General features: G+C 41.9%; 18 protein-coding genes across 33 annotated transcripts in view; 7 read left to right on the forward strand and 11 right to left on the reverse strand.

Moving 5' to 3' along the window:
* The first annotated feature begins 1,773 nt into the window (after positions 1–1,773).
* On the forward strand, positions 1,774–9,327 carry LOC111596790 (serine/threonine-protein kinase Tao). Of its 4 annotated transcripts, none has more exons than XM_023311144.2 (13): positions 1,774–2,135; positions 3,766–4,189; positions 4,271–4,775; positions 4,862–5,218; positions 5,284–5,892; positions 7,347–7,520; positions 7,590–7,952; positions 8,024–8,146; positions 8,217–8,333; positions 8,400–8,573; positions 8,644–8,865; positions 8,949–9,067; positions 9,134–9,327. In XM_023311144.2, exons 2-13 carry the CDS (start codon positions 3,960–3,962, stop codon positions 9,255–9,257), a joined length of 3,117 nt encoding a protein of 1,038 aa, XP_023166912.1. In that variant the 5' UTR covers positions 1,774–2,135; positions 3,766–3,959; the 3' UTR covers positions 9,258–9,327. The 4 variants fall into 4 exon arrangements, with proteins under 4 accessions (XP_023166912.1, XP_023166913.1, XP_030080078.1 ...); XM_023311145.2 differs by having other exon boundaries at positions 1,774–2,120; XM_030224218.1 differs by lacking the exon at positions 1,774–2,135 and having other exon boundaries at positions 3,612–4,189.
* A 2,784-nt stretch (positions 9,328–12,111) lies between these two features.
* On the reverse strand, positions 12,112–14,464 carry LOC111596792 (vacuolar protein sorting-associated protein 33A). The gene is made up of 2 exons (XM_023311150.2): positions 12,837–14,464; positions 12,112–12,704 (listed from the first exon to the last, which is right to left on the reverse strand). The coding sequence occupies exons 1-2, from the start codon at positions 14,274–14,276 to the stop codon at positions 12,291–12,293; spliced, it is 1,854 nt and encodes a 617-aa protein (XP_023166918.2). The 5' UTR covers positions 14,277–14,464; the 3' UTR covers positions 12,112–12,290.
* Positions 14,465–14,770: 306 nt separating this feature from the next.
* LOC111596800 (DNA-binding protein K10) lies at positions 14,771–16,995 on the forward strand. The gene is made up of 2 exons (XM_023311160.2): positions 14,771–16,104; positions 16,446–16,995. The coding sequence occupies exons 1-2, from the start codon at positions 14,932–14,934 to the stop codon at positions 16,647–16,649; spliced, it is 1,377 nt and encodes a 458-aa protein (XP_023166928.1). The 5' UTR covers positions 14,771–14,931; the 3' UTR covers positions 16,650–16,995.
* Positions 16,996–18,983: 1,988 nt separating this feature from the next.
* LOC111596747 (odorant receptor 2a) lies at positions 18,984–20,297 on the forward strand. Its single transcript, XM_030224219.1, has 2 exons — positions 18,984–20,125; positions 20,187–20,297. The coding sequence occupies exons 1-2, from the start codon at positions 19,019–19,021 to the stop codon at positions 20,235–20,237; spliced, it is 1,158 nt and encodes a 385-aa protein (XP_030080079.1). The 5' UTR covers positions 18,984–19,018; the 3' UTR covers positions 20,238–20,297.
* Positions 20,298–20,521: 224 nt separating this feature from the next.
* LOC111596781 (protein crooked neck) lies at positions 20,522–23,045 on the reverse strand. The gene is made up of 2 exons (XM_023311134.2): positions 22,829–23,045; positions 20,522–22,769 (listed from the first exon to the last, which is right to left on the reverse strand). Exons 1-2 carry the CDS (start codon positions 22,862–22,864, stop codon positions 20,697–20,699), a joined length of 2,109 nt encoding a protein of 702 aa, XP_023166902.2. The 5' UTR covers positions 22,865–23,045; the 3' UTR covers positions 20,522–20,696.
* A 254-nt stretch (positions 23,046–23,299) lies between these two features.
* On the reverse strand, positions 23,300–24,801 carry LOC111596797 (alpha-tocopherol transfer protein-like). Its single transcript, XM_023311158.2, has 6 exons — positions 24,689–24,801; positions 24,222–24,381; positions 24,087–24,168; positions 23,721–24,023; positions 23,517–23,653; positions 23,300–23,452 (listed from the first exon to the last, which is right to left on the reverse strand). Exons 1-6 carry the CDS (start codon positions 24,789–24,791, stop codon positions 23,371–23,373), a joined length of 867 nt encoding a protein of 288 aa, XP_023166926.1. The 5' UTR covers positions 24,792–24,801; the 3' UTR covers positions 23,300–23,370.
* Positions 24,802–26,283: 1,482 nt separating this feature from the next.
* Positions 26,284–29,451, reverse strand: LOC111596810 (alpha-tocopherol transfer protein). Its single transcript, XM_023311174.2, has 6 exons — positions 29,227–29,451; positions 28,300–28,459; positions 28,152–28,233; positions 27,247–27,588; positions 27,049–27,185; positions 26,284–26,535 (listed from the first exon to the last, which is right to left on the reverse strand). Exons 1-6 carry the CDS (start codon positions 29,327–29,329, stop codon positions 26,466–26,468), a joined length of 894 nt encoding a protein of 297 aa, XP_023166942.2. The 5' UTR covers positions 29,330–29,451; the 3' UTR covers positions 26,284–26,465.
* A 1,656-nt stretch (positions 29,452–31,107) lies between these two features.
* LOC111596782 (protein unc-93 homolog A) lies at positions 31,108–35,856 on the reverse strand. The gene is made up of 4 exons (XM_023311135.2): positions 35,448–35,856; positions 34,786–35,271; positions 32,219–33,545; positions 31,108–32,156 (listed from the first exon to the last, which is right to left on the reverse strand). Exons 1-4 carry the CDS (start codon positions 35,592–35,594, stop codon positions 31,789–31,791), a joined length of 2,328 nt encoding a protein of 775 aa, XP_023166903.2. The 5' UTR covers positions 35,595–35,856; the 3' UTR covers positions 31,108–31,788.
* Positions 35,857–38,759: 2,903 nt separating this feature from the next.
* LOC111596784 (protein prenyltransferase alpha subunit repeat-containing protein 1) lies at positions 38,760–41,274 on the reverse strand. Its single transcript, XM_023311137.2, has 3 exons — positions 40,523–41,274; positions 40,078–40,466; positions 38,760–40,004 (listed from the first exon to the last, which is right to left on the reverse strand). The coding sequence occupies exons 1-3, from the start codon at positions 40,621–40,623 to the stop codon at positions 39,244–39,246; spliced, it is 1,251 nt and encodes a 416-aa protein (XP_023166905.1). The 5' UTR covers positions 40,624–41,274; the 3' UTR covers positions 38,760–39,243.
* Positions 41,275–41,505: 231 nt separating this feature from the next.
* Positions 41,506–43,531, forward strand: LOC111596783 (U3 small nucleolar RNA-associated protein 15 homolog). The gene is made up of 2 exons (XM_023311136.2): positions 41,506–41,709; positions 41,772–43,531. The coding sequence occupies exons 1-2, from the start codon at positions 41,620–41,622 to the stop codon at positions 43,284–43,286; spliced, it is 1,605 nt and encodes a 534-aa protein (XP_023166904.2). The 5' UTR covers positions 41,506–41,619; the 3' UTR covers positions 43,287–43,531.
* Positions 43,532–45,184: 1,653 nt separating this feature from the next.
* LOC111596830 (ubiquitin-conjugating enzyme E2 Q2) lies at positions 45,185–51,889 on the reverse strand. Of its 5 annotated transcripts, none has more exons than XM_023311201.2 (9): positions 51,517–51,889; positions 48,324–49,410; positions 46,582–46,698; positions 46,221–46,517; positions 46,079–46,153; positions 45,705–45,996; positions 45,481–45,629; positions 45,347–45,425; positions 45,185–45,277 (listed from the first exon to the last, which is right to left on the reverse strand). In XM_023311201.2, exons 2-9 carry the CDS (start codon positions 48,483–48,485, stop codon positions 45,246–45,248), a joined length of 1,203 nt encoding a protein of 400 aa, XP_023166969.1. In that variant the 5' UTR covers positions 48,486–49,410; positions 51,517–51,889; the 3' UTR covers positions 45,185–45,245. The 5 variants fall into 5 exon arrangements, with proteins under 5 accessions (XP_023166969.1, XP_023166970.1, XP_023166971.1 ...); XM_023311202.2 differs by having other exon boundaries at positions 51,504–51,889; XM_023311203.2 differs by lacking the exon at positions 51,517–51,889 and adding an exon at positions 50,823–50,979.
* A 1,084-nt stretch (positions 51,890–52,973) lies between these two features.
* On the reverse strand, positions 52,974–56,891 carry LOC111596812 (hypoxia up-regulated protein 1). Its single transcript, XM_023311178.2, has 3 exons — positions 56,653–56,891; positions 56,112–56,488; positions 52,974–55,525 (listed from the first exon to the last, which is right to left on the reverse strand). The coding sequence occupies exons 2-3, from the start codon at positions 56,471–56,473 to the stop codon at positions 53,059–53,061; spliced, it is 2,829 nt and encodes a 942-aa protein (XP_023166946.2). The 5' UTR covers positions 56,474–56,488; positions 56,653–56,891; the 3' UTR covers positions 52,974–53,058.
* A 694-nt stretch (positions 56,892–57,585) lies between these two features.
* On the forward strand, positions 57,586–59,533 carry LOC111596837 (DNA-directed RNA polymerase II subunit RPB1). Of its 3 annotated transcripts, none has more exons than XM_030224221.1 (2): positions 57,586–58,721; positions 59,034–59,533. In XM_030224221.1, exons 1-2 carry the CDS (start codon positions 57,628–57,630, stop codon positions 59,485–59,487), a joined length of 1,548 nt encoding a protein of 515 aa, XP_030080081.1. In that variant the 5' UTR covers positions 57,586–57,627; the 3' UTR covers positions 59,488–59,533. The 3 variants fall into 3 exon arrangements, with proteins under 3 accessions (XP_030080081.1, XP_030080080.1, XP_023166980.2); XM_030224220.1 differs by having other exon boundaries at positions 57,586–58,348; positions 58,517–59,533; XM_023311212.2 differs by having other exon boundaries at positions 57,586–59,533.
* A 51-nt stretch (positions 59,534–59,584) lies between these two features.
* LOC111596839 lies at positions 59,585–62,200 on the forward strand. Its single transcript, XM_023311213.2, has 3 exons — positions 59,585–60,475; positions 61,220–61,740; positions 61,805–62,200. Exons 1-3 carry the CDS (start codon positions 60,179–60,181, stop codon positions 61,806–61,808), a joined length of 822 nt encoding a protein of 273 aa, XP_023166981.2. The 5' UTR covers positions 59,585–60,178; the 3' UTR covers positions 61,809–62,200.
* Positions 62,201–74,641: 12,441 nt separating this feature from the next.
* LOC111596751 (kinesin-related protein 12) lies at positions 74,642–86,004 on the reverse strand. Its single transcript, XM_023311083.2, has 2 exons — positions 84,882–86,004; positions 74,642–76,044 (listed from the first exon to the last, which is right to left on the reverse strand). Exons 1-2 carry the CDS (start codon positions 85,313–85,315, stop codon positions 75,162–75,164), a joined length of 1,317 nt encoding a protein of 438 aa, XP_023166851.2. The 5' UTR covers positions 85,316–86,004; the 3' UTR covers positions 74,642–75,161.
* A 27,466-nt stretch (positions 86,005–113,470) lies between these two features.
* On the reverse strand, positions 113,471–118,237 carry LOC111596752. Of its 3 annotated transcripts, XM_023311084.2 has the most exons (6): positions 117,997–118,237; positions 117,302–117,564; positions 116,916–117,050; positions 116,629–116,860; positions 116,128–116,288; positions 113,471–114,030 (listed from the first exon to the last, which is right to left on the reverse strand). In XM_023311084.2, exons 1-6 carry the CDS (start codon positions 118,202–118,204, stop codon positions 113,587–113,589), a joined length of 1,443 nt encoding a protein of 480 aa, XP_023166852.1. In that variant the 5' UTR covers positions 118,205–118,237; the 3' UTR covers positions 113,471–113,586. The 3 variants fall into 3 exon arrangements, with proteins under 3 accessions (XP_023166852.1, XP_023166853.1, XP_023166854.1); XM_023311085.1 differs by lacking the exons at positions 116,128–116,288; positions 116,629–116,860; positions 116,916–117,050; positions 117,302–117,564; positions 117,997–118,237 and adding exons at positions 114,534–114,575; positions 114,735–115,090 and having other exon boundaries at positions 113,475–114,030; XM_023311086.1 differs by lacking the exons at positions 116,128–116,288; positions 116,629–116,860; positions 116,916–117,050; positions 117,302–117,564; positions 117,997–118,237 and adding an exon at positions 114,735–115,090 and having other exon boundaries at positions 113,476–114,030.
* Positions 118,238–123,345: 5,108 nt separating this feature from the next.
* Positions 123,346–127,328, reverse strand: LOC111596753. Of its 4 annotated transcripts, none has more exons than XM_023311089.2 (4): positions 126,894–127,323; positions 125,253–125,428; positions 123,741–123,945; positions 123,347–123,657 (listed from the first exon to the last, which is right to left on the reverse strand). In XM_023311089.2, the coding sequence occupies exons 3-4, from the start codon at positions 123,943–123,945 to the stop codon at positions 123,518–123,520; spliced, it is 345 nt and encodes a 114-aa protein (XP_023166857.1). In that variant the 5' UTR covers positions 125,253–125,428; positions 126,894–127,323; the 3' UTR covers positions 123,347–123,517. The 4 variants fall into 4 exon arrangements, with proteins under 4 accessions (XP_023166858.1, XP_023166857.1, XP_023166856.1 ...); XM_023311088.2 differs by having other exon boundaries at positions 126,888–127,323; XM_023311090.2 differs by lacking the exon at positions 125,253–125,428 and having other exon boundaries at positions 123,346–123,657; positions 126,888–127,328.
* A 10,610-nt stretch (positions 127,329–137,938) lies between these two features.
* Positions 137,939–139,151, forward strand: part of LOC111596807 (apoptosis-inducing factor 3-like) — a 7,728-nt gene continuing 6,515 nt past the window's right edge. The window contains exon 1 of one of the 2 annotated variants that reach the window (XM_023311168.2): positions 137,939–138,015. In XM_023311168.2, coding sequence (XP_023166936.1) covers positions 138,014–138,015 — 2 coding nt within the window. In that variant the 5' untranslated portion in view covers positions 137,939–138,013. Of the gene's footprint in view, positions 138,016–139,050 lie in introns of those variants that run through there. The other variant, XM_023311170.2, reaches the window with a different exon arrangement.

Consider the following 139,151-nt stretch of genomic DNA (forward strand, 5'->3'; position numbering starts at 1 on the left):
ATCAAATTTCCCATTATCGTTTATCGAAACGTGCGCAGCTCATCTTTAAACCAAGCGGCCGATAAGCATAAAAGACTTATCGATATGTTTGCATGCCTGTGCATGTGTCTTGTGGTTGTATATGTGTGTGTATACGCAGCTGGGAAGCTCCAGCAATGCTGCAATAACAATAAGCACAGTAGCAGGCACGTTCAGTACTGGCGGCATATTTTTATATTAATTGTACATTTTGATTGCTGTCAAATTGCGCAGAACAATGGGAATCGTCAATTGAAAACAGCTGCAGGCTAAATAAGCCCCCGGGACTGGTTAACTGTCCCCCACACAGTGGTGCAGCTACCGAACTTGAGCAACGATCGCAGCGCAGCATAGGCAAAGCCAAAGAGATAGAGAGACGCGCGCACGCAGGGCGGCACACAATGATGCGCGCGCGCATTTGCTGCGCTAAGACAACTCTACACACATTTGCATACGTGTGTGTGTGTGTGCCTGTGAATGCACGCATATTAAAATGTTCATTTGTGCGCGCATATTAATTTATTTAGGGCACACACACACATTTACAAAACTTAAGTAAATGAATATATCTATATATATGTACGCATATAGAAAGCTGCAACTGCTCTTGTTTACATGATTAGTTCTTATTGTTATTTTTTCACGCACATTCGCCTTTATCATGTTTTTATCTTTCTTCGCGCGTAGCAACAAACAGCTAACACACACACGCTCACACAGAGTGGCAGCAACAATTGGCTCACAAATAAAACAACAAAAAAAAGGAGAAAAGAAAAAAAGGCAAAGAATAAAGAGCACAAAACAAAAACTCCGTTGCCGATGATGACAAATGCAACTTGGGCTGATTTAATGCGAACTTTTGACAATTGTACGATTCATAAGCTTTCTATACACTCACGCACATACACAGATTACATATACATATATGTATATAAATATAAATATGTATATATTGCCCGTATTTACTTTTAAAATGTTTGCCTTATTCGCTGTGGCTGTGGCTGTCGCTCTCGCAGCGGCTTTTGACTTGCTTGCCCGACTGTTCTTTAAATACTAAAAAAATGATTGGGGGCCACAATCTACCTTGCGCCGACGGCAACCACAGCGACGGCAACGGCGACGCCGACGCTTCTGTTGTTCGCTACGTGTCTATCTTCTGCTCTCCATATCGCCATCATTTCTGTGGCGCTCACTTTTAACACTCTCTTCACCTGAGCGTGAATGTGTGTGTGTTTGCACACGTGTGTGTGTAAGAGTGAGGCATATTCTTCCCTACGTTATTAACTTTGTTGTTGCTATTTTTATTGATGTGCTTTTGATGCGTTTTTCATAAATATACATATATTTTTTTATTTACAATAAAGCTCAGAAATAGCTACTGCGCAAAGCCAAGCGATCCGATAGATCCAAATGTCAAGCTTCTCTTTTAAAGTTAAAGCTATTTTGATAATGAATCATATTAATAAGCTTAAGAACGTATATACATTGCAAAATATTTTTTGGTGAACTTAAAGCTCAAAAAGCTTTCGACCCATTTCTTTGATCGTTTCAATTGCGATAAAAGCGCAAAAATTTAAACACTTCGTTAAAGCAACGGCTTATAACAGCTGTGGTTAACATATGTTATTGCTATGACATGCCTGCTAATATACCAATTTGGTATTTTTGGTTGTGCTAGTATTTAATGGTCTTGCGGGCTGCCAACTGGTTGCAAAAAAATCTGCAACACGAAATTGCCCAACACTTACCAAATACATATATACATATATACATATATACGTAACTCATACAAATTAATTGACGAAAGAAAATTGGGAAAACTAAGTGTTAAGAGCCAAGCAAATGCAATTAAATATATTACATACATACTTAAAACGGAATGCATTGCCAGTGTAAATATGTAAAACGCAACGCGTGTGTAGTGCAAGGCGAAATATAGCAAAGCAAACAATACCAGCAGGCAGGCAACAGCAGCAACAGAAGCAGCAGCAGAAACAGCAGTAGAATCAGAGACCGAACTGACGTGAAAGAAAAACGACGCATGCAGAAGAAAAATGCCGCAGCCGTGTTGATAATTAGCGAAAAGTGTTTGAATTGCAAAAGTAAGCGGCACAAATGTAAGGAAAACACAATTTTCCATAGTTTTATCATATTTTTTTTACATGCAATTCGTGTTGGCTGGTGAACATGAATATGTGCTTTAGTCTGTGTGCCTTTTGTGCGGGTGTAAGTGTGAGTGCGCCGCGACCGCAAAGCGAGAAAGAGCACGCACCATAGTTGTCTATGTAACTGCTGTCGGTGTAAGCGTACGGGTGATAGTGTGTATGTGTGCAATGTGCAAGCAAAACAATTTATAGTTGAAAATTGTCCTAACGACAAAAGTGGGCCTTATTATATTTATATATTTATGCGAAAAAAACCCAAATCGTTTTTTTTTTAGGGTTGACCACAATTGCAAGCGATGTTGCTGTTGAGCGAGAACAACAAAAACATCGGCTGCCAGCAGCGACGTCGCTGTCGATGACGACGTCGCAGCGTCGTGCGATTTGCTTTTTGTATGTGTTTGTCCGCACCCAAAAAAAAAGGAAAAAAAATCAAATAAGATCGAAGCAAATAAACAAAAATTAAATCAAATTATTTAACATAATGTTAACAGGCTGGCACTAGTAAAAAAAACTCATCAAATTAAATTAAAAAGCAGCGACACAATGCTAAATTAAACGCTGCTGCTAAGCTCCCAAGGCGCACAGCATGAAGAGTGAAGAGACAAAAAGACAGGGCGAATGCAAAACAACCGACATCAGAGACACACACAAACGCACATGCATACGCTTATTTATATGCGTATGTGTGAGAACGAGACATGGCTGCCTGTGTGTGATTGTGTTTGCGTGTGTATGAAAAATAGGCGTGTTGCCGTTTCGCTTTTAAACAAAAAATATAAGAAAAAAATTCCAAACAAATCAAATACATAGTTTTTGCAATTATCATGATGGCAAAATCTGTTTAACGAAAAGTTCATTCAGTAAATCGTACGATTTTCGCTGCAACAACACTGAATAAAAAAAGCCAATTGCTGCAACCCTTTTTTTCGTCTGCATGCGGCAGCTGGGCAATAAATAAGTACCGCTATTACTTCCATGCCCATTAAGAATTACACAGAGCCACATCCATGCATATATACATATAGTACACATGCACGTGTGCCGTTCTCTCTCTCTCTCTCAATTTTCACCTAACGCCTACTCTAGAACTTAAATTTTGAAAGCCACGCATCAATAAGAATGTCAGATTTAATTGAGAGCATAATATCGTGCGACGACTCTTTGGCATTCAAATGTGCGTATCTGAATGATGATGCACCGTTATTTGCCGCTCGGAGAGACTGAATCGCGGCTTTGGTGAAAATAGTGCCAAAAGAACGCAACAAAGAAGAACAATAAAAAAAACGCACATATTTTTGATAAGCGGCTTCTGTCGTGTGGAATACCAAATGAGATATGAGTGTGCATGTATTAGTGCGCGCGTGCGTTTGTGTGTGTGTGTGTGTGTAATCGAGTAGTGTGAATCACTTGATCGATTTGAATGCGACAACAAAAACATGAAATTCTCCTTTTATCACACACATACACATACACACACATGCACACGGCCACGCACATACTTATACTCACGGGCTTACAGAAGCAGTTTTCTGCAAACAGACATACACGCATTTGTAACTTTCAATTACACTTTCGTTTGCAGAGAGTAGCAAAAGGAGATTCTTGTCTGCCCATTGACTAACCAGCGATATTTACGAGCAACAACAACAAACCCAAAGGAAAAACAAACAAGCTGACAACTCTGACTGGGAAGAGCAAAGAGACGAGTGAGGAGCGAAAGCGAGCGAGGGAGACAGGGAGCGAGTGCTGGTAGGGGGCATAACATGAATAACAGAGATGCCATCGGCACGTCCTGGTAGTCTCAAGGATCCGGAAATAGCCGATCTATTCTACAAACATGATCCGGAAAAGATCTTTGAGGATCTGCGAGAAATTGGCCATGGCTCCTTCGGTGCCGTCTATTATGCCCGCTGCAATCTCAACAAAGAGATTGTGGCCATCAAAAAGATGTCGTATACGGGAAAGCAGAGTCAAGAGAAATGGCAGGACATACTCAAGGAGATACGGTATAAGTCTATTAATTTACATATACGCGTATAAAATATATATATATATATATTATTTTGTGTTACGTGACTTTTTAACAGCTTCTTACGTCAATTGAACAATCCAAATACAATTGAGTATAAGGGCTGCTACCTGCGCGAATCTACAGCCTGGCTGGTTATGGAATATTGCGTCGGCTCCGCCTCAGACATCATTGAGGTGCACAAGAAGCCGTTGCATGAGGACGAAATAGCTGCCATCTGTTTTGGAGTACTAAGTGGTCTGAGCTATTTGCATTCGCTGGGACGTATCCATCGGGACATCAAAGCGGGCAACATTCTACTCACGGACATGGGCGTGGTGAAGCTGGCGGATTTTGGAAGTGCTGCTATTAAGTGTCCGGCGAATAGCTTTGTTGGCACGCCCTATTGGATGGCACCGGAGGTGATACTGGCCATGGATGAGGGACAGTACGATGGCAAGGTAGATGTCTGGTCTCTGGGCATTACCTGCATTGAGCTAGCCGAGCGCAAGCCCCCATACTTCAATATGAATGCCATGTCCGCATTGTATCACATTGCACAGAACGAGTCGCCAACGTTGCCGGTAAATATCGATTGGCATTAACTTGGATGTGTTGTGTACATCAAGCGATATTATTATTTATTAATTGTATATTCTTTGTTTTGCAGAAGAACGATTGGTCGGATACGTTTTGCAATTTCGTGGACCTCTGTCTAAAGAAGATGCCCGCGGAGCGACCCTCATCAGCCAAATTATTGTTGCATTCGTACGTGACCCGTCCGCGATCGGAGACAGTTCTGCTGGAGCTGATTGCGCGCACCAAGTCGGCGGTGCGTGAGTTGGACAACCTTAACTATCGCAAAATGAAGAAGATACTCATGGTGGACACGTGCGAAACGGAGAGCGCTGTCGGCGATACGGACGATCAGCAGGACGATCATGCTGGCGGTGATAGTAGCAAGAGCAATAGTATTACTTCCGAACACTCCATACACTCGGTGGGTGTATCGGCGGCCAGTAGTCAGGTGACATAGCAATCGATTAATCCTTTCTGTTGATAAATCTAACGAAATTTATATCTATTTTGAAGAGCTCCTCGTCGAATTCCATACCGGCTGCAGCGCAGAATCACCATCATATCGGAGCTCATCATCAGCAGCAAGTTGCAGCTGTTGCAGCTGCCATGCACCATCAGCTGGAACTGCAGAAGCAGCATCTGAGCAACTGGTCTAGTGCCCAGCAGCAGCAGCAGCAACAACAACAACAACAGCAGCAGCAGCAGGCGGGCGGCGCTAGCTGTGGAGCTGTTACACGCAATTCGTCGCGTCATCGCAATTTGCCACAGCTGCCAAACATAATGCACACCATGAACAACAATGTGACGCCCACGAATTCGGCGTCGGTTGTGCCGGCGCCAGCGCCGCCACTCTCGGTGATGCCGCATCTGGCATTAGGACACACCAACAGCAGTGTTGGCGGCAGCAGCACTGGTGGCTCACCAGCAGGCGGTGATCATCGCTTGACTGGAAAACAGCCACGCTATCTATCAACACCAGCTGCCCAGGCAGCTGTCTATGCGGCCACATCGGCTTCCTCGCAGCAGGCCATCTCTAATGCTGTCAACGATCATGGACCCAATAATTTTGCCACCATACGAACGACGAGCATTGTGACCAAACAGCAGAAGGAACATATGCAGGTGTGTGCGATTAGTTGTTAATTATCAAAAAACATACATGCATATACATATGTGCAACAACAAAAGCTCATTATGATGAGTGTGTGTGTGCGTGCGTGTGTGTGCGTGTGTTGAATTTACGTCAGTCGTAGTCCAGTTAGTAGGGCTGCTTGTCATTGCCATTTATCGATATCGTGAACATAATCGATCGCATATGCAGCCTATCTATCGTTGGCTCTCACACCTTTCATTGCTGTCATCGAGTGTATGTCTCCTGTCTCAGCAGTTCCTCCTACCCGACTCATAGTCCTAGTCACAACAGCTGTCATTTACCGTTGCTTTTGCTCGCTCGCCCTCTCTCTTTTGATCTCCAAATCGTTATGCTCTCCACTACTACATGCAAACTTTGTTGTTGTTTATTGTTCTCTTTCTGCTCTCCTCCTGCATAACAAATAGGCGCGCTATAACTTCTGTTGCTCCTGCTTCTGCTGCGGCAGCCAGGCGGATGCTGATGACTTCGCTGGCCACGATGACAGCTTCTTCCACAAGGCTAAAAATAGTAGCAGTCCAAAACAATGCCAAACTCTTAATCATTGCCCCTGTGTGATCTCTTAATCAAAAAAAAAAAAAAAACGAATAACAAAAAAAAAAAAACAAAAAAACTAAAATTAACTAGAGTGTACATTCACATACTTGTGTGCATATACATATGTGTTTATTTATGTATGTGCGCTTGTGTGTGTGCGTGGGTCAAGTCCATGACAATAAATAGAGCAATAAATGTTTAAGAAACTTAAAGCTACAAAGACTTATTTGCAATTTAGGCGCAGCAAACAAACAAACAAACACAAAGCAGACACACACAGGCAGACTCAGCACCTTAGCAGTAATCGCACACACATGCACGCACGCACGCACAAAGGCACACAAACACATACAGCCTTCGTTCTAATTTAGTTATATGCATTGCTCTTCTGATTTCCTTTTTTTCCTACTTTTCGCTACTCTCCACACACACAAATCGCTATTGCACTCTTTCTCTCTCTCTCAGCTTGACATTTGACAGCTTGAACAGTAGCCGCCGGCATTTTATCTTTGATTATATGACGCTGCAATTTGCAATTGTTTAAGTTACATTTTATATTGTTAGCATTCTTTTGTTTAATATTGTTTTCGTATTGCGTTCAGCATAAGCTGGTAACACACTTATCGCGCAATCTTTTTTTGCAATTAGCTATGATTTTCCCTTGCTTTAAGTTACCTTATTTTGAGGTTAAGAACGAGTGGGAGTTAACTAGTATTATCGTAAGTTGTTGTTGTTACTGTTATTGTTGTTGTTGCTGATGCTACTGCTGCTATATATGCATATACACACCCACATACATCTATATATATGTATACACACCGTTAATGAGCTTTTGTTTTATATGTACATTATTATTTGTGTTGCCTGGAAATCTTTTTGCGGCATGCAGGAGGAGATGCACGAACAAATGTCCGGATACAAGCGTATGCGACGAGAGCACCAGGCGACGCTACTGAAGCTCGAGGAGAAGTGCAAAGTGGAAATGGAGACGCACAAATCGGCGCTGGACAAAGAGTACGATAATTTATTGCATAACTTTACCAGGGAATTGGAACGCCTCGGGGTATGGAAATTGAAATGCAAATTAGGCCCCAGCACTGTAATAATTAAATTTTTTATCATATCGCTGCAGGCCAAGCATCAGCAGGACTTGGAGCGACGCTCGAAACAGACGACAACGGCCGAGAAGAAACTACATAAAGAGATTACGCTGAAGCAGGAGGGCGATCGCAAGTTGTTCGATTCAACTCGCAAGAAGGAATACAAAGCGAACAAGGAGCGCTGGAAACGTGAACTCTCGATGGATGAGTCAACGCCAAAGCGTCAGCGTGATTTAACCTTGCAATCGCAAAAGGATAATCTAAAGCAGCACGAGGCCCAAGAGGAGCAGCGCATGATCCAGGCCCAGAAGCAATATATTGACCTCGAGATGCGTAAATTCAAGCGAAGACGCATGATATTATTGCACGATCTAGAGGATCAGCTGTTGCGTGATGTAAGCATCTAATTGCCCCCTTGAAATTTGTATAATCATTAATTACATATATACAAATCTCCTCATCACAGGAGCTAAGCAAGAAGCAACAGCAGCTGGAACAGGCACATGGTATGCTTTTGAAACACCATGAAAAGACACAGGAGTTGGAATATCGCCAGCAGAAGAGCGTACATCAATTGCGCGAGGAGCAAGTGAGTCTCAACAAACATATATATAGATAGTTCTGACTATATGTCTATAATACGATTTACTTGCAAACAGATAAACAAGCAGCACGACACGGAGTTGCACAATCAAAAAGACTATATGGAACGCATTACGAAGGAGTTGCTGCGCAAGCATGCACTTGAGCTAAGACAACAGCCCAAAAGCCTTAAGGTACACATAAATTCATAAATGAAATAGAAAATGAATTTAATTTTATTATACATTACTTATATACAGCAAAAGGAGCTGCAGATACGCAAACAGTTTCGCGAGACATGCAAAACACAAACAAAACAATATAAACGCTACAAGGCGCAAGTGCTGCAGACGACACCCAAAGAGCAACAGAAGGAGGTTATCAAGCAGCTCAAAGAGGAGAAGCATCGCAAGCTCACGCTTCTGGGTGAACAGGTGATAAACTGACTAATTTAAATATGTAATCAAATATATAATAGCTCATCAATTCACTTTTGTTTTGCAGTATGAACAAAGCATTGCCGACATGTTCCAAAGTCAAAGTTATAAACTGGACGAGAGTCAAGTGATCGAGTGCCAACGTACCAATGAGCAATTGGAATACGAACTGGATATGCTCACAGCCTATCAGAACAAGAACAAGAAGCAGGCGCAAGAGCAGCGCGATCGCGAGCGTCGTGAACTCGAGAATCGCGTTAGCGTGCGGCGTGGCCTATTGGAGAATAAGGTAGACAACTTACCAGCCAGCTAGGCAGCTAACCAAATAACTAGAGTCCAGTTAATACCGATTTGTTTTTATATTCATTTAAGATGGATGCCGAATTGCAACAATTCAATTTGGAACGTGCCGAGCGCTTGCGCATGAAACATGAGAAGCATTCTAAAGAATTGGAAGCTTTTGATAATGAATCAATAGCACTGGGTTTCAGGTAAAGCTAACTAAAAGAAATTGAGGCATAACTCTATATATTAATTCCATATTAATGCTTTTACAGCACTATATCACTAACTGAGGTATCACGCGAGACCTATCCGGATGAGGAGGGTAGTTTGTCGGGTTCCATGATTAGTTTAGCGCATAGCAATAGTTCAACAAGTTTTCCGGCTGGTTCGCTATAGCATAGACAACAACAGCAACTACACCAACAACAACAACAACAAAAACAGCAACAGCAGCAGCAACAACAACCATATAGTAATATGAACTATTATAATTTTAATGGAAATTTTAAAACAAATAACACTGCAACAACAGTAACAGATAGAGCCGGACACAAGCAACTATAACAATTACAAATAACACAACAAAAACAAAAATAAGCATTCGATGTTTTTATAGCATCATTCTAAACTAAAATACGTCAACAATTTATGAACCTAAAGTAAAATTGGAAGAAAAAAGAAAAGCAAAAGCAAAAAAGATGCAAATGAAAGTTTTGCACGATGTTGCCACAAAATGAAGCTGCAATAATTTTTGTATTCAAACGTAATCAATTCAAGCAAACAAACAAGCAACAAATATATAATAATAAATTTAACACAATTTAAACAAAATCAAACAAGCAAATATATATATATATACATATATATATGTATATATATATATATATTTATAAAAGCAAATCAGCATAAATACATAATTAAAATGTAAGCCTTTATTGTCATACACAGAAAAGCATAAAACAATAACAGCAACAACAACAACAAAAGCAAGCAGACAACCCCAAAATTATCGACGTATATATATATATATATATATATATATATATTTATTTGTATAATGATATATATATTCGTATATATATATTTGTAACATGATACATATATATATTCGTATATATATATCTACACGTATGTGTGCAAAATGTTTAAGTTTTATTTTGAACTTTTGATATTATTATATAATAATTTAATTAAAATCTTTGTTATACAACGACTCGATCGTGCATTGCTAAAAGATGTGTAAAAAGAAAATTGTCAAAGTAACAGATATGTTCGTTATGTCAAGAAGATTCGCTAGAGCTGACTTCTTGCAGGCGAAGAGAGCAAAGAGACGAGGGAACGCCATCGATAATGCGCTCCACTGTGCAAAAGAGAATGCCAGAGAGAACGAAATCAAGCAAAGATCTAGATAAAAGATATCCTCTGCTCTTAGCCAGAAGCAGATCCATTTTGAGATCGATCGAGACAGTGCTTGATGCCATTTTTGCATGTTGTTGAAATCCAAAATTAAATTTTTTTTTGTAATCTTTCAACTTTTTATGTTACGTTTTTCCATCGGACTTGCTAATAAAAACAAAAACAAAATATGTAACTTGATAAACAAATAAGTATAAAACATAACAAACATTAAAAATAAACAACAACAACTAAAATAAGCCTATTATAGACTTAATTAATGCAAATTTGCAAAATGCTTAGTCAAAAAGAAAGAAAAAAAACAAAAAACAATAAAAATTGTATAGAAAATTAAATGCATATAAATGTTTAATTAATTTACAATTTATGTTTATGTGAGAGTTATTTTTTTTGTTGTCTTATACATTTAATAATAAATATACACACACCAACACACATACACACACACAATTTTGATCACCTATCACAAACCCCGATCTTAAGATATAAAATCAACAAATTTGTAGCAATAACATTTTTAGTAAACGAAATGATAAATGATAAAAAAACAAACAAAGATTCTTTCCGTTATCAAATTAAATAATCATTTTATAGATGAGCGAAGCGAAGATTGAATTGGGAAACACATTCATGATCGTATACATATGCATACATATATATATATATCTATATCTATACATATATGTATGCATAAAAAAACATGCATAGAAATCAATTTAAACCCAGATCTAGAAAGAGAAAAACCGATATAGTAGAAAGAGAGAGGAGTAAAAGGAAGATGCATATGTAATATTTTTTATGTTTATAAATTTGTTTTTTTTTTTAAATTATTATTAATAAATTGTATTTTTGAAGTGGTAAAACGAATAACAATTACAAAAATTATAAAATGAAAATACAAGAAAAAACAGTAATCATATATATATATTTATATATATGCATTTTAAGTACTATAGTTAATATCTATATAGCGTAGGGCACTGAAGAATATTATAAACAATTTGCATAAGCTGAAAATAAAAGAAAAGAGAAAACAAAAGAATCGTAATACAAAAATATCTACATAGATCTATCCTAGCTATTCACTAACTTTATCTTTGCCTCTTCATTTCTTGATCCATAAAACTAATTGGTCTTATACAGCTAGAAAGAGAGAGAGCGACCCATTGCATATTGGAATTTTAAAACGTTTGTTTATTGAACTCAATAAAGTTGTAATTGTATATATAGACATCTAGAATACCCACTAACTTAGGCAGGTTCAACAATAATCCATCAAAAACTATAGACATTTATATATATATATATATGCACATATATATGATATTCGAATAGCCGCGGAATGTTATACGATTGAGTGCGAACATACATTTAGATTTATATATATATATCAACTTTTATATCTGTAACATCAGGAGTTCTAGCCTGGAATATAGATCAATATAGCTTTCTCTTTCTGCATTTGTTTTTTATGTACATTTATATAGGTGTAGATGATATACATATATGTCTGTATATATATAAATATATATATATCTAGTTGGCATATATAAAGGATTTGGAAAGCTTTGCACCTACGAATTGTACACATATAAAATATATATGAGTATATATTAAGGGATAGAGATTGTACCATATGTATGCGAAAAATCATAATTTACTTAGGTATATATATATAAGTATATATATATATATATATATATATATATATATATATATATATATATATATATATATATATATATATATATATATATATATATATATATATATATATATATATATATATATATATATATATATATATTGTTATATATAAATATATAGTATTTGTGTGTAAGGGATCGTTAAACGTTTCTAATCTTTTTGCTTGGGCTGCGGCTGCTCCGATCTAAACGCCAAACGTTGCTCCATTGTTTGGCCCGGCTTCATGGGGTTGGAGGTGTTGCGTCCACGCGTCAGCCCGCAGCCAATGGATAGGAGGTGCGCCTCCAAGCGACTCAATCGCTTCTTTCACGAGCTCATCAGGCTGTCGAGGAATGAATGCTTGTTGATCACCTTCGTGGTGGCGATCACGAACTCCACGTTGTTGTCCTCCTGGGCAGCCAGGAAGCGCAGTGCGGCTATTTCCGCAAAGGTGCAGCCGCCCACAAAGACGACGAGCACCACGCGCCGAGCATGCAATAGCGAGGTCTCGCTGGGCGTGGCGCCGCCTGCATGACGGCCGCCGATGCCAATCAATTGCACCTGAAAGTCCTCAAAGGTGGGCCCAGGCAAGTTGTTGATCTGACTCTTGAGCGTCTGCCAACCGAGCGGCTTGAGCGAATGCTCAACCAGACGAGCTGTCAACGGAGCATAGAAACTATGAACATAGCTAATGTCCTTCGGATTTACCTCAACGCTATCATCGACGGTCAGATGTAGGGTCTGTGGCGACAAGTTAAGAAAGGTTAACCAAAATCTGCATAGAAGTATTCGCTAATCGTTAACTTGATAATCGCTATATGCTTCTTATTCCTTGACCTCTTACCTGCCGTGCCTTACCCACTCGTTACTCACCTTGCGCAAGACGGCATAAGCCCTCGACTCAGTTTGTGCACGCAGTAGACCAGCTTTCTCCAGATGGCTAATGGTAAGCAACACCTCTAGACCGTAGACCTGGGCCAGCTCGCGTTTGTAGTAGTTGAGAACGCGCTCCTTGAAGCCGGATGCGGCGGCACACTGCAAGCAGATGAGACGCAGCACGTTGCGCAGATCGCTACGGCGTGCTATCTGGTCCTCGATATAAGCACTGGGCCTGTCGATGTCCGCACAGATCATGAACTCCTGCTCGGCGGCCAGATCATCGTTGAACGAATAGAGATTGATGCGTTCGTCAATGAGTCCGGCGATGGCCGTATGCTCAGATGTTGCCTTCTTTTGTTCCATTAGCTGGGGCAGACGGTCGACAAAATTCTTGATCTCCTGCACCGTTTGCTCCTGCCGATTGACATTCATCTGTGCCTGAATGTCCTTGACCTTGCGAGCTAGCAGCATGCGTACCTCATTGAAGTTCTTGTTGCGCAGCTCCCCGTACAGCGGTTCTCCGGAATGAAGGAAAATCGTCTTTCGATCCGAATCGCTTATCAAACGTTCCGGGTCCTCAGCTCCAGCTGTGGAGCCGCTGCTGCCACTGGCTGCTACCGGATTAGTATAATATGCTGGAAAGTGCTCGCCCGGTAGCGTAAGTTGGTTTTGTCGTATGCCATAGAACTCATCGATGAGACCCTCGTAGGTCAGCTGAGTGGCCAGCGGGGTCAGTAGATCGATGCCCCGATCCAGCAGGATGAGCTGATCAATGGCCCCCTTGTCGCCGTTGTACAAAGACTTCTCGTCAATGGCCAGCTGCTTGGCATGATCCCAGACGAATTGTGCCATCACGCCCTTGCCATAGATCTTGGGTATGCGTCCGTATAGCCGCTGCAGCTGGACCAGCCCAACCGCCGCTTGGTAGAGAGCGGTGGTGTCGCCTTCGATGCTAACATCGCGATAGGCATTGGGCATCTCCATACTGACAACATCCGAATCCAGCGGCAAAAAGTTCCAGGTCAGCTCTCCGAAATGCATGAACGTATTGACCACATCCAAGTTCTCCAGATGCTTGATGCACAGGCACGAGCGTCGTGGCACAAAGAAGATGTGGAACTGTCGGCCCGCCTGATTGTTGTTCCTTACGTGCGCTGCCAACTGATCCATGAGTTTCACCTGCGGTCGCACAATATAGACGATGTTCTGCACCTCCTTGGGACTGCGCAAATCCGGCTTCAAAGCGATCAGCTTAATACCACGATCAGTGAATATCTTCGGTTTGGTCACTAAACCCAAGGGTCCAATCATTGCTTCGTCCAACACAATGACCTTGATACCTTCGATGGAATCCAGGTGCTGCTCCAGCTCCCGCGCAGATGTCTCCTGCAGCAGCTGCAAATTGACGCGTTGACTCCTTAGATAAGGAAACATGGTTGATGGCAATTAAAACTGCTCTATTGATGACAACTTTTTGTAGCTTTTTCTCGCAATTAGCGAGGCGCTATTTTCGTTTTTGTATCTCTGCAACCTCTGCACTCAGCAAGTGTTCACTTTTCTAATATTTTTATACTTGCAACGCCCTCATACCGCACGGCAATTGAGCAAATTAGCAAATCAGCTGTTTTGGGCTTGCGCAGAAAACAGTGTGTACATATCAAGAAAAAAAAGCTATAAGCGTAAGTTTCAGTTTATATTAATAAAGGAATGCAGTAATAAATTAACTATAAAGCTCGTTATACGTATTTTATTACTTAAAGCAAGTTTTTAAATTTATTACATAATTTTTCTTACTTGTACTTTAGTATTTGGCAGCACTTAGCACAAGCATATTTTGCTTAATTTCAAATGCACTATTCAAATTCGATATCAACGCGACTATCGATTATGTGCTTGCTACTTTTGCCATTCACAAGCTGTCAATTTGTTGCTCATCTCTATGAAATATACAACTACAATTGAACTAGCAATATTTAAGAGTGTAATAGAATTTCATTTCGTTTTATCCTACTCTGACATTCTGTCAGAGCAAACAGCGCGAAACGCTAAATTTGCAAAGGCTATAAACTAGATATTAATTACTTTACAAATGGTATCAAAGGGTAATAATTACCAACAGAACCGGGCCATGCAGCAGCAACAGCGCTCAAATGTTCGTGCCGCAATTGCACCGTACCGCAAACCTTACCGGGCCCAGGCTCAGGCCCAGGCACAGAATCATTTAATGTACACATCCTGCCAGATGCCCAGCGATCCGCTCTACATAGACTTTAATAGTCCCACGCCTGCACCACCGCCCAAATTAGCGGCGGCCGCACAAACAGTGCAAGCCGGTAATTCGGCCGAAGGCGCTGTGGATGGGGGCAAAAAAAAGCAGCTGAGAGGTAAACAGGCCAAGGGTCACAAACAGTCGCAGCAACAGCATCCGCATCCTCACAATTCGCACTTTGGAACACAGGGCGGCGGCGGTCCCGCAGCTATAGGCGACAATGGCTGGCAACCGCATCCACATCAACATTCACATCCGCATCCCAAGCAGCGTTTCCATGCGCCCAATGCTAATCGCTTCAACGGACCACAGCGCAACGGCTATAACAGAGTACAAATGATGGGTGGAGGCCCGGCAAATCGGGGTGGCGGTCGCCATATGATGGGCGGTCCTGTTGGTGGCCCGATGGGTCCACGCGGTGGCCCCGGTGGTCCAATGCCACCATTTCCTCCAATGCCATTTCAAGCGCCCATGCCACCGATGCGGTGTCCCATGCCGCCAATGGGCGGTCCACCGCCACCGCCACCACCGCCATTTATGCGCCGTAACGGGCGCGGCGGCCCGCCACTGCCATTACCATTGCCGCCGCCGCCGCCGCCGTTGATGGGTCCGCATATGTTTATGGGGCCACGCATGCCACCGCGCGGCATGCCACCGCTGCCCGTCCAGGTGCCCTACATGAATGGCGGCATCATGAACGGCGGCAAAATCAAGAAGCCCAATCCAAAGCTGATCAAGCAGGCGCTCAAGGGCAAGAGCACAATCAAAACGCTTAAAAATCTAGTGAATCAATATCCCATCGACAAGCCGTGGGTGAACGACGAGATACGCGCCATACACGACGAGAAGCTGGACACTGAGAATCGCCTCAAGGGCAACAAAGATGACAAACTCTTCGCCCAATTCAAGGTGCAGCGCGACAAATTCGTGTCGCTCTACGAAAAGGCGCGCGAAACGTATTTGAAGCAGGAGGCCGCCTCCGTAATGGCCAAGGTATGTTCGCCTCTCTCTCTCTCTCTCTCTCTCACTGCATATATCGTTATCCATATGTGCTTCCGCTTTCATTCCAATATCCTCTCCATCCTAATCAAACCGACACAGTGCCCTCGAAACAGATCTATCAATATATATATATATATATATATATATATTTATATATATATTTATATATATATTTATAATTATATTATATATATATATATCAGCAACAAGCACTACAAATTCTCTGTCTCATTCACACTTCCTCGCCCTCCCTGTCTCTTTCATGCAGCTTAGCATGTTTTTTGTTATATATTCATATATAGATCGCTGTCATACATTGTACTCTTTTGCAGGACGCCAAAGATAAAGATAAAGACAAAAACGCAAACTCAAATTCGATCGGATTAGCGCAAGATGCAAAAGTGTCAACAACAACAACCAGTCCAAGTCCAAACAAAAGCCAAAATCAAAATCAAAATCAGAATCAGAATCAGAATCAGAGTCAGAATCGAAAGCAAAATCAAAACGAAGCAAATGAGTCAGAGTCTAACAATTAATTATATATAACATATATATATTTATATATTTACATAAGATATATGCTATATAATTAAGCAATCTTTTTCAATTAATTAATTTATTATTATAAATAATTAATTGTGCGTTTGCCTGGCACAAATGCAACATAGCAAAAGCAAAAAACACAAAAAGCTAAGCCGTGAAAATACAAGCAACAATCAATGACAACAACAGCAGCCACAACAACAGCAATATTTACTACTGTAATTGATAATAATTATAATTGAATAGCAACAAATTAGCTGAGAACAAATTACATTCAAAGAACTGAGCTTAAATTCAAGAAATAAGTAAACAAAAACAAAGCAAGATAAATTAATTATTTAAAAAACCAATAATATAATTAATTTAAATAAACAAAAGGAGAGAATTGCATAAAAATTTATTTTTATGGCTTTAAACAATTGTTAATTGTAACGTAACGTAATGTCACGTCACGTCACGTCACGTCACGTCATGTCACGTCACGTAATGCATTGTAATTGTTAATTGTTAAGTTGATAAGCAATATATATATACACACAATATATATATATATTTATCTTGTAAAACTATCTATTTGTAAAATTAGTTAAATTATTCCAAATTTCGCTTTTGCACAATTTGCTTTTGCCACAATTAATTGTTAATTTTTAAATTGCAAATTTGTAAATTAAAAAACGGAAATGAAAAACAAGCCTTAAAAGTAATACAAATCGTTCTACAAATATTTCTTCTGTTTGCTTAATTGTATTTCTAAATTAATTCTTAAAAATTACAAATTAAGTTTTGAGTTAAGCAATGAAACGATTTAGCCCCAAACCCCAAAACCCCAACCACAACAACAAAAACGAAGAACAATTTTTGTGTGCATCGAGTTGATTTGTTTTTGTGTTTTTTTCTACCCAAAGATCAATCGCATCCGCATCCGCATCCCATCCGCATCCGCATCCCATCCGCATCCCCATCCACATTCGCATCCCTCCAACATAGCTTTAAATTGCTCATAGATCGAATCATTTCTGCAATTTCCATGTACATATTTAACTATATCTATATATATATATATATATATCCCTATATATGTAAATCTATATAACTGTATATCTATCGAGATTATGTAAATGAGCAAAACCTATGTTAATAACGCCCACACACACACACACATATATATATATATACACACAGTCACATATGTATTCAGTTATACAAATATATATGCAGAGCGAAACACACACACGCACCTACACACACACACACACACCTACTACATTTAACTGTACTATATATATGCATCGCCTCTACTATATATGTATTTCCTGATCAATTTACTATAGTTCATGTGAGATGGCGTCTACTTTTGGGGACTTTGGCCTTAGCCAAAGTTTTCCCTAGACTAAGTTTAGCGTTAATCGATTCAGGCCAATCAATGGCTCAGCTTTGCCAAAGTTTGGATGTAGCCAGCGTCGTATAACAAAGTGTATAGCTCTAGGTAGGCTATAGTGTTCCAAAGACAAACCTTTATATACTCGTATAACTATATATAGCCTCAGACATATCACACTAATCGGCCGTGAGCCGAACCTTTTACAGAATTTGAATTTATTTAATCACATTTGCCATTAGATCTTCTTGCTCGGGATTGGCTACTGAGGGACAGCTCCAGCAGCTTTGGTTCACTGAAGAGCTCGTTTAGAAGAGAATCGCTTGGATATAGCCATGCCCAAGGCCGTGTGCGAAACAGTTGGAAAAGTCTTTAGGTTGGGTTCGATTTGGAGCAAAGGATTTTATTCTTAAGCAGGCATTAAGCAATGTTGTCAATTTCTGCACCTGTGCCCACAGCCACACACACACACACACACACTCGTAGACACCTGTCCTTGCACCTGCATTTGTATCATATGAGAATTGCCTGTAATTGCCTTGGATTCCAGGCTAACATTGTGTATTCAAATTGAAGAGCGTTTAAGTAGCGTAAACACAGATAGATTGATAGATTGATTGATTGATTGACTGACTGATTGATTGATTGAATGATTGATTGCCATCCATACACACTCAGCCCCCACATTTGATGAACTTTTGGATAATAAAACGATAAACAAATTATAAATGGCGAAATTTTGATTGGCCGGGTGGGTCTCTCGCTCTCCCCAGCTGCTCTAGGGAGGACTTAAGGATATAATGACACCATAATTGGTACAAAACAGTGAGAAGTTCGACACCTTGCCAGGGCCGCCAGCCGAGTGGCAGCTATAAAAGCGCCTGCACCTGGCGTCGCATGGCCAAACAGAGAGCCAGCGACGACGAGATGGAAGGAACGAAGTGTGGGCAACTGGACGTGGACGTGGACGTGGACAAAGTGCGAATGCTAAGCACGCACGAGGCACTTAGCCATCATTGGCGCGTCTGGGAGCTGACTGGCTTGATCCAGCCGGCGGGCATGTCGCGCCTCAGGTATCTGATCCAGGCCATTTCGCTGAATGTCCTGGTCACGTTGCTCTTTCCGCTGACGCTGCTGGCCCGGCTCATCCTGACGCGCAATTTGCAGGAGCTGTGCGAGAATCTGACCATTACGATCACCGATATTGCGGCCAACTTTAAGTTCGTCAATGTGTTCCTGGTGCGCCGGCAGCTCGACCAGATACGCGAGCTGCTCCAGGTGCTGGACAGGCGAGCGCTCAGCGTACAGCATCCCGAGGAGCTGCAGGCCCTGAAGCAGGCTGTGAGCATGGCCAGGAACAGCTTTCGCATCTTTGCCGGCATCTTTATCTTTGGCATCTCGCTCAGCTGCATCCGGGTGGCCATAGCGAAAGAGCGCCGGCTGCTCTATCCCGCCTGGTTCGCCGTCGATTGGCACAGCTCGGATGTGGCGTACGTGGCCATCTGCTGCTACCAGCTGTTCGGCCTGATCGTTCAGGCCATCCAGGACTGTGCCAACGACTCCTATCCGCCGGCCTACCTCTGCGTGCTGACGGGTCATATGCGCGCCCTGGAGCTGCGCGTGCGTCGCCTCGGGCATCCGAGGCGGCCCGACTGCCCGCCTTGGTACCGCTCCACGCAGCTGCAGCTGTGCGACTGCATCGAGGACTTCATAAACATCAGCATGCTGCACGCGGCCATCCAGCAGATCCTATCGGTCGCCTGCCTCGCCCAGTTCCTATGCACGGCCACCGTCCAGTGCACCGTGGCCATGCACTTTCTGTACGTGTCCGACTCGCACGATCTCTCCGCCATGATGCTGTCGACGGTCTTCTTCATCGCTGTCACCCTGGAGGTGTTCATCATCTGTTACTTCGGCGATCGCATGCGCAGTCAGAGCGAGCAGCTGTGCGATGCGTTCTACGCCTGCAACTGGCTGGATCAGACGCCCCAGTTCCGGCGCATGCTGCTCTTCACGCTGATGCGCAGCCAGAAGCCGTTTTGCATCTATGCCGGCGGCCACATAGCCGTCACCCTGGAGACCTTCGAGCAGGTGCGTCATACGTTTGCAGCTTCAGTGAAGCCATGTGCTCATATAGACTCCACTCTCATAGGTCATCAAGTCAACCTACTCCGCCTTTACGCTGCTGCTGCGAGCCAAGTGAACTAGGAGCAGCGACAGCACTCTAGCCATGGCAAGCTCATGGCAGACCTCAGCTCTTGCCTTTGCCTTTGCCTTTGCCTTTGCAGGATTATAGAAGATATATAGCTGTAGCTATGTCTATAGAAATATCTCATCCAGAAAGCAAATAGTTAAGGCCATGTCCAGTGAGCTATAGAAGCTATACGATCTATTTGACAAGTAGCATGATAAAGGTAGAGGTAGCTAGTAGAAATCCATGATAGAAACCGATTTATAGAAGGCATACGCTACTAGAAAACATAATGCTTTCGCAGAAAGTCCGTTGATCTTATTCAGTATTACACTAAAATGTGTGCAAGTTGCCTTTAGCGAGTTAGCACTGTATTGATTGTACAAATATTGAGTCTAATCTGTGTCTTTATATAAAAGTGACATGAGAGTTTTTATTTGTGGGCATTGGGAACAGATGGATGCTATCACTCTATGCCTCAGCTGGATCTGCTGCTGCTGCTGCTGCAGGTTCCGCTGCGGCTGGTTCAGTTGCCTTGTCCATGTCGTTGTGCTTTTGCTTCTTCCACATTTTGGCGGCGGCGAGGAGCTTGAGATTGGGTCGCGCCATCTCGTCCTCGGGGAATATATAATCGAAGATCTCCTCCCAGCCCTCCTCGACGCCCTCGTCGGACACGATCTTCTGTCGCCGCTTGATGCGACGCGGCATCTTGTCCAGTACCTTTTGCAGCGACTGTGCATCATTGACCTCGCGCTCAAAGTCCCGCCACGCCTCCAGGAGCAGCACACGCGACTCCTTGTCGTTCAGCTGACGCAGCATATCGTTGGCTCGCTCGTAGATGCGCCGTGCTAGACGTACGTTCATATCGGCATCGGCATCGGCAGCGGCATCGCCATCAGCCTGGCCATGATTGATGCCCATCTCGAATTTGGCAAACGACATCCAGACCTTCACGTGCTGCGTGCGCTCGAGCAGGCGCTCGTACAGCTGGCGTGCCAGCTCCGTTTCGCCGAGGGCGACCTCAAAGTCGATGTACGCCTTCCACAGCAGCTCGGGCATATCGAGACGCGGCTGCTGCACGGCCAGCTCGAATATGGCCCTCGCACGCTCCGTGTCGCCCAGCAGATTCTCCAGCTCGGCAAATTTCATCCATGTGACACAGTTCTCGGGACCAAACTCCAAAAACTTCTCGTAGAGCAAGCGACAGCGCTCAAATTCGCGGAGCTGTATCTCCAGATCGATATAGCCGCGAAACAGTTTATCCCTGGGGCACATGCCGATGGCCATGCCCAAGGATTTGCGCGCCTGCTGCAGCTCCTTGCAGCGCAGCTCGAACTGGGCGTACAGCAGCCAGATCTTGCTGAACGTGAACACCTTGTGAGGTATTAGCTCCAGGCAGGTCTTGTAGATCTCCCTCGTGCGCTGTATATCCTCCGTCTCGAGCTCCTCGTACAGCGCATAGTTGATCCAGATGTAAATGTAGCGACGCCAGTAGTTCTTCTCTTTGGCGGGCGGCACGTTAGCGATGGCACGCTCGTAGGTCTCGCGTATCAGCTCCTTGTCGCTGTCGGCCTCGATCAAGCGCAGATAATCGAACCAGGCATCATAGTTGGTCGGATTGGCGGCCACCTCCTGTTCATATTGATGCTTGCGCTTGGATACGATCACATCCTCGATGCCCGCCCGATCACCATACTTCTTCTCGTGTATCGTGTAGGCCTTGAAGAGCTCCGGCGTTCGATCCTTGGGCAGATGCTCGAGCGCATATTTGTAAATGATGCGCGCACGATCGTGCTCCTTCTGACCCTCCTCGAAGCGAGCGAACGCAATAAACAGACGCTCCTCGATGTACTCATCGCCAAAGAACTCGACGGCACGCTCGAAGACACGACGGGCGCCATGTATGAAGCCATGTGTCTCCTCGAAGCGTGCAAATTTGATCCAGTTCTTTACATCGGGATGAACATAAACGAAACGTTCGTACACCTCGCGTGCTCGATCGATTTCCTTGTAGCGCAGTTCGAAATTTACGTAAGTCTGCCAGGCTTGCTCCTCCGGCTGCCATTCCATCCAGCGTTCAAAGACCTGCCGTGCACCAGCCACATTATCCAGCATCTCCTCCATGTAGGTGTACTTATACCAGAACTGATTGACCCGTGGCATTATGGTGACAGCACGATCCCAAAGGTTTCGCGCATGATTCACCTGTTTGTTCTTCATTTCCATTTCGGCATATTTCAGCCAAATGGTTACGTTACGATGTTCGTTGTCCAACGCCCGCTCCCATATGGAGCGCGCACGCTGTATCTCCTGCTGTTGCTCCTCCCATTGCGCGTACTTGATCCAGTGGCTGACCACCATGCGATTCTTGCGTAGATTATCCTCAAATGTTTTGCGCTTCCTCTGCTGGTAGTCGGCTAATTCGGCGGGATCGGAAATTTTTTGTTTGGGCGGCGGTGGCAATATCTCCAAGTCGCGTTCTTTTGCTTCGCGCAGCAGTTGCTCCGCGGTAATTTGCACCTCGGCGGGCGCTTTATTTTTCACCTGAAAACAAAAACGTTTACGTTGGACTGCGCTGTACTTGGAAATATATCCAGACATACCTTTGCCACTTTGGGCATTTTCTGTGGCCGTTCCATGCTAAGTTTACGAGTTAATTGATAGAGTTTCTTTTATATGAACAATAGTTTTTTTATTTAAGCGGAGTTTTATGCACAATCTCTCAAAATAAACACGGCATTAGAGATGCGCCAATTGCAAATGCGTCTTCTTCTTCGTATCATGCCGCTATTCGCATTGAAACGTGCAAAATTATCGACTACAGCTTGATATATTTCGATAGCCGAAATTTACTGTATCGATATTTTTGCAACGTATTTAAGGTAAAACCTTATTTATTCATTTTAAATTTCTACTATTTATTCATAATATTTACTCTATTCATAAAAATATTAACAGCACACTTGATGTTGCAATTGCAAGTGTTTTAATAAATATCTGTTTAATAGCCATTTAAGCAACAATCCCATACTTCAAATATTATATACAAAACATAAATACATAGCGCATATAAAAGCTACAAAACAATACATAAAGTAAACAATACATAATGCAAAAAAAAAATTGAAAACACATCATCTGCTCCTTAGTTAAATAGTTTCCATGATTTACCGTTACGTTTCTCAGGCTTCTCGACGACCCAATTATTGGGATCCATTAAATAGTCCCTAAAAAGGAGAAATCAATGATATAGTCAGTCAGTTCTAATATCTTCGCGTGCGTTCTATTTGCCTCTTCTCCGTCAGGATTTGTTGGGTCTGCGCCCGCAGTGTGGCCAGCGATCCAGCAGATCCACCATATTCCTCCGGCAGCATTTCACGCGGCACAAATGCATACAAAGTGTCAATGCTGGACGTGTGAAACTTGATCTTGAATGGAAAGAAAATAATTTATGCATTAATAATATGATAAGTCTACATGTTGTGTGAATCGTACCAATTTGAAGACCTCATCGCTTATGAACGGCTTCACGACGGTCACAATGCGATCCAGATACGTCGGACAGTTGACCATGTGAATGGCCTTGAGGCGCACTGGAAACGCCAGCTGCAGGAACTTGATATAAGCACGCAAAGTGCTAATCGTTAAACGCGATATATGGCGCATGGTGGTGCCCTTCATATCGAAGATCTGCACCTCGCCCTCCGACAGCTGCCCGCTTTGAGCGGGATCATCGGCCGTTATGAACCGACAGTCGGTGACCATGAAAAATGCCTTCGTATCCTCCGTGTGATGCATCTGCAAGTAAGGCAAGCTAAGTATGCGAAATATAAATGTGTAAATTGCCAATACGATGCGTACCTTGGACGGTTCAAAGTCCCTAAAGCAGTAGAGCGACACCTTGTATTTATCCGGAGTCAGGCCCGGAAGCGGCAATATATCCCTGCAAAGGAAAGCTGTTAGATGATGACGACAAGGAAACAGCTGTTGACCTACGCATAGTCAAAGGTGCGACGACTGTCCTCGTCTAGCGGATCTCGTTTAATAAACAAATGCGGATGCTTGTTCCGCAGCGCATAGTTCACCTCGATAAGCTTCTTGGTGTCCTCCACATGGCAGTACATGCACTGATAGAACCGGCGCAGCAGCAAAGGCTCTGCAAAATAAATATATGCATATAAATATATAAATGAGTTGGCATATGACGCAACGGGCGCACAGCATGTCCGCTATTCAAATGGCTGAAATGCTTGGCTGACTATTAACGACCTCATTAAGTATTATTGACGTATGCATGCGTATGGGTCAGCACTCAAGACGAGTGTTTGTGTTTACATTATTTGGCAGCAATTCAGCAAAAACAGAACCCTTCGCCCTCCGCGCTGTGTCGTTCGCCAATACCAAGTACTGGCCTACATATATGCATATTACATCAGAGAAGACGCTGAAAGATGTTTGTTTACCAATTTCTCGAGGCAGGTTCTCATTGCTGTGGAACCACTCGTTAAGCTCGGCCAAATCACGATCGCGTCGCAGCTGATTTTCACTTTCACTATCGCTGCTCATCGCTCGAATTATCGTTTCGGTATCGAAATGAAAACTACTCGTTTTGGTACTTGCTATCGTTAAGTCAATCGGGTTTCAAATTACGTGCGCAGCGAATTTTACTGTGTACCGTTGCGCTTGAAGCCTGCTGCCCAACTGACTGGCCTTTAATATTTGATTCATAATTCATGCTTAAATATATATGTATAAATATAGAAATTATTGATTTATATTGCAAATACGTATGCGCGTATGAATTTAAATAAATTCGCACTCTCGTCGTCCATCAAACACGTATACTTTTTTAATTGCCTTCCGCTTGCCCATTCGCCCATTCGCCCATTTGCCCATTCGCCCAGTTGGCCATTTGTTGGCGCTTAATAGTGCCTAAATTTGTGCCTGGCTTGATTTGTCAGTTACAGCTGCTGCGCATCTATCTAATCACCTGGTCGTGCATTGAATTCGTATATACCACAGCAAGTTTTGAGCACAAATTTGAACTGAATCCGAAATCAAAATCGAACCTGAAACCATTTAGCGCAATTATGAATTTAAAACTCATTTGATCCGCTGATGGCTGCTAATGAGCGCTTACAGTGAATGGCATAGACATTAGGCCATGTTGAAGTTCAGATACAATGGATTTAATGCTTATATGCACACAATTAGAGACTGCACTTAATCACCCATTATCGACCCGCAACCGCAACAGGAGCACTCATCGTCGTCGGAATCTGTATTTAGGAGCAACAACAAAATGCGCAGCAGATCCAAGCTGAATATCACCATGGACTGATATAACATGAATCTGTCCGTCGTAGACAGCGCATAGAGCAGCTTCGAGGAGACCACCATTATGGATATGAGGCATCCCAGACAGCCAGTGCGCTGCAGCAGCCCCAATATGATCAACAGCGATGTGGTGGCCGTCATTACGATGCTCAAATCCCGCTTGACCCTCGCCAGCTCGCCGACCTTCGAGTAGTACAAACAGATGCTAATCAGCAGGACAATTAGCATGGTTTTGCCCAAAATACGACGCCTATGCCCCGGCGAGGCGTAGTGGTAGAAGATGCACAGAAATGTGAGATTCAGCACCAGGCTTGTGGTATGTAGCGTCAACATGGTCTGATCTCTGTTCAGCTGTGCCAGGCGCATGCCCAGTGTCGCTAGCATTAGGGCGCCCATCAGTGGCTTCGTGGAGACGTCATCGCCATCACCTTCACTAGATTTCAGTCGGCAGAGCAGGCCCATGCCTCGGCACAGTTTCACACAGCTCAGGATCAACGCCAGATACCGCAGCTGCTCCCTATAGGGTTGCAAATATCCGGTAATTGCCTCCATTGGCGATCCAAGTTAAAAACATGCAATAATTTAGTTAAAAGTCCACAAAAAACACACACATATATATCTCTAAATATAAAAATAAATATATATATGTATTTACATAAAAAAAAAAATTTGAAACAAATTAAAAACAAAAGAAGCGAACTCTATATTTCTGGAAATCCTTAAGCATTGTAATATTTTCAACATCAAATTCAATGCCTCTGCGTGAGGCTGGCATTAAAAAAAAAAAAAAAAAACAAAAAACAAACAGAAAAATAAAAGTAAAAAACAAACTTAGTTTATGCTATTACACCCGAAAATCTTTAACATATTAATCACATTTGCGCTTAGCTCCATTTGGCGTTACTAGAACCAGGCCCAGCGGCTCTTCGTCTCCGACGTCACCCTCCAATACTTCTCATCGCTCAGATAGGCTCTGAAAATAGAGAAAATATATCAGAATTTTACTGCAGATTCTACATATGAATAATCGATCAATCCAAATTGATCGATTAACCAATTCAAATTGCATATCTCAAAGTTTCCAGTTCATTTTCGATTCTGATTCTGATCAAACTTCATTAGCACTTGCCATGTATGCGAATAGTCCATAAGATGCAATAACGTAAGCTCACAAACATAACTCCAAGCCCTCAAGATGCCATCCCCATGGAGGCCTAGCCTTTGAGGTTTCTCATATTAGGTATAAAAGACAAGGTTTTTTGAGCTTGTTTACTTTAGAACTCTGCATAAATATTTCGATATCTTTACCTAAAATATATCGATCTTACTAATCCAATTCATCATTAATCGATTGTCATCAATCGATAAATAATAACATTCATTATTTGGAGTCTTTGCTCAACACGTTTGTTAGTTCTGGTAGTCATATCCTATTTATATAGCTATATGTCTGCTCATATATATCCATATCTTTCTGTTGACTTACGTTTTTTCGCGCATGGCCTGCATCCATTTCTGCTTGATTTCGGCAACTGTACCGGCTTTGCCGCCGTACTCCACGGGTAGCATATCCTTCGGAACCAACTCGTAGAAGCTGTCCATGCCTTCGGTGTGGTAGTTGATCTGTTTGGGAGGCAATATGAGTGGTGATCAGTTGGGGCAGTGGTGACGTCGCTTTAGTTACCATTTGGTAGACGTCCTCGCGTATGAAAGGCTTGAACAGCGACATCATCCTGTCCAGAATCGAGGGGCAATTGATGATGTGCATCGCGCGCAGCCGCGATGGATATGCCTCCTGCAGGAATTTCATGTAGACGCGCAGCACAAAGACCGACACGTAGGCTATGTGCCGCATCGTATAGCCAGTCATGTCAACGATCTGCACGTCGCCGTCCGCCAGATCTGCATCGCTAATGCCAAAGCCCCGATGCTCGACGCGCTCAGCTGCGGGTCTTTCGACATCCGGTTCGGTAAAGCGCGCATCGGCCATCATAAAAAAGATTTTCGTCTCCTCCACAGAGTTGCGCTGCGAATTGAGAGTTGACTCGAGTTAGAGAAATATACACAGAGTGAGCAAGAGAGAGGGAGCAAGAGAGAGAGCTAGACTAACCTGACTCACTCTCACTCTTAGCTCTACCTCGCTCTATATCTTTATCTGTTTTATACTCTCTCTCTCTCTCTATAAATATATATATATATATCTGTCTCTTGCTCCCTCTATCTCTCACTCACTTTGAATGCATGTTACTCTCACTCTCTCTCTCTCTCTCAGTCTTTGGCTTGGCTCTGCCTCGCTCTCTCTCTCTCTCTTTCTCTTTCTTTCTCTCTTTCTCTCTCTTGCTTATTGTATATTTCTTTTTCACTATATATATATATCTTTCCATCTGGCTCTTTCAATCTGTCTCTCTCTTTCTCGCTCTGCCAGTCTCTTACTCTCTTTTTATATATCTCTGTGCCTCTCTTTCTCTCTCTCTCTCTGTCTTGTATTAATCAATTGTATATGAGAGATGTAGACATAAATAAATATATAACTATCCATATATACATTTATTTATAATATATATATATTATATATAGCATTATGCTTACCGTTCGTGGATCAAAGTCGGTCATGCGAAACAGTATGAGCTTGTGGCGCTCGGGCGTAACGCCTGGCAGTATGAGCAGATCCCTAGGAGAGTGCAGGGTTTATATGGTTACCGATAGAAAATAGATAAACAATATCTTAGGGCCTTACGAGACACTCAGACACTTGGCCGTCATCTCGTTATCCATGTTGCGATCTATAAATAGATTTGGATTCTTATTGCGCAGATTATAGTTGAGCTGAACCAGGGCTTTGGTGGAGTCTATCTCGTAGTCCATACACTTCAGGAAACGTAGCATTACAATCGGCTCTGCAATCAACGCAAGTGCAATTGATATAATTATCTACTATATATACTATATATAAATATATTATATTCTGTATGATTGTGGCTATAAATGTGGAAAAATCAACAACAGACGTTGCTGTTCGCATGCGGAATTTTATAGTTTATTTTACTTGTAAAGCCAGTCCAACGGGTGTATTAGCCATGCGACCGACTATGTAAGTATGTATGTATTTTATGAATATAGATGGGAAACAATAGAAACTGTAGATTTGCCAACTCGAGATTGAACTGAAGTTTCAATTATTTTCCTTTGAAGTCGGTCCTAATCAATTTATTAATACGGAAAGTCAAATCGTATATATCTGTAGAGAGAACTAATTGATTGATTAATAGTGGTTTCTAAGTCTATATATATACAGTCTATACATATAAGTCTATATAATAATAGTTTACATAGTAACATTTGCTAGGGTATTTTAAGCGCTATATTCTGTCCCACTTAAGCTCTCTTCGTTGTAGGTTTCCATTTATATATTTTGAAAAAAAAAAACAAAGAAAGCTATAGATTTATCTTTACACTGACTAATGCCGTTGTACTTGCTTTGTGCTTTGATAAGGCTATCAGCTTTGTCTGAGGCACAACGCACTTACCTGGCCACCATATGCGCTCTCCTACATGGCCATAAATATGTACGTAACATGCCGACGATTCCTAACCTATCCCATTCGCTAACCAAGATACAAAAGTGCTTATAGATACATATAGATATTCCTTCCGGCTGCCTTACCTATTTTTTCGGGCAAACTTGATTCGTTTTCGAACCAATTTATCAGTTCCCTTAGCTTGGCATCCACTTGTTCGGTGCTCACAGTTGGTTTTATTGGCATCATTTTCCAACTGTTGTTGTTGTTGTTGTTGTTGTAAACCTTTGAAGCTGCCGCTGGGCGCTCTGCAAAACGATCTACTTCGATTTAGCCGAGCAACTGTGCCAAAAATCGCGCCGTTCAATTGATAAAGCCCTGCAAAAGCTTAAATGCCGAATACACAAACAAATGAACACACTCGTGCACACACAAGCACGAAAAGTTGCTGCTTGCATTCTATGCTTAATTAAAATTATTTGCCGCCAGCGCGCTCGCACTTGTTGCTTATTGCATGCATTACAAAACGGGGGTGGGAAAGGGCAAGAGAGGCTGAGCGAAGCTAAGCATTCAACTCGCCGCAATGCAGTGCTCGCTCTCTCGCTCTCTCGCTCTCTTTGTGCCGATTCCTCGTTCGCTCTCTCGCTGTTTGACTGGTTTGAGCTTTGTCAAAAGCTTCGACGTCATGAATGGCGTTGTAAGTAAACAAGTTAAGCTCTTTTTATTGACCTTTAATGGCTGCAATGCACTGCCTGCCATAAATATGTTAACACGCCGAATTACTTGGCATGTTTGCTATACCCTGTAACATGTTAATGCGTAGGGTTGCATGCCAAATAATAAAAATAAATTATATATATAAAATTGATAAAATTGATCTAAACAAGATTCGCTTGACGCTGTACAAACACTTTCATCGCCCACTGTTTGAGTGAAGAGCCAATTAGAGCGCAGCTCATAATAATAATAATGGATAATCTCTTTATTGATTTTGTACACATATAAATAAGTTGTCTCGTTATTTATTCATAAATTGTTTAAACTTAGACATTTGGCATGTGCTAAACATTATTTTTCTGTGTTTTTTATATTTGTTTAATTTTCTTTTTAAGGTATTTCTTTGGTTAACTCTAGTTGAATTAGTGTTTTTTTTTTTTGGTTTTTTTTTTGTTTTTGTTTTTGTTATCACTGTGTATTATTTTTATTTGTAATTTACTTTAACTTGTGTATAATATCTAGGTATTACCTAGAAAAAAGAATCAAATTCTATAGAGTTCAATCTTGGATACTTTAACCACATACTTTCCTGATCCGTTAGCTGTCCATATAAAGTCTCAATTACAAAAATCTATTTATTTATTTATTTATTTACTATTTTCTTTTTGGTTTTCTTAAAGTTTTGGTTTTCTCGTTTGTTCTGCATAAAATGTTAACATTGTTCTTAGATCTTAGGATTTCACCTTTGCTATCCTAGCGATTGTACATTTATTATATAACTTCTTATATTTTGTTTTATTTTTTTATTGGATAGTTTTGGGTTAAAGTTGGGAAAAAAGGAAAACTTCCTCGACATCTCTCACTCTCCTCTCTCAATCTCTTTCTGGCTCTCCTTCCCTCTCTCCCTCCCTCGCCCCCGCTCGCTCTCTTCCCTGCTCACCAGTCAATTGACCAATTAGACAAACGTATATACCGTTTTTCATATAGATATATATCTTTTAAGTACATCGAGAACAACATTATGGAGACAACACGATTCAAACGTCCAAATACATTCTAGAAGCTAACAAATTTTCTATCCAGTTCTCAGCAACTCAGAGCTAATAGTTGAGAATGTGTTCTACGTTTCGTTATCGACTCCACTCGAATTTCGAAATTTGAAAATTAAATTATGAAAGTCGAACTCAATTCGAGCTTTACCCACAGAGCGACTCGAAGTTCCGTATTTTGAATTGGCTCAATCAAGAACGAAATGCAGAACGCGATTTAGAGATTTTTTTTTGTTTTTTTTTTTTTTTTTTTTTGTTTTGGTTAGTTTTAGACGTAGCTTTACATACATCGAGGAATAGAGTTAATACGCGTGTAAATATTTAGTTTTGATGGCACAAAATAGTCACTTAGTAATATCCAATATAATTCTCGAAGCTAGGCCTAAGTATTATCCATGGCAAATAGACAGAGAAGAACGCCTCTAATATGCTAAATAGATGAACTACGATACGTTAGGCTCTGGACTGTGGCTTAGTCCAAATTTCGTGGTAAAGATTTGGAACATTCTATGAGTGTGTGTGTGTGTGTGTGTATAGGATATATGTATATATATGTATATTGATATATAGACAATGCTTGGACTTGGACTAAGAGCGCGACTGAAATTTAACTTTGACAAGCTTTTCCACTCTCTCGACTCTCTCTCTCTCTCTCTTGCCTCCCTCTCTCCTCTCTCTCTCTCTATCCTGCCCTTCCCTCTCTCCTGTCTCACCTTCTATGTCTCTTTGAATACTGTTGCATTGGCAGAACTCGCATGCATCGTGGCTCCGTTTTGGATGGGGCATTTCAGCTGATGATCCTGTCGATCGGTCAGTCAGTCAGTCAGTCAGTCAGTCATTCAGTCAGTCAATCAGTCAGCCTGCGATACGACGCCACCAGCGTTACATGGTGTGCGTGCGTGCCACAGTGCCCCGGCTCCGGGACTAGCTGAAGTAGCTGCGTCATAAGCTGATCAGCGTCGCCTTGCGCTGCGCCTCCAGGCGTATCTCCAGCATCGCATACGGCGGCACACTGATCACGAGCAGGACAACGAGCGCAATGATCTTCACCGATTCGCAGAGAAAGCCGTGCGCCGCAAACGTGATGGCCAGACCGAGGAAGCGCAACGATTGCAGCGGCGCCGTCACGTCCGTCACATGATCGTGCTGGACATGGTTGAGGGTGACCAGCGAGAGGAGCAGCGTCTCCCACATGCCATTGCAGGCGCCCCACGAGGCGGCTATCACATAGAAGAGGGCGCTGTCATCGCTCGAGGGCTTCCAGCTGGACAGCGCCAGCAGCAAGCACGAATGAAAGAAGAAGCCGGCCACTGTGGGATTAGAGCGGAGCATTAGACGGATTAGGCGGATCTGGTGCTGCATGGCTACTCACATATGACCACGATGCGCTTGGTATGCCGGAGCAGCATGCTCAGCGTGCAGGAGACGATCAGCTGCATTATGCCCATGCCGATTAGGGCGCCCGGAATCATGCTGATGCCCAGGGAGCAGGAGACAAAGGCGCGCAGAAAGTCGCCCAGCATATAGCCCTGTTCGGTGCCCACGAAGTAGGCCAGGGGTCCGGCAAAGAGCAGCGTGTCCGTGACATCCTTGTAGGAGCGCTCAGGCCGGCCGGCTGCCACCAGGACCTGTCGACCCTGCAGCAGCGACAGGAGCAGCGCCAGCAGCGAGAGCACCACATACAGCCAGAGCAGCGATTGCCCGCCAGCACGAGAGCCGCTCTCAATGAAGCCGGCATAGATGGCGTCCGTATCATTGGCAGCGAACCAGCTGACGGCCAGCTGCAGGGGACACATGTCGGCGCCACAGATGCGTTCGCCGTGCTCGTTCCGGTTGTAGAAGTCCTCCGGCTGGGGCCAGTTGGTGGTGGGCAATTGGCTGCCATTGCGGGCATTGCTGCTTGCCTCGGCGCTGCCCGCCGAGCAGCTCCAATCGTTGGCATTGCAGGCGAGCAGCATGGAGGCCAGGAGAGCGCCCACGATCAGGCCCAGATCCTGGGCGGCGCGTAGCCAGCGGGCCAAACGGCGCACCTTCTGATCTCGATTGCAGAACATCTTGTGCTCCTCGAGCAATGCATCCGACGCACACTCCTGCTCATGGGAGCAGCTCAGCTTCCCGCCATAGTGGACAATCAGCGCCGCCTTGCAGCTGTTGGCGGCGCTCAGCATGAAGCCGAGCAGCAAATATGCCGGCAGCAGCGTATAGATGGAGGCGTACAGGTGCGACAGCAGGAACAAGGTCACCGCCAAACAGTTCCCAGCCAGCAGCGGGGTGTAGCCGAATCTCCGGATCAGCCTTATGCCCGGCACACTCATGCAGGCAGCGATCAGAAAGAGTGCGCCCAGCAGCAGGGAGCCAATGTTCGGACCGATGGCCAGCCACTGCTCGCGATGATGCCAGACGGAGCTGGAGCCCTGCAGTGCCATCACCGGCAGCAGGACGGCGCTCATCAGGCCGTGGGCGATGCTCAGGCAGGTGAATTGCCGCCACACCCTCTGGCGCACGTGGGCGGGCACCTTGTGGCGGCAGTTGCGATTGTTCAGGGTGATCAGGCGGCGTATCGAGGTGGCTCCAATGGAGCTGTTGATCGATTCGCGACGTCGCGATGCCGCCAATGCCGCCTGCACCTGGTACGAGGAGACCGGATTGATGCGATGCGAGCGCGTCGAGATCGGAGACGGCGAGTGGGCAGTCAGATGCTGTCAATGGAACACGGGAAGGTATTATTAAGAAACAGCCAGACTGAGAGTGCTCGACTAGCAGATACCCTTTAAACAGCAACGATCCTACAGTTGAACCCATTTGCATGCTTCAATGGGCGTAATGCAGTATCCGACTAATAAATACCCATTCCAAAATGTTATGCAGTGAGACCGACTAGATAGATACCCCTTACTCAACACAAGCTGCACAAGTTAGTGCGCTTCAGTGACAAGTATACGACTACTAGATACCCTTTACAAAGCACCTGAACAGGAAAGGAGTTGCACTACACAAAGAGCCTGCATGCCAAATCCCGTTACTTCAGTTATCCCGCAATGCTTTCGATAACGATATATATCGATATTTGGAAATGGAGAAATGCATAAAATATTTTAGTTTTTGTATGATACAAGAGAAAGGGCTTAAAGAATGTTTTAAAATGTCCATTGAAACCTATCGATATCATGTTATAAAAGCGATAACGATATTTATCGATAATTAAGCAAATAGAAAATATATATTAAATTATGGCACTCGTAATTTGTGTAACAAGGAAAGCATTTTACCCAAGCGATAACGATATTTATCGATCAATCAAATATCGCAATGAGACATGTCCATTTGCAGAGTATAGAAGGTATCACTGCAGGCTCAACAGATCTAACTGCCCCACATATATTGGCTGGGTACCAGCTAGTCCATCGGCTTATCTTCAATTTCAGAGACTCTAGAGGCGCGAGGCATTGTCAGGCCAGCCGATTGCAATCGACAGATTTCACTTTTGACACTTGACTTTTGCCCGTTTGTTGCCGCGAGCAACAAGCTCAACTGGATTTGCGAAGGCCAGCATGACGAGGGGAGGGGCGAGCGGACGAAGGTCCTTTGCCAGTTGAAATTGAAATCTGGGTCCGGGATATGCGCAGTGGCCATCCTCGTGCGTCTTTGTTTGCCTTTAATTACTTATTTGTGCTTGTGGAGGCGTTAATCCAGTTTTCCACTGCCTTGACATTTGACCCCGTTGCCAGGCAACCTACCCAGCGACCGCCTACCATTGAGCCAAATTGGAGCTGATGCTGATGCTGATGCTGATGCTGGCACGGAAGGCAAAAGCCAGAAACACAATTTGCGAAGACTATAAATAAATGACAAGTGCCTGGCCGAGACCCGGGGCTGGGATTATGCTGCGTGCAGTTTGCACAGCTGCCACCCACCACCCACCACCCACCACTCACTCACCTCCATCAGTTGCTCGTCCCAAACATTTTGCGGACCGCCCGAGCTGCGTGTCCGAGTGCGCAGCACGCGATGCCGCGTGGTCAGCGAGTGTCGATGCTGATGATGCGGATGCGAATGCGGATGCTGATGCTGATGCGGATGCATGTGCTGATGATGGGAATGCGGATATTTCTTGCCGCTCATCAAGCTGCTGGCCAGCCCCAGCATGGCGAAGCCGCTCAGCGTTGTTGTTGTTGTTGTCGCTGCTGCTGTTGAAGCTGTTGCTATTGCTGTTGTTGCGGCTGCTGTTGTTTCTGTAACTGATGTTGTTGTCTCTGTTGTGACCGCTGCTGCTGCAGCTGATGTTGTATTTGCTATGCCATTGGACAGCTCAATGTGCCCATTGCCATATCCATTGGCCGTTGCGGTCAGGCTTAGCGAGCCGCCGCCACCGCAAATGCCGCCAATGCCCAGGCCAGCCATAATATAAGCATTGTACGAGGATTGCTGCAAAAAAACCGAATATTTCATAATCTTCAAGGTCTAAAACGGACGAACAAAGAGCCATCCAATTGGTCAACATGCATCCAATTGGACAAGCGTGCTGGTATTACAGTATTCTAATTGGCAATTGGATATTTCGTATATCGATTGATCGCTCGACGATCATTCATCGCACTTACCTTTCGCTGTTGTGCAAATGCCGATAAGCGTTCGCGCTCACGACTCGTGTCCCTTGCACGCTGCTCCAACAACATTTCGTACTCTCGGCGTTTCTCTCTCTTGCGTTCCGCTTCCTCCAGTTCGTGCAAATTCGGCAGGCTGCCCATTTTGAATTATCTGCTTTTTTTTAGCGAATTTAAGTGTTTCTCAAAATTGCAATGCGAATGCGCTTTGTTTTAGGTGAGTATGTGTGTATGAGTGTGTGATTGTTCGAGTGTGTGTGTGTGTGTGTCAGTCCACGGAACTACAATAAGCGCAAGATGCGGCAACTGTTGAGTTCGTCTTCTTCTGACTGTTGTTCCTTGTTGTTTGCTGTGCATGCCGGAAACGGAAACGGAAACCGTAGAGCGGACATGTTTTCTTTTTTCCCCCTCGAGTAAATATGTGTATGTGCGTAGTTAACTCTTAGCGCATTTGATTTTCAATTGTCAACTGTTTCGTTGTCCTCGCTCTTAAAGGCAACCTCGCCATCGCAATCGTCGTGAACGCTGCGAACCGTTATGCATATGCACATATACACAAAAAATAGCGTGAGTGGGAGCACGATAGTGGGTATGAGCGTAACAATGTTTGTTTGTGAGTTAGTGGACGAGTTGCTTTGCCGAGTTCATTGTCCGCTGCTCGCTGCCAACAGTAGCAGCGCTGTCGCCGTCAAACTGTTAATGCAAAAACTTCTGTTGCTGCTGTTGTTGTTGTTGTTATTTGATATGCACTATTTAATGTGTGTTTATCGATATTTTTTGCTAGTCTTAGCCTGTTGAGATGATACAAGCACAAAAGGATTAGTAAATAGAAGAAAAGCAAATGATTTAGCTATTTGTGTGCATATGACGGTATTTTGGTATTTGCATTGCATGTGGGCCAATGCCATGCACACATACGCAAATCATCAGGTGTGTCCATTCGATATATATACACACACACAGACAGGCAGACAGAAGTTGAATAGATAAGCTTGTGTGTGTGTGCTTGCATGTGCTTAACTAAACGTATATGTATGTTTGTTTGCATGGCTGTTGAGCTGTACCGTTATTACTGCAAACCTAAGAAGTCGAAAGATTTGACAACACCATTAATATGCATTAATTTAAGCTGCTGCTGCTGTCAAGCGATTCGCAAGCTCAATTTAAATATTGACGACCTTCGGGGACATGAAGCTGCCTTCAAGGCTACAGCTCAAGTGTAATTAAACGATTTACACGCCCATCCCAAAACCGGAAAGGCGGCGACTCTTCATAAATATGCAATGCAAAATAGAAAATGTAACATTTAAGAAATGCAAAACATGCACGCACACACATATACACACATACAGACATACAGACATAGACAGACAAACAAAAATACATACTGACGCTGGCCGCTTTGCTCTGCATATTTATATACAACGGTATACACACACATGCATACATATACAAAGTATGCATATATATTACATGCGTAAATTACTGTCCGTGTGCCCGTGTGTGTATGCGTGTAGAAAGCTCGTGTTCAATGTTTATTTGTTTTGCCGTTGCTTTTGTCTTTGGCTTTGATTTTTGATTTTGCTTTTTGGTTTTTATTTGACTTTAACACTGTTGCACTTATCAAGACGCTCACCTTGCTAATTTGTTTATAGAACAAGTACGAACGAACAAACAAACAACAAACACACACACACACCCGCACGTAGGCCCACACAGAAGAAAAATGAACACTATTTAGGTGCCTAATCGAAGGGCCGTTCCCGTTTCGGCTGTCTGTCTTGGCTGGCACTGTTTTTGCCTTTGCTACTAGCTAGTCGCTGTTGACAAGGCTCTCACTCAGCCACACGCAAACTCCTCTAATAGCACACTGAACCAAAAGCCAAAGCCAAACCCACTGCTGCTGCTGCTGTTGCTGTTGCTGCTGCTTCGGCTGCTGCTGCTGCTGCTGCTGCTCATCTCGCCATTGTTGAAAATGGCCCTTGCTAGCAGCTGACATGCGCACTGATTGATGTTGATGCCATGCCCATGTAACTGCGAACCCCCATTGCCAGCATCTGACTCCCACTCGCCCTCCCCTGCCAGCGGTCGCCTGACCCCCCTCTGCATGTCCTTCAATAGCCTGCGGCTAAGTTGAGCAGCTGCGTGCTTGCGGCTTCAGACCAAAATAACAAACAAATTAGACTCCACTTAAAATCAAGAATCTTATCAGAACTAAGTACAGTCATTACAGCGCTGCGATTAAAATGGAAATCCAATTATTGAAAACAATTTTCAAATGTTTATTCACTCTTAACATTTACCTAACTGTCTCTCTAAAAACTTTAGCATAGTTTAAGTATTCAGCCTAATCGACGAAGCAAGGAGTTGTCATTGGGAAACCTATTTTGGGCTTACAGGTATAAATTATTTCGTCACAAGCTAATATGAAAACCTTGAGATAAAATTATTTATTTAATTTTATACATTTTGAAATATTTTGTTACTCGTAAATTTTTTTATTTGTATTTATTATGTATTATTTAGTTTCATACACTTTATTAATTTATTATTATTAATTCCTTTAATTTTCATTTATTATTTATTTATTGATTTCATTTCGAATAAATTTTATAATTTGTTTATTTTTTTTATATATTATAAATTAAAAAAATAATAATTTATAAATTTTTGTAATCAATTATTTTTTATTATTATTGAATCACAAAATAAATTAATTATTTTTTTTATTTAATAATTTGTATATTATATTATTTTTAATATTGGGATAAAATAAAATAAATATGAAAATAAATAAGCATGTCAAATAACTAAAGCACTTTTTCACAAGTAACAGCTGAGAGAGTAGACGAGAATTGATAAAAGAGAATGAAAAGGAAATAAAATATATTTTTAATGTACTTTAAAGCTAAGCCATATTTAACTAGAGCCGACCTAGGAACACGCAGTAGTTGACAGTAATCTCTGCTTGATTAAAAGACGTTACCTTTTAGAAATGTTTTGTTAAATTTATTTAAGACTAATTGCAAATTGGCTAATAGATGTGCACTACAAATCAGATTTAGTGTCCAGTGTCCAGTACACGCTTGAATTACATTTAGATATAGCATCGACTTCTTGACATATATATATATATATATATATATATATATATATATATATATATATATATATATATATATATATATATATATATATATATATATATATATATATATATATATATATATATATATATATATATATATATATATATATATATATATATATATATATATATATATATATAAATGATTCTATATATAACTAAGAGAGCATTTAATATATTGTTGAACTTTGTTTAAATTAAATTGAAATGCAGAAGAAATCTTTTATTGCATGCACAAATAGATTTATATATATATTTGTTTTGCATGCACTAAAATAAGACGTCTATATATATATTATATATCGACTTAAATCTAACAAATGTTGTTCAGTTTGGAATACAGATATTTGATAAATGTTTCGCTTTGAGCTGAGCCTTAACAAGTAGACAAGGTATTCTATTAAAGGGGGGTTCGGGGAACCTCCGTTCAGGTGGTCCACAATCGTAGACGCTACGTAACGAGCACTACTTTTCATCTATACATAAGCTATATATATATATATATAAATGTTCTTATAATTGTTTTCGATTCTGGCTGAGAGAACGAAACAGCCTCCATGAGTGCATTGCGTATACGGCACATTTAGACAGAAACAAAGTGGAAATAACAATTGAACAATTGCACAATTGGGTCAGGATCTGTGTTTAGTTCTGGCCCTGATCCTGATTGGCAAAATTGAGATGCATCTTGCACCAGCGCATGTGCTTGTCCCCCAATTGGAACTCGATACGGCGCACTGCGACAAGAAACGGATGCGATTCACAATCAAATTTGCGCAGCTCGTTTGTTTGGCTAACGCTGTGGGGCGCTAGATACAGGCCGGGGCCGTTGGCAAGGCCCGTCAGCAAGCGCAGACACTGCTCCACAATGAACTTGAGCGAGGCGCGCCGATGCAGCTCAAAGCAATCGTGTACTCCATACAATTCCCGCTGCTCGGCACACAAGCGCATATCGCTGGCAGCAACGTTGCAGCAATAGAGAAAGGAGCGAAGCCGCTGGGCGCTGACTCCATTGCGATTTAGATTAGGCAAGAGCAGCTGCAGCAATGATTCTGCAGCAGCCTCCCCATCAGCATTATCTTGCCCATTAACTGACTCTGCAGTCAGCTCATAATGTTCGAGTAGCTCACGCAAGCTGTTCCACGGTGGCTGCGATTCGTCGGCCATGTGGAAGCACTGTTCGTAAGCCCGACTCAGCAGCAGCTGGCGATAATGATAGCTGCTGTAGTCGGTTATGTGCTTGCGTATGAACTTCTCCGTCCGCATCAGCTCCGATTGCAGCAGACAGGGCGGGGCATTCTGCAACACCCACTGACGATGCGACCAGGCGTGATAATTGCTCGCACAGCGATCAGCGGCACGTTCGCAAATGCTAATCTCATGTGGCCAGTCGATGGCATCGGCGCCTGAATGGGTATTCAAAAGAAAAGGAAAACTCTATAGAAGTGCATTGCGATAAGTAGACGAGTTCAGACCCACTTTGAAAGGAGTAGAGCCAGCGCCGATAGGCGAACGCCTCATTTGACTTTGGCTTGATGGACAACACCAGCGCTGAGAATTGCAGCTCCTTGTTGATACTTAAACGATTCTTTTGCACCAGCTGGCGGCGTATGTGCCAAAAGGTCGTCACATCCGGATTGATCAATAGTGCCACATTCAAATACTTGGCCAGCGAATCGCTCTGCTGTTGCTGCTGCAGTGTGCGCAATTGTTGTTGCATCGTTTGCTTGCGGTGAGAGATAAGAATGCGATGCGCATGATCGTAGACATGCTGAGCGCACCACGACTCCAAGCCCAAGTTGTGATCCACATGCACCACCGGTGACTTATTGCAATTCGTTTCCTTGGGTATGATCTCAAATGAGGATCTGAAAGGAATGATGAGTTGACTCTATGTTATCAATCCCATGTGGCATTCGCTTACAAATCGGCATCCTTGAGAAATACAGCATTTATGTCCCGAATGATCTTCTCGCATAGCACTTTCTTCTCATTGTTCAAGTCCAAATTCATTTCGGCTTCCATTTTTGCGCTTCGATCTTCGATCCGTTTCGTTCCTCTGCAGCTGCTGTCGACGATTGATCGCTTGCCTCCGTCGATTCAATTGTATTGGGCACATTTATTGCTGTCAATTAATATCTATATATTTATGGCTTTAAATTTACCACATTTCATGCGTTCTATTTGCTTTTTCTTCTACGTCTCTTGTCCATCAAGTCAGACACGAGCCCATCTTTGAGCTGAGTTAATTAAAAGATTCATCAGAGGGGACGTTGCGACGCTAACTGGAAGCTTCACTGTGACATTTGCTTGGCAGTATAGGTATATCGTTCACATTCCATCCGACGGCCTCAGCCTCGGCGTTGATAAATAAATTTCAATTAAAATTGAATCTATTTGCTGGCTACTGCTGCTATCGTTGTTGTTGCTGTTTGTTTGTTTTTAACGAATCAGCACTGCGGCATTCAACACATTTATTCAATCACGCATAACTTTTGTTGTTGTTGTTCTGTATTTGGCTTCAATTCGCATAAAGCGTCAACGAAACACATTAAACAAATTATTTTGTAAATAAATATGCCTCCCTGCTTGTTGTTATTAATATTGTTGTTGCTCTAAATATATCGATACTTAGCGACAAGAAAACATCGATTACACGTATGCCGCGTGTCTTCTGCAGTGCACTAAGTTAAACACTAAAAAGCTGCAATAAATATTTTATTTGAAAATTACAATTAATTTCTAGTACAGTCTAATTGGAATCCTAATTTAATATATGTTATTTTAACATTTGTTATTTTCTGACAACTACTCAGCATTAACTAGCCAGCAATGGCTTGCATTAAAATTCGGTATTTTAACGGCTGCTAGCAGGCCGATCATATGGTATAACAATGTGACCAAATTCAGAAAACGATCGTTATCGATATAAATGTATCGAAATTTGCAAGTCCAACATATTGTTGCCTTCCACGTGCGCGCGCGCTGACGCCAATTGACAACGACAACATATCAATAAAGATGAATGCCTTCCAGCCACTTAATGTGCGACGATTTCAACAGAAGGCGCAAGTAGTCACGCCCGACACAATTTACTGGGATCGCTTAGCGGTAAGTCCCATATTCACAGTGTAAAAATATCCAAAATAAACATAAGCCAATTTACCAAACAGAAACCCGAGCTGCTGAAGGAGCACACAACGATAGACTATATAGACTTCAGTCCCAGTGATCCTTGCAACTTTGTGCTGACCTGTTCGGTGCGTGTACAAATCTATAACCTGGTGACCAAGCTTGTGGTCAAGAACTTGTCACGTTTCCAAAAGACCGCATACGGTGCGACTTTTCGTCAGGATGGTCGTCTCTTGGTCGCCGGTGACGAAGAAGGACATGTGAAACTCTTCGACACGACCAGCCGTAATATATTGCGCTTGTTCAAGGGTCACAAGGCTCCCGTTCATCGCACCTTCTTTACCGCCGACAAGCTGCACCTGGCAAGCTTTGCGGATGACAAATCCGTCCGACTCTGGGATGTGGCCAACGAGAAGGTGGTGCAAACATACGAAGATGCCCACACCGATTACATACGTGCCGGTGCAATGCATCCACAGGCATCTCACATGTTCATTTCCGGCGGCTACGATGGCAAAATCAATTTATATGATACACGCGCCGAGCAAGCCATTACCCAGACTTTAGATCATGGCAGTCCCGTGGAGTCGATGCTGTTTCTGCCTAATGGCTCGATATTCATCACGGCCGGTGGCACACAGGTGCGCGTATGGGACTTGATAAGCGGTAGTCGGCTGCTGACGACGATGTCGCAGCACCATAAGACCATCACCTGTCTGCGCCTCGGCTCTGATGGTCGACGCCTGTTGTCCGGCGGATTGGATCGTCATGTAAAGATCTACGATGTGAGCACCTATAAAACGGTGCATACCCTCACCTATCCAAATGCTGTTGTTAGCCTGGGCGTTGCTGCCAAAGACCAGGCTGTTGTTGCCGGCATGGTCGATGGCCTCGTCTCCATTAAGCGCATGATTGTCGACAGCAAACCGAGTCACCTGAAACAGATCAAGGCCAGCCAGCGGCACAAGCGTTCCCAGAAGACGACACGTCCCAGTACCACTGTTAATGTCGATCACGTCATAACTGAGAGAAGGAAAACTCCCAAGCTGCAGGAATTCGATCATCATCTGCGCAAATTTAACTACAAAAAGGCGCTCGACTGTGTCTGCACGCCGACAAATTTAGAGCAATTCCCGGAGAACATTGTGGCCGTCGTTACGGAGCTGCAGCATCGCAGCGCGCTTCAAGCTGCACTCACGGATCGCAAAGACATTACGATAATCAGATTCATAAACTTCCTGTGCGATCATTTGGGCGAGGTGCGATTTATGCGTACGCTGTTGAATGCAGCCAGCGCGGTGATGGATGTATTTGAGAACAATACCTTTAACTACAATAAACAAATGGTCGCAGCCTTGGAGCGACTTAGAGCAACGATGGAATCGGAAGTGCAGCTCACCTGTCAACTGCTCGAGATCAAAGGTGCCCTCGAGATGATCATTGGCGGGGCCATTGACAACAATGAGACAAGCTCAAAGCCTATCTACACTCAGCCAAATCCAACCAAAATGCATCCCTCTAAAGCCGCCTCCAACTACGTAGTCATTGTCGATTGATCGATTGGTCGATTGACCGACTTATCGATCGATCCTATGTCCTAAGTCTAATTTCTAGCTTTAGTTTTACTGCAGTGAAATCTTGCTCTATTTATGTTTGCATTTCATTCATTTACTTAAGCTAATGTTTCGATAAATTGTACAAAGCTAAATTCTCTTTCGCTTTAGTTATTTGTTAGCCAAGCCTGGAAATGTAATGCAAAAAAGAGAAAGATTTACGAAGTTGGTCTGATAAACGTACGACCTTAACGTGAAAATAGAAAAATAAAAAAATAATGTTATTTGAAATTCTCGTTTTTGTATTTAAATATTATTAGATATATTTTTGTTTTTTTTTTTTTTTGTTAACTCGGAAAGTCTTCAAGCCACCCTCGTTTATGGTCATTGCATCTTAATATTTCCAATCAATTTTCTACGTAATTTTATTCTTTTTATCGCAATTTATTTTATTGGGCTTTGTTTTTGTATTGTTTGTTTTTTTTTTACGGTTATTTGGAAAGACGAATTTACAGTTAGAATTTGCTTACGCTCGTGGTGTTTTTTGTTGTTTTGCCTTCGATTTTTCGTTTCTCTGTTGTTTTCGCTTAACGTTTAACTCCTCTAGTTGTATATGCTACACATATGTATATTTATTTATATACATATATATATGTGTGTATATATATATAGATATATGTTTACTATAGCTACGTCCGCAATCGCAATCCCTTAAAGCTAGAGCGAAATATATAAGGTTACATGTTTAATAACTAAAAAAAATATTAGTATATTACGTTACTTAACTAATTACAACTAGGTATATGCAGGTGTGTGTATGCTTGCTTTTTTTCTCTCTTCTGCACTGTTCTAATCACCCAGTGTCCCATTGTGAACAAAAGGAACAAAAAGCAGTTAATTTTCATACAAAATTCAACACTTTTGACACCTGCGTCGAATCGGTACACCTACATTACATATACATATGCATAAATTGCCTTTACATTTACACGCGGCTGTTGCTGCTGTTGCAATTGTTATCGTTATCGTTATATTTATCATAATCGGTAAGTGTTAATTATTGCTGCTAACTGTACAATTTTATCGTTTACAAATATAAATATATATTTTTTTTTTTTGTTTTTAATATATATATTCAAAGCAATGAATTTTTAATGGATTTTGCAGGATAGGATCTCTAAAAAAATTTTTTAACAAAAAAGCTCTTATAGATAACATAGAGGATTTTGAGAAGCACAACATGATTTCGCTTCTGCTGTTTTTTTTCTACTATACATAAATCATCAAGAGACGAGAGACAGACAGAATGACAACTTAAACGTTTCACATAATACAATACGAGTTAAAACGAAAAACAAAAAAATACAATTACATTTCATGTATACACAAATACATGCACACATACATCGCAACACACATGCACTATTTTGCATCGTGTATGTATGTATGTGTGCATATATCGATGCACGTAATGTATGTCAGCATATATATGCAAGTATTTCCTTTCTTTTTATCAAGTATACACAATTTGCAGAACTTAATTTGAACGACGCAACGTCCATTATATTAATAATGTTTGAATGGCGGGTTCGATTTAAATGATGATGATGATGCTGCTCCGACTGCTGTAGCTCTGACTGCTGCTGCTGCTGCTTCGGCTCCTTCTACGTGGCTTATGTCGCATGTGTCTGGTATTTTTGGGGGTAGGTTTTTTGTTTTGTTTTGTTTGTGTATATATAAATAACTATATATATATATATATATATATATATATATATATATATATATATATATATATGTATATATATATATATATATATATATATATATATATATATATATATATATATATATATATATATGTATATATATATATATACATATATATATATATATAGATGAGCGGCATTTGGCAAACGTCCGTTCCTTAAGCCTGTATAAACACCTAAGTTACAGCAAATCTTAGCCATCCTCCTTCGGCGGCGTAAACCAACCTGTCGACAACAACAACGAAAGTTAACACAATTTGATAACAATTTGAATTGGATTTCATTCCATAATACCATTTTTCTCGTGTATCTGCACTAAAGATTTGAAGCTCTGCTGAGCCCTTGCTAAACTGTATTGTCCCTGGGTGAGCGCCTGCTTTGGGTAAAAGTAAATAGTTAATAGTTCTTGATATCCGATTACGACGCACCTTTGTAGCACCAAATTGTATGCGCGCCTTGCCCTTGACCAGCGTCGCGGCAATTTGCATGATCACGGCTTCGACTGTGTAGGCGGAACTCCAGCCTTGTTTGGTCAGCAGCTCCATGCAAATAGCGCCGCCAATGAGCACATAGCCACCTGATCAAAAGCGTTGAAAGCATTAGAATCGTTGATACATGGAGCAATTGATTAATTAGATAATCAAGCAGTCACCTGAGATGATTGGATGCACGACACGAACAAAGGGCGGCTCGAATGGATACGTCTCTTTGAAAAGTATGTTGAGCAATATACTATCTTTGCCCTCCTTCTCTTTCAGCTGCAACAGATCGCTGTGCAATGGACTATCCGGGTCAACAGACTTAAGGCGTATATTCCACTCATAAATCGAATCGTTGACGAGCTCTAGTGAGTACATGTTCTTCTTGAACGCATCGGATCGATAAATATCACGTAGTTCTTTCATCAGGCGATCTGTTGCCTGTACTGAACCAGAAACTGAACCCTGCATCAATTAGAAAGAGATAGTGTGACAGAGAGACAGTTATACGCATATATTTATATATATATATATATTTCTTACGCACTTTTAAATAGTCTTGTCTTTGACTTTGACGCAGTCTTTCTAAAGTCGCTAAATGTTCCACTTCCATATCATCTTTCTGCTTGAGATATTTGGTTATTATTAATAACAATAATTACTGTTTGTTTGCTTGTTTGCTTACGTACTTTATTTGTGTTCCGTACATCATCCATTTCCAATGGCAGGTCCTCATCGCCCTCGCTTTCCTGCTCGCTCTCGCCGATAGGATCCTCGATTTCGTCCTGATCCGAATCAGTCTCCTCGTTGCCATGCGGGCCCGCTCCACCGCCAACGCCACCCCCAACACCACCACCTGCTGAACGCTCCAAGCGTAATGGCGAGGCAGAGGGCGGTGGCGTTTGCAGCGGCAGCGCTAAATTATCAATATCGGGTGGCAGTGGAACATTGTGTAAGCGGCATAGCTCGCGCAGCAATATGCCAACCTGATGAATGAAATCGGGGATTAATGCACGATTTGAGAATGACAATGTAGACACGATAACTTACCTGGTTAATCACATGATTATCGCGACCATTTGTGTTGCTAAGGATTTGTACAGCATTCGTGACACTAGTCTCCTCGCTCTCGGCAAACCAAACGGGCGGCGATGATGGATACGTCTCCTGATGACGAGAAAAATAAAAAAAAAATTAATATCAAGATATATACATGAATGTTCTTCATAATAATATAATGCAGATGCTACTAAATATAAGAAATTTGTCAATTTTTTATGGCATTTGATTGTTGACATCTTATTAATATATATATAAATTGACAAAATTTGTCTCTACCAAAAACAGTTTCCTCTGATTGATTTGTTAAATATTAAATATATAAAAGGCCAAAAACACGTAATTAATTTATAATCGTTGCTAAAAACGGTCGATTTATTGATAGACTTAACTGATAAAAACAGTTGGCTAAAAAGCCAAATAATAACTGCATATATATTTATATATACACAATATATACAATAATATATATATATATATATATATGGAGACTAACAAAAGCTGCGAGACAGCGTCAATGAAGTTACATATATAACCTTTAATTAGATCGTTGAACCAAAGCAGAGTCGAAGCTGAGCAGAGAGCAGCAATAAGAGAGGCACAAAGCCAGAGGGGAAGGCGGTTGGGGAAGGAGCGCACAGTAGGAAAGACAGAAGCGAACTCAGCAAGTTGGCAACTGTTTGTTGTTGGAGGCGCAGGGCAATGAATCATAAATTATTGAAGCACGCTGCCCCTAAATAAGAATCGACAGCAGCACGATAAAACAGCGTGTGAGAGAATTTTACAAAAGGTAAAAGAAGAAGAAGAAAAGAATTAAGAAAATAAGCAATAAGAAGCGAGTAGAAGAGAAAATACCCTAGTGATTAAGGAATGTATAGCAAATATCCAAGATTCTTAACCTGCTTTGCTTAGCTAAGCTAATTTATTGGAAATTTGGGCTTCTAGTTACTTATACTAGTCAAACGACTTTGTGACTATATAAACATAATGAATTAATAGCAATTCTCTAACACATATATCTCGAATCTACTATACTTATAATAATTATACACAACTTCTCACGCTGAACCTTTACAAACTCCTTCTATATGTTGCATATAATATGACAATATGTTAATACCTTTGCATAAAGCATAGAGAGAAACAAAAAGATGTAAACGAAATACATGATCGAAAAAGATGACATGAAAGACAAATTTCGCAGCAGCAAATCTGAGAGCAAAAACTGCAGAACGAAAGAAAGAGCGAGAGCAAAAGAGAGTGATAGGGCAAATGGCAGCCTGTAGGATAAACCAATGGAATTTTACTGTAAAATTTGCAAGACGGCAATAAGTTTTAGGTGAGCGCTCAGCTCCTACTGGAAATTCGTGAGATGAAAGGAAAGAGTAAGGTGACCTTGGTCATATTATTAAATGTGAAGTCATTTGTTCATGTTTACAATTTGCATAGATTGTTTGTAATTAAAAGTATTTATATTTTTACAACAATTGAAACGTAAATAAGGGTCTGTTTTTTTGTGCTTGGCAACAACTGTAATTAAGATCACAAAGAGTGTCTAAGGGACTTAATCAATTGGACACTACATAAATGAGAAAGAACAAATTCTCAGTCAGATAGTCAGTTTGTTAATTATCAATCAATTGTCAGTCGTATTTACTAAATATATTTAATGTCTGCCCGGATGTGTATATGTATAAATATAACTATGCGTATGTATGTATGTTACTACTTACCGTTATGTTTGCATGTATGTCGTAACGCTTGCCATTCTTATCGATGAACCTGCACAAAAGTTCATCCACGCTGGAATTGAGTATCTGAAAGCGGTCGTGGTTCTTCGGAAAGATTTTCTCCAGTGTTTTGATTTCTTGCTTTAGTGTGTTAAGGCACGCCATATTGGCGGGCAAGGCAACGTGACAGCCAGTCAGTCACGGATTCGCCTCCCACCGGAGCCCGAGTAGCCGTGTGTGTGTGTGTGTGTGCTGGCAGTAGAAGGGGAGCAGATAGCAGCACAACTAACCACCACTACTTCCACATAAACGCTGGCACGGTAACGGACACGCACGGACACACGCACACGGAGACGCACATGCACCTATACAATGCAAGCGTCTGAGTGTCTCGGTGCTCTTTGTTTTTAATATTATTTGCTTTTGACGTTGTTCGTATTTTTTCTTTATTTACTTCTTTTTTGTGTTGTTGTAACGTTTGGGTCCCTTTGCTCAGACTCTCTTTCTCTCTATCGTATTGTGCGTGCGGTCGACGGTAGGTGGCGTTCGTCTAGCTGTAACTTGTTTTAAAGCTAGCAAAGGCTGCTATTCTTCAGTTTTCTGTCTCGCTCTCTTACACACCGTCTTGCTTTTATTGAGCACTTATTTTTATTAATTTTGTTGGAGGTAGTTGATATTATACTGTTATTAAAACAGCAGCATCAGCAGGGTAAGGCAAATTTATCAACATCTTCGGCATTGGCATCGACTACCCACGCTCGCGTTTTCTTTGTATTTATGATTTGTTGGCTGCTCGATGCTAGTATTGGTGTTGTTCTTATAATTACTCGTTATTGTTATTGTTGTTATTATTATTGTTATTTTGTTGTTGTTATTATTATTGTTGCTGCTGCACTTCACTTGACTTGTCTTCTGCGCCGCCCCCTACACAGCATGCGCTCAACTTTTGACGCGACGCTTTCGCTCTCGTCTTCCTCTCCCTTTCCCACTCGTTGCGGTCTTTCACTTTGTGGCGTCGTTTCGTTGACTTTCAGCAATGTCCTCCTCTATCGCTTTCTATTGGGGGTCCTTGATTTGTGGCTTCTTCACTCTGCGTATTTAGAAACGATAACGACATGAGCACGTGTTTCAGTTGCAATCGTTGCAAACATGAAAATAACAACCACACACGACAAAAAAAAAATTATCTTTTACTAGCATATACAAAGCTATGAAAAAATTACATTCAAACAAACTAAATGAAATACAACTTTTACCATGATTGCTTCTTTTTTGTGTCTAGCTTGCTACGTCAGCTTTTATTTGCTGATATATATATATATGTACATGCATACATTTATGATATATAAATAAGAAAATTTTAAACTTGTTTGGCAAATCAATTTGGTCTGTTTTTCCATTTCATTATTATTTTAATACTTGGCCTAACACATTTTGCATGAATGCAATGACTCACATTATCTCTTATTTTTATAACTATTTGCACTCGATCAAAAATCAAAATGGAGCGCCTAATGTGTTTCATTTACAGTTTAAAATTAGAGTCAATCGCCTCTCTACGTGAGTGAGTGCAAAAAAGTCTGTAAAAGCTTAAGCCCAGAACAGCTGCGACAGCGCATAGTAGAATGAAAGTGATTTTCTCCATGCCAAAGTCTCAGTATACCAACACATATGCAATGCCTGGGTGCGATAACAATTCAAATGCGATGCTTTCATTTTTTGGCGCCTCTGGCGCTACTGTGCACGGCTTGAAGCTTACTCTCACGCCGAATATGGGAGGCTGTAAGAGAGAGAGCTCGAAGAGAGCGCTCTAATTCAGTTTTGCCTGCCCAGCTGCTGGACTGACGGGCTGAAGACAGTTCAATGTAAAACCGTACGAACACACGCACACTTGCACACATGCTAATTTAAAAACATATACATATATGTACATAATACAGATGTAGGCATAAATGTTGACATGTACAGCGGAGCATATCAACGAAACGGTAATGAACAACAATAATTTTTAATGTTGTCTATTGTGCATACACGCACTTATGCACATTAAGATGCATGCATGCATACACAAATGTAACTAATTGACCTCTCACTGCCGCCTTGCTGCTGAAGCTGTCACCGCTATGCTGCACTTTGTTTTAATCAATCTACCTTATCCTGCACTTTACACATTCAAAACAGAAATCGAACAAGGGGAGATGAAAACGTTGAGCTCCTTTGTTTGCGTATACCAAACACACACAGACGCACACATTTACACAAACGCACACACGCAGACAGCACACAGACGCATGTACGCAGTGAACCCGTTCGAATTAAGTTCTAAACGTACAAAGTAAAAAAGTATAGTATAAATAAATAATAACAATATGGGCAAGTGCAAAGAAAACTGAAAAGCCAACAATAAATAAACACAGGCAAAGGCACGCACAGACAGACAAACACACACACACGGACACAATAATAAAAAGCAGCGGAGTCAGTCGCACACCCGCTTGGCACCTTTACGACATCGTCAATTTGGCTCCACCGGACCGATCGACCTGCTGCATTGCACTCCACTCCGTCCGTCGACTTGAAGCTGCGAAATTTTACTGAAAAATCACTTTCGCCAGACAGGCGCCGTCGCCGTGCAAGCAACTCACTCACACAACTAACATAATTATGTATGTGTACGTGCCGAAAGCAGCCGCAACAGAATCAGTGAGCGGAGCAACAATGACAATCGAAAGAAGTTATCGGTGCGCTTACGTTGCTATCGAAAGGAAATTCGCACTCTATCACACACACATATGAATATATGTGTGTATGAAATTACATATGTACGTATGCAAGGCAAATGTAAACGTTGAATGTAAAAACGAACATATTACCAATCGGCTTCTCTCCACCCCCCTTTGCAACAAATGTATTCGTCACTTTTTAAGCAAAACTCACATTGTTGTGCTATCGAAATGGCTGACTGGCTGGCTCGCTGCTGTTTTCAAATAATTTTTCCAACAAAATCAATTGACATATACAATAAATACATGTGTTTAGGTATGTACATACATACACATGTTTTTATTACACAGTTCCAAACATTACAGGAAATCTTACAACACACTTTAATTTGTAGATTCGTATGGATGTATGGTACGATATGGATGCACATTCATACATTAACAAGCAGGTAACAATTACCTGTACACAATACCTTAATTTAAACTATATATGCTTGTATTTGAGAGTTTTGCACGATTGCACTAATTCGCCTTCGCCATATTTTTTGTGGCAAATGGCTTTTGATGTGTCGCAGTTGTATATGTATTTGTGGGAACGCGATTGGTTTTTTTTTTTTGTTATTGTTCTTGTGGTTTGAAGTTCAGTGTGTGGGAGTTTTATAAGTTCTATCAGTTAATATAGACGTGCACTGTTTTTTTTTTTAACTAGAATTATTGGCTTCAACTACAATATGCTCCCGAAACTTAGTAATCACGTAGGCGTGTAAAATGTCTCCGGAATTATAATCTATGTACATCGTCTTCCGCGAACGTCTGACGATATTTCTTGCATAAAAGGTGTGACCAGATGCGTGTATAAAAGAAATCACCAGTTTTCTCGAAATATCAAACAAAATATCGGTTTTTACATACGATCTTATCGTGCAAAACACTGATAACTATTAAAAAAACACAAACTGAATTACGAAATTCAATACTTAATTAATGAGCTATAATTGGTCTACAAACGTAATTGCGAGAGACATCACAGCTTACTTCAAATATCGATGCTTACCAAAATGCATTGTTACCAATTGCTATCGATATTGGGCATTGGAATTTGGTACATCAGCATCAGCTGGTACCATTTTTTGAACATTCGTACATATATATGTGTTTGTGTTTTATTAAGATGACTTTTGAAACTAATCATTTAATTTTTAATCGAATACTAATTTTTTTATTACGAAAAAGACAACTACATTACCAGAATGCATTTTTTTTACTTATTAGCTTATTTAATTTTTATTATATTTTTGAGCTTTTTCCCGTTATTTTTACTTTAATTTATACTAATTCAATTAAAGTGTTTATTCTTAATGTTGTTTTTTTTTTATATTTATATTTTTTTTTTTAGATATAGGGCGCACATGAATGTTGATAAATGTTAAGTGTGAGGAGTTTTGAGTACTTCAAGTCTTTTTGTGTTTTGTTTTTATTTAATTTTTAGATAATATATCCAGGCATATATAGAATGATGAACTTAAAGCACGACGGAATGAAAATTGAATTTTTACATTTCATTAAATTTCTTTAGTTATAGATTTAAGTTTAAAGTAGCATAATTTAACCCCGCCATTAGCTAGTAAGAACAAAATAATAATTTAGGATAAAAAAAAACCAACTAACGCTGTTTTTTCATCTAATCGTTTTTTCTTTAATCGTGTACGAAAAATGCTTTGGGGCAACAGATCAGAGCCACCCACCCGTAAGTCAACTTATGCCCCCTCCATTTTCGTTTTACTACTTCAAAGCTTCTTGCGGATTTTCCCCGTAACCCGTTACTTCCCCTCCCTTCCGATCAAGCCCAATGCATTAAGCGCACAACTTTCCCCCCAGTTCCTGTTTTCACATTTTCTCTGATTTTTAATTGTCCTGCGTTTTTTCTCTCTCTCTCTCTCTCTCTCTCTTTCGCTCTCTGGCTTCCTCTGTCTCTCTCATGCTCTCTTTGCCTGTTCATTTCGTGCAGTCTTGCTTTAGAGTTCGCTGTGTGGCGTGTTTGCGTCGACAGTGGGCGTGGCTGTCACATTCTCCTCCTTCTGCTGTTCCTTTGTTGCCTTCTCAGTGTTATCCTTGGCGGCATCCTCACCGTTGTCGCCGCTGCCACTGCCACTGCCTTGAACAGCCTCTTCACTAGCTGCTGGCTCCTTAGCCTTTTTATCGACCTTCGCCTTGGGCTTCCAGATCTTCATCTTGTTGGCCATATACTGAACCTCGCGATCCAGCGTGGACATCTTCTTCATCATATCCTGCACGGTTAAACGAACATCTGCATTCCGGCTTAGCTTCTTTTGGGCGGCGACTTCGGTCTTAAGCCAGGTGCTCGACTCTGTGATCACTTTGACGAGCGTATCGATCTCCACCTGGGTGAAGACATCCATTTCGGGATTTGAGTCCTTGGTGAGGTTGCGTGCCGTCACCAGGAACTTCTCAGCGCTATCGAGCATGCCCTTGAAGGACTTGATCGCATCGGGACGTTCCTCGTGCTCCCAGTGGCGGCCGAGGAATACATTTGAGAGCTTCTTCAGCTGCTGCAACTTCTCCTCATAGATTTCGGGCGTACGATTCTCCTCATCCTCGTACAGCCACTCGGACAGCTTACTGCACTCAGCTAACAACTGCTCCTTCTCCTCGGCCGTGGCACAGTCTGCATAAGGCTTCTCATCCAGCTTCTGCTGTACTTCGATGATGTGCGATTCGAGTGCATTGAATGTGGACTCCAAGCGCACGCGCTCCTCCTCAACTTTGTTGATGGCTTGCAGTTTGGCCAAAGCATCGTTGTAACCGCTTCCACTTAAAGGCAGTGTAAATCTCAGCTCTGTCTTGTGCGCCACGGGCGTTTTGATGGTGACCAGTTTGATGGTTTCATTCTTGGCCTCGGTTTTGTTCTCCTCCTCATTTTTATTTGGAGCTGATTCGTTGACATCTCCGCTCTTTTTGGTCTCATCCTCAGACTTGGATTCGGCTGGCTCCTCGCTAGACTCCTGGTCTTTGGGCGTTGGGGTCTCGCTGTCATCGACTGTTGCTTTCTCGGCCTCCTTGGTGAAGAGCTTGCTGATGGTGCTGCCCAGCTTGGCCAAGGTGCTGTCCTCGTCCAGATCCTCCTCGATCTTTTGCTTCTCATAAACGTACTCGACGCCCGTGCAGCGGAAAATGCCAGAATCATCCAGGTAGAAGTAGGCCTTGATGCCCTTGTTGTCCACCTGATCCTTCTTCGATTTCTCCAGCAGCTCCTTGACCTTCTGTAGTTCAACGCGCGTGATATTCAGGCTACCAATAGCAGCAATATCATCCGCGCTGTAGCGTTCCAAGTCTCCATAGTTTACATAGAATTCAAAGTCATCCGTGTGCTTGTTGAAGGTGATAACCTTCTTCTGTGGATAGGGATTCATCAAAGCGAAGAGGGCGCGCTTCACTTGCTTAACGGCTGCACCATCGCCCGGATCGCGTTCAAAGGATACTTGAAGAGGGAAGATCACCGCATCCTTAACTATGAACTTCTTCACCTTGAAGCCGCTGGACAGATCTGCTGCCTTGTAGACGGCGCCCATGGTGGCCGATTCATCAGCATTAAGATTTTTGCCCAGCTCCTGTTTGATCAGCTGCTTGATTGTCTCCTGGACACGTGGCACACGCGTGCCGCCGCCAAAGAGTATCACCTGATTGATCACATCCAGCGACAGATTCGACGTGGCCAAAGCATCTTCCAATGGTTTAGTGGTGCGTGGCCACAGATCAGCGCATAGCTCCTCCAGTTTCTCTCTGGACACCTGTAGCTTAAAGTCATGATCCTCCAGCAGATTCTCAATTTGAGCGTAATGATCGTTGTTGGCCGACAACACGTTCTTCAAACGTCCCGCTTCCTTGAACAGTTTGGCCAGCGCCCGTGGACTCTTCGTGACATCCGTTTTGGTCTTCTTGAGGGCATTGAACTCCATGGCCAGATAGTCGCGTAGGCGCAGCTGTATCTCCAGACCGCCCAGCGTTCGATCATAGCCAACGCCCAGCACCTGTACCACCGGATTGATCTCCTTGGTCTGCTTATCCTTGACCAACTGATAGCTAACCACCGCAGCGGACGTCTTGTAAGCGCCCATATCATAGAAGAGGAAATATTGTGCCGTCTCATTGATCTCGCCCCGATGGAATACACCATAGTTGAGCGCTACGGCGGCATAGTCGTTGATCAGTTGCAGTACCTTCAGATTGGCCAATTGTGCTGCCACCAGCAAAGCCTCTCGCTCCGCCTGACCGAAATAGCCGGGCACGGTTAGCACACATTCAGTGATCGATTGCTGTGTCGATTCTTGTGCGTATTCCTTGGCCTTGCCCAGCAATTGGGCAACCAGCTCCTCCACGCTGAACTCCTCGGTGTCGCTCTTCTTGAAGACCACTGTATTCCGCTCCTTGTCGCCTAGGATGGTGTAGTACGGAAAGCGTTTTCTGTAAATGTTCAAAGTTATTAGAAACAGATTTGAAAGGGTTCTATAGAGGTTTAGCGATCTACTGTCAGCTCTTGAAAGTATATTACTGATCTTCAGCAACTGCTGCTAGAGGCAGACTTGGTACATATCCTTAACAGAGCTTAAAGTTCGAGGAACAACTTATGTAATTGATGGTAACGATAAATAGTTAGTTTCTTTATTTGAAGGAAACAACAAATTTTTCCATAACTGCAAACAGCCATTTTACGCCCCTAGTTGTATAAATGAAGTAAATTTTGAGAAATAACGGTACATGGTGATAATAATTTTCTCAATTAATGTACTTAAAAGTAATGTAAATAGTAATGCCAAATTACAACGGAAATTGCAAATGTCTTATTTGTAACGATTTTCCCCACTTAAATTTCGTTACAGTTCAATGTTAATTTGGACATTTATTTCTAAATATCGCCGCGCTAGCAGCTATTAACATAAAACGTTTACAGTTTGCTAACATGACGTGGCCCACACATGCACGGCCACAGCGTGCTATCGCGAATGTGGGGAGAGAGAGCGAGAGAGAGGGGTGAAAATAATCAACTTACCTGTACAGATCAACAATAGGATTATCAATGGTCTTGCCCAGTAAATCCAATAGGTAACCATAGGCGGCAGAGGGTTCGCGTATTCCAATCGTTTGTGCGTCCTCGCCAATAGTGCGCGTATTATCGCGGAAGGCGATGATGGCCGGCGTTTTGCGTTTCGACTCGCGATTCAAAGCGATCTCCATTGGCACGCCGGGCGATACGACACCCACTTTCATCCACTCGCTGCCGAGATCAACAGACATAACAGCGGCCCCATGGTTGCCGGTCAATTGAAATGCCATGATGCACAAGCAGGCGAACAGCATAGAGAACGAGAGGCGGCCACCAGCTGTTAACGAGCTCAATCTTTGATTGGCCATTTTAATGCAGACTCACTGTATACAAAAAGAAAGAACATGTATATAAGATATATAAATGTCAGTTAGCCACGGGTGCAATAACCTCTTCTTTCTTATTTTAAACACCATTCGTTTTTTTTTCTTTGCCAACGCAAGCAGCAGCGGCAGCAGCAGCTGTTAGGCCCACCCCTTGCACTTACGTTTTGATTTTATGTTTGCTTATTTCTTGTTTGCGGCCAATGCCTGCAGCGGGAATGATTGAATATGATGATCCGTTGTTAACGTTTTATTTCAACAAAAGCTTGCCAATTAATAAAAATCTCGCTAGCCCAGCTAAAATAGCCGCCGTTCAGGTGTTAAGGGGCTAACGTTGAAGAAGAAGAAAACGTTGACGTGTTGATTTGGCAGCGAACGCCAGACTTCAATAATATAATCGAAATTATCGATACATTTGTATGCACAGCTGATTTACAGAATAAAGCGAAAGCGATAGATGGCGCTAGCTAACATTGAACACAAATGTTAAATAACATAGGCAAAGCTCATTAGCATTTAGTTCGTTTTAAAATTTCCCGCTTTAACTATATACTGACAAACATATAATTATTTTTTTCCGAACTCCTTTCTTTTTATCTATAGTCAGCATATTTTTTTATGCCGCATACCAGACATACTAGCTAAGTCAGCAAATATGATAATCATTACAATTATGCGACCCACATAACTTACCTCTAGTTGCTGACAATTATTAAAATATATTTCTACCATATACCCTACAAGAGACAAAAGTTGATCAATTTTAATATGATATATATCGACCTCATGGCTTTTAAGCTTACGGTAATGCAACACTTTGGCTCTTTGATCAATTCCAGTGAAGTGTATCTGCGCGTTTTATGAACAAAAACTAGAGCACAAATGATATACAGCAACGCCAACTCAATCAGAAATATATATATATATATATATATATATATATATATATATATATATATATGTTGTTGTACATAAATATATGTAAACGTATTTCATGACACGATTGGTTCAGGCGAAAATTTGCAACCATTTCCCTTGCGTAATGTTCGGGTTTTTGCTGATCTGGATCTTCCGAGCTCATAAAAGAATTCGCCACCCAAGTCAAGTTGATCATACCAAATAGATCGATTGCGACGAACATGCACGGATCGCACCTGTTAACGTTTTTGGGCATTAGCTGCCTCGTGGCAGCGGCTACTTCGGACTTTCTGGCGGCCAGCAATGAGCAGCTCGAGGACTTCAACATCCCGGAGGATAACATAGACGAACGCTTCTCACGCTCATCCCAGGGTATTCCGCAGCAGGCCTACGGGCCACCAGTTATATACAGCTCAGGATTAAACTATCAATCAAGCTCAGCGCCTGCTGCTTCGAGCTACTCAGCGCCAGCTGCTCACGGTTATTCAGCACCCAAGGCTCCTGTTTATTCAGCACCGGCTGCTCCAAGCCATTCAGCACCCGCTTCTCCAAGTTATTCAGCACCGGCTGCTCCGAGCTATTCAGCACCGACTGTTCCAAGCTATTCAGCTGCTCCAAGCTATTCTGCACCAGCCGCTCCAAGCTATTCAGCACCAGCCGCTCCAAGTTATTCAGCGCCCAAGGCTCCTGTTTATTCAGCACCAGCTGCCCCAAGCTATTCAGCACCGGCTGCTCCAAGCTATTCAGCACCAGCCGCTCCAAGTTATTCAGCGCCCAAGGCTCCGGTATATTCAGCATCGGCTGCACCAAGCTATTCAGCACCCGCTTCTCCAAGTTATTCGGCACCGGCTACTCCGAGCTATTCTGCACCGGCTGCTCCAAGCTATTCAGCACCGGCTGCTCCAAGCTATTCAGCACCGGCTGCTCCAAGCTATTCAGCACCAGCCGCTCCAAGCTATTCAGCACCCGCTTCTCCAAGTTATTCGGCACCGGCTGCTCCGAGCTATTCAGCACCGGCTGCTCCAAGCTATTCAGCACCGGCTGGTCCGAGCTATTCAGCGCAGGCTGCTCCAAGCTATTCAGCACCGGCTGCTCCAAGCTATTCAGCACCAGCCGCTCCAAGCTATTCAGCACCCAAGGCTCCCGTATATTCAGCACCGGCTGCCCCAAGCTATTCAGCACCCGCTGCTCCAAGCTATTCAGCACCGGCTGCTGCAAGCTATTCAGCGCCAGCCGCTCCAAGTTATTCAGCTCCCAAGGCTCCTGTATATTCAGCACCCGCTAGCCCTAGCTATTCAGCACCGGCCGCTCCAAGTTATTCAGCACCCGCTGCCCCAAGTTATTCAGCACCAGCCGCTCCAAGCTACTCAGCGCCCAAGGCTCCTGCATATTCACCACCCGCTAGCCCTAGCTATTCAGCACCGGCCGCTCCAAGTTATTCAGCACCCGCTGGCCCAAGCTATTCAGCGCCAGCCGCTCCAAGCTACTCAGCGCCCAAGGCTCCTGTATATTCAGCACCCGCTGCTCCAAGTTATTCAGCACCGGCTGCTCCAAGCTATTCAACACCAGCCGCTCCAAGTTATTCAGCACCCGCTGCCCCAAGCTATTCAGCACCGGCCGCTCCAAGTTATTCAGCACCCGCTGGCCCAAGCTATTCAGCACCAGCCGCTCCAAGTTATTCTGCGCCCAAGGCTCCTGTATACTCAGCTCCAGCTGCTCCAAGTTACTCAGCACCAGCCGCTCCAAGTTATTCTGGTCCAAAGGCTCCAGTATATTCAGCTCCTGTCGCTCCAACTTATTCAGCGCCTGCTACTTCCATCTACTCTAAGCCAGTATCTCCGAATTATTCAGCGCCCAAAGCTCCTCCGTCTTCCGCATATATAGCATCGAAATCTTCAGGCTACGCTGCACGTATGCTCAATCCGCCAATGTTGGGGTCCGCGCATAATGCAGACTACGGACAAACATCAAGTGGCTACGGCGGATCTTCCATTCCATCACCACCTTGTCCGACCAACTATCTATTCAGCTGCAACAGCGTTATTACTCCTGCTCCTTGTAGTCAGGGCGCGGCCTATTAGGCAAGTTGACCATTTGAAAAATAAAACTTCCGACAGAAAATAAAAATATTTGAATTTTAATAATCACTCTGCACTCTAATGCAATTCTAATAAGACATTAGATAAATATTTCTCTGTGTATTTGTAGCTGCTAAGCCGCTAAACATATTAAGCGCTGCACTCTTCACATGCACACACATCGTACCTTATTGTCTCTCTCCCTTCGTAGTTCCACTGTATGCAACTGTCTGCAGAGAGCCGTTTGGCCTCGCTGCACTTGTGTTAGTTGGCGGCGCCTGCAGGTATGACAGAGCTAACAGTTTACTTGGCGCTCTCGCGGGCGCGCACTCTCTCACTTTCCGCTGCTACTTCACTCATGTCATGCGGTTAGTGTCGTCTCTTTGTTTGCACGCAACGGCGTATTCAATGTACGAACGAGCACAGCACGATGATAGGCAGCTCTCTTGTGTGCGCTCTTTGGCTCTCAGTTGCTTGACGAGATTGCTATGTCGTATAAACAACCCTGGCAATCATTTGCGTGTTGGTTTTTCAGTTAATATTCTCCATTTGCGTCGGGTGGTTACTGTTGCTGCTGGTTCTGCTGCTGCTGCTGCTGCTGCTGCTGCTGCTCCTGTCTGTTGATTCCGTCGGCAATCTCGGCACTGACAGCAATAACAATAGAATTGTCTTTCTTATTTTGATTACTGTTGCGATGAACAACACACATTCACATCCAACTCCACAGATTGTGTGGGATGAAGAGCACACCGTGAAGTTGATCAAGGCGTACAAGGCGCAGAATGTTTTGTGGAATCCGGAAAATCGCGGCTTCTTGCATCGCAATGCGAGATACGATGCCTGGAAAGAGATGGCGAATGTTATGCAGCTGACCATACGCGATGTTAAGAGAAAAATGAATTCGTTGATTGCCGTTTACCGATCACAGTATCGCAAGGGTGTTCCCAATCCTCGCTGGTGGGCCAGTCACATGTCCTTTATGCAGCCGAAGGTAAGCGGTAAACATACCAAAACCGATAACTAAACACTCAAATTTCCTCTAAAGTCGCAGAGAAAAAAACCCCAACAAACACTAAAAAAATGTCCAGCGTAACACACCTTACCCGTTTCAGTACTTTTTTTGCCTGGCATATGTGGTATCAGAGCGTAAGGCAAAACAAAAGGGCGCTAAATAGAAGAGCATAGCGCGCTGTGAGCGTGAGAGCCCCAAACGAATGAGCGCGAATAAAAACTCAAATACGATCGTATTTTGTGTCAGTGCATGTGTGTGTGCGAGAGAGTGCGCAAAAGCTATTTTTATAGTGCAAATGTTGGTTATCGTTAATTAGCAAATGCTTATGTTCAAAAGATCGACACTTGAACTCGATATTGATGGCAATTAAGTATCGATAAATGTTTGTCTGATATATATTTATATATAAGAAAGCATTTGATAAGACTACTATTTTCATTTATTTATCAATTTAATATCTTTCTTCCTCTCTATTTACTTACTTATTCCATACACAAAGCAAAGACAACCATTTCCTTTGTAACACTGACTTAAAGCTTACGCTCTCTTAATGTTTCTGCCACGCTCTTTCCTAACATTAGTTGGTTTAGCCTGGCGTGTGTAGCTTCGTGATAAGACACTCGGCTGGCATGCGAGCAGACCCGGGTTCTATGCCAGTGTAAATTAGAAGGGAAACGATGTTTTATATTTTTTTAAAAAAGGCTGTGATTAATTTCTTTGCAGTTGACGAGAAAATCAAACACTTGCGACCAGCCTGAGCAGCCTGAAATTAGCGACAATTCCATCGGACACGAGCACGAAGACAGCGAACAGGAATTTATATCAGCCGAATCAACGCAGCAACGTCCTTATCAATCGGCATTTCGCGAATTTTGCGCTGAATTCGAGCCACCTAACCGACTGCATTCTATCGGGGAAGAGGAGGAGCTGGTGGAGAAGGCCTGGCCAGACAGCAATGCGATTCAGCTGCATGACGATAGTTCCGTGCACCTGAAGACGGAGCTGGAAGAGAGCGAGACAGAGCTGCAGGCGCCAGCGCCGGCGCCGGCGCCGGTGTTAGCGAGTCCCGCTGACCCGCCAGAGGATCTGGAGTACGACGATGTGACGCTATATGTCAAGTATCTGGAATGCAAGCTGAAGAAGTATCCCACTAGCACTCGCAATGCCATCCAATTCGAATTCAATCGCATCATCTACGAAGCCGATCTGGGACTGCACGACCGGACCAGTGCTCCGAGGTTTTCGTGAGTATCCCATTGATTGAGATCGAGCCGAAGCAGTGTTATCATAGCTTTTACCTAATTGCAGATAAAGTCGCAGCTGACCTAGTTCTGGATCCAGATCGAACTTCGTTCATCTAATCTTAAGATATATGCAAAGCAACTGTAATAGTTTATAAGCATTTCAATGTATATATGCTGCGAGGGTAGTTCGACTAATCGCTCTGAATTCGCAGGCCCGAAACGCATCAGACCACCCTCGTCATTAAGGCTCTTTGTGATTGTATAGCTAAGTTAGTTACTTTCATATCTGATTATACGTCTATTTAGCAACTCCAATACTATCTCTAAAATATATTGCATAATATGCATTACGATCGCTTCAAGTGGAGAGACGGCAGACGAAATCAGTTCCACGTGGAAGCGTGAGAATGTGCATACATACATACATACATACATACATACATACATACATACATATGTTCATGTTCATAAATACATTCTCCTATTCAAGCATACATACATCATCATTTGCATAGAGAACTTGAATATTTCGACTTACTCATTTTAATTTTCCTTCTTGGAATTGATGCGGAATAAGCTCACCTGTTCCGGGAAATTTGACACCTGCAAAATAGCACACAAAATTCCGTGCAAAAAAAGTTTAGTTCGTATTGTGGGTGTTTGTTATTGTTTGTTTGTTTACTTATCAATTTTATTTCTGCAAATGTTTTCATGTCGTTTTACTAAGAATTATCACACTAAAAGCAACTCATAATAAATCGTACAATTATATATATATATATATATATTTATATATACATATATATATATATATATATATACATGCATGTATGTATTGGGTGTATATATGTATGCTGTATATATAGTTATATATTTATATATTAATATTTATGTTTGTTCATTCTTTTTGTTTTGCTTAAATTTAATTTTATTTAATTTAATTTTTTTTTCTTTTAATTTTTGTTGTTTTACAAAGTTTTTTTATGTCTAAATTGTTTTGTTGTTTGCTTTGTTGTTGTTCATTATTCTCCTTTTGTTTGCGGTCTATATATTTCATTAAAAAGCACTTATGTATTCTTAAATATCGATCATTATGTATATATATATATATATATATATTTATATATATATATATACATACATGTGTGTGTAAGCATTTACTTAAAACAAATGACATAAGACAATGGAAATAAAACAGCAAGTTCATCGCTTATCGATTGGCTGATCGATAAGTCGCGCTGCCGCTGCTTATCATGCGCCTCTACTTAATATAACTCAAGTAAATCTACGCAGAGAATATGTCACAAAACTGGTCCATAGATTAAGAGGTATTATTTATAGTATATATATGGCATATATATAGATGTGTGTATATTTAGTATATAGTTCAATTAAAGGAAACAAAAGATAATTAAGTAAATCTGAAACAATTTCAGCTCGAAAATCTACAAAGAAGGAAGAAACTTATGTGGAAGCTTATCTGTTTTTTCTTTTGTCGTTGTGAAGCTGTTTAAGATATTGGTAGACGATAGATGCCCTCACTACATAGCTCGAGCCCCAAGCAATGCGCAGTCCGAATGCTGCACCAATGGATACCCTGTAAAAGTTGCAGACGCTCGCTGCAGAAATGTTCTCTTGGGAGAGACAGAGAGAGGGAGAGTAATGAAAAGAGAGAGTGAGAAAAGAAGAGTAAGGAAGACAGAGAGAGATAAGAGCGTACGGGAAGAGCGAGAAAGAGAGAGAGAAGAGACAAAATGTCAAAAGGAAAGAGATAAAGGGAACGCAATAATTGTTTGAAAACTTCATAAAAGCCTCAGTCTAAGCTACCCTCTGCTCGCACCTGCTTCCTTACAGGGTATAGGCAGTGTTGTCAAAACTGAAAACGAATTTTTATTCATCTCGCTCGTCATTTTGCCGTTAATGGGTTCAAGCTCACCGAGTCGTTGAACGCAGCGCAACGCCAAGCCCATTACCCCAACGTGCCCCTTCCTCAGCTCCGGCAGCTATTCACAAAATATTTAGTTGAGCTTTGAATTCTCAAATTTGACATTCGAAATAGCGAAATTCAGTCAACGGAACAGTAGCCCCCCACTCCCTTCCCTCCTCTCTCTCTCTCTCTCTCTGCAGATCTATTTGTTTATAACAATTTGCTGCTGTCGTTGTCTTTGGTGACCTCCACAGCGCGACATGACCCTGAGCTGGGTCGCAGCAAAAGTTCAGCTAAGCAAATCGCCCCAAAAAAGCAAAAACAAAAACCGAAAACCAAAAGCCGAAAAAGCCAAAAAATCACAGTTTTTATCTTAGCCAATTTGGATGATCTCATGGTAGCTGGCCCACAAGGTTGCTCGGGTGAGCACTTGGGGCAATGGAGCTCGAAAATATACAAATAAATGGAAAGTTTCCATCGTTTGGATTATCGATAAGTCGATAACTGATGCATTATTTTGCCACAACGATTAATCGATAACACTATTGATAGACTCTGCTGAGCGACAGCAGATGCCGTTCAGTAAATTCATTAATTACACGAGCGAGAATACTCAAAAATAATCAATTATCAATAATCGATTGTAGACATTTATCGATATTTATCGATACTTATCGTTTTACCGATATGCGATTGCTTACAAAATGAAGCTTGCCGTCTGTAGACAAAAAAATGTTGAAGTAGCAAAATTAATCGATAAATTGTTAGCAACTCAGCGTCAAATCAGAATATAAAAGCGAATATAAATGCCTTCAGGCTCGAGCTACAAGATTTCTAAATTAAACAAAAAACAAAACAATAGAAAATTTTAATAAATGCAAATAAAAAGAATTCCGTTTTCTATATATATGTAATTATATATATATACATATATATAGAATATATATATATATATATATATTGATATATAATTTATTTTTGTATCATACGAAGTATTAACTAAAATGGAAATAATACAAATAGAGTCTTACGTACGTCTAAAATTTGTCTAGTTAAACTCAAAAAAAAAAATAATAATAATAATAATAGTAATATTAATTAATAATACAATTAAGAAGAAATAAACAGTTTTCAATAGAAACTTAAGCTTAAGTGTTTTGTGTATTCCAGATGTTAACAATATGGGGGTTTCTTAGGACTAAGCGCTTGGATTTATGCCATTTAATCAAATCAATTTTTCTTAATTTTTTTTTGTTTTTTCTTTCATTTTTTTTTGGCAATTAAAACAATACTAGAAAATAATGTTAATAAATCGTAGATAATGCATTTATATATATAAGTTAACACATAACATTTAATATAGGGTATTTCATAAGTTTATAATCAACCCTCGCTATCGCGTGTTTCGTAAGTTAAGAAACAGCCCTCGCAATTGCGACACTGCATACTTTGTATCAGCGCGCTATAACTGCAATGGTCAGCGGCGGTAACCAGATACTTTTGTTTACTGCAAGAGTTTCCGTTATTGCCTAAGATTGCTGAGTCGGCTTGCCGACCATGACATTGTGGTGTGATGCGAGTTTTGGCTTAGCTTAAGTGAAATATTCTATGTAGCTAAAAATCAGTTTTGCATTGAAGTTTGAAGAATAAACCCGCACTACTCCGGCACACCGCCGTAATCAAATTGTTATATTTCTGATCATTGCTGAGCCACAAGGCCAGTTAATAGAAAAGGGGGTGAAGTCAAACCCTCCAACATAATCATCATAAGAAGATTATAATTACCCGACCAACGCTGGACCTGCCACCGACGCCTAGCTCATCGCTGGACCAGCAACTTATTGATTAAGACTATAAATACCCGATCAACGCTGGACCTGCCACCGACGCCTAGTTCATCGCTGGACCAGCAACATATTAATTGGCGCCCAACGTAAAAAAAAAAAAAAAAAAAAAAAAAAAAAAAAAAAAAAAAAAAAAAAAAAATTTTTTTTTTTGGAATTTAAATCATGTAAGTGGATACTCCAGCCAACATTTTTTTTCAAACACAAAATTTCTTAAATTTACTTTATAAAAAATTTGTTAGTACTAGTGAGTATTTCGTATTGCAACAGATTAGATTATAATAATCAGAACCAAGTTTCTGAAATACGTGAGAGTGGCTGCTCTGAGAATTTAGGCTGATAAAAATACTTAGTGTTACTTTCTATGTGTCTAATTCGACCCATCTTTTGACGGCCCGTTTAATTTTTCGCGGCCACTGGCCTGCGCATGCCACGGTTCAGCCAATATAGAAGCCCTCGCGAGCAATCTAGCGACTCAGATTCCGACTGTGACACTCGTATCAGAGTTCCGTCTACAAGACTTATACCGGCAGTTCCTCCACCATCAGATAGAATGGATCCAGATCAGCTTAGGGAAGTAGTAAGAACGGCCATCAGCAATGCCTTAGCCGAACAGGCCGCTGCAAACCAGCAGAGGGAGCAAGCATTGACTCAAAGAATTAATGAGTTAGCTAAACAAATAGCAGCAACAAGCTTTGCCACCCCACAAGTAGTAGCATATTCTGCTATAGAAATTAGAAACGATATTCACTGTGACGAGCCGCTAGATGCCGTCAAGTGCTTACCTGAGTTCGCAGGAGCACAGGAATCTTATGTATCTTGGAGGCAGGCAGCATTAGCCGCTTACGAGATCTTCAGACCACATAATGGCAGTTCTCGTCATTATCAGGCTGTCATCATTATAAGAAGCAAGATTAGGGGCCCCGCAGACGCGGTGCTGGCCTCATTTGGTACTGTACTGAATTTTGATGCGATAATAAATCGCCTAGATTTCACATACAGTGACAAGAGACCAATTCATGTCATTGAACAGGAATTAGGTACCTTGAGGCAAGGTGGCCTGTCCCTGCTTCAATATTACGATGAGGTGGAGAAGAAACTCGCTCTTCTCACTAACAAAGTTAACATGTCATATGAGCCGGCTTTAGCAAAGGGCCTATGTGAAAAATTCCGCGACGATGCGTTGCGTGTGTTCATATCGGGTCTCAAGCGCAGTCTTACAGACGTGCTCTTTGCAGCAAAGCCCAGAGATTTGCCTTCAGCACTAGCTCTCGCACAAGAAGTCGAGTCAAACCATGAAAGGTACGCATTCGCGGCTAACTTCGCAAAAAGTCTAGAAGACAAAGAGCGCAAGCCGCATGCAAAAGCACAGGGTCACCAACAGGAGAGGCATTCGCAACAAGCCGAAACACAAGCTAGCGGTACAAAGAATCCGCACTTTAGCAAGCAAAGCAGGGCCCCAGTGCAGTCTGACCAACGAAGCAGCAGGCAGCACAATAATAATGGCGCACCGGTGCCCATGGAGGTCGATCCTTCCTTCTCAAGGGTCTTGCAGCCCACTCAGGCCCCTGCTTACGCGAATAGGAAGCACCCCGCATCTGACCGCACAAGCGGTCAGAGGAATCAGCAGAGGCTGAATCACGTCACACAAGACGTGGGACAGGGGGCAGAGGCGTATGCTGATGCCGCCTCTAGCGCAGCGGCACAAATCAATGACGATAGTTATGACTCTGAAGCCCTCAATTTTTTAGGAGCAAATCCCTGCTACCCGTCATCAGACGAAGAGTAGCAGGGACTGACATGCGATTCCTCATAGACACGGGCGCGGCCAAGAATTTCATTCGGCCACACGAGGGGTTGAAAGGCGTCCGCTCGGTAGAGTCCCCCTTTAAAATTCATTCCATTCACGGCGAGACACAAATCACACACAAATGCTTTGTTTCAATGTTTGGGTTAAAGGCAACCTTTTTTATTCTGCCGGACTTATCAACTTTTGATGGGATTGTAGGCCTTGACCTGCTAAAGCAGGCAGCTGCTTCGCTTTGTCTAGCTTCAGGACAACTTAAGTGGGGTACGGAGGTCGAACAAATCACCTTCCACACGTGCAAAAATGTAAATTTCACGAATGTAGACTGTGCAGAGGCATCCCCTTTAGCTAGAAGTTCTTTTTTGAAAATGCTAAAAGCTAGACAAAAGGCCTTTGCGGACCCAGACGAGGCGTTGCCGTATAACACATCAGTCGTGGCTACCATTAGGACCACAGATGAGCAACCGATCTATGCCAAGCTTTACCCATATCCAATGGGAGCAGCTGATTTCGTTAACAAAGAAATCAAAGATCTGCTAAAAAATGATATAATTCAAAAGTCCGTCTCTCCCTACAATAACCCAATATGGGTAGTAGACAAGAAGGGTACTGATGAAGCAGGCAATAGGAAAATGAGGTTGGTAATGGACTTTCGTAAACTTAACGAAAGAACCGTGCCTGACAAATACCCTATACCAAATATATCAATGATATTGGGGAATTTGGGAAGAGCCAAATTCTTTTCAACATTAGACCTCAAGTCTGGATATCACCAGATCATACTCGCTGAACGCGACCGTGAAAAAACCGCTTTCTCTGTGAACGGGGGGAAATACGAGTTCAAAAGACTCCCCTTTGGATTAAAGAATGCAGCAAGCATCTTCCAAAGAACCATCGACGACATACTGCGAGAGCAGATTGGCAAATTCTGCTATGTTTATGTCGATGACGTAATCATCTTTTCAGAAGATGAGGAATCCCACATTAAACACGTGGATTGGGTCCTAAAAAGCTTATTTGAAGCAAACATGAGGGTCTCCGTCGAAAAATCACGTTTTTTTAAGAAAAGCGTGAACTTTCTTGGTTTCATAGTCACCAGCACTGGCGCCACGACGGATCCCGAAAAGGTTAGGGCAATACAAGAGTATCCAGAACCTAAAACACTGTTCGAGGTCAGATCATTTCTAGGCCTCGCAAGTTATTACAGATGTTTCATTAGGGACTTCGCCGCTATAGCAAGACCCATCTCGAATATCTTGAAGGGTGAAAATGGAACAGTCAGTAAACATAGGTCCAGAAATATAAAAGTTCAATTCTCTGAAGTGCAGCAAAGGGCGTTTCAGAAATTGCGCGATATTTTGTCATCCGAGAATGTAATGCTTAGGTACCCCGATTTTAAGAAGCCATTCGATCTAACGACCGATGCTTCGGCTCACGGCATAGGTGCAGTTTTGTCACAAGAGGGTCGTCCTATAACAATGATTTCAAGAACATTGAAGGACAGCGAGGTTAACTATGCAACAAATGAGAGAGAGTTATTGGCCATCGTATGGTCACTTGCCAAGTTAAGGCACTATTTGTATGGGGTGAAAGACATTAATGTCTTCACTGACCATCAACCCTTGACCTTCGCAGTTTCGGAATCCAATCCAAATGCGAAGATCAAAAGGTGGAAAGCGCGCATTGACGAGTCTAATGCACGTATCTTCTATAAACCTGGCAAGGACAATCTGGTTGCGGATGCCTTGTCAAGACAACAGCTCAACGCTGTAAATGAACAAGAGATTGAGTCCTGCGCAGCAACGATCCACAGTGAGGTATCACTTACCAACACCATCGAGACAACAGATAAGCCCTTGAACTGTTTTCAAAACCAAATAGTTATAGAAGAGGCGCGTTTCCCCTTAAAACGAAGTTTTATTCTTTTTGGAAATAAGAAACGCCACTTGGTCAACTATACTTGCGTCGAATCGCTGCTAGACGAGCTCGAAGATGTAGTTTCACCCAAATGCGTGAATGCTCTCCACTGTAATTTACACACGCTTGCAATGATACAAGATACATTGGTTCGAAGATACCCGGCCACAAAGTTCTGGCACTGCAAAAATCGCGTAGTGGACGTATTGGCAGTTGGAGAAAGAAGGGAAATTCTCACGGCCGAACATAATAGGGCCCATAGGGCTGCACAAGAGAATATTAAGCAGGTACTCTCGGAGTACTACTTTCCAAAGATGGCAAAAATAGCCAATGAGATAGTACTAAATTGCAAAACATGTGCTAGGGCTAAATACGATAGACACCCCAAAAAACAAGAGATTGGGGAAACTCCGATACCCTCACATGTAGGAGAGATGTTACACATAGACATTTTCTCCACTGACAGGAAATACTTTCTCACTTGCATCGACAAGTTCTCTAAGTTTGCTATTGTCCAACCGGTCCCTTCAAGAACCATCGTGGATCTGAAGCCAGCGTTAATGCAGCTGATGAATTTTTATCCAAAAGCCAGATCCATCTACTGTGACAATGAACCGTCATTGAACTCAGAGACCATCGTGACTATGCTCGCAAACAACTATGGGGTCAGCATTTCAAATGCACCACCATTGCATAGCATCTCGAATGGACAGGTTGAGCGCTTTCACAGCACTCTCTTGGAGCTAGCCAGATGCCTAAAGATCGATAAGGGCATAAGTGACACGGTAGAAGTCATTTTACTGGCTACAACTGAGTACAATAAGTCGATCCATTCGGTCATCGACCAGAGACCAGTTGATGTGGTTCAGGCTCAACCAGATGAGCCACAAGAGAAAATACAAGAAAAGATCAGAAACGCTCAGATGACGCTTAGAGCTAGGGAGAACGCAAATCGGCAGAATAGGGTCTTTGACGTTGGTGACAAAGTTTTGGTCAAGTCCAACCGACGACTCGGAAACAAACTCACACCTTTATGTGATGAGAAGGCCGTGGATGCAGACCTGGGGACCGAGGTCCTCATTAGAGGGAGGGTGGTCCACAAGGACAACCTAAGATGACTCTTGTTTTTTTTTATTTTTAAGCCACTAGGCAAACTTGTATAAGTTAGATATAGTTTTTCAATTTACTTTTAGCCACTTGGCATAGTTTTTATTTTTGGTGGTGGGCAAACCTTTTAAAAAAAAAAAGGTTGCTAAAAAGAAAGGAAACAACCTTATTTCACAGGTTGGGATCCATAGTACTCCTTTTCTTATCAGTGGCTTCGGCACATGTCACCGACTACTCGCGTGCCAAGTACATTCCCATCATCGACGGCGAAATCTTGATATGGGAAGAATACGCCTACGTTAGGCACTCGGCAAACCTCTCAGAATACGTGCGAATTGTGGAAGAAACGGTCAAATTAATTGACATGTTCCCGCTATCCCACATGAAAAAACTTCTGAGTGTGGACACGGTACATCTACAAGACCTATTGGAGGCGTTAGGCACGCATCATAGAGTCGCCAGAAGTTTAGATTTCCTAGGGTCCATACTGAAGGTTGTGGCGGGTACACCTGATGCCAGGGATTTAGAGCAGACTAGATTTACTGAAAGGCAGCTAGTAAATGCCAACAATAGACAGATAGAAATAAACACTAGAGTTCAAGACCAGCTTAACCAGTTGACATTCACTGTCAATAAGATTCTCAAGATAGCCAAAAACTCACAAGTTGACACTAGCCATTTATTCGAGACACTATTGTCTAGAAATAGAATGCTGGTAATGGAGTTGCAAAATTTAATGCTTGCTATTACTCTTGCAAAGGCTAACATTGTTAGCCCAAACATTTTGGACCACTCAGATTTGAAATCAATTTGGCTAGAGGAACCCACCAACACTCCCATAGGAGATCTTATGTCCGTTGCGTCCGTAAAAGTCCTTCAATCCACTAACACTATACATTTTATAATTAAATTCCCAAAGATTAAACAAGCTTGCAGAAAAATTACGATTTATCCTGTCATTCACAAGAATTTCATATTGCGATTGCCTGACAACGTCATAGCCGAATGCGATGGAAAAACCCACACACTGCAGAGTTGCACCGCTTCACCTGGAGCCACCTTTTGTCGTCTGGCATTAGAGAGTTCATGTGCCAAAGAGCTCCATGCAGGTGGCACGGCACACTGTGAAATCCAGCCGAGCAACCTGGAAATAATCACCCACGTAGATGATGGAATCATCATTCTTAACGACGGGTTCGCAAGGATCCAGGTGGATAACGGCACTGAAATCCAAGTACACGGCACGCATCTCATTACGTTCGGGGACCGAGTCGCGATCAACGGGACTCTGTTTTACAACCACAACAACGTACGCAATAGAGTCCCGGGCATTGCCAACTCTCCCTTGCTGAACATCACTGCCAGCCAAGATGTCCTCAGCCTCCCTTATCTTCATCGTTTAAATGAACGTAATTTGGAGGAGATACAGCAATTCAAGAAAGACGCCGGAACTGATCAAGCTTATCGTGTGGCATTCATCATTGGAGCTATATGCTGTGCTTTAATCTACATTGGCCTCACCCTTTGGCGGTTCATCGACGCAAGGAAGTCTGCGAAGCAATTACGAGAAGTCGTCGCCGGAATTGGGTCGGCCGAGGGCGGCCTTACACTTGAAGGGGGAGTAGTTAACACATAACATTTAATATAGGGTATTTCATAAGTTTATAATCAACCCTCGCTATCGCGTGTTTCGTAAGTTAAGAAACAGCCCTCGCAATTGCGACACTGCATACTTTGTATCAGCGCGCTATAACTGCAATGGTCAGCGGCGGTAACCAGATACTTTTGTTTACTGCAAGAGTTTCCGTTATTGCCTAAGATTGCTGAGTCGGCTTGCCGACCATGACATTGTGGTGTGATGCGAGTTTTGGCTTAGCTTAAGTGAAATATTCTATGTAGCTAAAAATCAGTTTTGCATTGAAGTTTGAAGAATAAACCCGCACTACTCCGGCACACCGCCGTAATCAAATTGTTATATTTCTGATCATTGCTGAGCCACAAGGCCAGTTAATAGAAAAGGGGGTGAAGTCAAACCCTCCAACATAATCATCATAAGAAGATTATAATTACCCGACCAACGCTGGACCTGCCACCGACGCCTAGCTCATCGCTGGACCAGCAACTTATTGATTAAGACTATAAATACCCGATCAACGCTGGACCTGCCACCGACGCCTAGTTCATCGCTGGACCAGCAACATATTAATTTATACATATACATATACATACATATATATATATATATATATATATGTATATGTGTGTGTGTGTAATATTTTATTTTAGATGTATATAACTAGGTCTAGCAAATGGGCTGCTGGAGTTGCCGCCGCATTCTTTGGAACGACGCGCCGCCAAAGTAATTAAACAATATAATTAATTACATATTAATATTAACTTGGTAATTGCAACAATTTTTTTGCTGTTTTTTTTCAATAATTCTTTTCTTTTTAATTTTTTTTCTTTTTTGGCGCTGCAACAAAAAATTATTTAAAAAAAAGATACGGGAAAAAGAGAAACGAAAGCTTACGTTGTACGAGAGAAAATGCGTAATAAAATCAATGAAAGCTGCGAGCGAAAGTTGCAAAATGCAAGAGCTTAAGAGAGCTAAGACGTAAGTCGCTTGCTCGCTCTCTCTTAAGCTGGCGCTCAGACAAATGCTGAGCCGCTCACAAAGGCAACTCTTCGAAAACGCACCACTAATACTAAATGCTCTTCCTTAATATTCATAAATATATGCAATACACATGCATATAGGTCTACAATATATATATATATATGTGTGTGTGTATGTGTGCGTGTTATGCACATGGATCATATGTTTTGTGTATGTGTATTTTTTTGCTTTTTTGTTTTCATTCTTATTTTCGTTTAACTCTTAAGCAAAAAACTTAAATTTCTATCACAGCCATTTTTATTTTTCGAAGAAAAAAATTGATTCTTTTTGTTGTTATTTTTTTTGTTTGTTTGTTGTTTGTTGTTGTTTTTGCCCAATTGCTGTTTAAAAAATGTTACAATACTTATAATTCTCTTGCTTGTTTTGAATGCACTTTTGTTGGTTTGTTTGTTTTGTTTGTTGCTTTGTTGCGTCAATATTTTAAAAAATTCTAATTGCACTTTTTTTTGTGTATATATCTTTAAATTGCTATTTAATAATCCAAGTTTCAACTTTTTCATTACATTTTCTTGTTTGTTGTGCATAGAGTTTTGCTTTTGCTTTTGTTGTTCTTTTGTTCTTGTTTTTCTTGCTCTCTTTTGAACACAAGGAAATGTGGCAAATTATCAAAAAATCAAAAATAATACAAAAAAATAAATGAAACCGTTAGCCACACGCTAAGCTCGCCCACCGCCAACAGCCAGAACCAAAACAAGAGAACGAACAGTGTGACCAGATCTCAGTTAATTATTTTTGCTATTTTTTAATCACTGGCCAATTAGAATTTTGGTTTAGTTTAAATTTAATTGGAAATATAATTTTGGTATTCTATGTTTAGTTTTTTAATACTTTGTGGAGTGAGGCAGGCCTGTAGGGGCGGGCACATAAGACTGTAGCAATATATATTTTAGTTTTCCCATTCTCTTCGTTTTGTTTTTTCTTTTAATTTTTAACTTTTACTGTGACTAGGAGAACGGAATTTGTATATAGTTGATTTATTTTAATTTTTTTTTTGTTTTGTTTTTAAACAAAGCGCAGTAAAAATAAACTATATGAAAATTGTTGCCTGGGTAAAGCGGCAGGAACTAGTTTTTTTTATATATATTTTTATTTTGTTAAAGTGAAACAGAAGTGGGATTGTGCCTTTGTGGAACCGTTTGGGCGGAACTTGAAATTCATGCATGATTTGATTTAAGGCTCAGGCGAGTATTATTATCATTATTACAATTATTGTTTTTTTTTTTGTTTCAGTTTTTTTTTGCTGGAATGTGATCTGAGCCTTTGGATCGCATCGTAATGCTCAAGTGTTTTTCACCTTCTATTTCTTTTTCTCTTTTTTGTTAGCCCTATTTTGTAGGAGCTGGCACAATTGTACTTAGGGAATTTTTTGTATTTTTTCGTCTTTTTTTAGGATATTTGAAAAAATACAAAAAAAAAAAACTGACGCCTTACCCTAGCCTAGAGCTTTCGATTAGTCGATGACTCTCTTGCTCCTTCTCTCTATATTTTACCTTTGCTTTTTTACCGTCATATATATATGTATATATATATATATATATCACTCGGCTACTTAAAGATTTGATATACAAATTTTTGTTGTATTTTTGTTGTATTTTTCTTTTTTTTTTTTTTTTGACTACAAATTCTTTGATTTTTGTTAGAAATTTTTGTGTTTCCGTTATTCGAGAAGACACAAAATGTTATTGAAACAAAAGTTTTGTACAAATTGCGAGACAATTATTTGCTTTCTTCTTGTCTTTTCTCTTTCTCTCTATTTTGTGTATGTGCCAAGGCGAGACTGAGGCATGCAACAAGCACCTACTTGCAGCTGCCCTAACGAAACCACAAAAGGAAAATCGAGCAAAAAATATTCAGATATCAATTATTACCCATCCCTAGACTCTAACCCTGCCTAACTGTAAATTGGGCTTAGTCGTTAGCTTAGTGCCTAAGTCTAAGTCTTAATTTATAATTAGCGCTAAATTCTAAGCCTAAAAACTCTTTGCTCTTTGTCTTGTGTAATTGTAAATGTTTGTTTTTTGCTGCTGCTGCTGCTGCTGTTGCTGCTGCTGCTGTTATTTTTGCAGTTGCTTTTGTTTGTTGGTTGTCGGTTGTTTTAGGGTTGTCTGCCTGTCCACCTGCCAGCATCCCTTACTGATACTTTCATGTCTCCAGCGAGGTGACAACCAGATTATGAAACACGCTCGCCGACTCGCTCATCATGGCCGCCTGGCCGCACGAGTCGCTGCCGCTGCTCGGCTGTGTCGGCGTGCCGAGACGCAGTGCATCCATTATGACCTCGAAGTCCTTTTGATTCTGGTTCATATCGAAGTTAACCAGCTCCAGGTGATCAGCTGCGCCGCCGCCGCTGCAGCTGCCGTTGGTCAGTTTGACACGTTTGTGATGGTTGCCGCCGATGCTTTGGTCGTTGTTGCTGCCGATGCCGGCCCCGGCGCCGGCGCCGAGCCCCACAACATCCAAGGGGCAATCCTCAATGGCCGAGATGAGTCGCTGCGGCGGTATATAGAACTGTGAGAGCGCCTCACGCACCAGCCGATCGCTCTCATCCTCGCTGTTGCTGCGCAAACGCTTCCGCGAGGCGGACAGTGCTGCACGCTCCAGCTGTTCGGCGCCCTGCGTTATCTCCGGATCGATCAATGGCATCGGCGCATTGATGGCGCTCAGCTCTCGGTCGAGTATCTCCAGATCGTTGACCAGATTGCTATTCGATAGATGGCGCTTGCGTGCCGCCACAGCAGCGGCGGCCACAATGGAGGACGACGACGAGGATGAGGGGGAGGTGCTGGAGCTGGAAGAGGATATTGAGCTGCTGTTAGCTGCTAGGGGCGTGGCACCGTGACGCAGCAGCTGCGGCGACTGATGATTCTCAATGGAGCAAATGGTGCGTGCGCCGTTGACATCTCCATAAGGCTTGTTGTTGTTGTTTGTGCTGCCGCTGTTGTTGTTGTGGTTAATTGGCTTGGCATCGTCCATGTTAGGCTGGAATATATTCTCACGCGCCAATTCCATGCTGTTGTTATCGGTTCTATAAGTCAGAGAGGGAGAGAGAGAGAGAGAAAGTGGTAAGGGAAAGTTAGTTGAGTTTTTGTGAAAAGACATTGGCAAAACGGTATAAAAGGTAAATACGAGAAAAACCTGTGCGACAATCAGACGAGCACAGACGCGTGTGTGCGTGTGTGCGTGCGTGCGTGTGTGTGTGTGTGTGTGTGTGTGTGTGTGTGTGTGTGTGTGTGTGTGTGTGTGTGTGTGTGTGTGTGTGTGTGTGTGTGTGTGTGTGTGTGTGTGTGTGTGTGTGTATTACGTAAACGATAACAATCATCGATAACTTTAATTAGCATTAAATTGTATCAATATATAACTACCGATATTATCGATAATTTTTATATACCTTAAGATTATGTATTTATCTATACAGCATTATCTAATGCCCGGAATCACCGTTATTTACCTATGACACAGCGTTTAGTGCGTTTCAAAAATGTTATCGATAGTTCTGATGCAAACATTGGCTGTTATCATATGAAATGACTCATCATTTGTTAATTTCAAAAGTTCTCGCAACGCCCAAACATTAAGGAGCTCCCCCATCCGACTCCATGTTCTACACGCGCCGCATCCATAAACCGTCCCAACAGCACCCCACCCCAAAACTGGAATCGAGGCAAAAGTGTCAGCGTGTATTATCGATGTCAGTTTTGCAGGCCAGTATGCTGGTCCGTGGGTCGCACATTAATTAACTGGGCCAACTGTGCGCCGCTTGGAGCCAGTTAAAACGGGCTAACGCAAACGCAAAAGCTGGCGGCTGGCGACCAACGGCGAAGTAAATTTCAGCTAATTTCTCTTTCAATAAAAGCAAGCGACAGACCGACCGAACGACCGACACGCCCCTCTGCGCCGCCCCTAACCAACGGCCCACCTTACGAGCGTAGTTTAGCCAATATGCCAAAGCGTTTGAAAAAGCAGCAGCAACAACAACAGCAACAAATACAAATGTGAATTAAGGCAGCAAAGGTAGAAGACAAAGCCATCAAAAAAACGAAGAAGAAGAAGCAGCAGCAGAGTGGGACAACGACAGCGACGCATTAAAATGCGCAGCTGAGCATGTCAATGCTCACTATTAAAGCAGAAAAGAGCAACAAACACAAATACAAGCACACACACATACACACGCACTCAATAACGGACAAGAATGGCATGGGCAAGGTGCATGGTAGAGAGGGAGAGAGAAGGAGAGTGTAAGCGCGGATAGGCGCAGAGGTGCAGGCGCGCGCGAAAAAAAATGAAAGCGAAAGTACGTAGGAATCCGTATGAAAACAAAATGAACCACTCAAAAATACCCTATACAATAGCAAGTTAATTCAAATACATATGTATACACATGTATATTTTTATATATATAGTAAAAATATATTCCATATATACATATAATCATGTTTCATTATGTATTTATATATACCCCACTAAGACTGACTTTGCTCTAACAATAGTCCACGCCGCTACACACTCTTCACACCAATTTTTCAAGGGTATTAAAACACAATATGAAAACAACGAAACGCTAAAGAAGCAGCGTTAACAAATCGCGCGCTCCAGAGCTTTATAGAAACCAAAACCAGAAAGCGTACAACAACAATAACGGCGCAACGTAACACAGAGTCAAAGAGAGCGTGGGGTTAGGAAGTACATCAGTCGAAAAAAAAGTATATTAGTTTAGTTGTTGTTGCTATTATTGCCTGTTGAATGTGTTGCTCGCAGCACCGTTAACTTGAAATGTTGCTTGGGCCAAGAGGCGAAGGTAGGGGCGCGTCGCACACACGAAATGGGAGCAACGACAGCGAAGCAGCAGGCAAAAGGGTAAGCAGCAAAAAGCAGCAACTCACTGACCAAAAATAAGTTGCCAAAAGCAGAGCGCAGAGCACGGCGCAGAGGGCGCAGCCAAAGCATGTTAAATGCAGCCGCAGCGGCGAATGCGACGACTGCAGCGCTGGCTCTAGCGCCAGCGCCAGCATTCATTGCACAAGTGACCCCAAAATAAAAGTTGCCAACAGCAAAAAGTTTGCGGGGGGAGGGGGGTTCGGAACGTTTTATGCTCTGCTGTCATGCTCAAGTGCTTTATCCATCATATTACATAAAATATTCATCTGCAAGAGAGAGCCAGAGAGAAGGCAAGTGTGAGAGGTAGAGCGAGTGCTACCCCTTATCCTCAGCCGCATTGCTTTTCAGCTTCCAAAAGAAGCTTTAAATTTTGAATAAATCAAAGCAATCAAAATTACACTTGGCAAGCGGATCGCACAAAGCTCTGCTTTTCACTTCAGTATGACGACATCAAAGCGCTTGGCTTGAGCTTACACTCGATTGCGCTTTCGAGTTCTTCTGACAGCAATTAATAGTAATAAAGCTTTTATCAATGTTTTTGGGATGCCATCGCGTTGACATTGAGTAGCTACAAAAGCAACGGCCACATATTGACAGTGTGTAAGAGTGAGAGCGCGCGCGCTCAATCACTTGTAAGCGAGTCTGTGTGTGTGTGTGTATGTGTACATACGAACTCAAGTATGCGCGCGTGTGTACGACTGTGTGCGTTTGCATGGCATGCGACCGATAAGCAAACGGTATTGTCCACTCTGCTTCAATAGCAAACTGACTCGACGAAACAGGGAGAGGGGGCAAGTGAAGCTTTGCTTACTACTTGTTAGCTTCTTTTTTTCTTTGTTTTGTCTTATCTGTGTTTTCGTTTTGCGCACGTTTTCTCGATGGTCTGTGGCGAAATATGCCGCTGTCTCTTATGTATTCGAGCGTTTGGTAGGGAGACAATACTATACACATATACAAGCACACAATTCATAGGAAAATTGGGGCATATTAAGCGCTTCACCTGCGTGGCGCGGCGTGGCGTGTGCCTGTTGGCCCCGCCTTCTTTGGCCTTCGCAGCGCCTCCCACACTTTGTGCGTTCTGTTTCTTTGATTATGATTTCGAGTTCAAGGCTATTAACTCGTGTATTTACAAATTATCTATCATTTGCCTTGATGCGATCCTTACAAATAACGTTCTCGTTTATACTTGACTAGCATATACCCCATCGATGCTTAAGTTATGCCTTTTCTTTATAAAAAGCTCTTGATATACATAAATATAACGACATACATATGTAGGCATATACACACATACATATGTACTTTTATAAACGTCTCCATCTGCCTGTGCCTGCCCCATACATACACTTGCACAACTTAATTATACACATTTTTAATGAGTACAGGGTATATGAAATGCACAAGTGGAGCAAGCGACGGCTAGCGATGGCAAGCAACGCAGTCTAAAAATGTTAAATAAAAAATGTCACACAATCGAACAAGTGCAAAAAGAAAAAGAAAAAACGAGGAACAGCGCGTCGACAACGTATGTAGAAATGGAAGCGAAGGCAAATGACGTTATAACGGTAGAGGGGCGCAAAGTCGCAAATGTAGGACGACGCACATTCGTTCGTGCGCTGCAGGGGTCGCTTCGAGCCGCAGGAGGCGGCGTATGTCACAGACAACTTCATTTAAAGAGTAGGGCGAGAACAGAACGAACACCCCACACCCAATCCGATACAAGCTTAGCCCAACAACCTAACCCAGTCGCACTCACACACATGTATATTCACATACATACGTACACACATAATACTTCCCCTCCACCACACTACCACACACTTTACTGTTTGTTGCTCCGTTTCGCTTCGTGTGATATGCTGGCCATGCAAATTGAATTTAAAGTGATTTTAAAGAGCGAATTCGCTGTGGTTGCCCCTTGAGTAGATTTCGCTGCTAGTCTCTTTCTCAGTCTGCCTCTTACAGCAACACTATACATTTTTACTTATCAGCCGTTATTTGTCAATATGTATGCATGGGCGCATGTGTCTGTATATATATTGATAAGCAATTACAAATAGCAACAAATATGTGAAAATGCAGAGCGCGCGCGTGTCGTCACCTAAAAACAAATACTTAAGAATGTTCACAAGATTGGATTGTGAATAATCGTTTAATTATATATGCATACACACATATGTATATAATATTGAACAAAGCTTAAAACGCTAGGAGTTCTGAGTATGCATTCATACGTCTATGTACATATGTACGAACTGTTAATGGATATGTAAATGTATGTATGAACGTATGACAACGTATATATCACTCTCAGAAGCAAATAAAAAAAGTAGCCCGTCCTCCCCTCGTCAATTCTAATTGTATAATCTAATTGTTCTAGAATCTAGATGCTTTAAATGCGCGCCCAGACAAACAAATGCAAATGGCACACGCCCTACGCCTTCTCATCCATGTGATTTCTGAGTATGCAAGCGTGAGTGTATCTGTGAGTGAGCGAGTGTTTGTAAAGTAGGCAATCGCAGCTTGTGGTGCAATCGTTACCGAATAGATGAGATGCGCAACAAAAGCACCAGCAGCAGCAACCGCCGCAGCAGGCCCAACAACAACAGCAGCAGCCAAAGCGACAGCAGCAATAGAAACAACAGACAATATAACAGAAAACTATAAAAACGTCGTCGCAGTCGCGAATTATTACGACGCCGCAAAATGGGGCGGTGGGTTACAAAATATGTGCAAAGAGCAAAGTGAACAAGCGAACGAACGAACGCATAAGCGAGGGAGCGCGAGCGCCTCTCTAGCACTCTCGCTAGCTCTCTCTTCCTCTCTCTCTATCTCGCTGGGTGCATTTGCCTGTGTAAATGTGTTGTGTTTGTAGTAAGGCGAAAGCAAAGGGGGTGTGTTTAGAGGCGTCTGATGCGGTAAGAAATTGAATAAGCATTTGGTGTTTTTAAATACGTTTTTACAACTACAGAAAAAACTAAATCGCGTTCCGATAACTATCTGAAACCGATAATATACTGTGCTGTCTTTAGGTTAAGAACGCTATGCAGGCGGCACAATAAATTAGATTACACACATACATACATAGATAAATAAGCATGCACAGTACATAGAACATATGCAGACAACCAACAAAACAGGCATGTATACACTGTACTTACATACGAACATACATTTTGTCATTTTCTTTTATAAATTTCTCCAACATACATTAAGCGCCTATTTTTTTCTCTCTTTTAATTAAATTATCGATTGCTGCTGCTGCATGGCAACTTCAAAGTAATAAGCGCATAGGCATATATGCATGTGTGTGTGTGTGTGTATGTAACAACATGCATAAACATATATACCTATATGCATGCACAGGCATACTTACAAATGAATGTACATATGCAAGCGTCTCACTGGAGAAAACATGTCAAACAAAGCAAAACGAAGCAAAAACGGAAACGCAGCACACGAAACGGCAGCAGCGGCAACAAAGACGTCGGCGTCAACGTCGCGCCAGCAGCAGCGACAGCGACCAACTCTATGCCAAGAAGCGAATCAAAAGCCAAAAGGAAAAACTGAGATTGCGATGAATTAAGTTTTTGGCTGCGCGCAAAAATAAACAACAAAAAGAAGAGCTTCAAATGGCTATGTGCATGTGTGTAGTAACGGCATTTTATTTGTTTTCTCTCCTTGCAGGCGCGCTGAAGCAAGTGAAACAAAGAGGAAGCGCCAACAACTACTGCAAAAAGAAAGCCAAAGCGGCGCTATGTCCATCACACTAGATGATGATAAATGACAGTTGCTGGGGTGCGCGCTATCCAAAGGGAGGAGCGAAAATTGAAGTTGCTACGCCATAATCTTGACACGCGTACGTAGGCAAAAAGCAATATCAAATACAACGTAACAATGTTAACAGTAAAGCAAATGGCAAAGCCAGTTGTAAGAATACAACTTCATAAACTCAGACCAAGCGCAAAACAAAAGAAATACACAAAAATCAACAACAATAACACTATTATTCTATATACTGGCGCAGAGCACAGTAGGCCAGGCTATTTAACGGCAAACGCCAGTGGTGGCAGGCAACAGCAGCGAGCCCAGCAAAAAAAAAATAAACAAACTCAACTGCTTGACATTAAGGAAATAAGATAAACAAAAATTTCTATAAATTTCAAATTATGTACATTGTATATTGAGTAGGTCTAAATTCCGAAATATCGATAAGCTTTTATCAATATACACATTGGATACATACACAAGGCTTACACAGATACATACATAGCAACCACTTCAGGCAGGCCATCTATTCCTGCAGGGCATGCAGCCTTTGCCTTGAGAGAGCGCTGAGCGCCAAAGAGCATAAAAACTGCATACGAAAAGAAAGGCAGCAGCGGCAACAAAAGCAATAGCTGTTAATGATCACCAATACATATGCAATAACCAATTGCGCTCAATAATTGAAACGCATTTCAAGATCAGCTCAAATCAAATACAGTATTTTTTCTTTTTTATTTTTTAGCCGTAATTCTTTCGTAATATTGTATTTTGTGTGTTAAAAGTTTTAATAACTCTTTGGACTCTGCATGGCTAAAAATAATTATACGCATACACACACACAGATGAACATACTAATGTCGCTGTCTGTGTGTGTGTGTTTGCAAAGTCTGAAGGTTTTGGTTGCGTTTTGTGCTGTTGTTGTTGATGTTGGCATGCGCTGGCTTTGGCTTGTGGTATTGTGTGTATGTATGTGAATATATATATATATAATATATAAGTATGTATGTATATATCATATGTATGTATATATCTATGTATGTAATCTAGAGGTGCACTAACAACAAAAACAGCAACGTTGGTTGCTATCATCGCAGTCGCTACTCTCAGTTGCTGCTGCTGTTATGGTTGCTTTTTGTTGCAAGTGGAACGTGATTATTTCAACGAGCGCAACGTTTTTTAGCGCACACATATATGTATATATATATATATATATAAATGCATATACAGACACTGTGTGTGTATTTCTACAGCTTGCTTTGATTTCTTTTGGTTTTTTGTTACTGCTGCTGCTGCTGCTGCTCGCGCTATCTGCGAAGGTTGTTTCCCGCTGTATTTGGGTGCGCGTGTTGTTTTTGTTTTTGTTGTGTTTTAAACGTTTTTCTTTTCTTTTGTGTTTTCTGTTCCTGTCTTTACGAATTTTTTGTTTCGCTGATTGACAGCAATAACTTGATTATTGACTATCGTGCGTATGCGATAATTACGATCGATTATCGATATATGTGTATGCCAAATTGTTATCGAATCTTAAATGTATCTTATTTTTCATACCCTGTAACCATTTGGAATACCTTAATAGGGTTTAATCAAGTCGTTCCCAAGCTATGTATGTATGTATGTATGTATGTATGTATGTATGTATGTATGTATGTATGTATCTATGTATGTATGTATGTATGTATGTATCTATGTATCTATGTATGTATGTATGTATGTATGTATGTATGTATGTATGTATGTATGTATGTATGTATGTATGTATCTATGTATGTATGTACGTACGTATATGTATATGTATATATGTACATATACGTATACACGTTAGTCGAGCATACTTTACTAGAATACTCTTGTTGCTGTTGTATTGCCTCTCATCTTTACTCGCTGCTGCATACACACGCCCTTCTTTACAGAGCCAGACAAACTGACAGACGGAAGAGACAGACAGACACACAGTCAGACAGTCGGACAATTTTAGTTGGCTCGCCTGCTGCTGCTGCTGCTGTTGCTGCTGGCTGACTGCGTTTTTTTCTCTTTTCTAGTTGCTGCCTCCTCTGCGCTGCCGTTTTTCGTTTCGTTTTGTATTTTGTGTCGTTTCTGTTTGAACTGTTTGCTGTTTGTTGTTGTTATTGTTTAATGTCTCTTGAGTATCTGCTTTGGTTTGCTTTGCTGTGCTTCGTTTTGCTTTGCGCTTGGCCTGAATGCAACAAAAAATAAATAAATAAAAGAAATACTGTGCACGTTCGCTATAATGAACTAATTGTAGTCAAGTTGGTTTTCCCCTCCTCCCTCGTTCTCCACACACACGCTTTCACAAAACATAGAAAACATAGAAATTCCGTCTGTCTATCGGGCTGTGTGTATGTTGGGTAAATTTATCGTTCATTTTAACGACAGCTTACTGTACGCTCATTGTGTGGCCTGCAACCATAGCTGTTGTTGTAAGCCTGCAGGAAGCTACGGCGGCGACTAGCTGCGGTTGGCGTTGACCACAGCCTAAAGACGGAAATATCCTTGTGAGCGCGTCAAGTTACACAGCAAGCAAAACTGAACGAAATACTTGTTAGAGCGTTGCCACGCAGGCAATAAAATGCCACTAACAAGAGCTGCTATAACCCAACATCATTTCCAATGATCACTTCAAACAGATTATAACAACGCAGAAAGCGAAATACATGCATATGCATACACATTTAGAAACTGTTATATGTATATTTAGCACACTTCAACTATTTTGAGTAATCGCCTTATTTCTTGCGCTCTTCGTCGCCTAGACACGCACTTTGGCCTTTCGCTAACTGCGAAGGTTGCTACACGCTCACGCACAAACTTTAAAGGGCAATCGAGTGAACGAACACGCGTGGGCTACGGCTACGGCAACGGCAACGGCTAAAGCGCGAGCCAGTGTTGCCAATTTAGCTTTTTAAAAAGTTAATACTAACATATATTTAATGTATAACTAAATGGAGTAGTTGTTCATTTCCAATTTAACACTTCTTAAAGAAAAAGGGTATTGCCAAGTCGATACGTTTTAATTGGTTTTCAACCAACTTGTTTTTAGTTATTTTCTTTGTTTTTGGTTTTTTTTTTTGGCTGGCAGCACTGGCTCCCTGTCACAGCTTATAATCAGACACATATTCATATATATGCACATACATTGCATTGACATATGCAGTTACACATATGTCTGTATGTATGTGTGCTTTTCATTCTTGTACTTACTTTGGCAAATTCTGCAGGTAACGCATTTGCTTCTCACGTCTCAGCTCATCGGTAAGTCGGCAATAGGTGTTATTGATGCACACGCTGCGGCGCAAATTCGCCTCAGAGTCCTTAATGCGCTCAAGCTTGTGGGCGCACAGCTGCAGGATGCGTTTGCGCTCCTCGCGCTGACGTAGCTTTGGCGAGATCATTGGCACGCGCGACCGATGATGATGATAGCCAATGGGGGGTGAACAACGCGGCGGTCCAAACATGTCCGAATCATCATCGCTGCCGCTGCCGCTGCCATTGCCGCCGTTGCCATTCGCTGCATTTGTATTGGTTGGCAAGGTCATTGTGCGATGTGTCTGTGTCTGTGTCTGTGTCGATGCCTGTGAATGTGTCTGCTCGTGTGTGTGCGTGCGCGACTGCAAGTGTGTGCGTCTGAATCGCATTCAAAGCTTCGCTTTCGGACTCTTTAAGTCTCTCTTTTTGAACTACTACTGCTGCTGCTTCTGCTCTTCTTCTTTTTGCTTAGTTGCTGTTGCAATTGTTGGTGCTTCTTCCCACTGCACACAAGGTAAACCGCAAAGCGTTCATATGTTTATTTTTGTAATGGATTTTATTTTTTTTTTCTTGTGTTAAATTCTCACTTTTTTGAATGTTTTTTATGTTGAATGTTCTCTCGTAGTAAAATTTTAACACACTGATTTTTATAATTGTTGGCTTTTGATAGGAAGTAGCCTACTTCTTTTCGTCCTCATATATTTTCTTTTTTTGCAATTACAACACGCGTTTGTATAGGGGAGCGTGTGTATGTGTGCGTGCGTGTGTTTGCTCTCTGGTATGTTGCTGCTTGCGTCGCTGTCGCTGCGCTGTTGCTGTGTGAGATTTCACTTTGCTTTTGCTGTTTGTTTTTGTTTGTATATATGTGTGTGCGTGTGTGGCCCGTTATGTTTCGTTAATTTTGCATTAACTCGCACGCTTTGTCTTTTAGTTGTATTTGCATTTGTATTTGTATTTGTATTTATATTTGTATTTGCATTTGCATTTGTATTTGCATTAGCGTTTGTATTTACCTCTGGTATCAAAATTCAAAATAATCCAGGACTTTTGAATTTATTCGAGGGCACAGAACCCAACAAAAATAAATTTAAAAAAATAACAAAAAAAAACAACTGTATATATTATATTATTAACTGTTCAGTTAGGCACACAGTGTTGACAATTACAATTCAAGTTGGCAGCCTTTTTCTTATTTATTTATGTTAAGTATTTTTGTTTTATTTATTTATTTGGTTTCTGGATATTTTCTTTGAACACGCGGCTTCTTTAGGCGGTGGGCAGTGCAAGTGCAGTTTGGAGGGCTAAATAGGGGGCGCGGTTTAAAAAAGGGCGACGCACACAAAGTCAAAAGAGAGAGAGGCACAAAAGTCTTTTACTAATTGTTTGATTTGTTCTTTGAATTAAATGTTTTTTTTGGTAATTGTAGGCGCCTGTTGAGGTTGCGTGAATGTGTAAAAGATAGAGAGTGAGAGAAAGAGAGCGCGCGGAACGTGTAAGTTGGGGAGCGCGTGGTTTTTGTTGTTGCGTTACTTGTGTTACTAGGCCGAACTTTGCCGCTGCCGCTTGCACGTCCGCACAGTTCTCGCGTTCGATGTGAACTGAAAATTGAATGAATGAAGCGCACGGGCTTTAGCTGGCATCAGCAGCGACAGCAGCAGCAGCGGCAGAGGCAGGCAGCGGCTGTTTTGTTTGCCTGACAGCAACGACGACGTCGTTGTCGACAGCGCGCACAGATGTTCAAGCTACTTCGGCTCGGTCTCTGGCGGCATCGCAGCCGCACGTACAAACGGAAGTAGCGGCCAGCAGAGACGTCGGCTAACCTAAGCTGAGCCGAACAGAGCAGAGCAGAGCAGAAGCGCCAGCCTAAGAGCGTAAAGAGAGCGTTGCTATACAGCATAAAGAGCACAGTGCATGGCGTACGTGCGTGCTGTGCTCTATATATATGTGTGTGTGTACGAGTGTCGGTGTGATATGCAAGATTTTGGCATTGGATGAGTGTGTGTGTGTGGGGCATTTTCTTAGCGTGTTTTGTTGTTTGTCTGCTGGTTGCTGCTGCTGCCATTTGTAACGGAAGCGAAACGCAAACACACGCGCCGCTGGCTCCAATAGCAAAGCAAAGGGCGGTGGCGGCGGGTGGGCTCACATTTGGCAAAATTTCGAGAACCTCTTGTGTTGTCTTTTGTCGCCTGCCGCTCCGGCGGCTTGGCACGCGCTTTGGCAGACGCTGCGGCCAATGAGCATCAAGTTTATAGTTTCCTTTTTGCATACACACACACATATATATACACATGTAGATGTTTGCATTATTTCATCTCTCCTTTTTTGCTAGTGTTTTTGTTTTTTTTTTTTTTATTATGTAAAAAGTGACTGGCCTTAAGCGACAGACGCCACAGACAGTCAGCGGCAGCATTTATTAAGTTGCCAGTCAGGCGCATGACAAATGGCGGCGACTCTATCAATATAATTTTTTCGGTTTTTTCTTTTTTTTGGCAAATGCAAATGCAAATGCTTACCAACTGTTCCCAATATGCAAGTTGCATGTGAATGTGTGTGTGTGTGTGAAAACTTGAGGTCACTTTTGGCACTCTCTTAATATGTGCCTATGCATGAGTGTGTATGTGTGTTTGCTTGTGTTCAGCCAGACTATACACAGTAAGCGTAATCTCTTACAAACACACAGGCCAACATCAAGCGCGCGCGCTTGAAGAGAGCGTCTTGTTGATCATTATGATTATTAAAGTTGTTTTTGTTGTTGCTAATTTCTTGTTATTAATTGCCACTGCGTCGACTTCTAATTCTTTGAAACAATTTTTACTTTGCTTGAGCTGCCAAAAGCAAAAAAAAAAATAACAAAATGGAATCCAGCGATAAACAATGCAAAATACAATTTTCTTGCTAAGCGTCATGACTCAAAATGTGTTTAACTGTGAACTGAGTGGGCAGCGAAATACATAAGAAGAAGCACAAAGCAGTGAAATAACTGTATCCTAAAAAACACAAATTGCAACCACGACCAATTTATACGAATGTATATACATATATATATATATATATATATATATATTTGCTTAACCTAGAAGATTTTCCTTTAGCGCATAAAAAATATGTATGTATGTATGTATATGTATAGGAAACAAAAAAACTGTGAACTAACCTCATTTCGTTTTTATTATGATGAGGAACTGTGGCAACAGCGAAAGAGAGAAAGAGATATATGGCAAATGTTTTTTGTTTTTTTTGTTTTCCTCGACCTTGCAGACGTGTGTACTTATTATCTATATAACTCAAACTTTTACTTGCTATGCACAAATACATACACACATGCGTACGTACTTATAAATAGCTGTTTATTTGCAAAAGTAATCATCAATGGAGTGCTACAAATGAACTGATTCGCTTTTAGTTCAATGTCAAATACATCTACACACACCACTACACACACCACTACACACATGCACACGCACGCATATATGCACGTGGCTGTGTGCATATCCTATTGCATTGACCTTTGGCGGCCTTCGCTGTTGCCCCTGGCCCCTGTCTCTGCTTGCTAGCTATCTCGCGCGTACCCCCATTTAAATTTGATTTTGCTGTGCGGCAGCAAACGGTATTTTGTAAAGATAAATTCAAATTACGTAATTAAGCAGGCCTAACAATTAAGTATTTATTGCTTTCAATTTGCTGCACGATAAGCCCAAAAGTACAAAACAAAAATCGTAACGCACACACACACAGAGATGCGACTGACGCACGCCGAGCTGCCAGCAGCAGAAGCAGCAGCGACAGCGTCAGCAACTACCTGCGGCGACTGAGCAAAAAGAAATCACCGCGCTTAATTTCAAGATGGTGTTTCGTTTTTATTTTTTACATTTATTTCTTTACTTTTCTGTTATTGATGTTGCTGTGTACGTTCTTTGGCCAAGGTGTGTGGGGGGCGGGGGGCGGCGACATGGCGGGCTTTGCGTTTAGCAGGTACTCTGAACAGCAAACGCAATGGCATACGAACAACAAAAGGTGCCGCAACGAAAACGAAAACGAAAACTGCCCACTGCCAAAGCAAAAGCAAAAACAAAAACAGCAGTAACAACAACAAAAACATAAGCAGCAACAGCGCTGTCAACGTCAACGCATATGCAGCAGCCGACGCTGTCGCGGCGTCTGCATTTCTCACACAATTCGCCAAAGTCGCGTTAAAGCCAAACAAAAACACAAATCCCAAAAGGCAGACGTGCCGCCCCCATGAACTAGTAGGATATATATATATATAAATGTATATATACATATACACACAGCTGTATCTCAGCTAAAGCTACAGCAACAATTTAATTATCAATAACATATTTAAGTTTCGTTTGCCTCTAACGCCCCACCATTGCCACTGGCTAACTGTGTCTGTGTTGTGTTTTCTTTTTTGTGTGTGTGTTTTTTTTGCGCGCACGCTCTCTTTTGCTGCTTGTCGTACGCTCTTTGCATTTGCAAAGCAGACACAGCAACGCAACTACAGTGCCCACTTCTCGCATATTTTTGAGTGCCATTTATATTTTTTAGCATCAATAGTTGTATTTCTATTATTATTTTACAGTTATTTCACAAAGTATATATTGTCATTTTATTATTAGTAACACTCTTTTAAATATATTTTTTTGTAATTCGATCTTCTGTTATCCAAATGTTAGAGCTAAAAGTATAAATACAACTACATGCGTTCATTCCATGCTACCTAAATGGTGTGTCTGTTGTATCATTAACATTCCATACAAACAGTCCCACTGTGCGCCGTGTGAATGAACGTATAAAAAGTGAGAGCGCGTCGCCGTCGCGCTCATAAACGAAAATCAATGACTCCCAATGCGCGCCGACGACTGTTGAGCGTCGTTTGCCCCGCAGCGTCGCAGCGTTCTCCTCCGCTCCATACAGCACATCACATTGGCTAGCTCTATTGTTTGTTGTTGCGGTGGCTTCTTCCTTCGTTCATTTGTTCTTGTTCTTGATATTGTTGTTGCCGTTGTCGTTGGCGGCCAAAGCAGCGCAGTGATAAATGCGTCAGCGTCAGCAGTTTTGACTGCGGCATGTGTGTGTGTTTGTGTGTGTGGTTGTGTGCGTGTCCTGTTCTTGTTGTTTTTATGCAGTAAAAATGACTCGTGTTTGGAGCATTGTTGATTTGAGTCTAAGTATTTAAAGTTGATGCTGGTGCTATTGCATACACACACACACACTTAAGCACAAGCAGAGAACAGGCCAGTTTTCGTTATTGTTACTGCTGTTGCCATTTTACAACGTCTGCGGGCGCTGCTGCCGTTGGCGTAGACGCTGCCAGCGTTGCCGTAGCTGTCGGTGCTTTTAACTGTGTGCCCTTCACAAAAAGTGGTCGTTGTTGTTGCTGTTTGTATGTTTACCTACATTTTATATGCACATACATAATAGCATGCAAGTTTGTGTGTGTGCGTGTGTGAATGTTTGCGTTTACGTATATTATACATAAATTTGGTCATGTTTGCAATATACAGAATCTATTGCAAAGCCTAAAGGCCCATCCAAAAGGGTAACGTAACTGTAATGCGACCAACGGAACGACTGGCTACAGCATATTCCCTACCTCCTTCTCTCCCTCTCTCTTTGATGGTCTGCTTCTCTGTTGGTTTGCCTGTCGCTCTCTTCGCTCTTTGTGTTTATGCTTTCAACATTGATACGTGCCACTTTTCGCCGACATCAGAGAGATACACAGACACATATACACACGCATATAATGCTGCAGCAGCGGCAGCGGAGGGACACGGACAGCTGGCTAAGTTTGTAATTAATTGCGGCCTTGCCACACACCGACCAACCAACCAACCAACCGACCAACCGACCAGCCGCCCGCCCACCCCCAACGTTGTATGTCCACTGGTGCTGCTGCGACGTGAGAAAGCTGTAGATGAAACGCTTCGCTTCTCCGCCTCGCTGCCCAGCGCTGCTGTCATGTTTTTTTCGCTCTTTGTGCGCTTAAAGACCCTGCACAGGGCAAATGCTGTTTTGGGCAGAGAAAGTGCGCTAGTTACAGTTGCAATATAAAGCTTTGACTTCACATCTAACCCCACCCCACCCCACACGCTCTTTGTGTCACTAATTGAGCAAACAACTGCTCAAGAGCGCACTTCGCCGCAAAGAGGATAGGGCTCGCCGTGATCAGCGACTAATTGCTTGCTTGAAACAGGCTCACTTCAGAATTAGAGCTAAGCAGAAACTAAATAATAATACTCAAAATGTATCGTATATATATATACATACATAGATACACACACACATACACACATGTAGTGTTCTCTTCTTTTTGACAGTACCGCCAATTTGAGTTCGATTTACAGTAAAACTTGCCGAAATCCTTTAAATTTAGCAAAGTCTTTTGGGCTCATTTTGTGTGCCGCCCGCACATTGCCTTTGCTACACCTTTATCTTCTCTTGCTTTTGCACTCACCCCAAATACAAGTAAAAAACATACGCCGTTGCTGGCTGGTGCATATGCTTCAGCTGTCTGGTCGGCCTGCCAGCATGTATTTATGTGCCTGTGTGTATATGTGTATGTATGTGTGCATGTATGCGTTTGTGCGTGTGTGTGCATGAGCCTGCTTATGCCTGTGCGCCTGGCTTCGGTTGCCGACAGCGGCTGCTGTTACTGCTGCTGCGACTGCTGTTTGCTGTGCTACTCACCTCTCACTCAACTTATCGCATAATCGCGACGCATTGTCAAGACTGAGACGGGCTCTGTGTATGTATGTATTACATGGTTGTATATGTGTATGTATGTGTGTATAATTGCTTTGCATTGACTTTGTTGTTGCTACTGCATCAGCAATGCAGTCTTTGATTTACTTATACAGACATATTTATGTATATATGTATGCATGTATGTATGTAAATATGCTTGCAGTTGTTCTTTAGCTATGACACGTTTTCGATTTTGATTTGTTTTGCATTAGCGTCAAAATAAACGTAAGCACAGCGCCACTGCATTACGTGTACAACTCACAAGCGCTACGTAATCTTTCTGCATAAAAAAATACAAAGAAATATGGTTCAAGGCATAAACAGATTTCGTAATCTTAATAAGCAGATGTCATCGCTTTTGTATGAATTTAAACACCATGTAAATACGTGTATGTGTGTGTAAATCTACGTGTTTACATACATACATTTATAATTGTCTGTCTGTATATACGTATGTAGGTATCTATACGAAAAAACTCTTTTTCCTCAACTGATTTGTACATACATACACACATATGTATGTATGTGCACATCTACATTCACATTTAAGTGTATGTGTGCTCATGTTCCATCCCATCGCATTTCATTTCACTTCTCATTTGGTCATTACCAAATCCACTTGTATTTCGCTGCTCCAATTGATTCCCAAGTTTGTTTGGCGACAATTCGGAATTATTCCGCCAGCACACACACATAAACACGCGCACATTTGTATACATGTGTATGCGTGTATGTGTACACATGTCGAAATGATTTTCATTTTCATTTATTGTGTTATTGCTTTTACTGCTGTTGCCGTTGCCGTTGCCGTCGTCGCCGCCGTTGACGTCGCTGCCACGCTGACTTCGCGGTCGCTTCTGTTATTGTAATTTGTGTTTGCCGTTTGCGTAGTTTAAACCTGTTGGGTCTAGTTGTTGTTGTCTTTATTTTGGAATCGTCGTTGTTGTCTCATACCCTGTACATCAAAATGCTGTACAGGCATTACTGTCACTTCTAACTGTTATATGTATGTATGTATTCAAAATTACTGGAACATTGGAATCAATGACGTTGTCCACTGGCAAAGCTTTCACTTTACTTGAATTTGAATATCTGCATTTACAGTTATATACTTAAGTAGAAGAAATAATATTATGGTATTTATCATAGCATACTTATTTGGTTGAGTATGCTTTGGATTACAGGGTGCTTCTCCATGAGTAGCTGCACATACGAACATATTTTATTTGTTAGATTTACAGCTAAAATACGAAAAGAGAATAGGAACGAGAGAAGCAGCCAAAACAGTTTCAGACGCTCGCACACACAGACAGGCATACACAAAGGCAGCTATGCGGTGTATGTGCGCTTGTGTATGGCTGTGTGGGACATGGCGCTGACTTGCCAAAGCGTTCAGCTTCCACTTCCACCCCCTTTACACGTATCGACTATATATTGTGGGCGTTTGTGTGTGTGCGCACAAATTTGGCGTCGCAATTGATAAGCGCTTGTGACGTCATGGCAGGTGAAGTTATTTTTTTGTGTTTCTTGATGGGCAGCGCAATGATCAAAAGCCATAACCGGTTTTAGCACGCACATGGGCAAGCAAGCGTTGTCAGACAGCGAAGAGGCATTAACATTAACATAATTATGTTAGGCTTAAGCCCAACATATATATTTGTATATGCATGCATATATACACGCTTAAATATCGCCCAATACAAACAAACAATGGCTTGCCCATTGGAGCAAAGACAAATTGATTTAATTACATTTCAAATATGTTAACAAGCTTCAGCAACAATAACCACAACTACAGCTGTAGCGATAACAAACTAAAAATGCACACGAAATGGAATTTCCGAATATCATAAACAGCGTCGACCGCAACAAGAAGCAACGTTGCGCTGCGCTAGCGTCGACGGCGACAACGACGCCGACGCTGACGTCGATGCTGGCGCGAACGCTAACATTGTGGCCGCTAGCGACGTCAACGCCTATGCCCGAGCGTCGACCTGTATTCGCGCGCGCTTTTTACGTTTGGTTTGTTTGCGGGCCTCTGGCATACAGATGCAGCCCTGCGTGCGTGTGTGCTTGCCTCTGTGTTTGTGTGCATACCTGTGCCAGACTAGGCAATTTCTGTGTGTTTGTATATGTATGCTTGTGTTTGGCTGTGCATATGTTGCCATTTAACTTGGGCCACTGAGACTGACGTTTGTTTTTTGTACTTTTTAGTTTTCATTTGCCGTGTTTTGTTGTTGTTATACGAGAGTGTGAAGCGGTAGCGGCAACGTCAACAGCTGGCGGTTATTGGACAGGCCGAATCGGCTTTATGACCATAAAAGCCATAAAAAAGCATGAAGAGCAGCAACAACAATAACCGAATAGCTCCAACGCAAGAGAGTGCCATCAAGAAAAATAACAACGTCACAGCTAGCAGTGCGCGCATATTCAGCGAGTTGCGCCAAAGAGAATATAAGAGCAATAAAGATACAGAAGTGAAGAGAGTGAGTGAGAGCGTTGACAATTTTATTCGAATTGCCGTCGTTGTTGTTGCTGTTGAATTTGTTTGTGTGTCTGTTTTGTTCTTATGCCGAAGCCGAGAGGTTGTGGGTGAGCGTATTACGTGCACGGGGGAGCGGGGCATAACGGACAAGGTTGTAAGCATGTGGCGTCGGTCGACGTTGACGTCGACGTCAACGTTGGCGTTAACGTTGTGCGTATGCCGCTCTTTATGTATGTATGTTTTTATATGTGTGCCTGTGTATGTGTGTTTATTTTCGAGCTTTTTGCTTGAGTTGTTTTTGGTTTTCATTATTTTTTTATTGCCACTTGCGTGTGCTGCCATTTAGCGCATTTAATTTAATAATTAAGTCGCTGATGGAGACGCGCGCGCGCTCTTTAACGCCAACACACACGGACACACACATAAGAACTAACATGCGTGCGAATGTAGTGTATGTAGCCCCATTCTGTTCGAAGTCCGCATTTTGTTAGCTACTTTGTTTTGCTATGGGCATGGTAAATGCATACAAAGAGCGCTGCTAAAGATCACGCTCTCTGAACGCGAAGGGCTTTGCAAGGGTAACGAGAATGTTTTGTTTAATTAACACGGTAAATACCGTTTAAGTGCGATTGGTTTAGCTTGGATGCCCGTCATACGTAGCGACGCTCGTCACTGCATTTCATAAATCCATTTCGGCAATACTCGCCGTCTATGTGTATATGTGTATGCACGTGTGCGTATGTGTGTATGTATATGTGTATGAATATGTGTATGTATGCGTGTATGCGTGAGCATACCCTTTTGCTCTTTGCACTCTATTCAGTTTTTATTTTATCTTTCATAAGTTTATCAAAACTTAACCAAATGCAATTAGCTAAACATGTTCGATCATCATTTGTCATGCATATGCCGACTTGTTCCTCTTTATTAAATTGACTTCACACATTTATATACAAATACATACATATAATCAAGTTGTCTATAAATTTGTGAATTAGGGCATTCTCGTTAGTTAACTCGCTTTGAAAGCTGCTCATTGTCGTACAATGGCCTAAATAAAAAAAACCCAAATAAACTTAAAAAAAGTTACCTTGAAGCAAACATTTTATACATGGGGCTAATGCCCGAAATATTGTTGAAATTTTTTCTGTTTATTTGTTTGTTTCGTTTTGTTTTTTTTTTTTGGCATGGATGTGACATTGATATAACTGCTGAGTCAAATCGTTGGGTCATTCGCCTATGCCTAGTCTAACGCGGCGAAGAGACCTTGCAGAGGACAGCAACTGGTTATCAGCTAACTATCATTTGCTATGGCACAATCAAAAGTAACTGCATCTCAATGTTTTTATATTCACGCTCATGTATACGCTGCTAAATTAACGGATCAGTTCTCGGCCGCGATACCAAACACTTTCGCGCACCAGCAATTATCTTGTCACCCATCTCGCTGCTGGCTTGTTATTTTGCAAAGTAAATACACACTGGCAATACATGGACAAGCGTGCACACAAACGCACACAGACACACACATACACGTGCACAGCCCAACAACCCACTAGGCGCTTACTCTTTTTACGGTTACACGTGCGTGCGTCGTCCTCGTCATTACTCTATGACCCTCCCCCTACTGTCCTCCCGCATACCCACAGCCCACTCTCATAAAATTATCAACACTCGACAAACCGAAACAGAGCGCAACGTTTGCCAGCCACACCGTTTTGCCGCCTCGCTCTTCCACTGTATCTCTCGTGGGGTCGCTCTCTCGCTCTCTTTCTGCCTATTGGCTCTGTTGGTGTCTTTGTTTTGTGCTCTCACTACATCTGCTACTTCGTGTGTACTTCGATTTCGGCGTTGGCTTCGTTTGCTTTGCTGTGTTTATAATACACTATGTTGGGTAACGAATCATATTAGCTACTTAAGTGATTTTAAAAGTGCTTAGATGTCTATCATTGGAGAAGTCTAAGTTTATTCATTTAATTTTTTAATATTTTATATGCCTATATGTTTAACAAATATTAATCTTTTAAGTACAACAACTTTAACTCTTAACATACGTTAGTATTTGCTGCTAGAAAAGTGAGTGCATGCATAGTTCGGCACTGTGTTATATATCGTAATACTTTACTTGTTGTTGTTTTTTATTGCGGTTTTGCATTTAGAAATTGATGATGATGCTTCTTTGTGTTTGCGTGCATGCGTGTGTGTGTATGCGTGTGCGTGTGGGAACGTTTTTCTTTTAAATTGAAACTGTAACACCAAAAGTGTGTGTGTGCATATGTATGAGTGTGTGTAGTAATGGTAGTAGTGGTACGCAAGTGGCCTATGGTCTGCCCACCCGGCCGTCGGTGTCTGCCTGTCCGCCTGCTGTGGTGGCCCAGGCTGTGGCCGGCAGTGGCGTCGACGGCGTGAAAAAACATTTTATGGTCTTCTGTTTAGCTTTTGAGTGGCTTTAAATGCGTTTCTCGACTGATTTTTATATACCTCGTGTCCCCTGCACGGGCGCACGCTCTCATGTGAGAGCATTCTTAGCATATTTTCGATTGATATCTTGTTTGAAAACCCGGCTAGGTACACTGTACAAATGGTCATGCATACCTGCCTTCAAATGGGCAGATGTATTTGTATTTATATGTACATACATATGTATGTTTATATGTATATATATGTGTGTAGACTAAGGTTTGGTGATTTTTTCGAACATTTCATTTGGCACTGCCTATTGCCTTCTCTCTCTTTTTGTATGCAATTTGAAATTTGTTGTTATTATCATTATTGCAATACGTGTTGTGTTAACTTAAATAATAACGATAGCAACAACAACAGCCCCAATGTTCAGATGAGCAAGAAAATGCCGGAAGTTAACGCCGCAGTCAATATGTACATCGTCGTCGCTGCTAGCGTCGCTGCTGAGCTAAGTGAGTGTAAGCTGGCGCTGCTGCCAACGCTGACACGCTGCCGACGTCGCGACGTTGACGTAGACGTTGACAGCAGACGTGCTGCTGTGATGCTGTTAATGGTGATGACGACGTCACCTTCGACGTCGACGTTGACGTTGCCGCCAACGAAAGCGTTGACATTGTTTTTGTTGTTTTCGATTTTCGTTTTCGCCAGTTCTTATTGTTATTACTGTTGTTATTATTGCTCTTGTTGTTGTTGCGAAAACAGCAACAATTATTGTTGCGGCGCATTTCGAATTCAAATTGATTATGTGTGTGCGTGTGTGTGCGCGTGTGTATTGGCTGCTGTTGCTTTCAATTTATTATTAAGCAACAGCGGCAGCGGTAGCGACAGCGCTGCCACTCTTTTTGTTTATTTGTTTGAATGCACGATATGAACAATTTATATCCATAAATAAGTGAATTTTTCTCGCATTGAAGCCGGATTGCAAAGACGCCCTGATCCCCCAATTGAATCCAAGATCAACTCATTTAGCAAAAGGTCGTCAATGAGTGTCAGGCTATTTAGACACATACATATGTACGTATGTATGTATGTATGTATGTATGCATGTGTGTAACCGATTCCCGGATGTAAATACTTTCAGCGAACATTTGTCAGCGCAAGGCGAACTCTTTGTCTACGTTTGTCGTGTATGTGTAAGCACGCACACACATATGCATACATACGAACATACATACATATGTATATATGTATGTTAGTCTATTTGTTCATTTGTCTACGCATTTGGGTCAGAACCTGTTGACATAAAGTATTTAACACTTAAATGGGTTAAAATGCAAAACACAATATCATCAAAATAAAAGAAAAGCAAAAGCAAGACAAACATCAGCAAAGAAAAAAAAACATATCTAATAACATTAAGCAGCAAATTGGCGAAAAGTATGGCAACTACAACAGCAGCCGCAGTGGCAACAACAGCGAGCGAAAATACAAAAAAACCCACGGCAAAACAAAGAAGTGGGAAGGAAAACAAAATATGTTTTTTTTTTAGTCGCTGGCCTGAAGAAGTGGAAATGTCTTGTAAAACGACGAAGAAGAAATTGTTGCTATGTATCAATATACATACATATATACATACATGTGTAACTGTATGTCATACGTCATACAATTAACATGCATGCACACACATGCATACATAACATGCATGAAAAAGGCCATTACATACATACTCATAAGCTAACATAGTAAAAACACAGTAACAACAACAACACACACGAAAACAAAGCAAAACCGCTAAATTACAACAACAGCAACAAGCAGCGCAATAACAACAACAACAACAAAAACATCAGCAACTCATTCGTGTGACGATTATCTTGAAATGAGACCATAGCACACACGTACGTACACACTCATACACATATTTACATACACAAGCGCAAAGTTAAACGGCCGCGCGGAACAATGACGACGCCGACGTTGGCGTCGCTGCCAACAAGTCCCACAAGTCATTGCGCTGAGCAAACGGCACACAAGCAACAACAACAACATCGATGACAACAAGCAACAAGGGCGGAAGCAAGAGAAACCCAAAAGCCTAGCCAAAAGAGAACGAACGCACAACAAAGAGCTGCGACGCCACGTTCGACGCTGGCAGCGACGTCGAGGTCAGCACAGACACACACACACACACACACACACACACACACACACACACACACACACACACACACACACACACACAGAGGCATATAGAGACAAAATACATAATACAAATGAGCGAACATTTTTCAGCCGCGTGGTGGCTGGCCCCCACGAGTGGACAGACGGCGGTGGCGAGGCATGGAAGCGCCGTTTAAATTGGGACGCCCGCTTACGCTAGCTGATGTTTTAGCTTCCATTTCATTATTATTTCTATTTGTTTTTTTATTTAATTTATTTATTATGATTTTGGTTTTTAATTTCTGTGCTGCCTGCTGCGCTGCTGCCGTTCATTTTGTTTTTACATCTCGTCCTTTAAGCCAAAGAGAGTGCCCTTCACTCGCCAGTCAATTTTAGACCATGTCTTTAACTGTGCTCGCCTCTGTGTTTGCGTGTGTGTGTGTTTGTGCAATTATACTGGTTTGTTGTGCATAGCCGACAATCAAATGTTGCTCCGTGTCTTTGCATGAACGGTGTCTGTGTGCCTGCTTGTTCGTGTGTGTGTGTATGGTTGTGTGTGTACGAGTGCAACGATATTGCCTGTGCTGCTTCTTCTGTTCACGGCTATGTCATCACCTATGCGCCCTCTTCTCCCCTTCCTCCAATCAACTTTTCTTGCGCTCTTCTCCTCACTCTCTGCTTCTCTACTACTCCAGTTAGCATGGATTTTGCACGCTTGTTCGCCTGCTCGCTCGCTCGCTCGTTCGTTCAGTTACTCAGTTATTCGCTTTGGACATTTTCTGAGACGCTCCGTTGCTATTGGTATTGGTATTAGTATTGAGTTACTTTTCTGGGCTAATCCCGAGACGAAGACTTTGTAGTCGTGGTTGTTGTTCTTATTATTGTTGTTGTTGTTATTGCTGCCTGTCGGTGTTCCTCTTCATGGCAGGTGAGGGCCAGAAAACTTTCTAAGGCTTCGCCGGAGTCGCTTGAAGTAATCATTGCCCATTTTGTTTCATAATTAATAATCAACGCTTGTGTATCTATCAAGATACGAACACAAACACACGCACACAGCCACACACTAACAAACGCATTCACACATGCATATGTAAGAATGTGTGTTTTTTCTGTGTGTGTGCGTGTGCGCGTGTGCTTGTCTGTCGCCAGAGGGCGGTTATGGAAGCAGCGGCAATCAAATTTGGAGGGTGGGCCAACAATTAAGTATGGATTATGTTGGCAACAGATTTGTGCTCAGCGCTGCCAAAATATATTTTCAAAATATGTTTTGCTTAATGAAAAGAATAGCAAAAATTAAAAAAAGGCGTAAGTTAAGTGAAATACGAAACTCTAAAAAACGTGACAACTTTTAAGAACTTTTTCTTGTAAAAATTTGTAATTTGGCCTATAAAAGGATTATATATAAAGTAAAAAAAAATAAATTAATTTTATTTTTTTTTTAATTAATTAAATACTGTTGCTATTATGGAAAATTTCAATTCAATTTGATAATTGCTTCGTATCTCGTATGTGTATATACATGAGTATTTGTACATGTTTGTGTGTATCTATGTATGTATGTATGTATTTCTGTATGTATGCAACTATGTATGTATGCCTCACAGATTTTGTGACAAAATTATATTACTCTCTGCAAGGGTATAACAAGACGCTGGGCCCCTTTACATGTGCAGCTGTTCACAGGTAGGCACAAGCACTCACACTCACACACTTACGTGCATACGTGCAAGCGCGTTCTTCCCCCCCACAGCGTGTATTGTCAGCTGTTTTGCTTTATCAGTAATGTCGTCAGATGCAACGTGACAAAACACTTTACAACAACAATTGTATTTACAGCTTCGATCAGCATTAGACAGACAGCACGATGCGCCAACTCGGAAGTTGATAGTTCCCCACCAAAAATAAAGCCTTAGCAAAATAGAGTAGAAGATGCAGAAGGAGCAGTAACAGAAAACAAATACCAAACAGAGGCGCAGACAGACAGACAGCAGCAGCAGCAGCAGCAGCACGCCAGCATCGACAGCGCTGTCAAAATTACTTACCCAAAGAGCGCCAGCAAAGAGCGCAGCGACATGAAAAAGAGACAGAGAGTGTGTGTGTGAGTGTGATTGTGTGCAAGAGCGTAACGTTTGGCTATGCATTGACTTGGCTGCGCTTAAGAGTCATAAATTTAAAATGCTATCAGCTGTTAAAAATGCATGTGTATAATGCTGCTGCTGGCTGTGTCTAGCGCCAGAGTCTGCTGCAGCTTCATTGCATGCGGGAAAGCCGCACACATACACAGTTACACGGTTGTACGTGTGTTTATGCTAAGAGCACAAGCTGAAGGGGGTTGCTTTTGCGTTTGCTTTTTTTTTTTTTTTTTTTTCGTTTTTATTTCTTTATTTTGTTGCAGCTTATTGTCTTAGACTCTATAGCGCATTTAGCTCTAAACCTTAACTAATGGGAGGGCAGATATGCCAATTATTCTGCACTTGTAGCTACTATCTTAATTAGTTCTAATATTGTCTAGAGGATGCAATCTCTTCAGTCTTCGCCTATTGTTGTTTATAGCCAGGTTGCTTGCGAGATGGTTAGGATGCGCTGCAAGTCTGTCCGCGTATCTTGAACTGTGTCGCCCAATGAGTTCAGCAACTGTGGGAATTGCTAAATCCCTATGTAAGACTGAGTTTCTTACAAACCAGCTGGCTCCAGTCCATCTGCGTAGTGCTTTATTCTGCAGGGTCTGAATTTTGTTCCTTGTAGTCTTCGCCGAGGAGCCCCATAGAGAGATACCATATACGAAGGTTGGGACAACTATTGCCTTGTAGATGGCGGCCTTGCTGCTGTAAGACAACTTGCTTGAAGCTCTCAGCATCCAGTCGAGGGTTTTTAGCTTGCTTTTGCATTTTGAGGTTACTTGACTTATGTGCGCTTTAAAAGTCAGCCTTCTGTCAAGAGTGATACCAAGGTACTTTACTTTTGAGGCTTTGGGAATAGTGGGCCCCAATGCAACGCTTGGGCAATCTCCTCTTCTAGTGGCGAAGGTAGTATGTACAGACTTTTGTGCATTAATGGTGATACACCACCGTTTTGCCCAGCGTCCGAAAGAGTCCAGATATTTTTGTAGTGAGTCTGAAGCTTCTTGCGCAGATACGTGACGTGATAAGATGGCGGTGTCATCTGCATAGGTCGCTATGAGTACTGCATCTGTACTTCCTATATTTGGCTCGGGAGTTGGCATATCTCCTGTGAATAAAGTATAAAGTGTTGGGCCTAGAACACTACCCTGTGGTACTCCAGCCATAATTGGTCTAGTCAAGGATACTGTTTGCCCCCTTGACACTTGGAAGGTTCTTCCAATAAGGTATGAGGATAGCAACGCGAAAAATGGGGCTGGAAGGGTGGTCCTCACTTTCTGCAGCAGTCCCAGGTGCCAAACTCGATCAAACGCCTGTTTGATGTCTAAAAAGACGGCAGAGCAGTACATCTTTTCTTCAAAGGCTCCAAGGATATGGTGCACAACTCTGTGAACCTGTTCCGGTGTTCCATGCTGTCTCCTGAAGCCAAACTGATGGTTTGGAATGGCCTCCTGGCGTCCCAGATGTGTCAGTACTCGTTCCAGAAATATTCTTTCGAATATTTTGGAGAGTACTGGCAACAGGCTAATTGGTCTGTACGACTCAATTTCTCCCACGGGTTTGCCAGGCTTAGGAATCATCACAATCACGGCGCGCTTCCAGCAGGCTGGAAAGTGCCGGATGCGGAGCATGGCGTTGTACACCATAGTTATGTAGTCTATGGTGGAGTCAGGCAGTGCTCTAAGGACTCTGCCGTTTATTAGATCATATCCAGGGGATTTTTTTGCCTTCACTCTTCTGATGTGTTCAAGAACCTCTTCTTTTGTACATCCAGTTATCTGGTCTTCAGCTGGGAGGGGCGAGAGAACGATGTCTTCTGTTGCTTCGATTTCTGAGGCCTCTGCGGTAATCACCGGCGTGAATTGGTCTTGAAGGTGGTTTGCAAAAGCCTCAGCTTGAGCTTCGTCTCCAATGTGCCAGGAACCAGAAATGCTCCGAATGGGATGACGTCGTATTGGCTGCCGTTTGAGCTTTCTTGTAAATTTCCATAATTGAAACTCTGCGTCAGTGGGCGATTCAGCTCGTACCAGCGCATCGCTGATACACCTCTTTTGAAGCAGGGCGAGAGCAGCTTTAAGATGCCTCGTGGCTTCGTTGTACATGGATTTGGCATCAGGCGTGCGTAATCTTAACCAGCGTCTCCTGGCCCATCTTTTGTGTATTAGTAGGTGTTGGGCCTCCAAGGTGAGGGGGATGTTGTACGGAGACTGTTGTCTTGTTTGGCAAGATGGTGGGGCGGCTTGGTGCGCAGCTTTGACTATTTCTTCCTGCAGTTTGTTTGCTGCGTAGTCCACGTCTTCAGGAGTGTTAAGTTCCATTTCTATGTGCAAAGAGTAATGGAGCTCGCGCCTAAAGACTCCTAAATCTGATCCTGCTGGCAGTAGTTGTTTCCTAATGGGCAAGGGCTGTGGCTGCGCGTGGATTGTGACTATTAGTGGCAGGTGGTCAGAGGATAGGTCCAAGGATTCTTCAATGGTCAATTGCCGGTCACAGATGCCTTTGTAGACAGCGAAGTCGATTGCCGAGGGCCTGTGTCCATTAATTGGGTAACGGGTGGGGGCTCCAGTCGCCAATATGCTGAATTGTAAGTTTTGAATCGCCTCAAATATGACTTCTCCGCGACGATTCGCACTATTGCTTCCCCAAAATGGGTGCCATCCATTCCAGTCGCCGCCGATGAGGGTCTTATTCAACCTTTGGCCTAGAACCTGTTCCATGTGATGATCACACAGACCAGTGTTTGGCGGAAGATAAATTGACGCAACTTCGATCGCTCCAATAGACGTAGGCAGGGTGATGGCTGAGACCTGCATTGTTGCGTTGCAAATTGGCAGTAAAGGTGTATGCGGTATTGTTGCTCGTATGAGGATTGAGGATCCACCAAAGCAGTTTGCTCCTTCACCATGAGCCTGATAGTGTTCGTATCCGAAAATTTGTGTAGTGGGGCACTCATGAGTTTCTGTTATTAACATTATATCTATGTTTTCTTGTGAGAGAAACGCAGCCAGTTCCTGAGTCTTGTTTCTCAGGCCATTGGCGTTCCAGATACCCACACGTAAAGCCATTATTTGTAGGCAAGCTTGGTTATGATGGCCATTAAACTGTTTAGCATGGTTGCTTGTTGGGATTGTACTTCTCGCATCGCTTTGAGCTCGGCATTAATTGCGTCAAACTGACGTTGTTGTTGCTGAAGCATTTCAGTGAACAAAGTGTCACTTGTGGTATTCTTATTTGACGGTCCACCTCTAGCGGCCTGTGCGTAAGAAACACCACTAATAGGCGTTGCAAAGCTCGTGGCTTGGGTAATGCTCCGGGGCCTTGTAATTTCGGAAGCAGTACTCGGACCCGTAGACGGTGTTTGTGTGGGACTCCTTTTTTGTGCTGGGGATTGCAATTTGCGCAACCGCTTGTATACTTGGCAGCCCTTATAGTTGGCTGGGTGCTGTAACTCACAGTGCACACAAGTTGGTGCCTGGTCCTTTTCGCGGGTGCAGTCTTTGGATGCGTGTTTCCCGGCGCAACGCACACATCTGGGAGCTTTGTGGCAGTAGCGTTGTGTGTGTCCAAATTCTTGACAGCGATGGCATTGTGTCAGGTCGTTGTATCTTCTTGGCAGTTCCACTGTGCAGCGTTGCCTGCAGACAACTCGAATGTCCAAAATTTCTTTGTTGTTGGGGGCCTGAGCCACGTCAACAAAAAATATATTTAGCGGTGTTTTGTCCATACGGCTCAGTGGGTTGTGCACATTTGTAATTGTGTGGCCTTTGGTTTCCAATTCCTTTTTAATTAGTGTTGTATCAGTGCTGGAGTGAAGCCCTTTGAACACGACTCTATATGGTTTGTCCTCCTTAAGCTGGTAGCAGTGGAACTCCAATTCCAGCTTAGTAAAGTGGTCTATAACTCTGCGATAGTCCTCACTGCATTGGGTTAATACACCTATGTTATTCTTCTTTGGCTTAATTACGTATGATTTAGCATCAATTACTTTATCTATTATCTGTTGAAGTAGGGCCACAGACTTGATGTTTGGACACCATATGGGGGGCGGACGAGGTTTCGGAGTAGTTTGCTGGTCGGTCAATACTGGGGCTTCTGGAGCTACAGGTGATTCGCTGTAGTCTTCATCTTCTTCTACGAGCAGTGAAAATCGATTTTCTGATATTAATGCTGCATTGCTGGTGCTTGGTTCGTCGAAGATGAGCCTTTTCTTGATGGTTTTTGGTGAATTTGGCTGTTTACGTTTCGTGTTTTTGTTGTTAGTGATGCCTTGCACGGAGGCGATATCTATTTTTGAGTTTATTGGCATGATGGAGGCTTGCCTATTTGCCATCACAACGTTAAGCTGGGCTTGCATTTCTGCATTTACCTTTACAGCTGTAGCGAGGTTATTGACATTAGATGTCATCGCGGATTGTGCTTTTGAGTGCAGGCGCACTCGCGCCAAGCGACGAAATTTCGTAAATTGCAATTAAAGCAATTGAGTTACGCGGAAGCAAGCGATAAGAAAACGCTGCGTGTGCGGTTTTTGTTGCTGTTGCGTTGAAGAATGCACCGCAAAGTTCTATTTTTAGAACTCTGCAGCAGTAGAGCTTAAGCGAAGGCTGTTCGAATTCACGTCTTTACAGGTCGAACGACTGATCGCGATTGCGTTTGCTTTTGCTTTTGCTTTTTTATTTGGTTTTGCTTTAGCCTGCTGTCGCTGCTGCTTGTACGATGAAACCAATTAAAGTACAAACGCATATTTATTTTCCCTTGCACAAGCAGCGCCGTCGGCAGCGACGCCAACGCAATCGTCATTTCTTATCACTGAGTGAAATCATTACAGTTAATTTTTTTTGTGTAGTTTTTTTTTTTTTTGTTTGTTTTAGGGCAACCTAAGTTTTAATTGGAAATCGTTTTGCCTGCGTATTAATAGAAAGAGAGAGTGAGACAGAGAATTGACTTTTCCTTAATTTTCAATCTGTTCTTGAGATTTGGCATGTGATATGCAACGGGTTTTGTCACAGACGATTAACTAAACACCCAAACATAGTCGCACACATGTGTGCGGGTGTGTTTTGTGTCCACCCTAAGGCACACGGCGATAAGTGCTCAGCTACAGTTATCGGAGGCGTTTACCAACTTTGTATCAAACGTTTCGACGATGCGCTTCCAGAGTGAGCGGAAGAGTGGAAGAGTGAAAGAGGGCGCGAGAGCGAGGGAGAGAGGGAGGGGGCAAACACGCACAGTGGAGTCGGGGGAAAAACCTAAAGCGCCGCGGCTCAAAACAAATTGTCTGTTTCCATTCATTGGGGCAACTATAATTAGAAAACCATTTTCTCTATGGCATTTTCCCAAGCGTGCGTGTGTGTATCTATGTGTATGTGTATTTGTATATGTGTGTGTGTTATCTGTTATGGATACTTAAAGAGAATTTCTTGGAATATTAGCGCTAGAATACGCTTAAGTCTTGATAAATTATAAAGTAAAAAAACGTATGATATACATACACACATATGTACGCATGTATGTGTGTATATGTATATGGATATTAGACGAGTAGAAAGTCGAGCTGCTTTCAGGTGCTTGGGGCAGCTTGTCTCTTGGTTTAAACAGTTTATATATCATTTTGGGCTAGATCGAACTACTATATACTCTTACTGGCTAAAGTTAGCTTAGTAGCTTCATATTTGATAACTTATCGATAACTTTTCGATAAATGACTTCAACTACTGTTGCATAAGCATTGGATTAGATTCAACTCAGGCATTGGACCACCCTCGCTGCCTAACCGCTCAGGGTATGTCGCTGTCTGAGATTCAATGCTTGCCAAAACGCATATCGATTGAAGCAGTTATCGAAATATTGGCCAAATCGTAATTTACATAACAATGAGGCCGCAACAATCGCTCACATTATGACTCCATAGGGCACACATACATGTATAAAGGGCATATATATATCTGTTTATTTCGGGGTTAGTTATGCTTGAATATGGTTGCTACTTAAACTAATTAAAGCTGTGATTGCCAAGGTAACAGCTCAAGTTTGCAGCTTGACGAGCGTGTGCTTGTGCGTGTGCGTGTTCGTTTTCGTGTGGGTGTGGCAAGTGGGCGTAATGGTTGTGAAAAGTCCTGTCAATGATTTTGCGGCCTGTCGGGCATTAAGAACATCCTCATCCACATCCACATCAATTCCCGTATCGACGGTGACAGCAACAATGCCAGAGCGCTGCAAGCGCTCAAGCTCAGCCTCGCAGCCACCCCCTGCCCATTTCTAACCAACCCCCCTTCCAGTCAATTCCATTCTTCTTCACCTTCCTCGCTTTCCCTCTTTCCGTCGTCTGTCTTCACAGCTTCCGGTTCGTTCACATTTCACATCTTTATTGCGCGCCACCCGTTGACAGAAGCTGGGCGGAAGAAGGGGGCGGTGGGAAGAGAGCGAAAGAGAGAGAGAGAGAGAGAGAGAGAGAGAGAGAAAGAAAGAGTGAGTGAGAGTGAGCGGGCTAAGCGCGGGGTCGAGGGTTGTTTTTTTTGCGGCCGGCAAACAGCAGTTGATGTCTGGACTGGCTTGGCCAGTAAATGTGTGCGTGTGTGTGTGTGTGTGTGTGTGTGTGTGTGTGCGTTGGAGTGTGAAGAATCAACACATACTTATTCCAAATCGCCTTAATTACTCCGAATCCACTCAACATTTGCCATCTCGCTCGCACTTCATATCTGCCTCTCGCTCCGCCTCTCTACAGTCTCCTATTAAGTGATTTCCATTTCAATAATTCTTTTCAAAAATTTCAGTTTTTTTAAAATATTGTTTTTTTTTCGGAACTGGTTCCAGTTTACTAGCTCGCGATTACAGGTAAAACTCCAAATGTGGCTACAGGTAAAATCCGCACTAAACACACAATTGAGGTTAGGTCAGCTGTAGTTGATTACCAACGGTCGGTTATAACCTAAAAGAAAAAGAAAAACAAAAGAAAAAGTAAAAACACAACGATAACTCTACAAAAAGTTAGCTAATTCAATGGAGAATTGATAAAAAAATTAGGCTATTCCTCTTGACATTGGTAAGCTCACTCTCTGTCTAAATTCGACATCGAAATCGAAATCGCAATCAAAATCGGACAACTGCTTGGCTGTGGCAGATGCTCTATGAAATGAAAGAAATGCGAAGAAATGAAAAAAGAAAGAAAACAAGTTGAAATGCACAAGTGAAATGTGTCTGTGTGCACCAGTGTGCAGATACCCTGTAAAAAGTGTGTGGTAAGTAAATTTATCAGAAATTTTGAATTGGAATTCAACTTGCTGAGCTAGGAGCTTGGTACAAGTGGTTAGTGAAGCGATCATGAACAAACTTGCTAGTACAGGTATAACATTAACGCTCATGCTAGTTGGCGGCTTGAACTCCAATTTTCAGCTTTGCTCAGCAAACGGATTGTTGTCGCCAGTTTGTTGGGTGTCTGCGATATTTTATGTCATGCCCGTTGCTATTTATTTGCGTACAGGGTATGCGCTCAGCAAATAGTTGTGTTGGTTGCCTGCGGTGCAGTTCGTCGTGAGCCTGCCTTTTATTGTTGCTGCCTTGCTGGCTTTTGTGCTGCTTGAGATATTCACTGCGCGCGCTCTCTCTCTCTCTTTCTTTGTCTCTATCTTTATGCTAGTTCGTGTTCGCCTCGCTGCTGCAGTCGAGACTTTATTGTTTTATAGCTATGTACGTATTAGTGAATATATGTGTGTGCATATGCGCTGCTCGACATCTGGGTAAATGCAAGGCGAGGTTAGTCCTTTGCTGCTGTTGTTTGCTGTTTGCTGTTAGTTGATGATGATTTGTTCATTATGATGCTTTGACTTTGACTGCCGTTGCCTGACTGACTGAGTGACTGACTGATTAAGTGCTGCACTGCTTCTGTCTCTTTCATTTCACAACATAAGCCCCAACTTCCCCATCTCTACTCATCCACCATTTTTGCATTGTCTTTGCATTGCTGCAGCATTTATCATTCAAATTCGATCAATCAGTGGAAAAATATTGATTGACTTAACTCTTGCCATTTGCTTTTTCAAAGCGAATTCAATTAATGCAGCGCAGCTAGAGTAAAAAATATGAATGAACTGGCTTGCAGCTCGGACAGATAAAGCCCGGAAATTCAATTGTTTTCACTTGTCTTTTTTACCATAGTCCATAGTCCATATATATATATATATATTATATTATGTATTCAATTTATAATATATATTTGTTTTAATTTTGGGGTCAAGCTCTAGGGCGCATAAACAGGGTATGAGTTAGTCTATATGTAATAATAATCAGCAGTTGCTTATGAATTAGATTAGTTTAATTTTCGTTTATAATTCTAAATATAATATAATTAAATATTTCGCAGAAATATTTTCAATTTATTTGATAAGCACAGAAAAATAAATTAGTAATAAATGTGTACAACATCTCGCTGTCACACACTCTCCTCTCTCTGTCTCTGTTCTCTGTCTCCTATATGAACTGTGCTGTCATTCAAAGGCAAACCAATCTCAAGTTATGTCACAAGTCCAACGAGGACTTCTTCGTCTTCTTCATTTCTTTGCTATTCTTAAGCATTCACACACTTACACATAGACGCACACACACATATCGCTCTAAAATATCCTTGTAAATGGCAAAAAGATTGATGTAATTATGAGCCGCCCTTAATGCTAGGTAAATCCCATATGTTTTTATTTAAAATACGAAAAAAAAAATTAATAGCGTCGCCGCGGCACAACGAAAACATTACATACGCATATCCATGTATTGTGTGTGTGTGTGATGTGATGTTATGTTATGTTTTTTTTTTCGCCCTGCTCCTTGCCTCTGCTTCGCCCTGTCATCTCTCCCCCACTCCTGCTCCTCACTCACATGAACACAAATCGAGTTCGAGTTCGAGTTTTGAGTTTATTTCCATTATTCTGCTGCTCTCTCCCTCTCCCTCACACTTGCACAGCCACACGCACACACGCATTCGTTCGCTCTCATTGCGCCCTGTTGCCCCCGTCGTCAGTCGTTCGTCGACCGTCTCCCCTGGTGTCCCTTGTCGCCTGTCGCTTGCTCGTTTTTATCTTTTTGTGTGAAACGAGTTCTTTAAACCTTAAACAGAATTCAAGACACGTCAAATTGATTTTCATCTATTTTATTTACACGAAAACAGCAACAAGAACAAAACTCAGCTAGGAAAGAAGCGAACTAGGCGAATTACATGGAAGCAGCGGCGACATTTCGTTTAGCTCAGCCAAAGCGAAGCGTAGTGTCTATGCGTGTGTGTGTGTGCGCGTACTTTCTAGCTACATCCCTTAGAGCTAGTCATAAATGTGTTTACATCTATAGATACTCACACTCGACTACTTTGCATCTGTGCTTAAATTGCAATTGTCTTTGAGCACAGATTTGATAGAAGTTTTGGCTATATTCATGTGCCTGTGTATGTGTGTACACTCAGCTCGAGACTGTCATCCTACCCCCCACCCCCGTTAAGCGCTACACACATATCAATCAGCAACAGTATCCTTATCAATCAAGCAGATTACGACTGATTAACCTTTTAACATATGTCATGAATGTGCATCGAGAAACAATCAAGTGAAAACAAATAAGGGAACATTTAACATACATATGTACATACATACACACATACTGTTAGATAAAATCAAATTATATTGATAAACATACAAACATGTGTTGTATGTTTCTCCGAAATCTATCCTAATGAATTTGCATTGATTTATTGATTGACTGATTGATTGACTGACTATTTAATTGACTAGTTTAGTGAACGACTACTTTATAGACTAATTGAATAATTGATTGATTGATTGAATGGTTGACAAAATTTATATGTATTGATTGACTAAATGATTGACAAACATGAGAAATTATACAAATTTCTCAACGATTATTCATTTATTAATGTTAGGCAATTGAAAGATTTCAATGATTGATTGACTGATGCTAGATAATTTATTGCATAACTGAATAACTGCTCTGCAAATCTTCAATTTACTTAATATCAATCAATCAAGCAGTAGTCAATCAATCAGTCATTTACTGTATCAATCAATTATTTTATCAGTTGTCCAGATAGGTTATCAATCAATCAATCAATTGTTCAGTCAGACTCAGTCAGCTAATGCATTAAGACTTTCTTAGTCATGCAGTTACTCAGTCAGTAGTTCAATCAGTCAACCATTAGTCTATCTGCTTGTTAATCAGTAGCTTTATTACGTTGTCAAATAATAAGTCATAATCATTCTAATAATCAATCGATCAATCAATCAATCGATGAGTAAGCTACGCTGAGTTCATACGGACGGATGGACATGGCAAAGGTAAGTCAGCTCGTTTCCTGATCATATATATAAATAAATAAATAAATATAGACTTTTATATATAAGCCTCAAGCTTTCTTATGTCTGTTGCTAATTGATTACTGTTGAGCTGCCACATTGGCACTAGTTCCAGTTCCGGTTCCAATTTCAATACCAGTCTTTACTTGGTGCGGAGCTATTCATGAACTTTCAAAAAATGGTTCAGCTCGGTACATTGGCCTGCGCACATAGAGTGTGTCATGTGTGTGTGTATGTGTGTAAAACAGCAATTACAACAAAAGATGTTTGGTGTGTGTGTGTGAAGCTCTGACTGCAGCTAAGTAAACGACTTTGGTATTAATAACGTTCTACTTCTTCAACATTTGCCAAGCTATACTTGTGTGTGTGTGGACATATATACATATATGTATATGTCGCTCTGTTTGTGTGTGGCTGTGTGTGTGTGCGCTTGTCTGTATTTTGTTTGCATTTCAACTGCAACAGAAAAATGAACGATGCCGGCAACTGAAATTGAGACTGGAACCGGAACTGGAACTGCATTAAGTGTCGCATGCAGCATGCGGCATATTTGTTAATGAACCTTTAATAATCAACCAAAGGATGCGAGTTTCGCTGCGCACTGCCAAACAAGCTACAGAGGGTTAGAGGAACAAAGCGCCCTTAGCGGGCTAACTAAGCGAGCTCTGCACACGCATACATGCATACATAGACGCACTCACACACACACACATAGACAGACAGACAGGCAGGTTCAAAATTCGCCGAAGCCGGGCAGAGACGAAGCCCTAAATGTACGTAGCCGTGTTGCCGGCCGGTGGCATCACAGTTACTCTCTTTCACTTTGTGTACATGGTACACACTTACACACACGCGCGCACGCATAGTGTGGGAGAATGAGAGAGCGAGAGAGAGAGAGACGAGTCGAGAGAGGCCCTTTTTCATTCATTGCGCCCGCTTAGCCACAAGCCAGCACATCAATGCAGTCCGCCCTTCCCTCTTTTCTTTTTTCATGCCACGCCCAGAGTTTTGAAGAGCAAAATATATATGTTCATATACATAGTTGTGTGTGTGTGCGTGTGTGTGTATGTCCGCCAACAACGACTTTCGTATGCACTCACAGCGGATGAATGGAAATAATCAATTCGTATATTTCAATTCTGTTACGGAAATTGAGGTTGTTTAATGAGTTTTTCGCATCAATTAATTATCTTGTTCTTGTTCTTGTTAAAAAACTAGAAAACAGAAAACGCATTAATTAACTTAATGTGTTTTCTAATTGCTATTTATAAATAAGCCAAATAGATTTGGGTGAAAGTCTTCGCAGCAATAGTTGAGAACGACTGCATAGTACTCGCTCACGGTTCAATTGAAATATATATCACATTTGTTCCAGTTTAGACTTCTCCAATTGCCACGATTGGACTTATACAGTTATTCTATAATGGTTACGTTCTACAAGGGATATGTGCTTAAAATTTTTTCTTATGATGAACGAATAGACGGACAGTCGCAAGGATAGGCAGACGGACATTAGACAATGTAAATATATTTCATGGATATTCAGATCAAACTTTATTGCCAAGTATCGATATATCAAGCTGACCTAGAGACTATAGAAACAAATATAGTTTACATTTATATTTAGAGAACTTTCATTGCAAATATTTCCCATGCCACATGCTAACAGTAGAGCTCTACTACGCAGATAAGTGCTAAATATCTGGGAATTCCAGTCACAACATATGTCGACTACAAAAAAACATTGGTCTATGATTTGCTTTGATTCAACTTGAAAATTTGGCAAGTTTAAGGAGAAAACTGAGAGACTCTGACGATGCAGACACGCGAAAAGGGAGAGGGAGAATGTGAGACGTGGGGAGGGTGAGTGAGAGGTAAAAAAGGTATTACTTTCATTAGCGAGCGTCTCTCATTAGCATGAAGTAGCAAAAATGTTGGATGCTTGGACAGCAGCTGCTGAGTCCAAGCTAAGCAGGGATGGGGAATGAGGGTAGGGGTGGATGGAGCGTGTGATTATGTGCCTAAACGAATGAACTTTGCTAACTGATTGACCCACAGCAGCGGGGCCAATGAGCTATCAAGGTTAAAGGATATTTAAAACTGATTAAGATGCGACTTATATACATACATAAATACACATATATTCATATAGAGGGAGAGAGATATATAGTATTTCCCAATGGATAAGAAGTGGTTAAGACTTGGTTACAGCGCATATACATATAGACTAAGTTATAGTTTACAGTTGCTAGGTCGAATACAAATTTGAGTTATATTTTATGGATAGAAGATAGACTTTTATTATTCAGATATCAGCTGGATATCATCTATATTATATATACTACATATTCAAGATATACTTGGCATGTTGTGCTTTAGACTCAATGGAGTTGGCTTCCTTAGGGAAACGAATCGGGCAATTTGGAGGCGTCGGCATTATCATAGCAACCCATATCGGCCTTATACAATATGCGATTGATATGATATTGTACAGTGTATTTGGTATAGGAGTTATATTTGCCGAACTTATCGCTCAGATACTGCAGAAAGCTGGCGTCATCGTTGGCCGCCTGTAACGAGCTGGCCAAGGCGTTCGGATTGCATTGGCCCTGGGCCGACGAGGTCGAGGTGGAGGCATGCGCTCCCGCCGTGGCATGAAATGGATCCTCGTCGAGCTGATGATTATCGGGATAGATGTACGATTCGCTGGAGTCGTTGAGGCCATCCGGCGAGTGCACCACCTCGCACAGCTCCTCCTTGCCAATGTCCACGCTCTCAAATTGCCCATTGCCACTGGAGGTGTCGTCGTCAAACTCGTTGGGGCATGCCTCCGGCATGGGCATCTAAAATACAAAGTAGAAAAATCAGTATGTGGCAAATATGCATTCGACGTCAAAGTGTGTGTGTCTGTGTGTGTGAGTGGGTGGGTGTTACGAGTTGGAGATCAAGTTGAAATAATGTTCAAATATCGAGATAAAGCTGTCCTAGTTAACTTTACAGATCTGTCTGGTATAGTATATGGATCGATGGGTGCAGGAATTCATCCAAAGTTACAGATCTTTCTCTGGGCTACATATATAAGGTAAAGAAGATTGGATTGTGTTAGGTATAGAGCTTAGTCTAGACGTGTATAACACTTGTATAGCGGTTATAGGGAGAGGTAGTTGAAAACAACAACGAAACAGTTGGCCTAATTAATTTAATAGCAAGTGCGAGTGAGAGAGCAAGAGTAGAGTTGAAGCGGGCGTAACGGAAAGAAAGGGGGAGGGTAATAAGAGTGAGAGAGATTGGTTGGAAATAAGAGTGAGGGAGAGAATTAGCTTAACTGATCTGCTCTATATATTACCTGTTGTTGACCCGGTTCATCAAGTCTGAATACCAATTTTTCCTTTTGGTTTGATAATATTTATATAATTATATATATGTGCATATATATGTATGAAAGATAAAGTATAAAATAGGAATTATTAACTGAAGACAAGTAGCATACTATGTATATATTGTAGAGAGAGAGAGAGAGATAGTAAGAGAGCGTTTTACGTCTTACCGATTTGATGAACAATTTGTGTGGCTGCGTCTCGAATTTGAACATGGATGACAATGGACCCGCCGCATCCGATGAGCCGGATCGATTTGCATTGGCTGATCGTCGGCGCTGCTTCTCTAACATTACCTCGGCGTACGTGGCCGGGTGTTTGCGCTTCAGATGGCGCATCAGGTTCTCCGAGTGCCTGCCGGCCATATCGAACAGGCATACTTTGCATGTGCTTTTGTGTGTCTCGTCGTTGTAAATGAAATGATTGTTAACTGGATTCTTGCAACGCTTAGGCGACATTACTCTTAACAACAACAACAACAGTAATAATAAGAAAAATAATAACAACAACAATAACAAAACGGCAAACGACGACAAATATTATTTAAATAATAACAACAACAACGACGACAAGTTCCAAAATAAACAACAGAAAAGCGTGCGTCATACTTGAGTATCGTTCGTTTACTGAACGAGCAGCATACAGAGCTGCGAGAGAGTCAAACCAGAGTAGGAACCAATTCATGAACCGGTGCCAGGCACGCAATATACGTAGTAGCTAGTCACTAGTAGCCTCTCGCTCGCACTCCAGCGCTTCTGACGCCTCGGTCGCAGCGCGCAAATCTGCTAAAAAAGAGCGCTCTGAGTGCGGTTCACAGCAAACGGTTCGTAGTTGGAGCACGCACACTGATGCAAGCACACCAATACACAAAGTCGTAAGAAACAAGCGCGCACACATACTTTCGCATAAGCGAAGAGCAAGTTGAGAGCATACGACGCGCCGAACCGGTTTGAAACGGTTTCTCCTTGTTGTTGTTGTGCTTGCATTTTGCTGTTGTTATTGCTGCTGTTGCTGTCGCTGCCGTCGTCGACGTCGACGCTGCTACTGCTTGCTGTTGTTGTTGGCGTTGTGCGCTTAAACACGTTATGGAATCTGAGGGTCATTTATGTGTTTGTTTCTTACTCAATGCATTGTGGTTGTTGTTCAGCTAGTCAAACTTTAATTCGAAGACAACAAAAACAAAAGCAATAACCAAAACAAATACAACAGCAGAAAGTCAAAGCTTTGCACGCAATTGAAATTAAGCTAAGCTGCTAAACAGCTGATTAAACGTATCCGCGCCATCCTGCTTAACATCATATGAAATTCAAATTAAAGAGAGAGAGAGGGGGAGACAGTAGAGCGACTTGTGCATCCATGTGTGTGTGTGTGTGTGTGTGTGTGTGTGTGTATGTGTGTGTTTTCGCTTGCAAATCATTAAGATGTTCAATTGAATTCACACATACACACACACAAACGCTTTTATAGTTCCGTGAAAGCACTTTGCTGACACTATGCTTGCATGTGTGCGTGAGTGTGTGTGTATGTATTTGCGTATGCTGATGATGTCCCTTTTGTACGTACCAATGATTCGCATGGACTTTGACTTTGACTCGTGCTGTTTGCTGCGATGTCTGCATCCGTCTCGCTGCTGCTGGTCAGGCTTATATCCGTATTATGCTGATTGTTCACGTAATCCTCTCTGTCAACATATTCAAACATCGGACGTCCAAGTCGAGGTAGCTCTATTGAAAACACATATGGATAAATGTGTGTATGTATATACATACATATACACATACATACACACATACATACATACATACATATATACATACAAACAGAAATAGATTCAACTACATATATGTATATACATACATATATTTGGCATTTCGTTGTACGCTTTGTTTGCCATATGAACCAGTTCTCTAATGCTCCAAGCTTGAATTAGTTCCTTTAACAGTTCGTGAACCGGTTTCGTTCAAATGACGAACAACTGACTCGCTTTGAGTTCCAGGTGAATGTAAGCAACTAACTAAGTGGGTATATGTGGCCCAAGGCAGGTCTGTATAAAATCGAACTTACGATAGGTCGGCAGATGCAGGGGACTCGAGTGCGATATATAGCTGCTCATAGTCAATTGACCAAGTTGACCTTGGATTAGGATACTGCTGATCAGCTTGCCAGCTATTAGCGCCTGGATGGGCTCCATCTTCCTAAGACTATCATCCCAAATGCGATTGCTGGATCTCGGGCTCGGTTGGAAAGATAACGTTTGCTGTTTCTGCTTCCTAATGGGCAGAGTCTTCTCCAATAGCTGCAGAAGCGACACCGATCCAATACAGTCATTATATTATATAGAGTCAACTTACGGTACTTGTTTTGGCAACTGCGGATGGAAATTTCATGATGGCATCTAGAAACGACATCTGGGCATAGATGGGGTTAGTCTTCTTTTCCTTAAGCGATTGCCCGGATCGGCCCTCCTGAATGTTCTTCAAATGGGTCTGAAATTGGGGGCCAAAGAGTATAGTCATATTTAAAGTATATATCGATTTACTTCTGGAAAGTTGGGCAAATGAGATATGTTTACTCCTATATAGACTAGGTCGGATATATTTATATTTATATTATATATTTACAGATCTAGAATAGAGTACGTAGTCTATAGCTAGATTGGAATATCTATAGCTCTCTTCCATTCCATACCTAGATCAGCGTACTGTATATATATAGGCCAAATGGTAGTTCGACTCACTCTGTAGCTGGAACGTATGGAATGCCATTTGAGAATCGTTTCGCTCTTTGGCACCTCGATGATGGTGGCGACGCTCTCCCACGAATTACGGGTGATGATGCGATCCTTGTAGAAGCAGTGGCTCGGGTTCCACAAGTTCTCGTTCTTCCTCACATTGTCGATGAGCGACTGGACCACGTCTGGATTCCAGTCCACAATGCACTTGCGCACGCGATTCTTCAACTTGGTCACCTTCCCGGTATGATCTATTTCCTCGTTCTTAACTGCAGAGACAATTGATATTGTTATTATAGGTGTTAACAGTGCGCACTATGCACGACTCTCAATCGCTCTCTCGCTATCTCTCTCTCTCTCTCTCTCATGGAGTATTTCCTACCATCCAAGAATGATGGATTGAGAGAGAGCAATTGGATTAGAGGAGAGTTTCTGAAGTTTCGCTTTCTATCTCTTTCTGTTCTCTATTTCTTTCTCTCTCTCTGCCTGTCTCTCTCTATCTCTCTCTCTCTATCTCTCTCTCGCTCTCGCTCTCTTTCTCTATATCTATTTACTATCTCTCTAGAGAGCTCTCTCTTTCTTTCTCTCGCGCTCTGTCTCTCTCTCTATCTTCTCTATCTCTATTCATATTTCTCTCTCTCTTTCTCTCTCTTGTTCTCTCTATCCTATTTTTTTTCACTTTCTGCATTCCATATTCCTACCCTTTTTCGGAAGCTTCAGTTGGCCTAAATATTTCCGCTTCTTGGGCTTGGGCAGCGCTACTTCCGGATGGAGTCGCTCGTAGTGCCGTTTGATGTTGCTTCTGACGGCCCCGCTGAGCGTCTTGTCGCAGAGAATGCAGCGACAATACTGCTTATTGGGCAACACCTCCACCAATTGGTTGATCTCAATGCTGCGCGGACGACCCATGGCTAACTACCAAGCGGAAACCACAAAAGAAAAACTCTTTTTTTTTTTTTTTTTTGCTTTGGGTATTCTAGAAAAATCGGAAATTTTAGTTAAAGAGAGCTAGCCTTAGTTGGATAGGCTGAGTGCTCGACTAAATCAAGTTCAGTTCGACTCTGACATTTCCTTGCCACGAGTGTTGAACATGTTACAAGAGCCATGACAAGGAAGTGTCACAAGAGTGTTGTTCAACACTGTTTCAATGGAAATCGGTTCTGGCCTGGATGCTAATCGAATGGTTATCGAATATGGAATATTGAAGGATTTCAGATTGATTGATTGATTGATTGATTGAGTAGGTGATTGTCAGACTGATTGATTGAGTGACTCACCAATTGACTGAGTGAAACAAAGGCTTGTGGAAGCGAGGATTGTATGATTGACTGACAGACAGATTGATTGAATAGCAGTTTGCCTGATTGATTGATCCGAACAGATTGGGAAAGCGAGGATTGAGAGAGCAGTTGATTGACTGATTGATTGTATGATGCATTTTTTGACTTTTTGATTGATTGACCAATAAATTGTCTGATTGACTGAGTGAATTCAGGACAGACTGATTGCAAACTGTTTGATTGATTGACTGACTAATATTTATATTAGTAGATTGCATGATTGAGTAACTGAATGATTGTCGTACAAACTGACTGATTGACTTCATGATTGAAAGGCAGACTTACTGAGTGACTGCTACTGATTGACAGACTGAATGATTGTCAGATTGATTGACTAACTATCTGACAGATTGAATAATTGAGTGACTGATTTATTGCTGAGCTAAGTGAGTGATTGATAGTGTGACAAACTGTGTGACTCACTGATTGATGGATTGATTGAGTGATGAAATCATTGGCTGGCTGCATGCTTCAGTGACTGATTGCTCTCCAGAAGACTTTGGTTGATTGGCTGACTCAATGATTGAATGACTTAATGATTGACTGACCCAGTGATTGACTGATTTAATGATTGAATGACTTAATGATTGACTGACTCAATTGACTGACTCAATGATTGACTGACCCAGTGATTGACTGATTTAATGATTGAATGACTTAATGATTGACTGACTCAATTGACTTACTCAATGATTGACTGACCCAGTGATTGACTGATTTAATGATTGAATGACTTAATGATTGACTGACTCAATTGACTGACTCAATGATTGACTGACCCAGTGATTGACTGATTTAATGATTGACTGACTCAATGATTGACTGACTCAATGATTGATTGGGATCTTATCAATTTCATGAGCTCTACCCCAGCTCTGTGCCATAATCCAAAGATAAATGATAGTGCCAATATGCGAAATGCTTGTTGAGGAAATCGAGAAATCGCGCCTTATATAGATGTTATTTTATATTTTCGGATAGCATTTGATGCGATTTCCGCTTCACAGGAAATTGAGTGTCTCACTTACAGCTCAGCCTTTGGGGGCAGACATATGTATGTATCTAGCTATATATCAATATGTGCCTATGTATGCGTGCCTCTAATACAGTTGTCATTATGTGACGCCCACCAGTGACGCCCACCTGACGTTGCTTTGAAGTCAGTTCGAGCCGCTGCCACAATATTCTGTGACACTCCTTTAGCGGCTGCTGCTGCTGCTGCTGTTGACTTGCTTTTGCAATTTTGTCCTTGTACGACTTCTGTTGCTTCAGACACCCATACCAAGCAGCCACACACCCACACACACATACACACATAGATATATATATTTCCAGTTGTGTGTCGCTAGCCACCCCCGTGTAAACACAGTCTAGTGCAAAATTTCTGCAGTATTTGGCTAATGTTCTACGGCCCGTTTCATCAATGTCACTTGCGTCGCCCCTTCACACACTTGCCGCATGCCGCATGCCGCACGCCACATGCCACATGCCGCGCTTGCCGCATGGCAAAAAAGTAAAGGCAAACTTCTCAACACCAGGGCAAACAACTTCGTGTTTCGCCTTCTCCCTCTTCCTCTCCCTGCACGGCCACGACTTCCGTCTGAAGCACAAAGACAGGCAATACACACACAAAAGCACACACACACACACGCACATACACGCAAATATGTGTATGCAGAGAAATAAAGTCCTTCGCTCGACTCAGTCGCCCCCTTTTTTCTTTGGTATATCGAAACGTTTCGGGCTGCGCTCTTATTACAGCTTGTAAATACTCTACGCTGAGTGGGCATAGCTCGTTGGGCAACGAGTTGAAGGCATTCACTTGAAAAAGCAGCGTGCTCATAAGGGCGGGAGAGACAGAGTGAGAGATAGAGAAAAAGAGAGCGAGAGCGAAAGAGAAGGAAAAAGAGTGAATGAGAAAGTAGGAGAGTGAGAAGATAGGAGCAGAGAGAGAACGAGGAGAAAGAGCGAGAGGGAGAAAAATAAAGACCTGTATCATGAGAGAGAGATAGGGAGAGAAAGAATTAGAAAGAGTGAAAGAGAAAGCCAGTTCAGTTGCTCCGACAGATAAAATACCTGAATCTGGTAGATAAAGAGAAAGGCAGAGACAGAGAGAGAGAGGGGTAAAGGAAAAAAATAAAGAGACTTAAGATAGCTCCATCTATTATAGCTACCTTCCGCCTAGAAGCTGCACAGCTGAGCGCGATTGTAGGGTATTTGTTGCTCGACTCGTTGCGGTTCGAACTGTTGGCGCAACTTGATTTTATGGTTCTGTTGAGTGTCCGTCGCGACGCTTGAGTACAAAATCATTTGACTAAATTTGAATGCGATTGTGTGTGAGTGTGTGTGTGTCCGTGAGTGGGCGTGCGGAACACTCACTTTATCTATGCAAAGTAGGTCCTGTAAGCAACTCGCCTTAAAGGAAAATGCGTGCTCTTCGCATGATTTTTTGAACACTTAAATAATTCTGAATAAATCAGCAAAATTGTTGATTTTCTTATTTGAGTAGGCATTGTAATACCAGAAAACACCTGGGGGCCCCTTGGCGGAGATTAGGACGTTGCTGGGACTACGGCTAAAAAGCTGTGTTGTACAGTGCTTGCAGACAGCTGCCAAATGAATGCCAATCGCTGATCTCTGGCGCTCGCGATCCAGGAACCAATTCCAACTCCAACTCCAACTCCAACTGCAACTGCAAGTTCAGCTCGGTTCGAACATGTTCGACAGCGCACAGCAAGCATTGCATATGTGAACTGCTTTATTTAGTCGCAGGCAATCACTTGTGTGTGTGTGTGTGTGTGTGTGTGTGTGTAACTTAAGCTGTGAGCAGGGTGTTTTCTATACCAGTGTGTGTGTGTGCGTTCGGTCAATTCCCATGTGTAGTTGATTTCGCCATCATTAAAATCATCTGAATTGCCGCTTGTGACATAATTTGCAGTCATCTGACCCCATTCAGTGTCCAATGTCTACAACGCCCTCCCTCCCGCTCTCTCTCTCTCTCTCTCTCTCTCTCTCTCACACACACACACTTCCTTCCCAAAAAGGTCAACGAAGCGTATTTTATGACTAGATTGAAAAAAAAAAAAATAAATAAAAAAGGGAAACCTACCCATGGCAATAATGTTAAATGCCGCTCTCGCTCCCGCGCTCTCTCTCTCACTCTCTCTCTCTTCCTCTACTGAAATTGTTTGTAGGTTAGAAAGCTAAAGGACATTAATGAAGACTGCGTATAAGAGGGGGGGGGGGGGGGGGGGGGAATGAAGGGGTTGAGTGAGAGGGAGAGAGAGAGAGATAGGAAGCACAAAGAGATGACGAGCAATAATGAATTAAAAAGCACTAATTAAATTCAAGAAATCTAACCAGATACAATTATAAGTAGATTATGTAAAGTAATTAATTGAGATTATCAAATATATATATATATATATATATATATATATATATATATATATATATATATGTATATATATGTACAGTTTATATAGGAATTCCATGAATAAGACATAGAAGAGTATAACAGCTTAGTAAGAATTTTAGAGTCCATTGAAGTGAATATAACAGTGTATATCTGCACATATATATGTCTTATAACATATATATATCAAAATAAGAATTAAATGGCAAGCAATTAAAATATTATAACAGTTCTTTTTGGAGTCGAATAGCTTATAAAAAAGTTAATTATGTAGAAAATTAAAAGTATAACAGTTTCTGCAAGACACATATAATAGAAAGCAGTACATATGACAGCTTACGTAAGAATTAAATGTTAAATATCTACATTTGAAAACAGTATAACAATTCTAACAAAAATCAAATATAGGAAGATAGACAGTATAACAGTTTTATAACAGTTGTGTAACAGTATAACAGTTTTATAAAACTGAGATGGAATTCATTCACACATATGGATGGGTAGAAAAGAAAAGGGTATAACAGTACCACAATTCCGATATAAAATAGACTCGTATAACAGTTAGGATAAGACGTCTAAGCAGTTCCATGCGAAGCCGTCGACTGTTCATATTTATATATATCACCAATATACACAAACACAAACAAACCTCGATATGCATATACATATGAGTGTCTATATGGAGCATCAGCTTCCCATTTGAGCTCTTACTGCATCGAATCTTTTAAGAGTGTTAAAGAAAGAGAGGGCAATTAGGCGGGGGGAAACCTGATCTGTGAGTATGATGCGAAAGCGCTTGGAATGTAGTGTTAAAGATATATTTAGCTAGTTGATAATCAAGATAGAGAGCTTATCTTAATCAAGCAGTCGGAAGACGCTGTGGAAACTGTGCCAGCAGGCACGTGAGTGCGCGCCAGCGGGGCATGCTTGACTAGCAGATGCCCTGCTATTGGCCATACGCGTCGATAGAGGAGTCTCTGTAGCAGATTGAAGATTTTTATATATAACAGATACTATATTGGCTGCACAGTCATAGCTATATACCCCTGCTCAGTCGCTCTGAGCGAGTGCAGGGTATACAAAAATCTGCTGCCCACTCAAGTGGGACCAATCCAAACTGGATAAAACTCAAGTAGCCAAGTGAAAAGAATGCATTAATGGGGTTATATATATATATATATATATATATATATATATATATATATATATATATATATCTATATATATATATATATATATAATATAGTCTCGCTTCGGACTGGATTTTAGTGGACCGCATTGCGCTCTCATAATTGTATAAATTTTTATTAGTGCATAGCTTAAATTAGTACAATATACTTAGTGTATGGGTGTGTGTGTGTGTGTGTGTGTGTGTCTATTCAAATTAAATGTGTGTGTGTGTGGGCATTGCCTAATATATATATATATATTTATATAGTTAGATAGAGAGTGCATGTCTCTCGTGCCCTAGTCGGGCGCACAATATTGACGTATCTCGGAATAGCCGCAGGGTCGCACACAGCATTCGTGGATGGGTCCATTCTGCAAGGGTCTGTAGTAGGTGCCGTTGGCAGCGAATCGCTTGGTCCGACTGCCAAAGCTTTGAGCTATTTATGTGTATATAGATGTATGCAAAGAGATCGGTTCCGATTAGTGACAGCTATACAGAGGCATATGCAATCGGACTTACGATAGAGCTCGGCTAGCGACATGGTGCGTCCCTTACAGATTTGATGGATGGTCTCGTCCAGATCTTTGCTGCAGCGATGCTTGATCTCCAGCTGCTCTGGCGTGAATGCGATCGGCGTGCTGCACACCAGGGACAGACCGACTGCCAGACACACTAGCATGGCGAGCAGGGAGAGGACACTTGAGTTAGACACTGAGAAAATCATCTGGAAGCAAAGAGATTAACAGTTAGATTTCTATAAGTGAGATTGGATTGGGTGTATATTATATTATTAGTCATATATATTTATATATATGTATATAAATCGTATATATATATGATCAGTCATAGGGCATGACTATGGACTGTTTGAGAAAATTTAGCTCAAGGCAACTCGAACAAGGCCTAAGCAGGGGTTTCCCATCTGTAGTATCTACCCAGAAAGGTAGAAGCGCAAAACTAGAATTCAAAGGATTCCCAAGCAGGAAGTAAAGTAAGCCCCATTGCTCGATTCAAAGGATTATACTACATTTCGAATAAAGTCTCTTAAGATTTGAATTTTTATTTATTTCTAGCTGGGTTAGCTTCAATTGGAACTATAAAACGCACCAATCATATAAATATATATGGCATACATAGCATATATGCTATATATTTACATTCCATTTGATGTTATATCCAAAACGTGAACATATGCCTCAATTGAAACCGGATTTAACCTTTTGCTTGGCTCCTTCTCGCATATATGTTTTGACGCAAGTATTACCCATATCATCTATGTAATATCATTTCTGTCTGATATTGTGTTTGTATTTTTATAGCGTGCCAAGTCTAAAAATAACAACAAATAACAAACAGTTGGAGTCATTCGCATCTGCGTCGACGTCGACGTCGGCGTCGGCGTCTCTTCTTATCAATATCAAATATTATTGTGTTTCCCATTCCCTACAGACTCTTTCTGCTTCTTCTTGCTTTATATATATATATATATATATATATATATATATATATATATATATACATAAACTTCAATGGTTAAAAATAAACGCGAGCTCAGCTTATCATCTGGAACATACAAAATTTATTGTTGTTTTTAAATGAAAATCAAAGAGAAAACAAAAAACAACAAAAATGAATTCAAAAATTAATAGAGAGGGAGAGAGAGGGAGATACCATTCAATATAGTATTGAGCATATTCTCTTGACAAGCAACATATTTCATGGACCCCAAGGTTGTTCGTGTTTTGACAGTCAAAACTTGTAGGACGGTACGAAATTTAGCATCCACGTGGCTCTCTTAGACAGCGATCGGTCACTGCGGAAAGAGCTCAGCTCAGCTAATCGTACTGCTATATTAATATATATACCTATGACATATTTGCCTATACGTTTTGCTTGATTTCATGTAGCATACTTATTTGAAATACATTTTTTAGTACAAGCCGTGCTAAAAAACTCTATTAAAATGAAGATACAAATTTCAGATATATCGAGGATCCAGTTCCCTGAGGAAGTAAAAACTAGTTCACTTACTTTTGCATGTCAGAAAGCTGTTGATCCTTGTTGAAAATATTTCTCGGAAATCTCTCTCTCTAGGTATATAGATATAGCTGTATGTATATATATATATGTAATGAAGATGCTTTTGTTGTTGTCTTTCTTTTGGAGCTTTATCACTTGCTTAAGGAACTTTCTTTTTGTTGTCGTTTCTTTTTGCAATCACACAGTTTCGAAAATCACAATTGTTTGTTGTTGGTTATTTGTCACGAAAAAAAAAATATTAAATAACAGAAGTGCACATTTATGTATATATATGGATATATATATATATAGATTTATATATACTGTGTATACAGGATGGTTGGGGATTAGCACGAAAACAAGAAAAAAAAAGTATATAGAATAAATGTTAATAAAATAATATAACAGAAAAGATAAACTTTAGTGAGCCTTCGGGCCTGGCTAATTGATATCGTTTATGATTTGGTTAACAGAGTCGGTGCTAGTGTGTTCGGGCGTGTTTTTGGAGTACGGTTCTTGTATAGCTCGCGCGCAGTTTTGCGATTTTGTTGCATTTCGCAGTTGTTGTTGTTCTTGCTTTAGTTTTCTCTTCGCTTTTGACTTGAAGGTTCGGTGGGATCCTGGTGCGCGACCAACCGCCGACTGATGACTGATGACTGATGACTGATGTGTGTTGTTTTTTCTTTTTTTTTTGCGTTGGAGCGCACGACCCAACGATGCGTCTGGCTTGGATTTGGAACGCGCTTTGATGAACAGGCTCGGCGTGTCGTTGATCGTTGATCAAGCGACTTGCACAGACAGACAGACAGACAGACAGAGGCGCGCACAGGCAGACACACTCTCTCTCACTCTCTCTCTCTTTTCCAATATCAAACTGCGCTGCGCTGTGCTACGCTGCTCTCTCACTCTCTGGCTGCCTCTCTTCCACTCACACAGTCAAGTGTAGCTACAATTGCGTTCCTGCGTTGACTCCTGCTTTTACTGTTGTCGTTGTTGTTGTTGTTGCTGTTGCTGCTGCTGGTATTTTTGTTGGGGGCTTTCGCTGACTAAGCTCTCGTGCTGTTGCCCTTGCAGCCCTCTTTCTTTAATTCCTTTTGTTTGTTCAACTCAGCTATCGACGATCGGTACACGCCTACATTTAAGCCATCGACGTTGTTACTGTGTGCGTATGTGCGTGTATGTCTGTGTCTGGCTATCGGTAATATTAAATAAACAATCAGCTGCTTGGCCTGCACACTTATTACGAAATTGTAACCTCTTGCGCGCTCTCTATCTCTATGTCTCTCTCTCTCACTCGCAGTTTTTGGCACGCGCTCTCCCGTTTCGTTAAGTTAGTTGTGGTTTGCCTGTTAATGATTTGTTTGCCAGTGTTTGTGACTGGCTGCTGGTACAGCGGCAACGGGGCGAATCGATGTGAATTGTATTTTTAGCGACCAGTGTTCTATAATTAGACACAGACGCCCGACTCAGACTGTGGCTGTGGCTGCGGCTGTGACTGCTGTGCGTTTTGTTGTTATCTCATTTTATACGAAACAACATACACGCATGCATACGCACACGCACACCTATATACACACACTTACGCAGACAATACTTCTCACACGCACGCACACACACACACACACACTCACGCACACACACACTTACACTCACTCAAGGCACTTGCAAGATTTGTTTGTTCGCTCGTTGCTTGCTTTATCGTCTGATTGTTTCTCCTTTGACTTTTCTCCCTGCTTTTTTCCTATTTCTCCTGCCGTTTCCTGCGTGCGTTCGTCAAGTGGTTCGCACGAATTCGATTGGTTTTTGATAGCGAATCGATTTTAGTTCCGCTTCTTAGTGTTGATCAATTTTGCTAATTGCTAACTTGCTGTTGCAATTGCAGTTACATTTATAAGAAGCAGCAGCGTCTGTTGGTTTTTTACTTATGTTTATTATGCATACATATATACGTTTATATGTAAGTATGTATATTTCTTATCGAGGCACTCGTTGCTCGTTGTTTCACAGCCAAATTGAAAAAGAATTCTTTTGTGTGCTGCAAGCGCCTCTTGAAACATCCATCGGATTGCCACCCGAGCCGAGCAGCCGAGTAACGGTTCTGTCGATCTCTGCATTGATATTCATGAGCTCTCTATGTACATGCATGTAGGTATGCATGCATGTCTGTATGTATGTCTACATAATTCGCATTACGCTGCCCTAACTGTGCTTTGCACTGTGTCCGCACACTGGGCTCAAGTCTGTCAAAAAGCTTAAAAAAAAAGTACTTCAGTTGTTGAGTATATATTTTATAATTTATATAAGTCTATAACAATATGTGTTTTAAGTTTGTCTTTACATATTTCACATCTTTATTAATAATATTTATTTATTATTTAAATCGTACGCTTCTTTTCAACATTTATTTCTTCATTTTTATTAATTTATTTTGTTTACTTCACATCATTTTTTTTCTATTCAATGCAAGTATAAAATATCTTTTAAACCTCCTCTTCAAAAATGATTGCTCATGATATAAAAACCTAATAGCGAGGGGTCACTGTTGTACCACGCACACACAGCATGAGTATGGAACTGCAAGTGTGTGTGTGTGCTGTATTCAGCATTAATAACAATAACAATGACAATTTTAATAATATTTGCTGTTGAACAAAGTACACACGCACGCACACACACATATACATGCAACATACATCTACACATATATTGCAAGTGCATTTTGTGTGAGTTATCGGCTTGAGTACACGACGAACAACAATGCAAACAAAAAGAACAACTAGAGTGAATCCATCACAGCCAGTGACAGCGGCAGCAGCAGCAGCATCGGCCTCTTCCGCTCTCTCTCCCTCTGCCTCTCTCACGCTTACTCTATGCCTCTCTCCACACTCTACATTGTATGGGGTCGACAAGCAGCAACATTGTTTAACCTGTGCACTTTTATTGATATTGCTGTTGTTGTTGTTGTTGCTGCTGTTCTGGGAATTCTAGTTGGCAAACCAGTTCAGTCGAATGCCTTGCCGATTATCAGCTGTTAAGCGTTACGGTTGGTGGTTGTTGGTGGTAGGGGAATGCAGCTAGAGCAGGAGGCAAGATGCGCTTATAGAGATAATGCTCAATTGGTACTGTTATCGAGTTAAAGCCCAATGTCTATTTAACATGCGCCCTTAGTTATTTATGTTATCAACTAATTTTGTTGAATTAAAAAGTTAAATATTTGTTTTTTTTTTTTTTTTTTTTTTTTTTTTTAGGCAATATATTTATTTCTTTATTTTGTTGCAGCTTATTGTCTTAGACTCTATAGCGCATTTAGCTCTAAACCTTAACTAATGGGAGGGCAGATATGCCAATTATTCTGCACTTGTAGCTACTATCTTAATTAGTTCTAATATTGTCTAGAGGATGCAATCTCTTCAGTCTTCGCCTATTGTTGTTTATAGCCAGGTTGCTTGCGAGATGGTTAGGATGCGCTGCAAGTCTGTCCGCGTATCTTGAACTGTGTCGCCCAATGAGTTCAGCAACTGTGGGAATTGCTAAATCCCTATGTAAGACTGAGTTTCTTACAAACCAGCTGGCTCCAGTCCATCTGCGTAGTGCTTTATTCTGCAGGGTCTGAATTTTGTTCCTTGTAGTCTTCGCCGAGGAGCCCCATAGAGAGATACCATATACGAAGGTTGGGACAACTATTGCCTTGTAGATGGCGGCCTTGCTGCTGTAAGACAACTTGCTTGAAGCTCTCAGCATCCAGTCGAGGGTTTTTAGCTTGCTTTTGCATTTTGAGGTTACTTGACTTATGTGCGCTTTAAAAGTCAGCCTTCTGTCAAGAGTGATACCAAGGTACTTTACTTTTGAGGCTTTGGGAATAGTGGGCCCCAATGCAACGCTTGGGCAATCTCCTCTTCTAGTGGCGAAGGTAGTATGTACAGACTTTTGTGCATTAATGGTGATACACCACCGTTTTGCCCAGCGTCCGAAAGAGTCCAGATATTTTTGTAGTGAGTCTGAAGCTTCTTGCGCAGATACGTGACGTGATAAGATGGCGGTGTCATCTGCATAGGTCGCTATGAGTACTGCATCTGTACTTCCTATATTTGGCTCGGGAGTTGGCATATCTCCTGTGAATAAAGTATAAAGTGTTGGGCCTAGAACACTACCCTGTGGTACTCCAGCCATAATTGGTCTAGTCAAGGATACTGTTTGCCCCCTTGACACTTGGAAGGTTCTTCCAATAAGGTATGAGGATAGCAACGCGAAAAATGGGGCTGGAAGGGTGGTCCTCACTTTCTGCAGCAGTCCCAGGTGCCAAACTCGATCAAACGCCTGTTTGATGTCTAAAAAGACGGCAGAGCAGTACATCTTTTCTTCAAAGGCTCCAAGGATATGGTGCACAACTCTGTGAACCTGTTCCGGTGTTCCATGCTGTCTCCTGAAGCCAAACTGATGGTTTGGAATGGCCTCCTGGCGTCCCAGATGTGTCAGTACTCGTTCCAGAAATATTCTTTCGAATATTTTGGAGAGTACTGGCAACAGGCTAATTGGTCTGTACGACTCAATTTCTCCCACGGGTTTGCCAGGCTTAGGAGTCATCACAATCACGGCGCGCTTCCAGCAGGCTGGAAAGTGCCGGATGCGGAGCATGGCGTTGTACACCATAGTTATGTAGTCTATGGTGGAGTCAGGCAGTGCTCTAAGGACTCTGCCGTTTATTAGATCATATCCAGGGGATTTTTTTGCCTTCACTCTTCTGATGTGTTCAAGAACCTCTTCTTTTGTACATCCAGTTATCTGGTCTTCAGCTGGGAGGGGCGAGAGAACGATGTCTTCTGTTGCTTCGATTTCTGAGGCCTCTGCGGTAATCACCGGCGTGAATTGGTCTTGAAGGTGGTTTGCAAAAGCCTCAGCTTGAGCTTCGTCTCCAATGTGCCAGGAACCAGAAATGCTCCGAATGGGATGACGTCGTATTGGCTGCCGTTTGAGCTTTCTTGTAAATTTCCATAATTGAAACTCTGCGTCAGTGGGCGATTCAGCTCGTACCAGCGCATCGCTGATACACCTCTTTTGAAGCAGGGCGAGAGCAGCTTTAAGATGCCTCGTGGCTTCGTTGTACATGGATTTGGCATCAGGCGTGCGTAATCTTAACCAGCGTCTCCTGGCCCATCTTTTGTGTATTAGTAGGTGTTGGGCCTCCAAGGTGAGGGGGATGTTGTACGGAGACTGTTGTCTTGTTTGGCAAGATGGTGGGGCGGCTTGGTGCGCAGCTTTGACTATTTCTTCCTGCAGTTTGTTTGCTGCGTAGTCCACGTCTTCAGGAGTGTTAAGTTCCATTTCTATGTGCAAAGAGTAATGGAGCTCGCGCCTAAAGACTCCTAAATCTGATCCTGCTGGCAGTAGTTGTTTCCTAATGGGCAAGGGCTGTGGCTGCGCGTGGATTGTGACTATTAGTGGCAGGTGGTCAGAGGATAGGTCCAAGGATTCTTCAATGGTCAATTGCCGGTCACAGATGCCTTTGTAGACAGCGAAGTCGATTGCCGAGGGCCTGTGTCCATTAATTGGGTAACGGGTGGGGGCTCCAGTCGCCAATATGCTGAATTGTAAGTTTTGAATCGCCTCAAATATGACTTCTCCGCGACGATTCGCACTATTGCTTCCCCAAAATGGGTGCCATCCATTCCAGTCGCCGCCGATGAGGGTCTTATTCAACCTTTGGCCTAGAACCTGTTCCATGTGATGATCACACAGACCAGTGTTTGGCGGAAGATAAATTGACGCAACTTCGATCGCTCCAATAGACGTAGGCAGGGTGATGGCTGAGACCTGCATTGTTGCGTTGCAAATTGGCAGTAAAGGTGTATGCGGTATTGTTGCTCGTATGAGGATTGAGGATCCACCAAAGCAGTTTGCTCCTTCACCATGAGCCTGATAGTGTTCGTATCCGAAAATTTGTGTAGTGGGGCACTCATGAGTTTCTGTTATTAACATTATATCTATGTTTTCTTGTGAGAGAAACGCAGCCAGTTCCTGAGTCTTGTTTCTCAGGCCATTGGCGTTCCAGATACCCACACGTAAAGCCATTATTTGTAGGCAAGCTTGGTTATGATGGCCATTAAACTGTTTAGCATGGTTGCTTGTTGGGATTGTACTTCTCGCATCGCTTTGAGCTCGGCATTAATTGCGTCAAACTGACGTTGTTGTTGCTGAAGCATTTCAGTGAACAAAGTGTCACTTGTGGTATTCTTATTTGACGGTCCACCTCTAGCGGCCTGTGCGTAAGAAACACCACTAATAGGCGTTGCAAAGCTCGTGGCTTGGGTAATGCTCCGGGGCCTTGTAATTTCGGAAGCAGTACTCGGACCCGTAGACGGTGTTTGTGTGGGACTCCTTTTTTGTGCTGGGGATTGCAATTTGCGCAACCGCTTGTATACTTGGCAGCCCTTATAGTTGGCTGGGTGCTGTAACTCACAGTGCACACAAGTTGGTGCCTGGTCCTTTTCGCGGGTGCAGTCTTTGGATGCGTGTTTCCCGGCGCAACGCACACATCTGGGAGCTTTGTGGCAGTAGCGTTGTGTGTGTCCAAATTCTTGACAGCGATGGCATTGTGTCAGGTCGTTGTATCTTCTTGGCAGTTCCACTGTGCAGCGTTGCCTGCAGACAACTCGAATGTCCAAAATTTCTTTGTTGTTGGGGGCCTGAGCCACGTCAACAAAAAATATATTTAGCGGTGTTTTGTCCATACGGCTCAGTGGGTTGTGCACATTTGTAATTGTGTGGCCTTTGGTTTCCAATTCCTTTTTAATTAGTGTTGTATCAGTGCTGGAGTGAAGCCCTTTGAACACGACTCTATATGGTTTGTCCTCCTTAAGCTGGTAGCAGTGGAACTCCAATTCCAGCTTAGTAAAGTGGTCTATAACTCTGCGATAGTCCTCACTGCATTGGGTTAATACACCTATGTTATTCTTCTTTGGCTTAATTACGTATGATTTAGCATCAATTACTTTATCTATTATCTGTTGAAGTAGGGCCACAGACTTGATGTTTGGACACCATATGGGGGGCGGACGAGGTTTCGGAGTAGTTTGCTGGTCGGTCAATACTGGGGCTTCTGGAGCTACAGGTGATTCGCTGTAGTCTTCATCTTCTTCTACGAGCAGTGAAAATCGATTTTCTGATATTAATGCTGCATTGCTGGTGCTTGGTTCGTCGAAGATGAGCCTTTTCTTGATGGTTTTTGGTGAATTTGGCTGTTTACGTTTCGTGTTTTTGTTGTTAGTGATGCCTTGCACGGAGGCGATATCTATTTTTGAGTTTATTGGCATGATGGAGGCTTGCCTATTTGCCATCACAACGTTAAGCTGGGCTTGCATTTCTGCATTTACCTTTACAGCTGTAGCGAGGTTATTGACATTAGATGTCATCGCGGATTGTGCTTTTGAGTGCAGGCGCACTCGCGCCAAGCGACGAAATTTCGTAAATTGCAATTAAAGCAATTGAGTTACGCGGAAGCAAGCGATAAGAAAACGCTGCGTGTGCGGTTTTTGTTGCTGTTGCGTTGAAGAATGCACCGCAAAGTTCTATTTTTAGAACTCTGCAGCAGTAGAGCTTAAGCGAAGGCTGTTCGAATTCACGTCTTTACAGGTCGAACGACTGATCGCGATTGAAATATTTGTTTTGGTGTCTATAATTGGCATAGAGGGCAAGCAGATAAGACTTGTTTGTTATTTGTTTTAGTTTTAATTGTTGCTTTTGCTGTTACTGCTGCTGCTGTTGTTGTTGTTTTTTAAGCTGGGCTTTCCCCTCAGGATTACTTATATAACATTGAGCAACAATTTTTTTTTCTTTTAATACTTTTCTACTCTTTATTTTTAGGTGCGTAGTACTCGTTGGGTCCTTGGCTTGTTATGGAGCAGCTACTATAACGTGCACGACAATAATAAGCCAGCATGCGTGTATATATATATGTGTGTGTGAGTGTGTGTGTGAGCTCTGCTTTGATAACGGTAATGCTCTCTGATAAGAATGTTGTTGATGTTTTGGTTGCTTGAGCTGCTGTTGTTGTTTGTTGCAGCCAGCCGTATAAGAGCGGAAACCCGCGACAACAACAACAACAAGAACAGCAACGACGACAGCCGCAACCGCAGCCTGCGAGCGTAACGGCAATAAAAACGTAAACAACGCCAACGTAAATTCAACGTGATCTAGTTTCCATTAAAAATAACAGCGCGCGCCCAATCGTAGACCTCCCTATTTTTAGCACAATCTATCAGAGAGACAAAGCGCAGCATTGCGAGCGAGCGAGCGAGCTAGTGAGAGAACGGTAAGGAAAGAGAGAGAGAGAGAGAGAGAGAGAGAGTGAGAAAGCGAGAGATCTATTCTCTGAGAAGCATTGCCAAGTTATTGTTGCTTGTTGCTGTTGTTGTTGATAAGCAGAGGGTTGGGTCTCGGCTGTCGGGCTTGTCGTGTCTGGAGCGTCGGCTCTTGGCTCTGGGGTGTTAGGTCTTGGGTCTTGGAGTCTGCTGCTGTGTGCGCAACGGGGTTCAAAGTCTGAGCGATGAGCAAGACTCGACGAATTGGCAGCCATTTCGACTGGACACGTAGCTTAGCTAGGGGAATTAAGGGATGGAAATTGGATAATCGGGTGAATCAGTTGAATCAACTAATAAAGGGAATTTGTCACATGCAAGATGCATTCGGCTCTACAATAATGTTTAACTCAAAATATAGGGAATTTCCAAGTTGAAAAGTTTCATCATTTATTGAGAAATAAATAAAATTGTCAACTGGAATCTGCTTCTCACAAATAGCTCTGCTAGGCTTGCTAAGCAGTCAAATAATGTAATAATTCAATTAAATAAATTTATGGGATATTTAGAGAGAGGGAATCCCAACCTAATCATTAGAAATTAACCCCATTGATGGCAAAAATAATGATCTAAGTTCATAAAAAGAAATTTTAGAAAAAAATGAGTTCATAAATTAGAAAATAGAAAATAATGGAAAATAATAGGAAAATTCAGCAAATAAAGAAGGCAATTATGTCGTATATTCGAGCATAATGGAAATTATTTAAAATAATGGGAAATAATACAAAATAAAGGGAATATTTAGAAATCTGCAAATTCCTAAATAATAAAAATAAAGTAAAATAATGTAAGTATCTAAGCATGTAATAAAAAATAATAGAAAATTACGAAAGAGGAAAGAAACAGCAATAAAAATTATTGGGTAGATCTAAAATACTGGGAATTTTGAACAAGCATTTTGGTTATACATAACTAGAAAACTGAATAAACATAATTATACGAATGCGCAGTCGAATATTAATAATCAGCAACAGATCTAACATGAATAGACAAATATATATATATATATATATATAAATAAATATATTGTATATATACATATGGATAGATATATATATATACATAGACAGGGAAGAAGGTGGAGATAACAGTGAGAGATGAGAGGCTGCAGCTTGAGCAGATAAGGTTTGTGGGCGGCTACCCCAGCTGGAGTCGAGTTCGAATCTATGCGATGCTGTTGATGATGTCGAGATGACGGATCGCACAGAGGCTGCCCAGCGTGCAACGCACATTGTTTACTTGTGCTAAAATTGGATCTTCATTGATTGACATGAGCGACAAGTGGGCGCCAGTGCAACACGACGGCGACTCAGACGCAGATTATTGACCCAGAAGCTAAGGCGGGTGGCAGATGCTGGCAGGCGGTGCGATACCAGAGCCTAGACGAGAGTCCATTCCAGACACTGGCAGCAACAACAAATGTAAACAAATAACAAAACATTATCAAATTATGTGAACTTTGCATTTTCGCTAAGCAAATCGATTGCTATTCAGAAATGCCTGGCAACAGCTCCCAGGCAGGATTACAGGGTATATACATGCTGCAAATGACAATGCCAGCTCTGATTCGGAGGCACAAGCAGCTGAGAGTGGCGAGTTATCGGAACGAATCGATTATAGTACAAATTGGAGTGATATATAGATGAAGGTTAGCTCGTGCTCCGCGAGATTCGCATCTTCGGCCAGCAGCTGGTCGAACAGTTCGTGGGGCATCTCGTCTTCGGCTAGCGTGATTATCAGCGAATCATTCAGGAAGTCCGCATCAATATCCAATATCGGCCCCGTGTCCTCATCGTTATCGTTATCGATATCGATAACTAACGGTAGCTCCGACATGACTTCTCCTCCTCCTCGGCTACTTCCCCCTCTTCTTATTCTTCTTCTTGTTCTTGTTCTTGTTCTTGTTCTTGTTCTTCCCTGGACTCCTGTCAACTGGAACAGCTGCAAATCGTTGCGTGTTAAGGAAATCTCGCCCGAATTATGACAAGGATTCGAGCTTTGTTAGTTTACACTTTGCCTTAGCCAAACGATGCCTCAGTCTTTGCCTACTTAAGAAATATTTTTTTGCTTTTCTATTCTACAATTCGATTGGATTCAAATAACGTAAACCATTCGGACTCGTGTCCAAGCCCCTGTCCATGCCGTTGAGTGGACTCATTGCAAGTGTTGCCTACTTGCCGCTAGATGGCGTTCTCAGTTTATGTCTAGCTTAACCCGACTTCTCGGACTATTCTCTTGTCTGTATATAGAATATATTCATAGTTCCTATAGCTGAAAGCTGTTCTGTTCTGCTATGGATTTTTCAGTTGATTTAGCTTCAGTGAGAAACTCGACAAGTCATGCTCTCTCACTCTCTCCTTCATGCAGAGTATCTGCTAGTTGTGCACTGCTGACCAGAGCACTTTGCCTACTTTTATTATTGAATCTTTAAACGTTGGCAAAAAAAAAACAGAAGAAATGCAAAATTATCGCGTGAGTCAATAAACTGACGAACAACCGCTTGACCTGCGCCAACAACAACAACAACAACAGCAGAAGCAGCAATGGGAGTCGACCTTAAGCCACAGTAAATGCCGCCAACGACCATAGACACACATTCGGCTGCTGCGAGACAACAGAGAGAGCGAGGAAGAGAGGACTGAAGTTCATGGCCAGGATGCGTAAGCCCTGTTAAGCAGCTGCCAATGAACTGCAAGCGCCATTGCACAGTGGAACCAAAAGCATTAATAAACTGTGCAGATGAAATTTAGAAATATGCAAAAATATGAGAAATATATAAAAAAAATATGAATATATACAAAATATTTAAAAAGAAAAAAAATTATATTTGATGATTAGAAAAATTTATTTTATTATTATAAAATAATAAATAATTGATTAAGCAAAAATAGTTTAAGAATTTGGATTTTAACAAATTAAAATGGTTATTATTTTATTTTAATTTTTTTTATATATTTTTAAAAATAAAATATTCAATATGTATTTTTAGCAAGTGTTATTAAATATTGTGTTAAATATATAAAAAGTTTGCTCTAGATCAAAGAAATTCTGTGTCGATTTCAACGTATATCTAATATCAATTTGCAACGGATATATGTGATATACGCACCACAGTGCACGCTTTCAAGGTCAGTAATTGGCCCAAAAAAAAAAACAAGAGGAGGAGGAGGACGCAGAAGAAGCAGACAAATGAAATTGCGCCTAACGGAACAGAGCTACGCAGAGCAAATGCAGTGCAAAAAATATATGAATGTATGTAAGTGTGTGTATATGTGTGTATAGCGGGACTTGGTTGCCAGCACCTAACTGTGAATTAGGCATTTGAGCTGCGAAAGGTTGTCGCCCCGTCTCCAGGCGCGACCTTGGCCAGAGTTGCCACGCAATTGGGGACAATGCACCAGCAGCCAAAATAAAAAGAAAAAGCAAAAAGCAAAAGAAACGTGAATAGAAATCATGTTAATAAACGTAAGAGAACGGCCTGGCTGCACTGGTGTGTGTGTCAGGCTGTGACCTTTGAACCTAATCTAGAGAGATTCAGTTGTTGCACGGCTCCATGAATTGGCGCTCTGAGTGTGTGTGTGGAACAACAACATCTGTAATCGGCACACGGCAATCACTTGGGCAACGCGTGGAGCCAGCTGTAAACAAATAACAACTGCTAAATATATATAAGCACACACATACATACTACAAGCATACATACATATATACAAATATATATATATATATATATATATATATATATATATACATATTAAGATTAGGAATACAATAAGCCGCAATTTTAATCAGAAATAGTAATCAATTAATCATTGACAAAATAATAATAATAAATGGAATGCACAGTGGACATGCGGCTGACCTTTACAATATTAGCAGCACTTACAAATAGTTGCAATAATAATATCAATTAATTTTAATTAATTCGTTTATTTATTGTTTAACAAATGCATAGCCAAAGGCAAAGGCAAAGTTAAAGAAGCAGAATGTGTTGCAGCACAGTTTTCTCATCTAACCTCGCATATCTCGCACATTAAAGCTTAATTTGATCAATTTATACATATCTACATACATATATGTATTATGTGTATATATATGTATATATATATATATATATATATATATATATATCTATATGTATACATACATATATCTTTGCTCTAGTTATCTTTGCCTGTTATCAGTTCAAAAAACCTATTTTTGAACTTGGCGCCTTTCAAGGGTTAACGCGCCACCTATCGCATAGTTTGTGCACTAGCGACGTCTGTTAACTTAGCAGCCTACAACATCTGTTATGTGCAACTATCGATGTTATTACTGCCACTCGATTTATTTTTGGCACCGATAACTAACAAACAGCAACAAAAGCTTTAGGCACATAGAAAGAGGCGTTTGTTTATATTATGCTCAAGAATTACCATGTAAGTTCGATGCAGCGACTATATTGAAGAATGCACATTAAATTCATTTGTATAGATAAGTTCAAATACCATTGACTTGCGCATATTCTTCATACTTATTCCGTAAAGCCGCCTTATCAGCGACGTGCCGACTGAGTGTACAAGCAGAAATTCTACTATAAAAAAACCCACAAATACATTATACAAAAGCAAAACAAATTGAACAGCTAACAACACTAAGACTAATGTTAATTAAAATTGGCAGCCAGATTGACAAACTGCTTTAGATATGTATATAATAGTTGAATTGTCGTGTCCCCGTTAATTGGTTAAAAGCACAGAGACAGAGAGAGAGAGAGAGAGAGAGACGAAAGAACCAGTAAACTGTTCTATGATTGAGACTGAATGATCTTTAAGGCGCACAGCTATGCTTGCAGAAATCCTTAAGTTTCTATCAACATCAACTATATTACAAAATATTTCTGTTCGTTGGCTGAGTCTTTACTGTACTTGTAACTAATTGGTAATTGTTTTGTCATAATTATTTATTTATTGCACTTGTTTTCTGTTGCTTTTTGGTTTGTTTATTAGATCCGCTAGGCTAAGCGTTTTGCGAGTAGATTACAAATTGCCCGCTACAGTGAACACTGGCTAACGTTGATATGGCCAAATTACTTGAAGGTTAAACACCTGGCAATTGTTGTTCTCACTTAATTGGCAATTGCTGCTGCTGCTGCTCCAAACCGGTAAATGCAGGGCAGAGAAGGGAAAGGCAGTGAAGGGGCGTGGTAGCCGCCTGTTGCCTGCAATGTGCTTGTGCTTGTTCTTGTTGTTGCTGTTGTGTGGAGAGCGGCGACAAGGTCAAAGCGTTTGCTTGGCCGCTTGTATGGGCTCCAATTTTGACCATAGCCAAATGCTTCACACATACACACACACGCACACATGCATGTATATAGTATGTGCGTGAGTGTGTGGCAGCGCAATCAATACACATGTAAACGCTCGACGGCGTCGCGTCGCTTACTATCGAAGTTGCTATTTGTACATATAAAATTTTTATTTGTTTGTGCGGCATACTCGATTCGCAGCTCACGGAGGACGGACGTGTTCTCCAAAAACCGTAGAATCGTCTGTGCGTGTTAAGGAGACGAAAGACT

The sequence above is a fragment of the Drosophila hydei genome, unplaced genomic scaffold (genome assembly GCF_003285905.1).
Source record: "Drosophila hydei strain 15085-1641.00,03,60 unplaced genomic scaffold, DhydRS2 tig00000413-arrow-arrow-pilon, whole genome shotgun sequence".
Lineage (NCBI taxonomy): Eukaryota > Metazoa > Arthropoda > Insecta > Diptera > Drosophilidae > Drosophila > Drosophila hydei.

Bases quoted from the DNA above. Each gene is read 5' to 3' on its own strand.
- LOC111596790 (XM_023311144.2), top strand. From the start codon at position 3,960: ATGCCATCGGCACGTCCTGGTAGTCTCAAGGATCCGGAAATAGCCGAT. The intron at 5,893-7,346 runs GTGTGTGCGATT...TGCGGCATGCAG, and splicing joins AGCAGAAGGAACATATGCAG to GAGGAGATGCACGAACAAAT. The intron at 8,866-8,948 runs GTAGACAACTTA...TATTCATTTAAG, and splicing joins GTGGCCTATTGGAGAATAAG to ATGGATGCCGAATTGCAACA.
- LOC111596792 (XM_023311150.2), bottom strand. From the start codon at position 14,276: ATGTTTCCTTATCTAAGGAGTCAACGCGTCAATTTGCAGCTGCTGCAG. The intron at 12,705-12,836 runs GTGAGTAACGAG...TTGTCGCCACAG, and splicing joins CTTATGCCGTCTTGCGCAAG to ACCCTACATCTGACCGTCGA.
- LOC111596800 (XM_023311160.2), top strand. From the start codon at position 14,932: ATGGTATCAAAGGGTAATAATTACCAACAGAACCGGGCCATGCAGCAG. The intron at 16,105-16,445 runs GTATGTTCGCCT...ACTCTTTTGCAG, and splicing joins CCGCCTCCGTAATGGCCAAG to GACGCCAAAGATAAAGATAA.
- LOC111596747 (XM_030224219.1), top strand. From the start codon at position 19,019: ATGCTAAGCACGCACGAGGCACTTAGCCATCATTGGCGCGTCTGGGAG. The intron at 20,126-20,186 runs GTGCGTCATACG...CCACTCTCATAG, and splicing joins CCCTGGAGACCTTCGAGCAG to GTCATCAAGTCAACCTACTC.
- LOC111596781 (XM_023311134.2), bottom strand. From the start codon at position 22,864: ATGGAACGGCCACAGAAAATGCCCAAAGTGGCAAAG. The intron at 22,770-22,828 runs GTATGTCTGGAT...TTTTGTTTTCAG, and splicing joins AAATGCCCAAAGTGGCAAAG to GTGAAAAATAAAGCGCCCGC.
- LOC111596797 (XM_023311158.2), bottom strand. From the start codon at position 24,791: ATGAGCAGCGATAGTGAAAGTGAAAATCAGCTGCGACGCGATCGTGAT. The intron at 24,382-24,688 runs GTAAACAAACAT...TTTATTTTGCAG, and splicing joins GAACCTGCCTCGAGAAATTG to AGCCTTTGCTGCTGCGCCGG. The intron at 24,024-24,086 runs GTACGCATCGTA...CCTTACTTGCAG, and splicing joins GGGACTTTGAACCGTCCAAG to ATGCATCACACGGAGGATAC.
- LOC111596810 (XM_023311174.2), bottom strand. From the start codon at position 29,329: ATGATGCCAATAAAACCAACTGTGAGCACCGAACAAGTGGATGCCAAG. The intron at 28,460-29,226 runs GTAAGGCAGCCG...CGTTGATTGCAG, and splicing joins AAGTTTGCCCGAAAAAATAG to AGCCGATTGTAATGCTACGT. The intron at 26,536-27,048 runs GTAAGTCAACAG...CTCTATTTTCAG, and splicing joins CAGGCCATGCGCGAAAAAAC to AGCCTATCTGAGCGATGAGA.
- LOC111596782 (XM_023311135.2), bottom strand. From the start codon at position 35,594: ATGGGCAGCCTGCCGAATTTGCACGAACTGGAGGAAGCGGAACGCAAG. The intron at 33,546-34,785 runs GTGAGTGAGTGG...TTCCATTGACAG, and splicing joins GGGACGAGCAACTGATGGAG to CATCTGACTGCCCACTCGCC. The intron at 32,157-32,218 runs GTGAGTAGCCAT...CTAATCCCACAG, and splicing joins CAAGCGCATCGTGGTCATAT to TGGCCGGCTTCTTCTTTCAT.
- LOC111596784 (XM_023311137.2), bottom strand. From the start codon at position 40,623: ATGGAAGCCGAAATGAATTTGGACTTGAACAATGAGAAGAAAGTGCTA. The intron at 40,467-40,522 runs GTAAGCGAATGC...CATTCCTTTCAG, and splicing joins TTTCTCAAGGATGCCGATTT to ATCCTCATTTGAGATCATAC. The intron at 40,005-40,077 runs GTGGGTCTGAAC...ATACCCATTCAG, and splicing joins CTGGCTCTACTCCTTTCAAA to GCGCCGATGCCATCGACTGG.
- LOC111596783 (XM_023311136.2), top strand. From the start codon at position 41,620: ATGAATGCCTTCCAGCCACTTAATGTGCGACGATTTCAACAGAAGGCG. The intron at 41,710-41,771 runs GTAAGTCCCATA...TTTACCAAACAG, and splicing joins TTTACTGGGATCGCTTAGCG to AAACCCGAGCTGCTGAAGGA.
- LOC111596830 (XM_023311201.2), bottom strand. From the start codon at position 48,485: ATGGCGTGCCTTAACACACTAAAGCAAGAAATCAAAACACTGGAGAAA. The intron at 46,154-46,220 runs GTACGTAAGCAA...TATCTCAAGCAG, and splicing joins ATGTACGGAACACAAATAAA to AAAGATGATATGGAAGTGGA. The intron at 45,630-45,704 runs GTGACTGCTTGA...GCTTTTGATCAG, and splicing joins CGTGCATCCAATCATCTCAG to GTGGCTATGTGCTCATTGGC.
- LOC111596812 (XM_023311178.2), bottom strand. From the start codon at position 56,473: ATGGCCAATCAAAGATTGAGCTCGTTAACAGCTGGTGGCCGCCTCTCG. The intron at 55,526-56,111 runs GTAAGTTGATTA...GAACATTTACAG, and splicing joins CCTATTGTTGATCTGTACAG to AAAACGCTTTCCGTACTACA.
- LOC111596837 (XM_023311212.2), top strand. From the start codon at position 57,628: ATGCACGGATCGCACCTGTTAACGTTTTTGGGCATTAGCTGCCTCGTG.
- LOC111596839 (XM_023311213.2), top strand. From the start codon at position 60,179: ATGAACAACACACATTCACATCCAACTCCACAGATTGTGTGGGATGAA. The intron at 60,476-61,219 runs GTAAGCGGTAAA...ATTTCTTTGCAG, and splicing joins TGTCCTTTATGCAGCCGAAG to TTGACGAGAAAATCAAACAC.
- LOC111596751 (XM_023311083.2), bottom strand. From the start codon at position 85,315: ATGCGATTCAGACGCACACACTTGCAGTCGCGCACGCACACACACGAG. The intron at 76,045-84,881 runs GTAAGTACAAGA...TCTGACTTATAG, and splicing joins TACCTGCAGAATTTGCCAAA to AACCGATAACAACAGCATGG.
- LOC111596752 (XM_023311084.2), bottom strand. From the start codon at position 118,204: ATGGGTCGTCCGCGCAGCATTGAGATCAACCAATTGGTGGAGGTGTTG. The intron at 117,051-117,301 runs GTGAGTCGAACT...CCCCAATTTCAG, and splicing joins CCATACGTTCCAGCTACAGA to ACCCATTTGAAGAACATTCA. The intron at 116,289-116,628 runs GTAAGTTCGATT...TGTTTTCAATAG, and splicing joins CCTGCATCTGCCGACCTATC to AGCTACCTCGACTTGGACGT.
- LOC111596753 (XM_023311090.2), bottom strand. From the start codon at position 123,945: ATGATTTTCTCAGTGTCTAACTCAAGTGTCCTCTCCCTGCTCGCCATG. The intron at 123,658-123,740 runs GTAAGTCCGATT...ACACATAAATAG, and splicing joins GTCGCTAGCCGAGCTCTATC to CTCAAAGCTTTGGCAGTCGG.